Raw genomic sequence first — 144179 nt, 5'->3', positions numbered from 1 at the left:
GGACGTAAGCTGATTACAAGAACATGTAGTTACACAATCCGATGCATTATGCACTCACTTTTGTCGTAGAGTATCAGTTCAGTGTTACTGTCACTCATTTATGCCCTCGTTTGTTTAATTTTTGAAAGTAATTCTGTTGCATGCATTGTGTGATGCCATATTGTTGACACCCGCTGTAACACCGCCTTTGTTTACTCAGTGATTATCTATGGTACAGAGAATGGAATAGCTCAATCGCATACAGCTCTCCCACATTATTAGTAATAAAAATCCCTTTGTGTTCTATGACTAATTTTCAGGTTTTGAAAGGTAAATTTCGGTGCCGTTTCCGGAATGCAGATTTCTGTCCCAGATATTTGCAGTGTATTGAAATGAAATGTCGTGTGGCTAGGGCCTCCCGGCCGGTAGACCGCTCGCCTGGTGCAGGTCTTTCAAGTTGACGCCACTTCGGCGACCTGCGAGTCGATCAGGATGAAATGATAATGATTAGGACAACAAAACACCCAGTCCCTGAGCGGAGAAAATTTCCGACCCAGCCGGGAATCGAACCCGGGACCTTAGGATTGACATTCCGTCACGCTGACCACTTTTTTTTTATTTTATAAAACCTTTATTAAAAAAAACAATGTTACACATTGCAAATACATTCTAAGTTAAACATACATGTAGTTATTTAAACAAAGCGGTTTGATCATTTCAATTGCGCTGACATTAAGGAAAGACAACAGAAGATTGTGTTACTGACTAAATCACCAGAAGAATTAAATTAAACATAAATACTTGAGAATGGCGGAAAGGAGATACATAATAAAGTTGACTAGCCTTCCAACTACACTTTCTGGACATTAAGTGAATCTAAGTATTTGAAGTGATCAGATCTATATAATCAGTCTTTTCACTGCAAAAATGAACAGCGCAATGTGCCAGCCATTGAATATGGTTTTAACCAATCGATGAGGAGATTTCTATAAAAACTGTCTATTTTCAAATTTCTAGTATAAGCCAATAATGCACCTTTCATGTTTTGTGTTTGGCACTATTAGACACACAATCTCAATGTCACATAAGTTCTGTACATTAGCTTATAAATTTCAAAAAACTACTCTCTGAAATAGAGAAAGCACACATCATAAATATACTGTAAAATCTTAAAAATAGTATCCTTAAGGTAACTACAATACATCACTGTCAACACAGTCTTCTTTTTTATATTAACCAATGCCCATTCTTTCAAATACAATTTTTAGCATATTACCGAACTTTTTCTTGTGATTCGAATAGCATCTAATTTTATGGAACTCACACAGCATGTGTACCTTGAACTCTATGATGCTATCGGATCCTAATTTGTTAAGGACGTAGTTAACAAAATTTCCCAGCAACCAGTACACAGCGTTATTTTTTGCTTCTGGGAAATAGCGTGCTTCAGGCCTGTGTATCAATGACAGCGATATATACTCAGGGGATGTTCTTGTAATCAGAGCTATTTGCTCCCGGATCCACTTCCAACTATTCATGTGACCACTGCAAGTATATCTATGAATTACTGTGTCAACTAGATGGCATTGTTGACATAAATTTGTTTCACAGAGTCCAATTGCGTACAGTCTTTCATTGGTGCTAACTATGTTGTTAACTGTCTTGTACCATGACGTTTTTATATTAGACGTGAGCACTTTAGAACTAATGTTTTTCCAAATCTCAGTCCACTCAATGTTTGGAAACTGTCGTTCTATTTTGTTTCTTCCTTCGCTTTTCTTTCGTTCCCGCATTATGGCTCTCGATGTTAAGTGTCGGGACTGCCTGAGTTCGACACTGACATAACTAAACTCAACATAGAAAATCCTCACGTGCTGTAAGCGACTGTTGATATTCTGCACGTCAATCGGGGGAAGCAGGCTTGGAGGTTTAATGATCTCGAAAAGTTGGCTGGTTATGCTTTCTCGCGAGTCTCTTATTAAATTAACTTGCCTTTTGATAAAAAGAGCAGAGGCTTTATCCGTTATATCAGTTAATCCTAGTCCACCATTTTTAGGATCTAAAGTGGCTACTTTAGCAGGTACTCTGAACACTTCACCTCTCCACAAAAATTTTGTGATTTTGGACATTATTCTCCTCGCTATCATTCTCGGTATTGGAAACAGCTGGGCAGTATAATAAGCCTTAGCAAGGATGCATGAGTTGATATACTGTGTTCTTTGAACTTGGTTCATATATCGAGTTAAATTCTCTACAATGGCTCCTTGCACTTTATCTGCTGCTACTTTCCAATTTAAAGCAGTCATTTTCATAGGGCATGCTGTCAGGGTGATCCCAAGTGTTTTATGTTGTCGGACTAATTTTGCGCACTCGACGTTGGTATTATCAAAACCTCTGAGATTTAACATCTTACTTTTTTTTCCGTTTGCATTGGCTCCAGATGCTCTACAGTACGAATCAATCACTGTTGCTAGCGTGGTTACCTCGTCATTATTCCTTATAATGACCCCTATATCGTCAGCATAGGCTCTTATAACTGTTTTGTTTCCTGATAATGTTAAGCCTTTTAATGTAACATGGACATGTCGGAGGAAAGGTTCCAGCGAAATTGCGAAAAGCGACATGGACAGAGGACTTCCCTGAGGAACACCTCGTTGTATTTGCATTGGCCTGGATTGTTGACAATTCACCGCTATTTTAGCATTTATTCCAGTTGCTATGTTCTTAATCAACTGTATAACCCTATCGTTGAAACCTGTTTTCTTCAATGTGTGTAGAAGATATTCATGGTTTACTACATCGAACGCCTTATAAAAATCTAAAAACAATAAAGCACACTTTATGTTTGTTACAGAAGTTATCGCAATGATATCCCTGAATTCCGCTAGATTTTGAAAAATGGTTCTGCCTTGCGCACAATTCTGATGTTGACTAATAATTTTATCTGTAAGGCATGAAATTCTCTTGTTTATTATTCTAGCTATTAATTTATAATCAGAATTCAGCAGTGAAATTGGACGAAAATTATTTAAGTCTTTGTTTCCATTATTTTTTGGCACCAGAACAATTTTACTCTCCTTAAACTCAGCCGGAATCATTTTACCCTGAATAACCTCATTTACAATGTCCGTGATTTTCGCACCTACTATTGGCCAGTAACGGATGTAAAACTTTGCTGGCAGACCATCCGGTCCTGGGGATTTTTTTGGTGGCGAGGCGCACAGAGTCTCATACACGTCTTCTTCACTGGCAACCTCGAGAAAATTTTCGTTGTCATCTTCTGTCAGCTGTGGGGCTAGGATGTCAAGGAATTCTTCCAAGGAAGCATCACTACTTTGATGTACAGAATATAGCTCGCAATAATAGCGATAAATCTCGTCCATGATATCCTGCTGGGTTCTGAGAATCGTGCCGTTTTTTGTTCGAATTTCAATAAAAGTCCTTCTCCCGTTTCTCGTATGCTTCACTAAATGATATAGGGAAGCAGTTTCATCTGCTGACACCGAATTTGCCTTCGATTTTATTTTCAACCCTTCCATTTGACTTCTCTTGATATTAAGTAACTTGGCTTTGACTTTTTTTATGTCTGCTATCCGAAGTGAGGAACCTGCTGAGACTTGATCATATAGATCTCTCAAAACGGAATAGTAATACTCTATAGTGCATTTCATTTCCCTTGCGCTCTGGGCACTGTATTGAATAAGAACTTTCCTCAACTTTGGCTTTGCCATTTTAACCCACCAGTCAATAGCAGTGGCATATCTACTACGGGCTCGCAGGCATATTGCCCATGTTTCTTTAATCAGATCTTCTAAATCATGATTAACTAACAAGGAAGTGTTCAAATTCCACTGATTCTTGAATCGGCGAACCGGCTGTCTTGTTAGATTTATGCAAGCTAAGATACTTGAATGGTCTGAAAAGTACGTAGGAATGGTTTCTACTTTTGTCACGGAAGTTACAAGATTTTTAGAAATATATAGTCTATCAATCCTGCTACGTGATGTTGCCGTGACATAAGTGAACTCAACAGTGGAGGGGTATTTGATTTCCCATATATCCTTTAACTCTAAACCAGTAACTAGTTGTTTTAGTTCACCTGAGAAATTAAAATTAGGTAACTGATCTTTTCGATTTAAAACACAATTAAAATCACCTCCAAGTAATAACTGTCTTGGAGATTTCCTTAACAAGTATATCAAGTCATCTTTGAAGAAACGTGCCCTGTCAGCTCGATGAGAACTTCCTGAAGGGGCGTACAAGTTGATGATAGTCACATCATAGATATTTAGTCCTCTTCCCCTTGCGGATTCCAGTCGTTCCACCTCTCTTACTGTAATCCCTTCCCTTACCAAAATAGCTGTTCCAACACTTGTTTCGGGAGACACATTTATGTAACTGACAAAACCGGGAATTACCAAATCCGAAATTAGAACTTCTTGTAACAGGGCAATATCAGTCGCAGATTCGTACAAAAATTCCTTAAGGGCCGATAATTTCAAACCAGTCGTGATTTTATTTATGTTTATAGTGGTGACAGAATAAGATTGCGTCATTGTGCTGTCACTATGTAGTTGTTTTGTTGAACTAATTTAGTTTACTGTGGTTCAGGGTTCAGTTAAGCTGTAACAGTTTTCTCGGAAGGCTGAACATGGAATAACACTTCAATCAGTTTATTAGTTACTGTCCCGTTTTTTTCTACTTCTGATGTTTCCTCTTGTGCCGCAAGTAGACTGATTTCCTGGTAAACTTTCTGATTTTTCCTCCAGTGATTCGTGTACGACCGTTTCGGACTGAACATTCTTTGGGCTTGGGTCGCCCCTACTGGATTTACCCTTCCCTTGGTTACGAGCTACATTCTCACTTGCTTGCGTCGGTATTTTACTTCGCGGCTTATCTGGAGCAGCAGCAGACGCTTTAGCAATTTCGGTTGCCGGCGCCTGCCCTGAGGTGTTGACCGTGATTTCAGTTTGGCCACCACTTCCTCGGTCTTTATTAATTTCACTCACTTTCTGATCTAGGGAAACAAATGGAGACTGCAGTTTTGCATCCTCTCCCTGAATTTGTTTATTAACAGATAGATTCTGATCTTTGCAATCGGCTACTGCACCTGTTGTTTCTTGCAAATTAATGCTGCTTACACCCCTTCCATTTTCTGGTACCGTATGTGTATTATCTATCTGTTCATTAGTTTCCATTCGCATTTTGCCTTCAGGTTCCTCAGCCTTCTCATCGCACTGTTTTTGCTTGCGAAGTGAGGGAGTGGGACAAGACAGCTCGTCCTCTGAACAACTATCAGTTATCTCCAGAGGTCGTTTTTTCGGTTGCAATTCAGTTTCACGAGTAGTGGCAACGAGGTTTCCTTTTGTTGTTAACGGGGGAAATTGACTGTTATCGTGAAGGGAGACATCAGCTTGTCCCGCTGCGTTAACATCCTCAACCAGTTGTTCCGGGCTATTCTTTGGTAACAGATCATTTAAGGTAAGCTTCTGACGCTGTATCAAATTACTTTTAAGCACAACAGTTCGCCGCGGACATTCCTGTCTGAAGTGGCCGGTTTCGTTACATATATGACATGTAGCTTCCTGACCTGTATAAACAATTTGTGCCTTATACCCACAAACAGTTATGTGGGACGGAATATTCGTCTTAACGTCCATCTCTACACAGCGGACCCCGTTAAAACACTGCAGTTTAAAGCGAGGCGACCATCTTTCATTTGCAATTGATTTAACGCCTCCGTAGTTTAAAAGAGCTTCCTTACTCTTATCATTTTCAATTTCAATGGGGAGATTCAAGACACGAACGGTTTTGTAATGAATGTCCGCTCTATAGATGGAAACCTTACTTTTATAACCATTCCTATGCACAAAATCTACTTCATAGCCCCACTTTCGTAACACTTTATCAACAGTCGAAGCACTGATTAACTTGACAAAAACACAGTATTTTTCCTGATCCAGTTGCCAGGTATGAACGGTTTCAGAATTTAGACCAATTACCTGCGTAATCCAGTCATCTATTTCCAGGGATGTCGGCTGAACAGGACGGGATTCTTTGTCAAAAGCAAATACCAGAGTATTCTTCCTGAGGTTTGTAGCCATGGTTAATCCAGCGAAGCAATTTCGGTTAAACAACCGAAATTCCAAGTAGCAGCAGCAAGACCAGAAAGAGCGATCAGATCACAAGGAACAGGAACTAACACGGAGATTAACGGACGGACGGCACTCGGCGAAGCACACGTACAGCGATGTAAACACTGAAGTGCAGCGCAACAGTTAACAGCGGCCACTCGCGAGCGCGGCTGAAACCGAACTAAGACTGTGATGGCGTGTGTCGAGGGCCTCCCGTCTGGTAGACCGCTCGCCTGGTGCAAGTCTTTCGATTTGACGCCACTTCGGCGACTTGCGCGTCGATGTGGATGAAATGATGATTAGGACAACACAACACCCAGTCCCTGAGCGGAGAAAATCTCCGACCCAGCCGGGAATCGAACCCGGACCCTTAGGATTGACAGTCCGTCGCGCTGAGCACTCAGCTTCCGGGGACGGACTTCAGTGTATTAACTTATGTAACCACGAAATAATTTGCGCAGAAGAGGATAGCGAAGCCTTCAGCTCTGCAGTGGTTCAGGCAGAGTTTATCCTTGATTTATTTACTTGTTCAACTGCTTTGGTGGGATATTTTCAGTAATAGACCATTGTCACATCAAACTTCTGTGATTACATTCGTGGGGAATCGTCCCGTATCAGTGTGTGTGGATACAAGCTGACGACATCGACAGTTTGTAATTTAGATGAGATTATTTTAATGACTTTCTTACTCTGTGATGTTCAGTCATATAAGCTATAAGTTCCAGTTTCAAGTTTTGTGTTTTTTGTTAGCCAGATCTGCTACAGTTGTTTCATTTTTTGAAGATTATATTGTGCAATATAGCTGATTGCTGGGTAATAAATATTCGTACAACAGGGCATAGCTTCAATAAATCGGCGGCTAATTTTATTTTGTTTCATTTTACACATCAAGACCAAACTGAGAAGCAATTCTCCTAGGTCGTGCAACATGTCAGTACATCAAGTTAAAACATAAAAGTAATAACGGATAAAATAAAATGTTTATGAACGAAAAAAATACAATCCATAACTTTATATAAAAGCAATCAACATATAACACAAGAATCAGCTTAATTTTTCAAGGAACTCCTCGACAGAATAGAAAGACTGACCCATGAGGAACCTCTTCAGTTTCGATTTGAAAGCGCGTGGATTACTACAAAGATCTTTGAATTCTTGTGATCGCCTACTGAAAATGGATGCAGCATTATACTGCACACCTTTCTGCACAAGAGTAAAGGAACTGCGATGCAAATGCAGATCGGATTTCTGCCTACTATTAACTGACTGAAAGCTGTTAATTCCTGGGAATAAGTTGACACTGTCAACAAGAAACTACAGTAAATAAAATACATATTGAGAGGCAAATGTCACAATACCCAGACTAAAGAACAGGGGTCGACAAGAGGTTCGTGAACTTCTACCACTTATTGCCCGAACCGCCCGTTTCTGAGCCAAAAATATCCTTTGAGAACGGGAAGATTTGCCTCAAAATATAATACCATGTGTGATAACCAAATGAAAACAAGAAAAGCAGACTACTTTCCGTGTCGAACTATCACTTACTTCAGTTACCGTTCGAATAGTAAAAATGGTTGCATTAAGTTCCTGAACAAAATCCTAAAAGTGATCTTTCCATGACAGTTTACAATCTCAACACTTAGAAAATTGATCTGTTCAGTTTCACTAATCATAAGTCCATTATGTCAAATTAAAACAAAGGGATTTGTTGAACTGGGATTTAGGAAGTGTAAAAAGTGAGTCTTACTATCTTTCAGTTAGTTTATTCCCTTCAAACAATGATCCTATGTCTAAAACGCACTATCTGAAACAGTGCCAGTATTGCACATAACATCCTTTACTACCAAGATAGTGCTATTAACAAACATAAATATTTTAGAGTCACCTGTAGTATTAGAGGGCACCTGTAATATTAGAGGGCATATCATTAAAATAAATAAGGAGTAAGAGTGGCCCCAGCGCTGATCCCTGGGGCATTCATCCCACCCTCTACCCCCACACCCCACCCCCCACCCCCCACCCCACAGTTTTGACAGTGCCCCACTAAGGCTCCACATCACAGCCATCCTCAGCACTGTGGATAATGACCATTTGCTGCCTTTTGTTAAAGATGAAACAACTGTGAGTTACTCCCGTATTCCATAATGGTCCAACTTGTGCAGCAATATTTTGTGATCAGCACATTCATATGCCTTAGTTAAATTAAAAAAGATAACCGGCGTTCGAAACCTGTTGGTTGATCTATGCAGTACCTCACAGAGGAAAGAGAATATAGCACCTTCACTTGTTAAACCACTTCTAAAACCAAACGGCACATTTGATCGCTAATTAGGAGAAATAAAATGATGAATTATCCTTACATATACAGCCTTTTAAATAGCCTTAGCTAACACTGGTGGCATAGAAATAGGTCTAAAACTGTGTACATTATCCCTTCCTCTCTTTTCATAAAGTAGCTTTACTACTGAGTACCTTAATCGTTCAGGAAACTGGCCATTCCTAGAGGAAAAATTACAAATGTCCCTAAGTACAGGGCTAGCACGTGCAGCACACTACTTTAATATTCTGCTAGGCACTCCATCATATCCATGAGAGTCCTTAGCCTTCAGTGACTTAATTATTGACTCTATCTCCTCCTCATTATTATCGCAGAGGAGTAATTCAGACATCAGTAACGGAAAGGCATTTTCCAATATTCTTATTTGATTCCCTGTAGAATCAAAGTTTTTATTTAATTCACCAGCAACGCTCAAAAGTTATTGTTAAATGTTGTACATATATCCGACTTATCAGTAACGGAATCATTTTCACTATGAATTGACTTTTATAGTCGACCTTGTGTTGCTGACCAGCCTCTTACGTCATGACTGACCATACGGTTATAACTTTAGCCTGTGAATTAGCTATTATATTTGCATAACACATACTCTTTGCCTTCCTAATAACATTTTTAACCACCTTACAAGAGCGTTTGTAATGGGCTACTGTAGTTTTATTGCGACTACTTCCAACATTTTGATATAATTCCCACTTTGTTCTACATGATATCCTTATCCCACTAGCCAGCCACCCAGGCTGCCTTTTACTGCTAGTACCCTGTTTAGAACGTTCTAATGGAAGGCAGCTTTCAAAAAGCATGAGAAATGTGTTAAGGGAAGCATTAAATTTGTCATCTATGTTATCGGCACTATAAACATCCTGCCACTCTTTTTCCTTAACAAGGCTTAAAAAACTCTGTATTGCCGTCGGATTAGCTTTTCTCCATAGTTTGTAACTATATATAACATTTGTTTGAGTACAAAAACGTTTTAGTGTTAAAAATGGTCCGGAAGGCAATTCACCCTCTTGTTAAAAAGATGTCCATCTAATAACGAGGAATGAATAAAAATATTATCTATAGCTTTGCTATTGTTCCCCTGAATTCTGGTTGGAAAAAACACAGGCTACATCAGATCATCATCTGAAGTCAGAGTTAAGCTAATCTGTATCCTGGTAATCTATCTATTGCCGGCCGAAGTGGCCGAGCGGTTAAAGGCGCTACAGTTTGGAACCGCACGACCCCTACGGTCGCAGGTTCGAATCCTGCCTCGGGCATGGATGTGTGTGATGTCCTTAGGTTAGTTAGGTTTAAGTAGTTCTAAGTTCTAGGGGACTTATGACCACAGCAGTTGAGTCCCATAGTGCTCAGAGCCATTTGAACCATTTTTTAATCTATCTATTCATGTTGCTAGATCGGTTCTTAACACAGAAGAAGACTTATAATTTGACAATCGATCTGTCAGTATATTTTCCTGTAAATCTACCCGATCTTTCAGGATATTTTCCTGAGAATCTTACAATTAACTGCAATTGCAAGACATTTCATATAATAATTTGTCCCGTTTGTGTAGTCAAAAACTTACAACTTCAAATAATCTTTTTTCAAAGTGAAAATTAAATTATTTTTCATTCCAATTCCATGTATTTTTGTAATTTTCTACTTTATAATAAACCACTCAGTGATAAAACTATACTTGATAGAAAAAGTAACTTCAGATGCGGACTTGGTGCCCAAAATACCGCGTGATTAAGCTATCACCTAACACAAAATGGATAACAATGTTTTTGTTGAACTATTTGACTTGTGCAGTACTTCTGCAATTACCTTTTTCTGAATTTAACGCAAAGCAGTACTGTTATTTACACCGTAACTCTTTCAAGTATGACATATTTTTGACAAGATAATACTCCTTTTTTAATGACCTCAAAGACGACATGATCCAGATCTTTAACACTAATTTCCATCTTGCAGTTTCAAAATGATTGTGCCTATATATATATATATATGTGTGTGTGTGTGTGTCTGTGTACCTTATTTTCTATAGACTAAAAAGGTTGAATTTGACATGTAGATGCTTCAAGTCTGGAACTATCCAACGTGCCAGTTTCTAATTTTCAACACATAGTATTATAACGGTCCTTCGTCAGTGGTAACAGGATTAGTTATAAGGCAGCAAATCATTAATAACAAGTTTTTGTTGTTGTGGTCTTCATTCACAAGACTTGTCTGATGCAGCTCTCCATGCTGCTCTATCATGTGCAAGCCTCTTCATTCTCGAATAACTACTGCAAGTTACATTCCTGTGAATCTGTTTACTATATGCAACTTTCGTTCACCCTCTACAATTCTTACGTCCCATACTTTCCTCCAGTACTTAACTGGTTATCACTCGATGTCTCAGAAGATTAACCAAACCCATCTTCTAGTCAGATTAAGCCGCAAATTTCTTTGCTACCCAATTTTATTTTGTACCTTCTCGTTAGTTGCTTAATCTATCCACCTAGTCTTCAGCTTTATTCTGTAGTGTCATATTCGAGAAGTTCTATTCCCATCTTCTCGGACAGTTTAACGTCCAGCTATCATTTCCATACATGGCTACATTACATGAAAATACTTTCTGAGGAGACTACCTAAACTTAAATCTATATTCGATATTAGGAAATTTCTCTTCTTCAGAAACGCTTTTCTCGCCACTGTCGGTCTACAATTTATATCCTCTCTACGTGGGCTGTCATCAGTCTTTTGATGCTCAAATAACCAAAGTTATCGGTTGCTTTAATTGCCCCGTTTCCTAATTTAATTCCCTCTGCACCACTTGATTTAATTCGAATACATTGCGTTATCCTTGTTTTATTTTTGTTGATATTCAACATCCTCATTGCAAGACACTGTCAATTCCGTTCAACTACTCTTCCTAGTTCTTTGCTGTCTCTGACAGAGTTACAATGTCATCGGCAAACCTCAAGGTATTTAGGCCTTCTCCCTTGATTTTAATTCCTACTCCAAATTTTTCTTTGGTTTCTTTTACGTCTTGATCAATGTACATATTGAATATCATCTTCGATAGACTACAATCCTGTCCCACTCCCTTCTCAACCACTGCTTCTCTTCCATGCCCCTCGCCTCTTATAACTGCCGTCTGATTCCTGTACAAGTTGTGAACAGTCTATCGTTCCCTACATTTTACCCTGCTAACTTAAGAATTTCAACGAAAGTATTCCTGTCAATAATGTCAAAAGCTTTCTATAAGTCTGAAAATGCTACAAGCGTACCGTCGCTTAATCTATATTCTGAGAGACGGCGTAGGCTCAGTATTGTCTCGCGTGTTCCTACATTTATCCGGGATCCAAACTAATCTTACTCGGCTTCTACCAGTTTTTCCATTCTACTGTAAAGAATTTGTGTTAGTATTTTGCAGCCATGACTTATTAAATAGATTTTTTGGTGACGTCCACCTGCTTTCTTTGGAATTGGAATTATTACACTCTTCTTGAAGTTTGAGGGTATTTCACCTGTCTCACACATCTCGGACACCAGAGGGAATAGTTTTGTCAGATCTAGCTCTCCCAAGGCCATCACCAGTTCTGATGGAATTTCGTCTATTCCAGTAGCGTTGCTTTGACTTACGTTTTTCAGTACTTTGTAAAATTCTTCTCGAAGTATCATATTTGCCATCTCATCTCCATCTAAGTACTCTTCCCTTTCTTAATCCAGCCCTCAGGTACATCACACCCTTACAGACCCTCTGTATATTGCTTCCACATTTTAGCTTTCTCTTCTTTGCTTGGGACTGGTTTTCAATCTGAGCTCTTAATATTCATACAGCTGGTTCTCTTTTCTTCCGAACAAAAAACATGGTTCAAATGGCTCTGAGCACTATGGGACTTAACATCTGAGGTCATCAGTCCCCTAGAACTTAGAACTACTTAAACCTAACTAATCTAAGGACATCACATACATCCATGCCCGAGGCAGGATTCGAACCTGCGACCGCAGCGGTCGCTTGGTTCCAGACTGAAGCGGCTAGAACCGCTCGGCCACCCCGGCCTGCTTTTCCGAAGACATCTTTATTTTCCTGTAGGTGATAGCTATCTCTGCCATAGCGAAATATGCTTCTAAAGCCTAATGTTTGTCCTCTAGCAATTTCTGCTTCGCCATACTGCACTTCCTGTCCGTCTCATCTCTAGACGTTTGTATTCCCTATCGCCTGCTTTATTTGCTACATTTTTATATTTTCTTCTTTCGTCAGCTGAATTCAGTATCTCTTCTGTTATCCAAGGATATCTACCAGACCACTTCTCAAAGAGTACGTTGAATAACAACATAAAATTAACGGTTATCATGGCGTTTTATATTAGTATCATCTCGTGAGATCTATCGTATGATGCGTCTATACATGACGGTAGCCAGTTAGGGAGTATATTAGTTCTGAATTTTTCCTCTCGATTTTCCACTACACGTCCAATATGAGCTTCTAACATGAGTTTCCTCTCAGCCTACATGCCAGATTGTAACTGTGGCACGAGGTTGCTTTTTCCCGTAATGCGCTGACAAAAACCAGCTACATGGGCCACCAAGGCGGGCCAATAGGAAGCATAGGAGAAGCATCACGTAGAGGTTGCTGGCCGCCTCTTGCTATGCAGAACTGAGGCTACTCGCGCTCTTGCGTTTTAGCCCGTCTGCCTGTGGATATGCCCTTCTGAACAAGCCATCAGCTAATTCAGGCGTCACCCGTTTGCTCCCTGATTCTATTCCTCTGCTCATCAAGTTCACTTAGCGATAGCAATTACTAATAACTTCAGTTGGAACGATCACAGATAATGTTGCAGGGGAAGGAAACCAAAGACTGTGATTTATTAGCAGAACACTTAGAAAGTACAACAGGTCTACCAAAGATACTACTTACACCAGAATTGTCTGCCCTCTTTTGGAGTATTGCTGAGCGATGTAAGATCCACATCAGATGAGACTGACGGACATCGAAAAACTGAAAGATGGCAGCTCGTTTTGTGTTATCGCTAAATACGGGAGAGAGTGCAATGGGCATGATACGTGAATTGGGGTGGCAATCATTGAAACAGACTTTTTTGTTGCTGCAGCGTCTTCTTTTAATCACCATCTTCCTCCTCTGACTGCGAAATTACTTTGTTGGCGCACACGTACATAGGAGAAAAGATCGACATTAAAAAATAAGATAAATCAGAGTCCGCACATAAAGCTTTAACTGTTCGGTCTTCCCCCGCACTCTTCGAGAGTGGAACGGTAGAGAAATAGTTTGAAAGTGGTTAATTGAAGCCTCTACCAAGCACTTAATTGTGAATTACAGAGTAGATGTAGATCACTCAGACAGGCGAGCGGCCTCATAGCCCGACCCTGGCGATATCTTACGTAGACCAAGTTGTGAGAATATACCAAAATTCAGTTCATTTAAGTATTTCGTTTCAAAGACCTTACAGACGCCCACGTCCTCGTCCATCCTGAGCAAGTAGCCTTTATATGCCTGTATACGTCATTACTCTTTCCTCGGTAACTTCCGCAAAGTGATTAAGGAACAAAGAAGTATGTACGAATAAAACAAAGAAAAAAAGAAAAAGAAATCGGATCCGTTCATGGACACTGCTTACAGCATTTACGCTTTTAATAACACGAAGCGATACGAAATGCAACAAACACTTGAAATCAGTTGTAAGGAATACAAGTGAAAGACAGATTCCTTGAGAAGATTCGAATACGAGACTTTGCAATTGCAAACTAAAGGCCGGCCGGAGTGGCCGAGCGGTTCTAGGCGCTTCAGTCTGGAACCGCGCGACCGCTACGGTCACAGGTTCGAATCCTGCCTCGGGCATGGATGTGTGTGATGTACTTAGGTTAGTTAGGTTTAAGTAGTTCTAAGTTCTAGGGGACTCATGACCTCAGATGTTAAGTCCCACAGTGCTCAGAGCCGTTTGCAAACTAAAGCACGCAGAAGATGCTAAGACGACTGATTTTAGAGCACAGCTCAAACGCCTAGAGATCATACGAAGCAGGCGTAAGTCGTAACAGGTTGTTCCGAATTATTCAGGATGTCTCAATCCTTTTGAGTCAAATAAAAACGGGTGACAGAGAGTCCACAACCGATTATATTGAGATAAGGAACCAATAGTCGGAAACGCATATTTATTGCTTTACGGACGTACAGGCATACAGCGCTTAACAACAACGTAGCGTATAGTAATTCTTCAAGGCCGCCCGATGTAGCCGAGCGGTTCTAGGCGCTTCAGTCTGGAACCGCTCGACCGCTACGGTCGAAGGTTCGAATCCTGCATCGGGCATGGATGTGTGTGATGTCCTTAGGTTAGTTAGGTTTAATTAGTTCTAAGTCTAGGGGACTGATGACCTCAGATGTTAAGTCCCATAGTGCTCAGAGCCATTTGAACCATTTGAACCAATTCTTCAAACCGACGGCCGCCTCTTTCAATGCACTCATGGCAAAGGCGCGTGAAGTTCTGTTGCACTCTCTCAAAGATCCCTGGGGTCTGTTGCACCAGGAAACGGGCACCGTAGACCCTAGCAAGCGTGATTTAACAATTTCTCCGGGGCTTTCATACACCAACGTCTTGACGTAATCCCAGAGGAAAACGACCAGAGGTGTGAGATTCGGCGATCGCGCTGGCCATGGGACAGGACTTCCCCTTCCAATAAAACGGTGAGGGTACGTGTTGTAAAGGTGCTCGTGGACGTTTAACTGGTGCACCGTCGTGTTGAAACCACAGATGGTTCCAATGGCTCTGAGCACTATCGGACTTAACATCTGTGGTCATCAGTCCCCTAGAACTTAGAACTACTTAAACCTAACTAACCTAAGGACATCACACACATCCATGCCCGATGCAGGATTCGAACCTGCGACCGTAGCGGTCACGCGGTTCCAAACTGAAGCCCTTAGAACCGCACGGCCACACCGGCCGGCGAAACCACAGATTTTCACGCACAACAAGGGCTACAGTCTCCAAGGCTTGTGGCAGCAAATCTCGCAGGAGCATCAGGAAACGCGGACCGATCAAACGAGGAGGTAGCAAATAAGATACTATTAGGTGATCTAGGACAAAGCCAGCCCATACTTTGACAGGGAATCGTTGCTGGTGGCCGCCGATGTGGATGGCGTGAAGGTTGTTCACACTCCCGAGACATGGCTCTTCCTGTGGTTGGAAACATCATCACGGGTCAATGAGGCCTCATCCGTGAACAATACAAACTGCACGAAGTTCGGCACTGCAGCACTGCCTTGGATAATCCATTGACAGAAGCGAACGCGGGGCTCAAAATCCGTTTGTACCAGTGCTTGCACACGTTCTTTATGATAGGAGTGTAATACCTGTCCCAGCAGCAACAGCTACGCAGTAACCTTGGAAGTGTGCGTTTCATGTGCAAGTTGACAGGTGCTTATTGCTGCGTGGTTAGCTTCTTTTCGGACATGTCACTGGCGTGAATTTTCGCCGGCCCTCTGTGGTGTGACCGGCCCCGACTCAGGTAAGTTGGTATCCACGGAGATAAACTGCTTCCAACTGGGACGACATCTATTGGGAAAGCGTTGTCTGTACAAGCTGTGCGATCCAATGGACAACTGTCACCAGGAGCGGTGGTGAGCGTGCGGTACAGGCTAATGCGCCGGTGCGATGCATACGGTCTTCACATGACACACGAGCTAATGACCAAAGTTGGGTGTAGTACGTTTGTTCGGTGGCCAGGGCTGTACGCTGTTTATCATCCGCTGTCTGTTACACTGTACGACAGACACGCGGGATCTTCGTGAGAGTGCGGCAGAACTACATGTGCCCTTGCAATACACACACGGACACTGGCTGTCGTCGCTTGGAACAGCTACTTTGAGCTACGTTGTTGTTACGCGCTGTAAGCTTTGTATGTCCACAACACAATAAATATGCATTTCCGACCATTGGTTTCCTATCTCAATATAATTGGTTGTGGACTCACTATCACATCTTTCATCTTGACCCAAATGATTTGAGATGCCCATTATAGCAGTTTGTGGTCATCATGGACCTTTATAAAAAAAATTACAAACATTATCTCCTACACGTTTGTAGGCTTTACGTCTTCAGTTGATAGACTCTTCAAGTAACAATACAGGAATAGCATCCGGAAAACTAGTTCTCATTACTTTCTTGATATCCTGGACAAAAAGGTGGCAATTTAAGGAGATGGGACCTGGATAAACTGAAAGAATCAGAGGATGCACAGAGTTTCAGGGAGAGCATAAGGGAACAATTGACAGCAATGGGGGAAAGAATTACAGTAGAAGACGAATTTGTAGCTCTGAGGGATGAAGTAGTGAAGGCAGCAGAGGATGAAGTAGGTAAAAAGACGAGGGTTAGTAGAAACCCTTGGGTAACAGAAAAAATATTGAATTTAATTGATGAAAGGAGAAAATATAAAAACGCAGTAAATGAAGCAGGCAAAAAGGAATACAAACGTCTCAAAAATGATATCGACAGGAAGTGCTAAATGGCTAAGCAGGGATGGCTAGAGGACAAATGTAAGGATGTAGAGGCTTATCTCACTAGGGGTAAGATAGATACAGCCCACAGGAAAATTAAAGAGACCCTTGGAGAAAAGAGAGATACGATAATGCGTGAAGAGTTTGACAGAGCACTGAAAGACCTAAGCCGAAACAAGGCCCTGGGAGTAGACAACATTCCATTAGAACTACTGGCAGCCTTGGGAGAGCCAGTCCTGACAAAACTCTACCATCTGGTGAGCAAGATGTATGATACCGGCGAAATACCCTCAGAGTTCAAGAAGAATATAATAATTCCAATCCCAAAGAAAGCAGGTGTTGACAGATGTAAAAATTACCGAACTATCAGTTTAATAAATCACAGCTGCAACATACTAACACGAATTCTTTACAGATGAATGGAAAAACTGGTAGAAGCCGACCTCGGGGAAGATCAGTTTGGATTCCATATAAATGTTGGAACACGTGAGGCAATACTGACCCTACGACTTATCTTAGAAGAAAGATCAAGGAAAGTGAAACCTACGTTTCTAGCTTTTGTAGACTTAGACAAAGCTTTTGAAAATGTTGACTGGAATACTCTCTTTCAAATTCTGAATGTGGCAGGGGTACAATACAGGAAGGGAAAGGCTAGCAGTAGTTGGGAAGAGAGTGAGACAGGGTTGTAGCCTCTCCCCGGTGCTATTCAATCTGTATATTGAGCAAGCAGTAAAGGAAACGAAAAAAAAGTTCGGAGTAGGTATTAAAATCCATGGAGAAGAAATAAAAACTTTGAGGTTCGCCGATGAGATTGTAATTCTGTCAGAGACAGTAAAAGGACTTGGAAGAGCAGTTGAATGGAATCGACAGTGTCTTGAAAGGAGGGTATAAGGTGAACATCAACAAAAGCAAAACGAGGATAGTGGAATATAGTCGAATTAAGTCGGGTGATGCTGAGGGAATTAGATTAGGAAATGAGACACTTGAAGTAGTAAAGGAGTTTTGCTATTTGGGGAGCAAAATAACTGATTATGGTCGAAGTAGAGTGGATATAAGATGTAGACTAGCAATGGCAAGGAAAGTGTTTCTGAAGAAGAGAAATTTGTTAACATCGAGTATAGATTTAAGTGTCAGGAAGTCGTTTCTGTAAGTATTTGTATGGAGTGTAGCCATGTATGGAAGTGAAACAAGGATGATAAATAGTTTAGACAAGAAGAGAATAAAAGCTTTCGAAATGTGGTGCTACAGAAGAATGCTGAAGATTAGATGGGTACATCACATAACTAATGAGGACGTACTGAATAGGATTGGGGAGAAAAGGATTTTGTGGCACAACTTGACTAGAAGAAGGGATCGGTTGGTAGGACATGTTCTAAAGCATGGAGGGTTCACCAATTTAGTACTAGAGAGCACCATGGAGGGTAAAAATCGTAGAGGGTGACCAAGACATGAATACACTAAGCAGATTCAGAAGGATGAAGGCTGCAGTAGGTACTGCGAGATGAAGAGGCTTGCACAGGATAGAGTAGCATGAAGAGGTGCATCAAACCAGTCTCAGGACTGAAGACCACAACAACACAACATACTGGACATGACGCAGCGACAGAATAATGTAGACACAAGGATTTAAACAATCCTCGTTATCTCTAAGACAGAGTTGTTTCTAAAGCAGAGTTAACTGCAGCGATCTATCTCATTTTCATTAAATATAACGATGTCGTAGAATCCACCCTGAAAACACGTTCTTGAAATTTTCTAAATATTATGTCGAATGATACACGTACTTTCCTTTATCGAGTACATGTTATGTGAAATTTATCCTCATTCCGGTTACACAGTTCCTCGAGAACACCCGTTATCTTTCGTGCTGCCCTTCTTTCCTGGTCGATTACGTCCACTGTCAGTTCCACATAATTAGGTAGTTTCATACTCACATATCACAGTCACAAAATGATTTATTTTGTAGAAGCTGTCAGTCGAACATAAGGTTTCAAGGACATAAAATATATAAAAGACTACAATAATTTATCCATTTTAATGGCTATTGAGCCTCGTCGCTGTGGTTTATATTAATAAATACAGTGACCAGCCACTTTGCTGTGTATTTTTATTTAAGATAAAATACATTTCGGGTTTCACCCATCTTCAGTTAGCGTAATACATGTATGGGTCTTCAGCCAGTACGTAGTTCCATCACTGACAGCATCCAATTTGTTGTCAGTGTGTAACTATGAACTGACTGAAGAGCCAATTATGTATTACGCTAACTGAATATGCGGAAAGCCCGAAATGCGTATGAGCTCAAATAAAAATACATAACAGAGTGCTTTCTGCTCAAGAAATTCAGTGATGTAGAAAGACTTCTTACGGAGAAAAACTTTTATCTACATTTGAAACCCCTGTGAGACTGACGTTTTATAAATATGGCCTTAATATAAAAGAGTTTTATACCTGCTATATTCGTCCCTATTTCGGTAAAATATTCCTATCATTATTCGTTGTATTGTATTTGAGAATATCTGTATCACTTTGAATATATCACGGACCGTTGACCCTTATTTTTTGTTCGTGAATAAATGTACTGTTACGCTGTTGTAAATAGTTCCAGTTGCTTTAATAGTGTCCTGGAAGACACATGTGTGAACGCCATACGTATTTATAATTGATATTTTTTTAACGCACGTTTTTTAAGTGGGGAGCTACACGAGTATATTGTCCCACAGGAAATCAGTGAGTGAAAATACGTAATTCCTAGGTTTTGTTGTTATTCTGATCGTAAAAGCAGCAAAACTTAAGCAATTTAGCACATTGATGGAAGGAAGAGAAAGACAATATGAGGAGAAGATAGAGTTCTGGAAAAATAGTTGGTCAGTATGAGGATAAATTCAGTTTGGTAAATCTGTATAATTCTGCATTATTTGCTTATTTTTTCATGTGTCTTCGTTTTTGCAGTAAATGGGAAAATTCCAAACAGGTGTAATGTTGGAGAGAGAATCTTTCACTCCATAGTAGTGTGTAAGGCATTATGAAACTTTATGACAGATTAAAATCGTGTATCAGATGCTTAGCTCAGGTGTAGCGTTAATTAGCGGAAGTATTTGCACGCGTCGTCCAGAACGGGATAAAATTAGTGTTTAAATGTACGCTACCTGATACCGGCATTACGATAGCGCTGGATCCTTCTTTGCCGAGCAAAGGGCGCCGTATAGGGCGAAGACTCGCTCCTTCCCGGGACCCAGCGAACGGTTAATTCCGTCTCTCTTGCAAGAACTTCTGTAAGCCGCCGACGGAGCGGAGATTAATTCAACCGAAACTCAATACCCAGCGTCTCCCGTGCCGCCAGCGCAGCTCGGCCGCGTGCGCCAGCTCCCGTCGCAGACGGCTAATGGGGGTCGCCTTTACCGAAGACGACTCCGCGCTTCCCAAAATCGAAAATTCCTGTGCTCACCTTCTTCTCACAAATATACCAACTGCAGATTTATGGGGGTAAGCGAGGGACGGTGCCGGACTGAATCTTTGTGTCGTACCTCAGCTATTCTCTGCGATTGCGGCTGGTAAGATGCCTCCAAAGACCAAATCTCAGTTCTAACGTGACAGAAAATTTCAAACTAACCTACCGAGTGCCCCAACGAAGAGCACTGATGAACTACATTTTTTTCTTTTTAACTATTTATTTTGTAGGTTTCTGACCCAGGGGTCCCTGCATCCGACTACGAACGTTTCGCATAACTAATGAAACATCACAACAATAGGGCAAAACATTTGAATTCAAGTTTTGCGTCCAGGACAAGGATAGAATTAAAAGTTGAGCCGTGAAGTAGTCGACCTCCGTTTGTGGCGGTGGCGCCGCTGTGGCAATCGCAGCTTTGGTGACTCCCTCTGGTGGGAAAGGGAGGGGAAAGGTGGCCTGTTCACGTGCATTTAAGGGGCGCTATGAGCTCGCTAGGCGGCGAGTGTGGTCAGTTGGTCAGCCGGTACAGTGTGGGGCAGTCAGTGTCTGTCTGTCGTCCGGAGTACTAGTATGTGTCAGGCCGCCAGTCTGCTCGAGTTTGTTCAGGCAATGGTCATTGGCGTTGTATCTATCGGTTGGTCGGTCGCGCACTGGGACACAAGATGACTTGTCGGTCTTGAGCGTCTGCGCATGTGAGGTCGCCACGTCAGTCCAGTGGGCCACGCCTTATGGCGAGGGGTAGTGGCTTCGCGGCCGACACGAAAGCAACAGGAGTGAACCCAAGACATCGGTCTGGGCGGTGCGAGCTGCGACGCCGTGAGACGGGAGATCGGCGCGCCTTCCTGCGTCCGATGAAGAGGCTGGCAGCGGACGGTTCGGGAGAGGGTTTTGGGCGTGCTGCGCCAGGTCTTCGCCAGAAATCGCAGTTTATTAGAAGTTAAGTGATTAATGATATGTTGTTTCATTTACTTGTTAACTTCTACGTGTTTCTTGGTCAGTCTCTCGCCTCCAGTTTCCTCGTCTGTCTCTCGTCCGCATTTGTTAGGCTGTTAGCGCCTGTCTGTCTGTCTCCGGGTTCCCGGGTTCCATTCCCGGCAGGGTCAGGGTTTTTCTCTGCCTCGTGATGACTGGGTGTTGTGTGACGTCCTTAGGTTAGTTAGGTTTAAGTAGTTATAAGTTCTAAGTGACTGACTGACCATTGCTGTTAAGTCCCATAGTGCTCAGAGCCATTTTCTGTCTGTCTGTCTGTCAGTCTGCCATAAGATAATAGCTGCCTCTGTCATGTTAGTAGGAATTCGGTGTTAACGAATTTATTGCTTAAGGTGTAAAGGCCGAATTTCTGAAATATGTGTTTATCTTGCCTATCATCTTGAGAGGCGGTATATGTGTAATGTAGGTATGTTTGTATATTTATGCAGGACTGCATTTCGTGGGTTTTTATTTCAATGGTCAATTTAGTATATAAAGTTGACGCCCTTCTACCGTAAGAGCTTTCTTTTAAAAACAAGTTGCACTTTCGGTGGTAAGTTATTTTTTAATGTGAGTGTTTTGTAAAGTTTCCATACCTCCTACGGGGTGCATAGTTTATGTGTTTGTGTGAGTTGTTAAAATTTTTAGTTTAAAGTAATCTGGTGTGTTGCAGATTTGCACCAGTGTAGTCTTTCAGAGGTTGTTGTGAGCGGTCGTGACTACGGCCGTGTTAAAAGGGAGCGGCAAGCTTCTCAGCCCGAGAGCTCATACTGTCAAAAAAAAAAAAAATTGTTATTTCAGCCTCTGAATAAATTGTAAATTGAGGGTGCTTTCTGATTATAATTTTCAAATCTCTATTTTTTTTTAAAAAAAAAGGGAAAAGGTTTTTAGGATTAAAATTTCCATTTGTTGAAAGAAATTTGTTTTCATCAGTTACCCACTGGCAACTATTTCTACGCTCACATAGTGTGATTAAATGTGTTAATGTTCTTGATGAATCGCTAGTAAATAAAGTAAATTCTTTAAGAAAAGATTTTGAAAATAAATCCACGGTTCGCAAGTGTAGTTAGTTGTTGTTTACAATTTACCATATTACCATTATTTATGATGTTGTTGTTGTTACATCAACAAAAATATTAATACGGAAGATTGTAAATAATGTATAAAGTAAAATCCATTCGAAAAGTATCAAAACGTCACAATAATGGGGCAAAACATTTGAATCCAAATTTTGTGTTACAAGGAAAAGGATAGATTTCCAAGCATCCTCAGACGTATAGAGCGAGGTGGTGTATTGGTTAGCAGACTGGACTCGCGTTCAGGAAGACGACGGTTCACACCCGCGTCCAGATATCCTGATTTAGGTTGCCTGTGATTTCTCTAAATCGCTTCAGGCAAATGCCGGGATAGTCCCTTCGAAAGAGCACGGCCGACTTCCTTCCCCATCCCGCCCTAATCCAATGGTACTGATGACCTAAGTTTTTTGTCCTCTCCCCCAAATCGACTAACTAACCAACCTTAGACGTTACCTACAATTTACCGTATAGTTGTTGTTATATCAATAAAAATGTTAATGTGGTAAATTGCAAATGATTTATACTCTGAAACTGCGTTCGAACAAGCCTCGGAAGGGCCAACGGTGCCAACCGACCGCCGCGTCACCCTCACTTGATTGGCATCACTGCACCGCTCTCCAGGCCGTTGTCAGTTTTCGTGACCAGAGCCGCTACTTCTCAGTCTGCTATCTCCACTGTTGGCCTCACAATGACTGAGTGCACCCCGCTTACCAACAGCGCCAGCCACACCCAAACGGTCACCAATCCAAACGCTAGTCAATCGCGACAGTGCTCAACTTCGGTGACCTTACAGGGAGCAGTGTTACCACTGCCCCAAGGACGTTGACATATAGTGTATAAGAATCCTGGCAAATCTGCTATTGATTATAATTCGCTTATGACCAAGTCCCTGTAACACAAAATTTTAATTACATTTTTGTCCTAATTTTCTGATGTATTGATAGTTATACGAAATGTTGCGTAAAAGGATGCAAAGACCCTCAGATCGGAAACCTAAAAAATAAACAAATAAAAAGGGAAAACATTGTTTTAGCAGCGCTCGTTCGCTGAGGCAGCCGGTACGTTAATTTGAAATTTCCTGTCAGATCGTAACATTATAGTTGAAATATAACAAAACATTCCTTAAAATTATGCAATGATATTAGCACTTACTAGGTCTCAATTATATTTCCTCCACTTGATTGTAAAAATTCTGAATTTGTATTACCATCATGGTTTCGGCCTTAAGCCATTAACAATTTCAACTGTGTTGGGTATAATTAGCATTTGTTAAGTGAAGTCATCGTCAACTGTTAAACTGAATGTCCCAGCATGTTGCTAAGTACAAAATCACAAAAATATCTGGCAGACTGCTATTGAACACGTTTTCCGATCGTAGAACAACTGAGCGACAGAATAATCATCTGTGCAGTAGTTACGTGATCTTAAAATACAGTAAACCAATAACTTGGATATCGCATATCACTTGTATCCACTTATGTCTCCAACAGCTGTTGAAGATGTTTACAGCACCAGTTTGAAACGTTGGGCGTAAAATACTTGTGTGTTTGGGCGTTTAGAACAACTATTTTCCTTTCATTTACACAACCCAACAGATAGCTCTCAGTTAATGTATACTAACATAACGTACAACTCAAACAAAACCTCTTACTTTTGCACACTGCTCTGGAAACTACGATAATTACCACTAAATTACATTTTCTTGCATTCAATTTGCATTTTAGTTTAAAGGAATTTGAAATAACTACATATATTGCTGCCTTAACCCTATAATACAGGGTGATTCAAAAAGAATACCACAACTTTAAAAATGTTTATTTAATGAAAGAAACATAATATAACCTTCTGTTATACATCATTACAAAGAGTATTTAAAAAGGTTTTTTTTCACTCAAAAACAAGTTCAGAGATGTTCAATATGGTCCCCTCCAGACACTGGAGCAATATCAACCCGATACTCCAACTCGTTCCACACTCTCTGTAGCATATCAGGCGTAACAATTTGGATAGCTGCTGTTATTTCTCGTTTCAAATCATCAATGGTGGCTGAGAGAGGTGGCCGAAACACCATATCCTTAACATACCCCCATAAGAAAAAATCGCAGGGGGTAAGATCAGGGCTTTTTGGAGGCCAGTGATGAAGTGCTCTGTCACGGGCTGCCTGGCGGCCGATCCATCGCCTCGGGTAGTTGACGTTCAGGTAGTTACGGACAGATAAGTGCCAATGTGGTGGCGCTCCATCCTGCTTAAATATGAATTGTTGTGCTTCTTGTTCGAGCTGAGGGAACAGCCAATTCTCTAACATCTCCAGATACTGTAGTCCAGTTACAGTAGCTCCTTCGAAGAAAAAGGGACCAAAAACTTTATTGGCTGAAATGGCACAGAAAACGTTCACCTTAGGCGAGTCACGTTCATACTGAGTTGTTTCCCGCGGATTCTCAGTGCCCCATATACAGACATTGTGACGTTGACTTTCCCGTTAGTGTGGAAAGTTGCTTCATCACTAAACACAATCTTTGAAACGAAAGATTCATCTGTTTCCATTTGAGCAAGGATAAAATCACAGAAATCGATTCTTTTAATCTTATCAGCTGCAGACAGTGCTTAACCAGTTTCAGACGATAAGGTTTCATAACTAACCTTTTTCGTAGGACTCTCCATACAGTTGATTGTGGAATTTGCAGCTCTCTGCTAGCGCTGCGAGTCGAATTTCCTGGGCTGCGAACAAATGCTTGCTGGATGCGTGCTACATTTTCATCACCCGTTCTCGGCCGTCCAGAACTTTTCCCTTTGCACAAACACTCATTCTATGTAAACTGTTTATACCAACGTTTAATACACCACCTATCAGGAGGTTTAACACCATACTTCGTTCGAAATACACGCTGAACAACTGTCGTCGATTCACTTCTGTCGTACTCAATAACACAAAAAGCTTTCTGTTGAGCTGTAGCCATCTTAGCATCAACTGACGCTGACGCCTAGTCAACAGCGCGTCAAGCGAACAAATGTAAAACTAAATGAAACTTTATAGCTCCCTTAATTCGCCGACAGATAGTGCTTAGCTCTGCCTTTTGTCGTTGCAGAGTTTTAAATCCCTAAAGTTGTGGTATTCTTTTTGAATCACCCTGTACATTCAGGAACCAGTATTTACTGCGCAGTTTTCATACATTCATATCATATTTGCCCTTATGGACAGTGTTTGAACTCAAATATCTCATGATAATTGTCACTTCTCTCCTTTCTTCCTTTTCTCTTCCCAAGATCTTTTCGTCCTTTGACCATGCTCTTGTTTCTTTTGTTCCGTCCGTCATGCTCCCGTCTTCCTCTTCTAATTTACCATATATTTTGCGTTCCTACATTTGCTCCCCTCCCCCCCCCCCCCATGAACCATGGTGAGGTGGCTTGCGTGCTTCAACGATACAGATAGCCGTACCGTAGGTGCAACCACGACGGAGGCGTATCTGTTGAGCGGCCAGACAAACGTACGGTTCCTGAAGAGGGGAAGCAGCCTTTTCAGTAGTTGCAGGGGCAACAGTCTGGATGATTGACTGATCGGACCTTGTAACACAAACCAAAACGGCCTTGCTGTTGTGGTACTGCGAACGGCTGGAAGCAAGGGGAAACTACAGCCGTAATTTTTCCCGAGGGCACGCAGCTTTACTGTAAGCTTAAATGATGATGGCGTCCTCTTGGGTAAAATATTCCGGAGGTAAAATAGTCCCCCATTCGGATCTCCGAGTGGGGACTACTCAAGAGGACGTCGTTATCAGGAGAAAGAAAACTGTCGTTCTACGGATCGGAGCGTTGAATGTCAGATCCCTTAATCGGGCAGGTAGGTTAGAAAATTTAGAAAGGGAAATGGATAGGTTAAAGTTAGATATAGTGGGAATTAGTGAAGTTCGGTGGCAGGAGGAACAAGACTTTTGGTCAGGCGAATAAAGAGTTATAAATACAAAGTCAAATAGGGGTAATGCAGGAGTAGGTTTAATAATGAATAAAAAAAATAGGAATACGGGTAAGCTACTACAAACAGCATAGTGAACGCATTATTGTGGCCAAGATAGACATGAAGCCCACGCCTACTGCAGTAGTACAAGTTTATATGCCAACTAGCGCTGCAGATGACGAAGAAATTGAAGAAATGTATGACGAAATAAAAGAAATTATTCAGATAGTGAAGGGAGACGAAAATTTAATAGTCATGGGTGACTGGAGTTCGGTAGTAGGAAAAGGGAGAGAAGGAAACGTAGTAGGGGAATATGGAATGGGGGGTAAGAAATGAAAGAGTAAGCCGCCTGGTAGAATTTTGCACAGAGCACACCTTAATCATAGCTAACACTTGGTTCAAGAATCATTAAAGAAGGTTGTATACATGGAAGAAACTTGTAGATACTAGAAGGTATCAAATAGATTACATAATGGTAAGACAGAGATTTAGAAACCAGGTTTTAAATTGTAAGACATTTCCAGGGGCAGATGTGGACACTGACCACAATCTATTGGTTATGAACTGTAGATTAAAACTGAAGAAACTGCAAAAAGGTGGGAATTTAAGGAGATGGGACCTGGATAAACTGAAAGAACCAGAGGTTGTACAGAGTTTCAGGGAGAGCATAAGGGAACGACTGACAGGAGTGTGGGAAAGAAATACAGTAGAACAAGAGCGGGTAACTTTGAGGGATGATGTAGTGAAGGTAGCAGAGGATCAAGTAGGTAAAAAGACGAGGGCTAGTAGAAATCCTTGGGTAACAGAAGAAATATTGAATTTAATTGATGAAAGGAGAAAATATAAAAATTCAGTAAATGAAGCAGGCAAAAAGGAATACAAACGTCTAAAAAATGATATCGACAGGAAGTGCTAAATGGCTAAGCAGGCATGGATAGAGGACAAATGTAAGAATGTAGAGGCGTATCTCACTAGGGGTAAGATAGATGCAGCCTACAGGAAAATTAAAGAGACCCTTGGAGAAAAGAGCCACTTGTATGAATATCAAGAGCTCAGATGGAAACCCAGTTCTTAGCAAAGAGGGGAAAGCACAAAGGTGGAAGGACTATATAGAGGGTCTATAAAAGGGCGATGTACTTGAGGACAATATTATGGAAATGGAAGAGGAGGTAGATGAAGATGAAATGGGAGATACGATACAGCGTGAAGAGTTTGACAGAACACTGAAAGACCTGAGTCGAAACAAGGCCCTGGGAGTAGACAACATTCCATTAGAACTACTGACGGCCTTGGTAGAGCCAGGCCTAACAAAACTCTACCATCTGGTGAGCAAGATGTATGAGACAGTCAAAATACCCTCAGACTTCAAGAGGAATATAATAATTCCAATCCCAAAGAAAGCAGGTGTTGACAGATGTGAAAATTACCGAACTATCAGTTTAATAAGCCACGGCTGCAAAATACTAGCGCGAATTCTTTACAGACAAATGGAAAAACTAGTAGAAGCCGCCCTCGGGGAAGATCAGTTTGGATTCCGTAGAAATATTGGAACACGTGAGACAATACTAACCTTACGACTTATCTTAGAAGAAAGATTAAGAAAAGGCAAACCTACGTTTCTAGCATTTGTAGACTTAGGGAAAGCTTTTGACAATGTTGACTGGAATACTCTTTCAAATTCTAAAGGTGGCTGGGGTAAAATACAGGGAGCGAAAGGCTATTTACAATTTGTACAGAAACCAGATGGCAGTTATAAGTGTCGAGGGGTATGAAAGGGAAGCAGTGGTCGGGAAGGGAGTAAGACAGGGGTGTAGCCTCTCCCCGATGTTATTCAATCTGTATATTGAGCAAGCAGTGAAGGAAACAAAAGAAAAATTTGGAGTATGTATTAAAATCCAGGGATAAGAAATAAAAACTTTGAGGTTCGCCGATGACATTGTAATTCTGTCAGAGACAGCAAAGGACTTGGAAAAGCAGTTGAACGGAAGGGACAGTGTCTTGAAAGGAGGGTATAAGATGAACATCAACAAAAGCAAAACGAGGATAATGGAATGTAGTCGCATTAAGTCGGGTGATGCTGCGGGAATTAGAATAGGAAATGAGACACTTAAAGTAGTAAAGGAGATTTGCTATTTGGTGAGCAAAATAATTGATGATGGTCGAAGTAGAGAGGATATAAAATGTAGACTGGCAATGGTAAGGAAAGCGTTTCTCAAGAAGAGAAATTTGTTTACATCGAGTATAGATTTAAGTGTCAGGAAGTCGTTTCTGAAAGTATTTGTATGGAGTGTAGCCATGTATGGAAATGAAACATGGACGATAAATAGTTTGGACAAGAAGATAATAGAAGCTTTCGCAATGTGGTGCTACCGAAGAATGTTGAAGACTAGGTGGGTAGATCACATAACTAATGAGGAGGTATTGAACAGGATTGGGGAGAAGAGAAGTTTGTGGCACAACTTGTCTAGAAGAAGGGATCGGTTGGTAAGACATGTCCTGAGGCATCAAGGGCTTTTGTTCCTGAATTCATTTCCGTCTTATATCATTTGCTGCCTTATGTCTTCCTCTGTTTCATGATACCAGTTTGTTTTAAGGCTTGAATGTTTCACCACATCAAAGATTCTCTTTGTAAGTCTGGTGTCCATTCTCTGTATGTGTCCGTAGAAATTTAGTCTGCGTTTGCAGATCATGTCTGTCAGTGTGTTGGTATAACTCATTGGTAGGTCTTTTCATCCATATGCTATCTTTGTGTATTGGTTCGAATATTTTCCTGAGGATTTGGCGTTCTATTTTTTCTGTCTCTATAATGCTTGACGCTCCAATTGTGGTCGTTTCTGACGCATATAGTGCTTCCGGTAATACAACTGTTTTGTAGTGTCCAGATTTGGCCTGCCTTGATATGCTTTTCTTATTATAACGTGACCATGAGAGTTTGTGTGCTTTCTGGAATTTTTCTGTTCGTTCTATGTTGGATACCTTGTTTGATCCTACTATTTGTATGTATTCCCCTAAATATTTAAATTTTTCGACTCTTTTTACGGATCCATACATGGTTTGCATGATGTGTACAGTGTCGGTTTGGCGTTCCATGTATTGGGTCTTTTATAATTGTTGTTGTTTCACATGTTCTTCCTAGCTGTATTCCTTTAACTTGTTCTTCCCATTATTTGACAGTTTTGTCTAAGACTGTGTTAAACAGGACTGGTCGAAGCCCATCTCATTGTCGGACACCTGTGTGTGTCTGGAACAGTTCCGAAATTTCTCCCATGAACTTAATCTTCGAGGAGGTGTTTGTGAGCGTCTCTTGTATAATTGCCCTGGTTTTTCTGTCGATGCCATATTCTTGCAGTATGTCAAAGATCGTTTGTCGGTCCGTGGAGTCGCACGCTTTTTTAAAGTCAACAAAGGTAACTACAGTGTTTTTTGTGTGTCTGACTTTCAAAACTGTTCTCAAGTTCCAGATCTGTTCTATGCCTGATCTCCCTATTCTGAAGCCTGCCTAGTATTCCCCTATTTGCGGAACTGCTTGTGGTTCTAGTCCGTCTAATAACACCTTTGAGAGGATTTTGTATCTGACTGGTACTAAAGAAATACCTCTGTAATTATTTGGATCTGACTTATGACCCTTTTTATATAGGGGATGAATCAAAGCACTTTTCCATTCCTCTGGCAACTTCTCCATGACCCAAATTTCTGAGATAATTTTACAAATTTGCTTGGTGATGTTTTCATCTCGGAGCTTCCAGTTCTCGGCAATAATACCATCTTCTCCCGCTGCTCTGTTATTTTTCATTTGTTTGATGATTCTCTCTATCTCTTCTATTGTGGGTGGATTAGAATCTGGGTTGGCTGTGGCCTTTTGGAAGATTACTTTTTTTCGGGTTTTCTTGCAATTCTGAAGTTCATCAAAATATTGTTTGAGGATTGAGCCATTTTCTTTCGTGTTCGTTTCGAGGCATCCATCTGTTCTTTGGAAGCAGAGTCTAGGATGTTAATAACCCTTCATATATTCTTTGAATGTCCTGTAAAAATTTCTAGTGTTATTTGTCTTGAAATCTTCGTCAGTTTCTTTCAACCTGTTGTTGTCATATGCCCGTTTTTCTATTCTGATTTACTTTGTTGATTGTTTCTGAATCTCGTTAAATTCCATCCATGTTTCTAATGTTTTGTTACTGCTGAATTTCTTCTATGCTTGTGTTCTTCTTTCAATGGCTAGATCACAATTCGCGTACCACCATGTATATTTTCGTTTCCTAGGGGGTTGACACCATCGTATTACCTTCTGAATTGTTTTCGTAAAGTCTGTCCAAGTGCCTGTTGAATGCCTATTAATCTCTTCAACAACTTTGTCCCTGTTTATCTTCAAGTGTTCCGGATCAGGTTTGACTATTTTGTTTCATGCTGTTTTTTCTGTCTTGGGATTGCCGTAATCTTAACTTGAAGTAAATAATGATTAGACTCGAAAAATCCTCTACGTGTTCTGACATTTAGAACTTCCCGCGTATATTTGGTGGAAATGGCCACATGATCAATCTGGAGTTCTCCCCACACGGTGTTGGGTGCTTTTCATGTTGTAAGTTTTCGTCTTCGCTTTTAAATTTCGTCAATAACTTTGAGGTTGAAATTTTGACATTTTATGAGGTGTTCTCCATTTTGGTTTGTACGAACGTGTGCTGAGTGCTAATCCGATATTTATTTGTACTTTCTTTCTTTACCTAACTGCGCATTACAATCTCCCATTAAAATTTTCGCGTGTCTTTCTGGAATGTTGTTGGTTACTTCTTCCATGTCTTCCCAGAAGTTTTCAACTTCTTGCGTCTTTTTTCCATGATGGTCATTTGTTGGTGCATGAGCATTGATAATTGTGTATTTTTTATTACCTGATTTGAAGAAGAGTGTGGAAATACGTTCTGATATGGAACTGAAGTCTATGATGTTATCCATGACTATTTTATGTACAGCAAATCCTGTACCAAAAAGTGATGGTATACCTCTTCTGACAGATGGTTTCCCATTGTAGATCCTGTAACTTTCTGTATTGAAATGGTTTTCGTCTCTGAAGCGCTTCTCTTGAATGGCGAGTATTTTGATATGAAATTTTTCTACTATGTCTGTGAGTTGTTTTAGTTTTCCAAGTTTGAAGAGTGTATTTGTATTGAGAGTGCCAATGTAGTGTTTGCGAAGAGATTTTGAAAAGCTCCAATTCTTTTCCTCATGATGTTCCTGGTCCCTAAGAATCCGATGACCAGGAAAATCCTGTGCGTTGACTGGGGTCTGGGGTAATGCATTCATTTCCTTCTGTTCCATCATGATCACTTCAAGCTGAGTTTACTTGCGGTGACCTTCGAAAAACATTATAATCATTGCAGACTTGATTGTTGAGATCAAGCCATATTTCACAGCCGCACCAACTAGGTGAACAGATGCTGACCAATAGTCGCTGGATACCAGAACAGACACTAGAGGGTTTCTTGATGTTGTGTGTTTGGTCCGCGAGAGCTATTTTATTTCCTTCAAGTCCGCTGGCAAGCCAGTGAGGACCCCTTATCCGTCACCTGGGACGCGCCACGGTAAACCACAGCTACTTTTCTGCAGCTGACCGCTGAAGCATCTTTAGTTCAAGCGAGGCTGCCAGGAAACGAGCAACGCTGCTTTATGTCGCTGGTGGAATGCTATATTGCCGCTATCGAATACATGGCGGGAGTCTGCTCCCTATGACCAGATGCCTCGACAGAAGGAGAATGGATACTCCTGGCTCAGAAGGCGCAGTTATTTCGCACCACACCTTAGACTGGCGCAGCCTCCTTGCCAGTCATTGGCCGAATCTACACAACTGTTGTAAACTATTGTAATGATGTTCGTTTGTTTGTTACACATCTTCACGCAGAGACGACCCCCCAATCGGCAGTGCTTGTGGCGTCCAGATTACTGTCTGCCACATTTTACTTGACTGTCCTTTATTCGCTGACCAGAGGGAGGTGGTTTCTTTGCCACCGGATTTGCCCTCTATTTTGCAAGACGACGCAACGACTGTGGTTAAGGTCTTACGGTTTTATGTCCTGTCCAATTTGTTGCCTCGGATTTTAGGGAGAGGATTTTAATGTGCTGCTGGGTGACTGGCTCGCCCAGGCTTTAGGTAAGAGGTCCGCCAGTCACGATTACCTACTTGTTTCACTTCGATTGCTGTTCTCTTTTCCTTGTGTTTCCTTTCCCTTTTTAGTGCGTTTCTTCTCCTCTTGTTTTGCCTCTGTATGTGAGGATTTGTAACTGCGTCAGGTCTGTGTCTTTTAGCCGTTCTCCTTGTTCGCTGTCCGTCTTCGTCCCGTCACTGCATGTGTTCCTGTTTCTATGCGTTTGGGCGCTGATGACCACGCTGTTTAGCGCCCGAAAACTTCAAACCACACACACACCAATATGTATTTATTTACCTGTTGTGCCTTGCGGCAACGCCAAGCAACAGTGTGATCTCATATGCCTATTATTGCCTCAGAAAGTGCTCTGTCTAAACTGATGTTTTATGTTCGCTAGCTCTGAAAGTATTGCTAGACCATTTTTTCCCTACTGTGCGTGCGTGCATTTACCGTCAAGGTGAAACCTCATGAATTAATACGTAGAAAGAAAGAAGTTTACACAACGAAGGGCGAAACAACACTGAAATGGCGAAGAGATTAAACTGTTCGAGGTCGACTATGAGTCGAAATCTGTAGAAGCTGATAGCCAAAGGAAAAAAATTACCACAAAGCGTTTGCCACGTATTTCTTCGCCCCGAGAGAACAGAATTCTTCGTTGACTAAGCCGGGCAATTGAATGGAAAATTGTGGCGTTTTCACATAAAAATCGATTTTCCTTGATGAATTCAAAAATGGTTCAAATGGCTCTGAGCACGATGGGACTCAACTTCTGAGGTCATTAGTCCCCTAGAACTTAGAACTAGTTAAACCCAACTAACCTAAGGACATCACAAACATCCATGCCCGAGGCAGGATTCGAACCTGCGACCGTAGCGGTCTTGCGGTTCCAGATTGCAGCGCCTTTAACCGCACGGCCACTTCGGCCGGCCCTTGATGAGTGACAGACCACAGTTGGTCAGATGTGAACCCAATGAAAGGTGGATCCTGCTGCCTTGTACGAACCACGAAACATGTTCCGTGGGTAATGGTGTTGGGAACCTACCAAGGCACTGGAAGGCTGTACTTTGTTCAGCGAACAATGTATAGTGATCGGTAAGAAATTGTAATTCGGCACCTTGTGATGTTCACTGCACGTGATGCTTTCCTGGATGAGCAGTGGATTTCACAACAGGTTCTGGCTCCACGTCAAACATAAAGAAGGTGAGGTTTGATTATTTTATAATTTTAATACAGTTTCCAACGTTACTGGTGTTACATATCGTTTCAGATTCGTTCCGTCGTGACTGAACTGGGTGTCAGAGAACTACGGGGGCAGGAAATTCGCCTGGTCTGAATCCAGTTTAGAAGAAGCAGCCTGCAACAAAGCAGAAGCTGTTGGAGGTTATTGTGAAAGTGTGTCTCCATGAAACTGACATCAGTAGCATTAGAAAATCGATCGACTCCATGCGTAACAGAATGAAGGCTGTTGTAAGGGCCAAGGGGGTCCGACAAACCGCTAAGATGGTTTAATGTGTGACTACTAAATAATGCTCTTGTCATACACAGTATTTTAGACCATGACTATATTAAATGGATATTTCGTCAAAATATTTAAAATTTATCTTCGATATCCCCGATGTTATTCAATCTGTATATTGAACAGCAGTAAAGGAAACAAAAGAAAAATTCGGAATAGGAATTAAAACCCATGGAGAAGAAATAAAAACTTTGAGGTACGCCGATGACATTGTAATTCTGTCAGAGACAGCAAAAGACCTGGAAGAGCAGCTGAACGGAATGGACAGTGTCTTGAAAGGAGGATATAAGATGAACATCAACAGAAGCAAAACTAGAATAGTCGAATGTAGTCGAATTAATTCGGGTGATGTTGCGGGAATTAGATTAGGAAGTGAGACACTTACAGTAGTAAAGGAGTTTTGCTATTTGGGGAGCAAAATAACTGATGATGGTCGAAGTAGAGATGATATAAAATGTAGACTGGCAATGGCAAGGAAAGCGTTTCTGAAGAAGAGAAATTTGTTTACGTCGAGTATAGATTTAAGTGTCAGGAAGTCGTTTCTCAAAATATTTGTATGGAGTGTAGCCATGTATGGAAGTGAAACGTGGACGATAAATAGTTTGGACAAGAAGAGAATAGAAGCATTCGAAATGTGGTGCTACAGAAGAATTCTGAAAATTAGATGGGTAGATTACATAACTAATTAGGAGGTATTGAATAGAATTGGAGAGAAGAGAAATTTGTGGCACAACTTGACTAGAAGAAGGGATCGGTTGGTAGGGCATATTCTGAGGCATCAAGGGCTCACCAATTTAGTATTGGAGGGCAGCGTGGAGGGTAAAAATCGTAGAGGGAGACCAAGAGATGAATACACTAAACAGATTCAGAAGGATGTAGGTTGCAGTAGGTACTGGGAGGTGAAGAATCTTGCACAGGATGGAGTAGCATGGAGAGCTGAATCAAACCAGTCTCTGGACTGAAGACTACAACAACAACATCGTCAGTGACATGTCATGGCATTGTACAGATATGTACGCGTTGTTGACACATTTTCTTGAATTAAAATACAGGGTGTGGCAAAATACAGGATGTGGCAAATAAAAGTAATCCATGGAACAGAGTTCCAGAGTACAAAGAAACAAAACAGAGGACAGGAACTATGGTACTAAGCCGACTGTAGCAGAAGTTGAAAGTGACCATCATCATCTCTTGGCAGTTTTGGGCCCTGGTCAGCAAGTTGTTGAAGGCGAAGCTGGTAGGACTGCTGGAACTTCTACAATCTCATCCTAAATGTTCTACTGAAGTTCTTGACGACTTCGATGGTTGTTACAATACACCTTAGACATGAGGGCTCCCAACACAAACTAATCGTACACTGACAGACCGGTCAGGTAGGCGTGAAGATTGGTTAAACGTGCTCCAAGATTCGGTCAGATGTATGGGCAGTTGCTCCATCCTTTTGGAAGTAACTGTAGGCCTTTCCTCCTCTGTTAATGCTGGCACAAATGGTCCGCACCCCTTTCATTTACCCCATCACGTATTAGAAACTATCTTGTGCTTCATTAAAATGTTCCTTCTCAGTCGTAACCTACCCTTCGTTATAAAATGTTTGAAATTTCGAAGACGAATGGGTTTTTAGAATTCTTCACCAAAAATGTTCGAAATTCTATATGGACGAGCAAAACTTTGGAACAGTAGTGTGCAACTATACTACACTAGTCGTGACTGAGAAGCACTGGTTGCTAGTCAGAGCTGCTGGTCTGCATGCTAGCAGACAGCTCTGATGAATCCGGACATCGAGTGGGATCCGCTGGAACGCTACCACTCAATGGCCACCATTGTCTGATTCACCAGCCGGTCTTCGAGGGTCCTGTGTTCAACTCCGGGAGCCTGTGCACTTTCTGCCAGACGCGGCAGGGCGCGGGCAGTCAGCCGCACAGGTTACAGGCTACTGGGCCAGCAAGGCCGAAGTAGGTGCCACACGCTGTTTCGTGTCGTCTGTGATTTAAAACTTATGTTCAGTGAATATCGGTGGTGTGCTTATTGTCTAGACTCACGCCTAGTAACGTAGCAAATTATTCCAAGCCTTTGCATCTTGGAGTGAAGTAAGAGGTATTGGAGAAGAGCAGTATTTTTTTTTTTTTTTTTTTTTATTCACGTCAGCGCAACTGTCGCAGGCCATATGAGCACGTGCTTGCCTACCGCGTGCGTACGACAAGTTACGCATACTCCATATGAACCTAAAGAAGTGGTATTAAATTTTATTCAAACTTTTCGATATTCCATATAGTGACTGTAATACTTTAAGTTCATTTGCTTCAGTACTATCAGAGATATAAGATTTTGCTTAAAAACCATGATAACTTCTCTGGTGTTATGAAAATGAGCTATAAATTGTAAAGAACTCATTTATAATTTTAGTTGAAACTATAACTAAAAAGATTCAGTTCGTAGGCATTGTTTTCCTAGAATTTTCATTGCTTTCGTTACAATACTTTGCTGACGTAATAACAACCATTTCCTAAAGTTATTATTTGAATATGTTTTATTGATTGGATGCCTGGGGAGGGGGGGGGCGGCAGGGGGGGGGGGGGGGAGAGAGAGGTGTACGGAGGGCATATGAAAAGTGTGTGTCTTTCGTTCTATTAAAACGAGGTAAAATTTATGCCTGGGAAAAGTTCTTGTGCAATTATGAGTCATGTGACTTTTATCCAAGTGCTCATCTTTTTGTATAAAGGCAGATAGAATAGATGTTTGACGTTATTTACTATTTGCTCATCATCTTGTATAAAGGCAGCTAGAAGAAATGTTTGACGTTAATTAGCATTCAAAGGGCTCTGAGCACTAAGGGACTTAACTTCTGAGGTCACCAGTCCTCTAGAACTTAGAACTACTTAAACCTAACTAAACTAAGGACATCACACACATCCATGCCCGAGGCAGGATTCCAACCTGCGATCGTAGCGGTCTCGCGGTTCCAGACTGTAGCTCCTAGAACCGCTCGGCCACACCGGCAGGCCACATTAGACATTAAGATATGTTTACAATAGAGTTGGTTTAACAACCACAGAAATCATAAACATATCTTCCCTCTGGTAAGTCTGTGTTACGAGTTAGTTAAGTCTTCTGAACTCAACTGTTCTTTTGTCACTAACAATAGTCACCATTACAAAACTGCACAGAATAACACAGACGTTCCTTGGTTCTTCCGTGTGCTTTCACTACGACTTCCATGGATCGACCGACAAGTACTTGTCGGTGCCGTTCGACCGCCGTGTCTACAGTCTTCTCACGACAAACTTTAGACCTGCACACATAGACAGGTGACGCACAGTAGATAGGGTTCCTTTTTCCCACTCACATCCAAAATAATGTGTGTTTCAGACGGCGGAAGGCCGAGTGATTCTAGAATGTACGCAGAAATTCTCGAATCACTACAAAACCGCTGCATCCAAATTTTTGGTACAATGAAGAAAATCTTACGTTCTGTGGGTTCTGTTAACGGAATTGTAAAGAAGCTTCAAACACTGTAGTGAAAGTTTTGAAATTTAAAGTGAATTGGTTTGGAAGTTATTTATGTTTGAACTTTCCAGTCATACTTAACGTTCAAACAGAACTGTGGGTTCTTTTTCGATACCAGTGAAACTGTACATCCCTGCAATTTCACTGTTCGTTATTTTGTTGTTAGCGGTTCCATTTACGTTGTTGGCAGGCGATAACCGACCTGCAGACATAACTATAAGCATTTCCGAGTTGCCCGCTTTCTCAGTGCACAGCTGGAAAGTTCGTGTGGTACCACTATTGACTTCACGAAACGGTATGTGTTTGTGTTTTCTGCATGGTCAGAGGTTACTTAACAACTAAATATCATTTCACTTTTACGTTTAATTAGTTTTTTTCATTTATTTTCAGGGTTGCCATGGCTTCGAGCTCTCATTCATATACGCCAGCGATTTAATTAAGTTTTCTGGAGAGAGAGTAACAATCTCATAAACTTAGACTAAAAGTCTCCGAAAGCCAAGAATACCCATTATTGGTTGAAAGAGGAAACGATCTACACTATGTCCCTACGCCAGCAATAATAAGACCAACCAGGGTATTGTACCTGAAGGAGTCGTCCAATTTGACAAACCTGTCGTTCAGTGATATGTAAAGAGTGTGGAAACGAGATCTTGAGTGTATATTGAATATTTGCGAAAAACTGTGGATCAATTCCTAAGTGAAGTTCATTGTATACTGCTAATTTTTCACGCCGCATCTTACAGCGGTCTGTCACTATTTCATCTCATTTCTAATACACTACATTAGTTTGAATTTTTATGTTTCATTTCCCTTCGCTGTCTTGCAGGGTTACATAAACACATTTTCATTTCTGATTTATTTGTAATTTTTTTGAGTTACGCTGATGTTTTGTATTTTAGTGCATGCAGTATGAAATTTAAGAATAAGCATTTGTGTCGAAAGTAAAATAAATTACTTTTCATGGATAAAACAAAGCGGTATCCTTTTGGACTCCACAACACTACTTATGATACGAAGAAGTGACAACTCCAATTGAGAGCTAAGCTCCTCGTGCAGTTTATGCGTGTTGTAGTGCGTCTTAGTTTACTGCAAAAGTAGCGTCATGTGTGGCAAAGATGGATGTTGTCGTTGATTTGTTAGTATGGGAGCCGCATGTCAGGACTGTGGGTTGGTGTTTCACTTGGGTCACTGTAATGGTAAATCCAGTGAAGTGTCAAATGAGACTGCTTCATGGAGTATTAGATCATAGAAAATCGTAGACCAGCGAAGAATGATAAGTGTCCCTCAGCCATAACTAGAAATGTCGTTTTTGGAAAAGGACAATGAGAGGCAGGAAAAGATAACAAGTAATAGGCAAAAGGAGAAAACCTAGGAAACTGCATTTCAAATTTTGGGTAGCAATCAGTTTGACTTGTTACCTGCAAAAGAAGAAAAGCTTCAACCAGGTTTTGAGCAAAGTAGAGTGCAGCATACTCGTAGGAACGACTTTAAGGCTAGGACGGTAGAAAAATCATCTAGAAAGAAAAAGTCGTACTGCCAGACAGCAGTCACGGAGAGGCGCAGACGGAGTACTACACGAAAAACTAGATGTAGAATACCACGTCTCAACCATCGATAAATCTGGTGTCAAGCTAAGCCAGGTGACAGAGAAGTGATCTCGAGAAAATAAGAGAAGCAACGGCACACATTCAAGTGGGTTTGTGGAGGTATTCCGTACCATAACAAGCCGTGGATTAATATGGCTCTTAGCTCTGTTAAAGGAGAGTTGAATGGACTGCTTTTGACTGAAATAGTTTCGTATCTGTGCTGCGTATGTTGCTGCAATTGGGAGAGGGGATACATAAATAATTGCATGCACCTGAATAGGAGGGGCCAGGAAAGATTAGCTGAGAATGTTGCAGAAGGAATAGGGAAGCCACGAGCACACAAGAAAAATACCTGTGATTATTGGAGTCAAAGGGGCAAATTTTCCAACTTAGGTGACAGACAGACAGTACTGAAATAAATTACAGCAGAACAAGATGTGGAAAATTGTGAAGTGATAGATGTACTATGCCTCTCTGAACACCATAAAGCAGCACGGATGGAGAAGTTAAATATCAGGGACTGTGTACAGTTAATTTGGAAAGAGGAAGGGTAGCTACATATTTACAATTGGACACAGTCAAAAATATTAAAACGAATTATTGTTCTGCTGCTCAGAACCTGAGAGCTTTTGCTCGTGAGCTGTTACTGAAGAATACTTATCTGATGATTGTAACAGTCTACAGATTCTCCCTGGGGAACTTTCAGTTATTTATGAGAAATCCAGTTGCTGTATTGAGCTACCTGTCAGACAAGAAGAAACAATAGTTTGTGGCGATTTCAACGTAGGTTCTTAAAATATACAGACAGGAAAAATGTGCTACAAGAATCATTTGCGAGTTCTCATCTAATTTCAGTAATCAGTTTCCCCACTCTTGTGCGGCAAGATAATAGGATGCTGCCTCATAGCATTTTTATAGACAGCAGTTAGACTAAAACAATGTGTACCCCATTGTTAATGGAGTACCTCAACATTTTGCACAGTTAACGAAAATGAACAATATGGCACCTTATAGTCGTGAGACAGGTTCGTTCAAAGCAGGATATAGTGTTTTAAGAGTAAGCCGAAGGGGATGGTATGGGGCGATGTATATATTGAAACAGATGGCAATGTTAAATTCACTTTATTCTATAGTATATTTGTGTCAATATTGAAAGTTTCTTTCCTAAAAACGTTTTGTAAATCCTCTTCGCCAGTTTTGTAAAGGCCTCGTCGCTACTGCTGTGGAGGCCGAGTTTCCCCTATTGCTACGGCAGGCCGAGTTTGTGAGTTCGTGAAACGGCTTCTGGTGCAGTACACTGCTAAGACAGTTTCTCACTGCCACTATCACACAGCTATGCCCCAGAGCCAGATAATAGGATAGGAGGAAGAAGCTTCTACAACACTCGAACAAATTAGTAATAAAGTCACACCAATCAGTTAAAGGCTTACTTATCTTGGTGGCTAGTTGAATAATGAAGTCTGCAACACTGCCTGTGATATAACACGAAGAAAACGAGCTCAATGGTTAAATGCAAATAATCGTAGCCAAACTTCACAGTACATAGCAAATGCAATTTACACCAACTGTTCACTTCTAAGAGTTCACTAAACGACTTTCCCTGTCTAAGTCAGCCCTGGACGATCTATAACCAAGTGGGCGAGAGCTGGTCCTCTATCTTCTGAGTAGGCTTTTGTCCATTGTCGTCCGGTCATAGGCGGATTGCACGCGGCCGGAAATTGACCGAGGGGAAGTCGATATCTTCATCTTCAGCGCCTTTCGTGGCGTTGCTGGAACTCGCCCAAGAGGCAAGTCTCTGTCACTGGCACCAGCTCACATCTTTGCGCCTGTGGTCCTCTTGCCCTGGCTGTGTCTTGTTGGACGACACAGCAAAGGTTATTAAGAAGATCCACAAAAAAACGGAAAGAAGGAAACCGTGGAAAAGTAAGCGAATCAAAATTTCAAGTAAGAGGATAACGGAAATTTTTATAAGGGCCAGAATAAGTCAACATCCGACGTTAGTGGCATATTACGAAAAAAAATATATATTTTAAGGGAAGTTATTAAAGTGGCAAGAAATATGTACATCCCGGCAGATATTAATAATGAGAGTAAAAATATTAAAGATATATTATGACGATGTTTGGTTTGAGGGGCGCTCAACTGCGTGGTCATCAGCGTCCGTACAAATTCCCAATTTTTACACAGTCCAATTTTTAACTCAGTCCAATCTAGCAACTCTCACGAATGGCGATGATGATGAAATGATAAGGACAAAACAAACACCCAGTCCCGAGGTAGAGAAAATCCCCAACCCGACCGGGAATCTAACCCGGCACCCTGTGTTCTAGCAACGGTAGCCACTAGACCACGAGCTGCGAACATTATAGTTGTGGTTGTTGTTGTGGTCTTCAGTCCTGTGACTGGTTTGATGCAGCTCTCCATGCTACTCTATCCTGTGCAGGCTTCTTCATCTCCAAGTACCTACTGCAACCTACATCCTTCTGTATCTGTTTAGTGTATCCATCTCTTGGTCTCCCTCTATGAATTTTACCCTCCATGCTGCCATCCAATACCAAACTGGTGATCCCTTGATGACTCAGAACATGTCCTACCAACCGATCCCTTCTTCTAGTCAAGTTGTGCCACAAACTTCTCTTCCCCTCAGTCTTATTCAGTACTTCCTCATTAGTTATGTGATCTACCCATCTAATCTTCAGCATTCTTATGTAGCACCACATTTCGAAACCTTCTATTCTCTTCTTGTCCAAACTGTTTATCGTCCATGTTTCACTTCCATACATGGCTACACTCCATACAAATACTTTCAGATAAGACTTCCTGACACTTAAATCAATACTCGATGTTAACAAATTTCTCTTCTTCAGAAATGCTTTCCTTGCCATTGCCAGTCTACATTTTGTATCCTCTCTACTTCGACCATCCTCAGTTATTTTGCTCCCCAAATAGCAAAACTCCTTTACTACTTTAAGTGTCTCATTTCCTAATCTAATTCCTCAGCATCACCCGATTTAATTCGATTACATTCCATTATCCTCGATTTGCTTTTGTTGATGTTCATCTTATATCCTCCTTTCAAGACACTGTCCATTCCGTTCAACTGCTCTTCCAAGTCCTTTGCGGTCTCTGACAGAATTACAATGTCATCAGCGAACCTCAAAGTTTTTTATTTCTTCTCCATGGATTATAATACCTACTCCGAATTTTTCTTTTGTTTCCTTTACTGCTTGCTCAATATAGAGATTGAATAACATTGGGGAGAGGCTACAACCCTGTCTCACTCCCTCCCCAACCACTGCTTCCCTTTAATGTCCCTCGACTCTTATAACTGCCATCTCGTTTCTGTACAAATGGTAAATAGCTTTTCGCTCCCTGTATTTTGCCCCTGCCACCTTCAGAATTTGAAAGAGAGTATTCCAGTCAACATTGTCAAAAGCTTTCTCTAAGTCTACAAATGCTAGAAACGTAGGTGTGCCTTTTCTTAATCTTTCTTCTAAGATAAGTCGTAAGGTCAGTATTGCCTCACATGTTCCTATATTTCTACGGAATCCAAACTGATCTCTCCCGAGAGCGGCTTCTACTAGTTTTTCCATTCGTCTATAAAGAATTCGTGTTAGTATTTTGCAGCTGTGGCTTATTAAACTGATAGTTCGGTAATTTTCACATCTGTCAACACCTGCTTTCTTTGGGATTGGAATTATTATATTCTTCTTGAAGTCTGAGGGTATTTCACCTGTCTCATACATCTTGCTCACCAGATGGTAGAATTTTGTCAGGACTGGCTCTCCCAAGGCTGTCAGTAGTTCTAATGGAATTAGAGTTATATGGCATATATCAAATGGCAGCTGCAACAGCCAATCAGTATACAAGACCCCTCAACAATTAAACTTTTGTGATCCTGTTGTAACTGATAATTTATAAGCTGCGAGTACATTTAATAATCACTTTCTAGATGTAGAAGCAAAAACAGGATTAAATGGTTTGGTTGAAGAAGCACTAGAATTTCGGCGATGCGGTGCGGTGCTGCTGTGAATAAAGTTCCACCTACCTTGTGGTTAATCTCTTCTCACTCGCACGCCTCCTCTAAGTTGCTAAACTGCAGTTCTCAGCCGGAAAAAGCTATAGAAAAAAATAGCTGTATAGCTCGTAAACGCAAGTCGCACTAAAAATTGTATTGTTGATGAAAAGTTAATAATAGCTAATTGAAATCATTTATGTCTGTAAAATTTCACTCCGTTACGGTAAGCTTGCACCCACCAGTTACTACCAAGACTTACTCTAAGCTGTACATTGTCGGAAAAGTCCACACGCACACATCATTCATGACCGTGGCCAGTTTATGGTAATTATTAGTTATGCTTCACAGAAAGTTTACAAATGGATTTTTTCTTTTACAATAGCTCGGCCAAATGTTGCTATAATCAGTCTCACGTAACGAAATTCTCTCATTCGCAAGTAAGCAACACACCACGCGGAATTTATTTAATTCATATTTCACCGAATGTTCTGAATTTGGCACTGTGCATTAAATCGATCTCTCTTCCACACTGTAACGGCACTACTCAAACATTTCGGTACCGGAATCTCACAATATTAATAATTTTCATCGGAGCACGTATTGATAGCTCTGATCATTATGAGATCCAATCCCCGATTCTAATCATCTCTTCACACAAAAAAAGTTTCCAATTCCCAAAATACGCGCGAATATGCTAATTTTTCATCGGCAGAGAAACATCACAGCCAATCGAAAAGCAGCATCAAACCTGCACAAACGCTCGCGTCTACGCAATACCAATTAAAATTTCTCAGTGAAGCGTAACAGTAAAATAACATAAATAAATTCTGAAAACCCACAAATATAAAATTAACTCCCTCTTAACAAAACTACTTTACCGAAGTCGTTATCTCATTTCCCCAGTACCATAAATTGACGAAATAGCTTACAAGAAATTCCCCGGTGCGAATGACTAACACACACGTCATTCTCGAACATTCCTCACGAGAGCAGCTACTTCAATGTATTGCATAAAAACTTTACATGAAACATTATTTCACATTCACATCTTCATTCACTCTCATAACTAAGCACAATAATAATAGTAATTAATAAACAATCAGAAAGTTAAACAAACAATGCTGCAAATAATAATGACAATATTTTGACCGCAGCTCAGTGTCCGACAGCTAGTGACCTCTACCTGATCACATAGAAACTACGTACACTCGGACATCTGACGCCACGTGTCCTGCGCGTGACTCATACAGCACGCCTGTTCACTGCTGTTACGTTAGATCTCAATAGACACCGTGTATGACGCTAAGCCTCAGAATGTATTGAAAATGTCATTCCACATAACTTTAAGCAACCGGAAGTAGCACCAGCATCCTTCGCTGATATTAATAGAACTACAAAAATTCTAAAAAAACAAAAGCTAGTGTGGTGTTGATTGAATTTCAACTCGAATTATGAAAAGTTGTTCGAAGTTAACAAGTAGTGTCCTTAGTGACATATGTACAACTTCACTAATACAGAGAATTTTTCCGCACTATTTCAAATAATGCAGCTGTTAAACCGTTTCACAAGAGAGGTGACAAGAAAGATTTAAACAGTTATCCCCCAGTAGCCTTACTAACATCTTTTTCAAAATATTCGAGAGAGTAATGTACTCAAGAGTCGTCTTCTCTCAAGCAGAATAGATTGCTTTGCGTATCACAATTGGGATTCCAAAAGGGTTGCCCCACTAGGAATGTTGTTTACACATTCACTCACCAAATAGTACAAGCCTCACATAATAAAATTTCGCCAGTTGATATTTTTTGCGGTTTTTCCAAGTGTTTGATTGCGTATATCTTGTTACTCTCATAGAAAAGTTTTATCGAACTGACGACTTCATACACAGCTGGTTTGAAGCACGCTTAACAAAGAGAATGCAAGAATTTGTGGTGGATAATTCAAACAATGTTGAGAGGGTAGAAAATATTTGTGAATATGCAGAAGTTGTAAAAGGAGTCTCAAAGTCTTCAATATTGTGTCCACTCCTATTCTTTATACTCATATACGTGAATGGCCTTGCGCTTAACATTCAACAGGTTGAATTCGAACTTAGTGCAGGTAACACTTGCTTTGCAATAAATACCATTAGGGAGAAAGCAACACAAGAGATTGTTAATGAAGTTTTTCAAAGGATTATTCAGTGGTTCACTGAAACGGACTGTCCTATAATTTTGAGACAACAAAGCGTATTCTATTCTGTACAACAAATATAATTACGCCAGCAACTTATGCAGCACATCAACAAGAAATACTTAATAGGTCAGAATGGTTCAACTCTTTGGGTGTACATATTGATCAAAACATGAATCGGAAGAAACAAAATACTGAACTTAACAATTAGGTGCAGCTACTTTTGCTCTTCGTATAAATGCTGATCTTGGAAACGAAAGAATGAACCTCCTAATACACTTCGCAAATTTCCAATCAATAATACTTTATGAAATAATTTTCCTTGTGAATTCAGCACTTAGAAGGAATGAAATGATTGCACAAATGCGGGCAGCAGAAATAATATGTAGTTTTCATTCATGGGTGTCATCAAGGAGCTGGACGTTTTAACTGTGACGTCACTATACATATGTTAGCTAATGAAATTAGTCATAAATAATCCACCGTAATTTGAGAAAAATAGTGAGGTCCATACGTACAACACTAGAGAGTGAAATGGCCTTTATTACAAACTACCGCAGCCGTCAATAGCTCAGAAAAGAGTTCAATACGCAGGAACTAAAATCTTTGATCATTTGCCGAATAATGCAAAATATCTGACAGCTAGCAAATCATATTTTAAATCTAACCTAAAATCATTTGTCCTGGGCAAGTCCTTGAATTGCAAGGATGAATTTCTATTTAAAAATTGCTACCCTTAAAAAATTGTTTTCAAATAAAGTTGTATGAGTAGTTCTAAAAACTAACGTGTTCACTAATGTTAACACCACACATGTATACATGCTCTGTAAATTGACTCGTTACACATCATTTTTATAAATGAATGGTTCAAATAATCTGTGGAACACGTAACTAATTAACTGCCACAGCATTCTATCGTGAGGACTTTCCACAATGGCAGTGCAGCGACAACAGGATTCACGTATGAAGTTGTCAGTCAACAAATGAAGTACAAATAGCATATGTATTCCTAACTCTTTAACATCTGCAGAACTGTAGAGCCGATCCTATGTGCAGTACTGGAGGCAAAAACAGGCATCCCACAACAGAAGCAATATAATGGTCACATAAACTAGTAATCTTGCCTTGTCCATATTTTAGGGCTTACACACTGAAGTAGATACGTCCCATCAGATATAACGTGTGGTTCAGAGTATTCGATGCAGCACTAGAATCATTATAAAGGATACAGGTGTCACACAAAACAATCAACATAGCAGACAAATGTATGCAGAGGGCAATATCGATTCAAAGTAGACAAAACCTATCACCAAACTCACTCACGCTGTGTTGCATGTCGAGAACGACACACCACGAGTGAATTATCCGAATGGGACACGAATCTGAAGATGTGGTGTCAATGTACTTACAAACAAATGATTATGATCTCGGAAAAATTTAATGATTAATTCAAGAGAGAGACCGTCCCAAAATGAGCAAATCAATAATGCAATGATTCACCTCTGACCCTTGCGCAAGCAATTATTCAACTTGGCGCTGGTTGATGGATTTGTTAGATGTCCTCTTCAGGGTTACGTGCCAAATTTTTTCCAGTTGCCGTATTATACTGAAGCGGATGACAATCACAGCGATCCTGCTATGAAAGGAAACGGCACCCCAGACCAGCACTCCTGGTTGTCGGGCTGTATGGCGAGCAACAGTCAGGTTGGTATCCAAACGCTGTCTGGGGCATCTCCAGACACTTCATCAGCGTAGAATCTCATTGACTGGAGCAGAACTGAGCCCCGGCAATCAGGGAAGACATGTCTAAAGATACACCAGACAGCAGTGGGGTACTGACCTCACTATCATCGTCCGTATGGCTAGCCACCAGGCGTGGTGGCCTGGGGTCCCATTTCTTTTCGGAGCAGGACTCCTTTGGTTATCATCCCCGGCGCTGTTAAGGTACACTGGCACTTTGATGATGTTCTACGTCCTGCTTTATTGCCGTTCATGACAAGCCATCCTGAGCTTCCATTTCAGCAAGATAATTCCCATCCGCACACGGTGAGTGTTTCTAGCGCTTGCCTTCCTGCTTACCAAACCCTATCTTTGCCAGAGAGGTCGCCGGATCTCTCCCCAATTGAGAACGTTTGGAACATTATGGGCAGGTACGCCCAACCCGCTCGGGATTTTGACAATCTAACGCGCCGATTGAACAGAATGTAGCACGATATTCCTCACGGGGACATCCGACAACTTGGTCAACCAGTGCCAAGCCGAATAACTGCTTGCATAACGGCCAGAGGTGTATCAACACGTTATTTGTTTTCTAGATTTTTGAAGCTCTTCCTCTTGAACAAATCATCCAATTCTTCTGAAATTATGTGATCATTTGTTTGTCTGTACATGTACACACATCAACCGATTTCCGTCACATTCACACTCGGATAGTTTCTTCGCAGTGGGTACGGAATAGGTCTCTCAGAAAAAAACTACCTCAGCAACATGTTTTTAAACGTTCCGCGCTGGCAGCAAGGGCAAAGGATCACAAAAGTTGTTCCGCAAAATCTGAATAATTTTAGCCATATGGTAGAAAGAAAGAGCTGCGACGTCACAGATAGAGAAAAAGACGGCTGTTTCATTGTGTACAGTTTCGAGAGGTTGAAGCTTAATGAAGTCAGGTTACATGAATGGATCGTTACTGAGAATACGTTATTAAGTGACATAAAATCCACCTGATGACGAACGTGTAATCGTCCGAAATGTATAGTGTAGACTATTATGTAATAAATGAGACTCGTTAATGCCATTCATGTAGGATTATTCGTCAGTACCTGCAGCGTTTCAGAAGACTGTAAGACATATAGAAAGCGGACACATTTCAGTGGATAGAGCTTCTCTCCTCTTTTTCAACTCATTACAAGTGCTTAACATGGGCACCGCTTGTGACGACGAGCCCAAATACATACCGGCAGCGATTCGAAGTCACAGACACGTATTGCTAGGAAGACGCAACTGGAACTGATTCTCCGCTAAATGTGTCTGCGATATTGTGTCGTGTGTCATCATCTTTGACCACGAAATATAATTCTGAGAGACAGATTGCACTTTTTACCTTAAAAGTATACCAAGTAAACTAACTATAGGAAAGAAATTACATACTTAGTTTTCTGACGTTTGTACATGTCACACTTTCTCGCTGTCATCCCCACCCCCTTGTGGTAGTGGTGCTATCTTACTGCCATAGTATTTTTATACAAATAACGAGTCATGTACCCTATGTGATCAAAAGTATCCGGACACCTGTCTGAAAATGACTTACAAGTTTGTGGCGCCCTCCATCGGTAATGCTGGAATTCAATATGGTGTTTGCCCACCCTTAGCCTTGATGACAGCTTCCACTCTCGCAGCCGTATGTTCAATCAGGCGCTGAAAGGTTTCTTGAGGAATGGCAGCTCATTCGTCACAGAGTGCTGCACTGAGGAGAGGTATCGATGTCGGTCGGTAAGGCCTGGCACGAAATCGGCGTTCCAAAACATCCCAAAGGTGTTCTATAGGATTCAGGTCAGGACTCTGCGCAGGCAAGTCCATCACAGGGATGTTATTGTCGTGTAACCATTTCGCCACAGGCCGTGCATTATGAACACGTGATCGATCGTGAAGAAAGATGCAATCGCCATCCCCGAATTGCTCTTCAATAGTTTGAAGCAAAAAGGTGCTTAAAATATCAATGTAGGCCTCTTTGTGATAGTGCCACGCAAAGCAACAAGGGGTGCAAGCCCCGTCCATAACGACCACACCATAACACTATCACCTTCGAATTTTACTGTTGGCACTACACACGCAGGCAGATGACGTTCACTGGGCATTCGCCGTACCCACACCCCGCCATCGGATCGCCACATCGTGTACCGTGATTCGTCACTCCACATAACGTTTTTCCACTGTTCAGTCGTCCAGTGATTACGCTCCTTACACCAAGCGAGGCGTAATTTGGCATTTACTGGCGTGATGTGTGGCTTATGAGCGGCCGCTCGACCATGAAATCCAAGTTTTCTCAGCTCCCGCCTAACTGCCGTAGTACTTGCCGTGGATTCTGAAGCAGTTTAGAATTCCTGTGTGGTGGTCTCGATAGATGTCTGCCTATTACACATTACGACCCTCTTCAGCTGTCAGCAGTCTCGGTCAGTCAACAGACGAGGTCAGCCTGTACGCTTTTGCGCTGTAAGTGTCCCTTCACGTATGCAATTCACTATCACATCGGAAACCGTGGACCTAGCGATGCTTAGGAGTGAGGACACCCAATCACCTGACCACGTTTGAAGTGCGTGAGTTCCGCGGAGCGCCCCATCCTGCTCTCTCACGATATCAGATGGCTACTGAGGTCGCTTGTATGGAGTACCTGTCAGTAGATGGCGGCGCAATGCACCTAATATGAAAAATTTATGGTTTCGGGGGTGTCCGTATACTTTTGATCACATAGTATATACATCTAATTTAGTTGAAATTGCTCCAGGCACTCTTCACTTACGTTTTTACGTCACGTCTTTTCGCTCCAAGCCCTCAGTCATAGGAGAGCTAATAGTGTGTTAGTGTCACAGTACAGGCAGCAAGTGATACGTGTGCCTATTTTGGTAGAAATTTGTTCAGGCGCTACAGAGATATGCTGATATATCACTGTCCTCTCTGTCCTCTCCCCTCATTATCCACACCTCCAGAGGTGAAACGCCAACATGACTAACAAGTGTAGAGACCCCAGAAGCTATGAATTTGATTCCAATATCGGCTGTTGTCGAATAGTCTTATGTGTCTCGTCCTTTCGCTCCCACACCCATCCCTAGAGGTTTTCGGGATATATTATGCCTACAACACCTTTATACAAATAATTATGCAAGTAATTAGTCGCATATACACAAAATTTGAAAAGGATGGTTAAGTGGTTCTTAGCCCTAACCGTCACAGGTGCGAGCACAGCAAATCAGCAAAGTTTCAACGTAATCGGAAGTGACAGAAGAGGAACAGAAGAAGTTCATTTTTATGTGACTCAGATGCCCCTACCACTATCGTTTTATGCCACCTGCAATTTTATGTCTAGCCTTCTTAAACTACGCGGAAGATTTTCATATTCTCTCGCTCGCTATGAGTGAACTATTAATCATACAGAAAAAATGAGCAGAGCCTTTTCGTAGGAGATTTAACGAGATTTTTCAAGAAAAATGTACAAAGGTTACGTTCAAACTCACCTCCACTTTCACACACGGTCCACACCGGTCAGGATTTCTGGTATGTTGTTCATGGTACTCCCTCCTACTACTATACAAATGTTTGCGACTGCGCGAATTATTTTCCACATTCGACTTTTTTTTTGTCTTCATTGAGTGGCCTTATTACGTCAATGGCTTAGTCGAACACTCGCAAATTGTAAAACTGACATGTATGTAAATTTTATCTGACAGTTTCGTGAGTTTTAACAGTATAAAGTAAACAATAAAATCGTTGTATTTGTCAGGTCTTCTGACAACGAAACTTGCAAGGGTTAAGTTTGGATCGAACACTTAAAGTATTTAAGTTTAACGTAACATTCACAGAAGTCATTTTCGTTCATAACCTTCATAGGCACATTTGAATTAACAATGTTAACGAAGCGGCCAACTATGCTTGTGGCACAATAGCCCAGTCAACAGAGACCAAAAACATCGAGAATAGTTCCTGTGATCAAAAATATTTTATAGAGTGGTAGGAGGGAGTGCCACGAACAATATACTAGAAATCCTCCCTGGTGAGGGATGGGTGTGTGGTGGAGGTGCGTTTGGAGGTCACTTTTGTGCGTTTATCTTGAATTATCCGAAAGCTGTGGCCTCCAGCGAATAGTATCGCAAAAGACAATTTAACTACGTTAAATTTCCTACAGAAAATTGCAGCTCACATTTTTCTGTAGGACCAACAGTTTTTGTGTAGTGAACGAGAGAATATGAAAGTCTCGCTTGTGGTTTATGAAGGCAAGTTATAATATAGCGGACTGCATAAAACTACAGCGGTAGGGGTAGCCGATTTACCTTGTGTATTAGATGTACACAAACTGCCCTCGTGAATCAGCCTATTAGTGAAAACCGATTCAAAACCTCTACAGTAGTTCCTGAGATTGATGTGGACACACAGACACAAACCAATGTAAGGGATTTTAATTTATTTGTGTATAACAGACTTTTTATGGGCCCGTTTTGCTTTGCTCATCATTTTAATTTTGTATTAGGTTGCATAATAAATTGCTCGAAGCTCTCTGAAATCAAATACCGGGTGATCAAAAAGTCAGTATAAATTTGAAAACCGAATAAATCACGGAATAATGTAAATAGAGAGGTACAAATTGACACACATGCTTGGAATGACACGGGTTCTTATTAGAACAAAAAAAATACAAAAGTTCAAAAAAAGTCCGACAGATGGCGCTTCATCTGATCAGAATAGCAATAATTAGCATAACAAAGTAAGACAAAGCAAAGATGATGTTCTTTACAGGAAATGCTCAATATGTCCACCATCATTCCTCAACAATAGCTATAGTCGAGAAATAATGTTGTGAACAACATTGTAAAACATGTCCGGAGCTATGGTGAGGCATTGGCGTCGGATGTTGTCTTTCAGTATCCCTAGAGATGTCGGTCGATCACGATACACTTGTGACTTCAGGTAGCCCCAAAGCCAATAATCGCACGGACTGAGGTCTGGGGACCCGGGAGGCCAAGCATGACGGAAGTGGCGGCTGAGCACACTATCATCACCAAACGACGGGCGCAAGAGATATTTCACGCGTCTAACAATATGGGGTGGAGCGCCATCCTGCATAAATATCGTACGTCCCAGCAGGTGTTTATGAGCCAGGCTGGAGATGATGCGATTCTGTAACATATCGGTGTACCTCTCACCCGTCACGGTAGCAGTTACAAAACCAGAATCACTCATTTCCTCGAAGAAAAAAGGCCCGATAACCATAGATGTGGTAAATCCAACCCATACCGGGGCTTTCCCGTCGTGCAATGGAGTTTCCACGACAGTTCTAAGATTTTCGGTAGCCCAAATTCTGCAGTTGTCGGCGTTGACAGACCCTCGGAGCGTGAAATGAGCTTCGTCGGTCCACAACACGTTACTCAACCAATTGACATCCTCCGCCTTCTTTCGAAGTGCCTACACCGGAAATGCCCTCCGCTTCACTAAATCACCAGGTAACAGATCATGATGCCGATGGATTTTGTACGGATAGCATCGGAGGGTACGCCTCAGTGCCAACCAAACAGTACTGTATGGAATGACGGTGCGACGTACGACTGCACGAGCGCTGACTTCCCCGTGCATAGACCAACCGGCTACAGTCTCCATTTTTTCCTCAACTGTCTCAGCAGCATTACGCCTCGTGCTCGGTCGGCCACTACGGGGTCTATCGTCTAAACAACCCGTGGCTTCGAACTTCGAAATCATTCTCGCCACAGCAGCATTTGTCAACGCACCTTTACCCGCTCGAATCCCCTTCCTATGGCGATAGGATCGTAACGCTGAACTAGCACATCCCCATTCTGATAATACAGCTTCACTAAAAGCGGCTTTTCAGGTAACGTCAACATGCTGCGACTGCTGGCGCATCTGATTCCCTCTTTTTTTTTTTCTTTATTGTATTTCAATTCCCCATCGGGGCGGGCTGGCAGCAGCATATGCGCTGCTCTTCAGCCGAAAGACATAGAACAAACAATAGAAGACATTGAAAAACAGCAAAGGAGAGAATATGGTGAACATAGATATAAAAAAGGGGGAACATCATGGAAGGCAAGAGATAAAAAACGGGGTGACTGTAAAATGGGGATAAAAAACTGTTTAAAAGTCGCACACACAAAAAGTCACACACTCCGACAATTAAAAGAACACAAGGCACAGGATGACTGGAGCATAAAAGGTATCGATGGATGGCGTAGCACAGAACAAACACTGACGGGGAACCTCAAGGCAGTACACAAAATCACACCTCTTGATGCACAGGAGAAACAGCACTACACACAACACTGATGTGGCACACTGACGATGATCAAAACGGAGGATCTTCCAGGCGCAAGGAGATGAGGGAGGCCGGAAGAAGGGAGGGAGGGGAAGAGATGCGGGAGATGAGTGGGGGGCGCGCTGAAGAGGCAAGTATGGGGTGCAGGGTCTCAAGGGGGGGGAAGGAGGAAAATCCGCTCTGGGAGAAGAAGGGGAGAGGAAAAAGGGGGCCTAGGGAGGGGGGGGGGGGGAAACAAGGCCAGGTTATAGTTGGAAGGAAGGGTAGATGTATGGCGAAGTTCGTCATCCAAGAGGGGGAGGTGTTGGAAATTGCCCTGATGAAGGAGATGGAGGATGTGGAGGTGGAGAGAGGGAGGGATACAGCGATAGAGGTGCGGCAATAGGCGGGGGGTGGAGAGGAAGGAGGAAACCAGAGGGTGGGGGGATCAAGCCTGCGGACAATGTAAAGGATGCAGAGATGTTGGAGGAACAGGAGGAGGTGGGGGAAGGGGATCAGTTCATACAGGAGCCTTGTGGGGGAAGGAAGGCGAATATGGAAGGCAAGGCGGAGCACATGGCGTTCGAGGATTTGGAGGGCCTTGTAAAAGCCGGTGGGAGCGGAGATCCAGGCAACGCTGGCATAACAGAGGATAGGACGGATGAGGGTTTTGTAGGTGTGGAGGATGGTAGAAGGTGCAATCCCCACGTCCGACCAGACAGGAGTTTCAGAAGGTGGAGGCGGGAATGGGCTTTCTGCTGGATGGTCTGGAGATGAGGGGTCCAGGTGAGGTGTCGGTCGAGGGTGAGGCCAAGGTATTTCATGGTGAGGGTGAGCTGGATGGGACGACCATAAAGAGTGAGGTAGAAATCATGGAGGCGAAAGGAGCGAGTGGTGCGGCCTATGATGATAGCCTGGGTTTTGGAGGGGTAATTCCCTCTCTCGTTATAGCTCCTGTTATACACGTTTGTCATGCGCGTACACTGACGTTTTACTGTCCAGCGCCATCTGTCGGACATTTTGTGAACTTTTATTTTGTTCTTGTTCTAATAAACCCCATGTCATTCCAAGCATGTGTGTAAATTTTTACCTCTCTATCTACATTATTCTGTGGTTGATTAAGTTTTCAAATTTATACTGACTTTTTGATCACCCGGTAAATATAAGTAAAATAAACTGGAAGAAGTTTTTTGATTATTTAGTACATTACAGCACTTGTAAGACTCCACCGTGATGGAGTTAGCGCCTTTCTGTAGTAATTCCTCTATTTTTACTCGGGATATCCAGCTAGTGAATGTAAATACTTTTCGCAAGAGAGAGAAGGAGAGAGAAATACTAGGCTCGCAGAACGCGTTGTTCAGGGAAGGATACGACATGCTGGAAATTTGTGTCGAGTGTAGCGAGACGGAAAGCCGTGTGTTAAAGCGGCAAGAACGCAGAGGTGTGTGCCGAGGCGGGAAAGGGCTTGGCAGGATGGAGCTGCTTAATCCCGACGCCGAGAGCGTCCAGCCGCGCCTGGGACGCTATCTTGCGGGACGCCGCCTCTGGAACCTCAGTGTCGGCCCAGCATGCGCGCGGGCGGACGCGTGCGCTGCGGGTGGCGATAGTTCCCGCAGAGCCTCCGTGAGCCCGGGGCGAACAAAACACTGCGGGGAGAGGCGGAGCTACCTCGTTAGCGGACAGCGCGGCGTGGGCGTCTGCACGAGATTGGCGACGCACCAGTCAGCGGGGGGCAGCCCAAAGCCCCCGCTGCAAGAAACCGATACTGTGCTCGCGCGTCCGGAGCAGCCACACCTCGGCGTGAGTAGGGCGCGTCATCTGCAAACAACCGAAGACGGCTGCTCAAATTGTCTCCCAAATCGTTTATATAGATAAGGGACAGTGGGGAACGCCTGAAATCACCTCTGTTTTACTCTATGACTTTCCGTCAATTACTACGAACTGTGACCTCTCCGACACGAAATCACAAATCCAATCACATAACTGGACGATATTCCATAAGCAAGCAATTTCACTAAGAGCCACTTGTGCGGAACAGTGTCAAAAGCCTTCCGGAAATCCAGGAATACGGAATCGATGTGAAATCCCTTGTCAATAGCACTCAGCACTTCATGTGCATAAAGAGCTAATTGTGTTTCACAGGAACGATGTTTTCTAAACCCATGTTGGCTGTGTGTCAACAGATCATTATCTTCGAGGTAATTCATAATGTTCGAACACAATATATATTCAAAAATCCTGCTGCATATCGACGTCAACGATATAGGCCTGCAATTTAGTGGATTACTCCTACTACCTTTCTTTAATATTTGTGTGACCTGTGCAACTTTCAAGTCTTTGGGTACGGATCTTTCGTCGAGCGAACGGTTGTATATGATTGCTAAGTATGGAGCTAATGCATCAGCATACTCGGAAAGAATCCTAATTGGTATACAGTCTGGACCAGAAGACTTGCTTTTATTAAGTGATTTGAGTTTCTTCACTACTCCGAGGATATTTGCTTCTACGTTACTCACATTGGCAGCTCTTCTCGATTCGAATTTTGTAATATTTATTTCGTCTTCTTTTGTGAAGGCATTTCGGAAGGCTGTGTTCAGTAACTCTGCTTTGGCAGCACTGTCTTCGATAGTACCTCCATTGCTATCGCGCAGAGAAGGCATTGATTGTTTCTTGCCGCTAACATACTTAACATACGACCAGAATCTCTTTGGATTTTCTGCCGGGTTTCGAGACAAAGTTTCGTTGTGGAAACTGTTATAGGCGTCTCGCATTGAAGTCCGCGCTAAATTTCGAACTTCTGTAAAGGATAGCCCATCTTGGGGATTTCGCATCTGTTTAAATATGGCATCTAAATGTCAGTGTCGGGAAAAGCGACTTTCACTAGCAAATATTTAGCAAGCAAGATTACTTGCTTCGCGCCAGAATATATGTGCTGTCCTCACGTCCCTGGTCGCTAACGTAACGGGCATGCTCATGTCTAGCCACACCACCTCACTCTTCCATCTTTTTTTTCCTTTATTGTTATTTTAGTACCTAAACGATCAGGTAGGCTGTCAGCGGCATGCTACGCCGCTCTTCAGCCATAGTGTTGACAATAACAGAACGCAGAATGGAGCATCAGAATGAACATAGTGACGGGCAAAAAAATAGTGTTCACAGATACACAAAAAATACACAGAGCTGTTCACACTCGACGATAACAACACTGAAAAAATGGTTCAAATGGCTCTGAGCACTATGGGCTTAACATCTATGGTCATCAGTCCTCTAGAACTTAGAACTACTAAAACCTAACTAACCTAAGGACATCACACAGCACCCAGCCATCACTGTGTTTTAATGTGTAATAGTGTGACAGATCGTTCTTGTTAATGTGTAAAAGTAACACGTTTCACTGCTCAGTCTCCTCCCAGATAGTCCGAAACACCACAGTAAATTTAGAACAGGAATTTATGCCGTAAATGACAACAGATTGAAGAAATTAACATGAAAGGAATCCAACAGAGACCTTTCAAATTATGCACCTCGCAATTGTTGATTCTGGAACCTTACTATATAAAAGAATTCGGTTTTCTTCTTATACCTCTCACACCGTGTCCCAGCTTTCGACTGTTCTCACATCAAATTCTTAATTGCAGAGATATAAATTCATCCTACTGCAACAAAACGCTTTCTACTTACGGTCAATGTAACATAGAAGTTATAAGAACAGAAACTTGCATACAGTACAACAGCTATAGATATGCACATACATCCTGTACACTAAAAAAATTAAAGCATTTGTCACATTACGGCTTTTATTATGACGTCTCTGTCTTTAATCGCACCTGGTAGGGGCCCTGAATACTCGAGCAGTTCTCAAAAATGGATCAAGGGTCTGTACACAGTCTCCTTCGTATATGAGCTAGACTTTCCTAGAATAGTCCCAGTAAACTGAAGTCGAGCATTTGCCTTCCCTACTACCATCCTTACGTCATCACTCCATTTCATATCGCTTTGCAAAGTTACGGCTATGTGTGTAATCACCGTGACAGTCTCTAGCAGCACACAACTAACACTGTATTCGAACAACAGATTATTATTTTTGCTGTTCATCTGCATTAACTTATATTTTGCCACATGAATAGCAAACTGCGATTCATCATACCAAACAGAAATTCTGTCTGTATCCACCCTGCAGTGTTTCGACGACGACACTTTCCAAAACACAGCAACATCTTCAGCTAACAGTCGCAGATTCTTAGTTGTCGTATCTGCCAGATAGTTCGTGTATACTGGCTGTCCCAGAAAAGGTGAGCCAAACTTTGATAAGTTATAGGGGGTGTGCTGAGAAAGAAATCGGGGAGCGGAACCCGTGTCTGGAAAAGTTATCGAACGATGCTACAGCCTTCGAAGTTATAGACATTGACGCCAGTCCCTGGACCACTCCTTTGGCAGCAAATGTGACTTCCTACGCTGATCCACCATAGGCGGAACGTCTCGCAATGTTGTTTGGCATTCAGCGATCGCAGCTGATTGACATGGTCGCCTGTGGATAAGATGGACCTAGCTGATACGTACAAAGGTGTTACCGCCTATGAATGTGATGCTGTGTTGCTTTGATGGGTGATGGTTCCACGAACAGATTTCCATCTGAAGTTTATTTTTCTCTCGTATACTGAAAAACTTTGGTGGTTTGAGAGGGTTCAAGGAGAGAAATAAACTGCAGATGGAAACCCATGTCCGAAACCGGTATCCAGCAAGGTAACAGAACATTGTATTCATAGGAGATTTGGCCTTTGAACGCAGCACCTAGATCCATTTACTCCACTGGAGATCGCGAGATTTGGCCTTTGAACGCAGCATCTAGATCCACTTACTCCACTGGAGATCGTGACATTCAGTTGCCATCACCGAATAAGAAACAACATTGCGAAACGTTCCGCCTACGGTTCGTCAGCATATTATGTCACGTTTACTGCCGAAGAGGTGGCCGAGTGGTATCCGCCGCCGCCTGTAACTTCTACGCTCTGTAGCGTCGATGGATGCCGTTTCTGGACACTGGTTCCCCTCCTCGATCTGTTCCTCAAGATACCCTCTACAACCACTCGAAGCTTGTCGCACCGATTCAGGGACAAATGGTATAGAAAACACTGCATAGTTGACTCCAATGCCGGCCGAAGTGGCCGTGCGGTTCTAGGCGCTGCAGTCTGGAACCACGAGACAGCTACGGTCGCAGGTTCGAATCCTGCCTCGGGCATGGATGTGTGTGCTGTCCTTAGGTTAGTTAGGTTTAATTAGTTCTAAGTTTTAGGGGACTAATGACCTCAGAAGTTGAGTCCCATAGTGCTCAGAGCCATTTGAACCATTTGACTCCAATGAACATTCGCTGATCAGGACAAAGTACTGGATTCCGCTACTTAAAACGATTTCGATATATTCACGTATCTGACACGCTATTCCATACGCTTTGGCCTCTGTTAACAGCCTCCAGTATGGCACTGTGTCAAACGCTTTCCGGAAACGTGGGAATATGAAATCAGCCAGATGTCATTCATCTATGGTCCATGGGACTTGGCGCGAGAAAAGGATAAGTGGAGTTTCGCACGAGCGATTATCTCCGTTTTGGCTGCATTCGTTTTGACCATCTGCAGATTGCGCCAACACACTGGACCTGCAACACTAACTACGTCCTCGTAAACCTGCGAACTACACCAATGTGGTTGTGGCCACAGATACAAGAGCACCAGAAAACGTGATCTGTGGCAAACTATGGTCGTGGTATGATAAGGGGAGGTGGTATGACGTCACAAACTTAAAACCGATGTCCGCCATTTTAGATGGCCAAAAACGCCAGCATATGTCATTTACTAGAGTACTAAGTATTCTGACTACTGTGTAAAGTATAAAGGAATCACATTTGATTTTAAATGATTACAGTTTCAGAAAAAAATTGATGATTTATTCTAAAGAATGGAATTCACAAACTGAGCAAGTCAATAACGGATTGGTCCAACTCTGACCGCTATGCATGCAGCTATTCGGATTGTCATTGACTGACAGGGTTGTTGGATGTCCTCCTCAAGGATACCGTGTACAGCTCTGTCGAACTGGCTCGTTAGATCGTCAAAATCCAGAGATGGTTGGAGGGCCCTGTCCTTAACGCTCCAAACATTCTCAACTGAAGAAAGATCCGGCAAACTTGCTGGCCGAGATAAGGTTTGGGAATCACGAAGACAAGCAGTGGAAACCCTCTCCGTGTGCGGGCAGGCGTGATCTTGCTGAAATGTTACTCCCGATAGCTTGAAATGATTGGCTACAAAATGGGACGCCAGATAGCGCCACCGCACCGCTGAGCTGTAAGGCTGCCGCTGATGACAACCAATGCAGTGTTGCTATGAGAAGAAAAAGCACCCCAAACCAGCACACCTGGATGTCAGGGCGACTGCCGCATGACAGTCACGTTGGTATTCCACCACTGCCTTGGACGTCTCCAGACAGGGCTCAGTTCGAAGCAATACTCGTCACTGAAGACAATTATACTCCAGTCAGTGAGACTCCAGGCCACGATTACCAATGAAGACGAATCTGGAGACGCCCCGAAGAGCGATGAGGTACCAACCTGATTGTTGGCTCGAAACCAGGAGCGAAGGTCTGGGGTGCCACTTCAATGCACAGCTGGACCCCCTTCTCTTGTTATTCGCGTCGTCCTTAGAACACAGTAGTATGTAGATGATATTTTACACCATGTTCATGGCAAACCATCTTGGACTTTGTAAGGTATCTTCTCTGTTAAAGCAGCGTTTATTACCTAATTTTTCCAGTTTTACGGTTTTGTAATGCGCCTGCAGGTATCATGAAGCACTCAGTGGGTAAAGCAGTACTGCAGAACACGCAGTGTGGAGTAAGAGTTTAGTTCCCACGCCGTCTGAAGGAGCCCGTGGACTGTATGTCATTGTGAGTGGATGGAAGAGCCAGCCATACGTGGGGTCTGGACCCCTCCACCATTCTCCACACCTGTAAATCCCTCATCCACCCTATCCTTTGTTATGCCCATCCGGCCTGGATCTCCGCCCCTCCTACCTTTTATACATCCCTTCAAATCCTTGAACGCCATGCTCTTCGCCTCGCCTATCGCATCCATCTCCCCTCCCCCACGCGGATCCTGTACGATCTCATTCCGTTCCCCCACCTCCTCCTTTTCGTTGAAAGGATATGGATGCTGTACACCTCCCGCAAACTCGATCCACCTCACCCGCTTGTCTCGCCCATCCTCTCCCGCCCCGCCCGCTGCCGCGGCTATATTCCCATGTCCCACCTGGTCTCCATCTCTCCACCCTGCTCACCCTCTCCCAAGGTGGCTTCCGCCAGATCCCCCTCCCTGATGATGCCCTCCTCCCCTCCATCTACCCCTCCTACCAACTTTGATCCTCCCTCCCTCTTCCTGTGTTTGCTCCTTTGGGCACCCTCCCTCCCTTCTCTCCCTCTTCCCTCCCTCCTCCATTTCTCCCCACTCCTCCCCCAGGCTTCCCCTCCAGCCATTCCTCCGTTTTTCCTCCGTCTCCTCCGCCATTGGCATTCTTGCTCACCCCTCTCCCTCCCCCTTGGCAAGTCCCCGGACTGTGGACTTTCGCGCGCCGGAAATCATAGCCATCAGTTTCACGTGTGTGTGACGTCGTTTTGTGTTTTTAGTGTCCGCCATCACGCTTCTACGTTCACTTGTGCCGTCGGATCCATCAGTGTTATGTGCGCCGTGTCAACGTGTTTTCAGTGTTGCCCGCATCTCGTGGTCGTGCGGTAGTGTTCTCGCTTCCCACGCCCGGGTTCCCGGGTTCGAATCCCGGCGGGGAACACATTAACAAGAACGATCTGTCACACTACTACACTTTAAAACACAGTGTATATGTAATTCATGTCACACAGTCTCATACGGAACCTACATCCGCTTTCTTTTATATACTGTATATGATAAGATACTGTCATCCCCCTTCCCTTCTGTGTGAGAGGATGAATGAGCAAATGTATTTCTAGTTGCATGCTGGATGGTAGCAGACAAGCCTGTCTGCTAGAGAACAGTAGGACCAACGTCGGAACAGGTAGCTACGCTTTCTAAAAGCAAAGAGGTTTCTATCCTTAGTATGGTCCTGTCCATCCCTTGTCATGTTGGTATAGGAAGCTGCCTCTGTGGTCACTTCCGCTTTGTACACGGAAGCACCCTTGGTAGCAGCCCAGGTCAGTCTGTTCGCAGCGAGCGTCTGAAGTGGTAAGATCTCCGGCTAAGAGCGTGCCTGCTAAGTCCGTAGGACAATGGATTTCGTAAGTTCAGCCTAACTGAAAATTTAATCACCTTTATTTCAGGTTTAGCTATAAAATATCTAATCTTATCTTAAATTGCAACGCAGTGTGATTCGAGTGTACAGTTCAGAATATTCCAGTAGTTGCTTCGTCACTGCTTTGTGAGTAAAGTGGAATCAAGTGTTGATCAGTAACTCTAACTAAGATCATCAATCTTAAATGCGAATGTGCGTGAGATTATAACGTCTCGTCTTGACAATATTTTTCAATATAGCAACTTTTCTTTATGTTCAACCCACATGGGGTGTACTTTGTGAGACCAGTACCACGTGCTTATACAATTGTTTGACCCATAAGGTTAATAGTAAGACGATAGTAACCAGTTCGAGGTTTTTCTTTTGTAAATTTCTTTTCGATCTAATTTATTTTAATTATCAAAATTATTGTGGATTTACACTCTTTGTGTAAACCAAGTTGACCACGTGAAGCATGTGGTGTGATCATCAAAGTAGCCCTCAGCTATTCTTTTCGGGAAGATTTCACAGGGAGTTAGTATGAATTTAATATACCAGTGTGTGGTAATTACATGACGGACAGGATTGCGCTACGAACGTAACTTCTTTGGGTAAAAATTGAATCGGTTGGTTGTGGTTAATTTCCTCTTGCATATGTTTCAACGTTCTTCGTGTGTTATTTTATGAATGCAGTGTTGTATGCAGTGCCCCCCAATCTTGGCTCCATATTTGATGTGTTCCGTAAGATTACAATCTCACATTTTCACAATCCTAAATAAGGCACCAGTTTAGTTATGAATCAAGTATAATATGCTGAAATTTCAATGATCAATGTTAAAATAAATTTCCAAATATAAACTGATTTATTTCTTTTTATGTAAATTCTCTTATATATATATATCACCGGGTGTTGTATGACTACTAAAAGATTATAATTAATGTTGGTCTGGTTGGGAATTTGGTAAGCTAGACTGGATACCTGGTGAAACAGTTGCACAGTAATGCAAAGTTAACTTCCCCAGACAGCTCACAGCTTTTAACCCGCTTTTATTGTCTGTCAGCACCGCTTTCAGAACAAATTAAATTAACAACGTTACAAAGTTTATTTCAAGCCAAATGCGGACAGCAGCCAGCAGAGTGAAACAGGGAGGATAGACAATCTTAGAAGCAAGTCATCTCAAACAGCTCTCTGAAAATCGTCACAATGGTAATAAAGAATCATCTAGATGCTCATAATGGTGTCATTGTTCAGATGAGTCATTAAATGTTTTTAGAAAGAATCATCGAGTTCTGAAGTTTTCAAAGGATCTTGAGGGAGGAGGTGGAAGACAGATGACAGAAAGACTTTAGATTTACAAAGGAGATATACGCAGGAGACGACAAGAGTCTCTGTTTTCTATGTGATATGATGCTGGTCTTGGGTCGTATTTCTGATACGAAGAAACAGTAACAGGTGAAAGGGTTGTGTTATTCAGGTGGATGCCAACGATTATTGAATGAAACTAAGTTACTGAAATTCAGAACAACTGTATTCAGTAATATATGCACACACTGGACAATTAAGATGGTACTGGTGCCTTCAACACTATTACGAAATCATATTAGCTCCGTTTACAATAATTCATCCGCCAACACTGTCCAATTTACATCACATTACTACCATACATATGCACAACCAAAAAGAAAAGAGATATAATATAATATCAAAGATTTCACACCTTTGTCGGTAAGAGTCGTTGAAAAAATTCAATAAAAATCAATGTACAGAAACTTAAATAAAATGCCTCAATATTCATTGAAATATGTATAATATGAATATCTAAATATAAGACATCTAATTTTTTATGAGTAATGTATATAAGAAGTTATTTAAACCCGTTACAAAGATATTAATACCTGCTGGTAATGTTCGTTTCTTACTGTGTCACTGACTTGATCGCATTGCAGTGTACAGTTGTTGTTCGGCTTAAAATTGACATACACGCAAATAACCCAGCTACTTCCATTTTGAGATCCAGTCTAAAGTGCTTTAAAGAAATTCTAGACGTTGGACTGAATGAGAGACCCATTTTTTAGTTATTGAATGTTGCTATCCAGTTCACGGACTCATCGCCATAATTACAAACAGTGCTACCCATCGGCAGAGCTGGTGACCAGAGACACACTGGAACCCCAGCAGCGTAATGTTACAAACTTCGTTGGTTGTCACCATTACAAACCAACAGCTGGTCCACAATCACATGATTCTACAGCTATGTAAACACTTTTTTTAACTCACTTAATCAAAAACATATCGAGTTGTAAAACTGTGTGGTAGTGATCAGTTACCACCAGTGAACAGTATTTAAGAGGTACAGAAAACACAGGCTATTACTCACACGAGTACATTTTCCATTCCTGTTTAACTCAAGTAAGAAAAAATGTTGTCTCGAAAGTAGAAAATTAGCGACACAAACATCCGGCAGTAGACCCGATTATTCCACATGTCAAGATCTCGCCGGGAAAGCCTGAAGATTTACATTAGAAAATTATTCATTGCTAGTTTCAATTCCTGCAATAAGGTAACTTCGTTTAGAAGTTAGCTGAATAGAGACGTTGTGTTCATATAGTATTCAAAAACTGCATTTGTCATATATGACTTCGTACACACTCTTAGTATCTTTGTTGTAGCTATCCTGCAGTTATGTTTCAGTTCAGTTACAATATTAGCACACAGTCTGTTCGAAAGATATAGGTAGCTTCATAACAAGTGCAATTGCTCCATGCAGAAAATTTTTCACTAGCAATATTGATATATATTGATATATATTAACACTGCCTGACGTAATTCATTTTACCTACCCAAAAAAATTATATATATAAATGCTAGTATAATGTTATATTTGTAACTGTTCATATACAGGTGACTGGATGAATGTGAGTGAATTCAGGTTTTTTTCCAGCACCAATATTGCAGAAGTGGATGTAGTTACCTATGAGTTCAGTGTAAGCATTTCTTCAGTGTTGATTTATTTTGACAAATCTGTAGCGACTCAGGAGATAATCATTCGAGTTTTGGTTTAGAGTACTGTTAGTCAGGCTTTGGCCGGCAACAGCAAGTTAGGGAATAATTTTAATGGAAAGGAAGTGAGTAGAATCGATAGAATATTCGCTCCATCATGCACCATATCGCGGCTTGCGGACTATCTATGCAGGTGGAGATACCGAAAAGTTAGCCGAATCTGAAAACAGTCTCAAAGGGCCAAAGAGGATATGAACATGGTATTATCGTAAATAAATAATACGAAGATAAAGAAGAAGAAAACCTTACTACTAAGGTTCCAGAATCAACAAAACTATGAAACGAGAGAATTTATGTAAATATACATAAATTTATAGCAGACTAACAGAGAATGGTAGATTATGTTAGGAGGTTAAATGTAGAATTGCACAAATTCATCAGCAAGAAAAATATCAATCTAGACACCAGGAAACTTTATGTAAAGTGATTTGTATTGGGCGCCACTTTTTATGGATTGAAGACACGGATAGTGGGTGAGCCAGACTGGTGAAGACTGCGCGATTATGGAGGTCTGTCAAGGAACGAACGGACTGAACGGAAGGACACCTATGCAGACATAGAAGGAATCCTCATATACTCTTCGGTTCAGTGCCGTCTATTAGCACTGCTTTATTGTTATTATAGAGAGCTGAGTCAAATTAAATACTTCTGGACCGCAGTTAGGAGCGATGTACGGACCTCCAAATCACTGGCCCACAAATAGTGGCGAATTCCATATCCTGTGTCATATCTGATGTCATACACTTCCTGAAAGTTAGCAGGGACTTGTCGAATCCACACAACACAGAATCTCTGAAACATTGCATTAAAGATGACGAACAAGCTGTTCAGTAGCTGGTCATAACGTTTTGAATCATTAGTATATTCTTAGGTAAAATCGTAAATGTATTTATATATGTATTCATCTAAAAAATAGCACTGAGCACTATGGGACTTAACTTCTGAGGTCATCAGTACCCTATAAATTAGAACTACTTAAACCTAACTAACCTAAGGACATCACACACATCCATGCCCGAGGCAGGATTCGAACCTGCGACCGTAGCGGTCGGGCGGTTCCAGACTGTAGCGTCTAGAACCGCTCTGCTAGCCCGGCCGGCGGTGTATTCATCTTTATACGTAAGTAACTGAGTATATTGTTCCTGACTTTTTTTCATATGTGCTACTTTCGTTACATAAAAATCAGTATGGTAAAAACGACACGAAGAGTACTGCAAAACTTCAGATACAGAACCACAGTATATGGATAAAAAGTTCTTGCAACACGTGGTGCCAAGTTAAAAGTGAAGGCATAAATGTGACGCATTTGTCGCTTTTCCTAGAGTCGTCACAACACTCCATGTACAAGATCAAGAAGATGAGGCTGACACACATGTTTGCCTAGAAAGTTGCTACTTGTTTGGAAGAAGAGTGTACGCCACTGTGTGGGGAGGAAGACGTGCTGTCGCGAGAGCCGTGCTGCTGTTTGCGTGAGGCTGGCTGCGAAGCTGCGCGGCTTTACGGCTTGTGGAGGAGATGGAGCAGGAGCGATCCCCTGGGTCCCTCACAAGTGTCTGCTGGCGGGTGTCCGGTGACCAGGGGCAGAGGCGGCGACCCCACACTGGGGTGGGGTAGGGGGGTGGTCTCTGGGGGCCTGGCAGCAAGCGGGCCGTGCCCTCACACACACGTCGACACACACACACACGCTGCTCTGCTCTCTCTTTGACGAGCTCCGGGACGCATCTGCTGTGCAACTAAGTCACGACACCTCCAAGGGCTATGCGTGAAGTTTCGCTAAAAGTCGGATGAACACAGTGAACAAAAATTCACGCAGTCGGACGCCGCAGAGCGACTCATTTCTTACTACAAGTACAAAAATGTCTGTAACAAAAAACATCCCCTGCGTATTTTCGACAGAAAAATGGTCGTCAATGAAAGGCAGTTTGGCAACTCTGGAACATGTCCGACACGTATCTTCATTCAACAGCCGTCAGTTACGCTGCCCAGCTATGCAGTGGGTAGAGATTTGTGTTTTCCTACTCGAGTTTGAGAGTTCCATTCCAGTTCTAGAGCTATTTTTATTTTCTAGACTGCATGTTATGATACCTGGCTTTCCAATAGCTGTACACGAAATACAGTGGTATTATACAAAATATATGCGATTAATTGAAGCTAACAGAGAACTGAGAGTCCAATTTTTTTTATTATTCCACTTTAAAGGAGTATTTCAGTTTTAAGTATTTATGCTGTTATGTTCCACGCACCACACCGTCCTAGTTTCAAGTTTTGCGGTCCATTTCCGGCGTTGCTTCACTTGTCTTCTGTTATAACCCTTCACCAAAAACCAAATTAAGTGCAAGTTCCACCCCTTTCCTTTGTGGTCCATCCCTACTCCTTTCATCCTAGGTAGCTCTCCTGCGACTAATATTCAAATCACGTGTAACCGTAATGTTTCGCAACAATTCATCAACAAATTTTGGAACTCAGTTGTACACTGGACTTGCATTCGGGAGGACGACGGTTCAATGCCGCGTCCGGCCATCCTGATTTAGGTTTTTCGTGTTTTCCCTAAATCACTCCAGGCAAATTCCGGGATGGTTCCTCTGAAAGGGCATGGCCGACTTCCTTCCCAATCCTTCCCTAATCCGATGAGACCGATGACCACGCTGTCTGGTCTCCTTCCCCGAAACCAACCAACCAACCAACCAACCAACCAACTCAGTTTACGTTATACCTTATGGCAATTAATTCAGTCCATTAATACCAACTATCATGCTTAGCGCTTTCATGTCCACTACGTCAGTTTACGACACTGCGTCAAATATAGGGCTAGCAACTCGCTTCACCCATTATTTCTTAGCCGGTTTCCACCACTGTTTAACTTTTCTTCAGTCCCCAGTCGCCAGCTATGGATGGAATCCAAATTCGGTTTTAAAAGGAGTACTGTACGGAATCGGCGTCTTACTCAGCTTGCATGTATCGTGAATTTCCCGGCCACCGCTAAGTCCCAAGCGACTGGAAAAAAGTGCAAGTGACTCCTGTATATACGAATGGTAAAAGAACGACCTGAAAAATTACATCGGTGTGCAGAAGTATTCTTGAAAGCATTGTAAGTTCGAATATAAGAAAGTCCCTTGAGACGATAAAGCTTCTCATCACCAATCAGCACGGTTTTAAACATCATCGCTCGTGAAAAACTTAGTTTGCCCTTTTCTCACATATCCTGCCAACCGTAGGTGAAGAGCAACGAAGATTCCACATTTCCACATTCCTAGATTTCCGGCAAGCATTTGAAACGGTGCCTCACTGAAGACAGTTGAAGGTGGTACTCGCATGTGGAATAGGTTCCCAGATATGCGACTTGCTCAAAGACTTCTCAAGTAATAGAACCTAGTACATTGTTCTCGGCCAACGGCCTTGCCGCCGTGGTAACACCGGTTCCCTTCAGATCACCTAAGTTAAGCACTGCCAGGCTGGGCTACCACTTGATGGGTGACCATCTGGTCTGCCGAGTGCTGTTGGCAAGCAGGGTGCACTCAGCCCTTGTGAGGCAAATTGAGGAGCTAGTTGATTGAGAAGTAGTGGCCCCGGTCTCGTAGACTGATATAAAGGTCGGGAGAGCAGTATGCTGCCCACATGTTCCTCTACACCACCATCCAGTGACGCCTGTGGACTGAGGATGACACGGCGGTCCACCGGTCCCGTTGGGCCTTCAAGGCCTGTTTGGCCGGAGTTTATTTTAGTTTTAGTACGTTGTCTTCGACAGCGAGTGTTCAGCAGAGACCAGGATATCGTTAGCAGCGCCCCAGGGCAGGGAGATAGGACCGCTATTATTCTGTGTGTAGATAAATGATATACGAACAGGGCGAGCAGTAATTTTCGGTTGTTTGCTGATGACGCTGTGCTATGCGGGAAAGTGTCGTCGTTAAGTGCCTCTAGGACGATACAAGGTAAATTAGACAAATTTCTAGATGGTTTGATGAATGGTAGCTGGCCCTAAATGTAGGAAAATGTAAGTTAATGCAGGTAGGTAGGAAAAACAAACCTGTAATGTTCGAATTTAGCATTAGTAGTGTGCTGCTTGACACAGTCAATTATACATCCAGGGACATAATGGAACAAGCATATACGGACAGTAGCAGTGAACGCGAATTGGGAGAATTTTAGGCAAGTGTAGTTCATCCGTAAAGCAGACGGTGTAGAGAACACTATCATTGCTCCAGTGTTTCAGAATCGCACCAGGTCGGATTAAAGGAAGACGTCAAAGCAATTCAGAGGAATGCTGCTAGATTTCTTACCGGGGTGGATTCAGCAACGCAAAAGTACAACTGGAGAGGACCCGAAGCTCCTTTCGAGGAACGCTGTTGAGAAAATTTAGTGAACTGACATTTGAAGCGGACTGCATAACGATCCTACTACCGCCAAAGCGTATTTCAAGTAAGGTCTACGATGATAAGAGGAATCAGGGCTCGTATGAAGGCATATAGGTAGCCGCTTTCCCCTCTCTCTGTCTGCGAGGAAGCGAAACGACTAGTAGCGATACAAGGTACCTCCCGTCACGCACCATACAGTAGCTTGCGAAGTATGTATGTATTTTTCGATGTAAATATAATTACTAAACTCTGTAACTCTTTTAATTATCGTCAATGTGTAACGATTAATAACATATTTCCGGTTACAGATAACTGCTCGCTTTTACTAAATGTGGTGTGTATGTTTGATACCTCCATATTGTTACGTATTGTAGATTATTCTGCTCTATGACAAGTAGTTCATTTTAACTGATTGAATATTTCTGACATGCCTGACCATCATCTGTGACATTCAGTGTTAAAAATATTGTCGTTGCTGGAAATAAATCGTTAAAGAAACAATGTATTCTGAAGCAGTATGCCGCAAATCGAAATCAGAAAGTTGGTGGAAAAATGAACCTGGATCTAGAATCGAACTTTCGAACTCGAGCATTCTAATCTTTATTGCCCATCACTACCCACTTCAATAAGTAGACAGCATACGTAAACACTATTGAATGAAAGTATCTGTCGTATATCCGATTACAATGTTGCCAAATTGCCTTCTTTGGCGTCCATTTTCTATCGAAAATATGCACTCCATAAAGTTTTGTTACAGAGGTTTTAGTACTGTCAGTATGCAAGGGAATTGTGCTGCGGTGGTCGAGTACGTGAATTCTGGTTCATCCCTTATGGCGGTGTATTCCGTGAGTCAATTGACTGTACGTAACCGAGAATTGAAGTGAAGATCACTGTGACTTGTAAACACTCTCTCCATCCCCACTCCAACACTTTGTTTCGGTCATGAGACACCTTATTGGTCTGTGTTCTGTTTTAACTATTTTTATAGCTTAATTGCTTCATAAATAATTGTGGAGCATAAAAGCTTTGTCTTTCGTATGTGTGCTTATTCAGTGAGAGGTCTTCTTTACTCTTAAATTATCTACATTCTGCCTGAACTTTCCTAACTATTTATTCGACCTAGTGGCTTCCTTCTATTCTAATCCTTGTATCGGCCTCCCTTTGTTATTGTCTCGTAACTTCCTCTCTCCTGTACTGTCAGTCAGCCTCGTTCCCAGTGTTTTTCTTCTGGGTTTATACTCTTGTCATTCAATGCTTCTGCTATTCGCAGGGTGATCCCCTTGACTCCTAAATTATGTACATTGTACATTCTGTGAGATCTTTCCGTAGTATCAATTTATTTTTTCTTATGTATGAACCGTGATTTATTTTCAAAGAATATTCTTAAGAATTTATTTTATTTACTAGCCTAGCGATTCATCAAGAACATTAACACATTTAATCACACTATGTAAGCATGGATGTAGTTGCCATGGAGTAACTGATGAAATCATAACCAAATTCCTTTTAACAAATGGGAATTTTAGTCACTTTAATAGTGCCTAAAAGCATTTTTATTAAAAGAAACAGATTTAAAATTATAATCAGAAAGCACCCTCTAAATATGAAAGTTACAATTTATTGAGGGGCAGAACGAAACAAGTTTTGACTGTATGAGCTTTCGGGCAGAGAACCTTGCCGCTCCCTTTTGACTCGGCCGTAGTTACGACCGCTCACAACAGCCTCTGAAAGACTACACTGGTGCAAATCTGCAACACACCAGATAAATTTAAACTAAGAGTGTTAACAATTTACAGAAGCACACAAACTATGCACCTCAGTAGGAGGGATGGAAATGGTACAAAACACTAACAATTAAAATATTAATCTTGCCACCGAAGGTGCAACTTGATTTTAACTTCTAAGAAAAGTCTTATGGTGAATGAGTGGCAACTTTATATATTAAAATGATCATTTAAATAAAAGGCGATAAAATGCAATCTTATATAAAATTCTGCAAGGTTGGCCAAACAATAGTTAAGATGCTCTTCAGTACACAGATACTGCCTCTCAAGATAATAGACAATAATATCAAAGTTTTCAAAGATCAAAACATATTTCAGGTATTAGGCCGTTACACTCCAAGCAATAAATCTGCTACCACACCAAATCCGACAAACATCACAGAGGCAGCTACTAACGTACGGTAGACTGATAGGGAGATTACCGAACAACCCGAACCGCAGGTTGCTCTAACCCGCCCCTACTCCACAAGGGAAAAACGGACCACCCAATTTATAAACAACCACCTTCCCGCGGGTAGGCAAACGGAAAAGAATGGTGGGACGACCCCAAAGTAAAACGGTTGGTGACCTCACCACGAAAACAAGTAGAATTTCACAAGAGTAAATCAAACAACATATCACCAATCACTTAACTTCTAATAATCTGCGATTTCTCGAGAAGACCTGGCGCACCACCCCTAAATCGCTCTCCCGAACCGTCCGCTGCCAGCCGCTTCAGCGGACGCAGGAAGGCGCGCCGATCTCCCGTCTCACGGCGTCGCAGCTCGCACCGGCCAGACTGATGTCGTGGGTTGACTCCTGTTGCTCTCTTGTCGGCCGCGAAGTCACTACCCCTCGCTATATAGCGCGGCCCACTGGACTCACGTGGCGACCTCACATGCGCCGACGCTCAAGACGGACAAGTCATCTTGTGTCTCAGTGAGCGACCGACCAACCGATCGGTCCAAACGCCAATGACCGTTGCCTGGGAAAACTCGAGCAGACTGGCAGCCTAACGAGCAGACTCAGATGCAGGAACTAAGCCCCGACCTGGCGACCACTCGCTGATTTCTCTTGCTGGCGGAGTTGAAAGACACTCATTTTGCCGGCTTTAAAGGTTGATCCGAACGACAGACTTAATAGCACTCCGAACGACAGACAGACACTAACTGCCTAACAAATGCGGACGAGAGACAGACTAGCAAGCTGCGAACGAGAGACTGACCCAGATTTTTTTTTTCTTTATTGAATTTCAGTTCCCCCCCGAAGGGGGCGGGCTGGCAGCAGCTTACTACGCCGCTCTTCAGCCTACAGAATTTGTGTTAAAAAGATGAAGATAATAAAAAATAACAGTTGGCGATAAAATCGGTGACTTAAAGGTAAAATGGCAGAAAATTGTAGAACTTAAAACATAAAACACAGGGTTGATGATGCTAACAAAATACACAAGAAGCAGAAAAATAACAGACAGACAGTTAAAAAAACACGGCGACAGTCTGGTTTCTGTTCGCAAGATGTAAAATGCACACCCAGCGACAGCATGATTTCTGTTCACAACACTGTGGAAAGACGCACAACACTGAACACTCACTTAAACACGGCACTAAAAAGTTGGCACAAATATGACATACCACAGCCGAGAGCAGGTGGGGGGGAAACTGGACAGATGATGGAGAAATAAAAAAGGGGGGGAAGGAGAGGAAAAGTGAAGGGTGGGAGGGGGGAAAGAAGCCAATGGAGAATGGGGACCTATAAGAGGGGTGGGGGGTGCTGAGCAGACGTGCCAGGGAGTGGGGAAGGCAGAGGAGGGGAATGCAAAAGGACTCTGGGGGTGGGGGGGGGGAGAAGGGACAGAGGGGGAGGTTGGGCGGGGAGAAAACACAGGATGGAAGGGGGGAGGAAGAGGGAGTCCAGGGAAAGGACGGAGGAAAGGAGGGGGGTGAGGATCAGAGTTGATAGGAGGGATAAATGGAGGGAGAGAGGGCATCGTCCGGGAGGGGGAGTTGATGGAAGCCACCTTGGGAAAGGAGATGTAGGGTGGAGAGATGGAGGGTAGGGGAGACACAACGGTGAAGATGTGGCAGGAGGCTGGGATGGCAGAGGAGTGGAGCAACCAGGGGGTGAGGGGGTTCAAGATGGCGAGAGGTGTAACTGACCGAGACTCACCACTGGCGAGCTCATAGCGCCCCTTAAATGCACGTGAACAGGCAACCTTTCCCCTTTACCAATAGAGGGAGATACCAAAGCTGCGACTGCCACAGCGGCGCCACCGCCAGAAACTGAGGGCGACTGCATCACACTACGCGCTGCGGCGCACCCTTCAAAAAAGCAGATTTTACCACGGCTCAATGTATTCATGATGTGTGTTCATCTTGGGCAACAAGTTAGGTTAATTAAACACGTAAGAAGTGGTGGAACACAGGGTGCAGAGTTTATCTTCGGTTCTCGTTGTGTCAGTCCTACTGAATGATGAACGGCCCATGAAGTAAAGTGAACAGTGTTAACACATGACACATGTCTTATGATCCTGTCATTTTCCTTGTCAGTGTCTTCCGTATGTTCCTTTCTTCGCCAATTCTGCGGAGGACCTCCTCATTCCTTACCTTATCATTCCACCTAGTTTTGTACATGCTTCTGTAACACCACATCTCAACTACTTCGATTATCTTACATCCACTGACCATGATTCATAACCATACAATGCTGTGCTCCAACTTACGGTCTATGTCACCATGATTAACAACCATTCAATGCTGTGCCTCAGTGAATATCCTCAGAAACTTTTTCCTCGGATTACGGTCTATGTCTGACGCCAAAACACTTCTGTTGGCCAGGAATGCCCTCTTTACCTGTGCTAGTCTGCTTCTTATGTCCTCCTTGCTTCGTCCAACTTGGGTTATTTTGCTTCCAAGGCAGCCAAATTCTTTAACTTCCTATTCTTCTTGACCCCTAATTTTGAGGTTCAGTCTCTCGTTGTTCACATTGTTGCTACTTTTCACTATCTTTTATATTTTTCTGTATTACCTCCAATTCATATTCCGTACTCATTAGGTTGTTCATTCCATCCAGCAGCCCCTGTTATTCATCTTCGCACTCATTGAGGAAAGCGATATCATCAGCCATCATTGATTACCTTTCACCCTGAATTTTAAGCTCACTCTTGGCTGTTATTTTATTTTCGTCATTCTTTCTTCGATGTGTTGCTTGAATGGTTGGGGCGAAAGAATGCATCCCTGTCTTACACCATTTTTAACCTGAGGACTATGTTCTTTGTCTTCCAATCTTATTATTGCTTCTTCGTTCTTGTACATATTTCATTTCCTTACAGCTAACTGCTGTTTTACACCATTTTACATTGTCGATAGCTTTTTATAAGTCGACGACTGCTATGAGCGTCTCTTTAATTTCCTTCAGTCTTGGTTCAAATGGCTCTGAGCACTATGGGACTCAACATCTTAGGTCATAAGTCCCCTAGAACTTAGAACTACTTAAACCTAACTAACCTAAGGACATCACACACACCCATGCCTGAGGCAGGATTCGAACCTGCGACCATAGCAGTCCCGCGGTTCCGGACTGCAGCGCCAGAACCGCGCGGCCACCGCGGCCGGCCCTTCAGTCTTTCCTCCAACACCAAGCACAACGTGAAAAATGTCTCTCCAGTCCCATTAACTTCCCAAAGCCAAACAGACTGTCATCTAGCTGATTCGCCGTTTTATTTTGCATTCTTTGAGTAGTATTCTCATCAGCAGCTTGAATGCGTTAGCTGTTAAGATGATAGTGCTACAGTTTTCACATTTAGACAAGCTTGCGGTCTTCGGAATTGTGTAGATGACATTTTTTCGAGTCAAGTAGCACGTCGCCAGTCTCATAGATTCTGCAAATCAAACTGAATAGCAGTTTGGTTGTCATTTTCGCCAATGATCTTATATATTAAGATGTAAATGTGCCCGTCCATTCCGCTTTATTTGATCTCCAGAGTTCTTTTCAGTTTCGGTACTGCATCCCCTATGTCATCACTACCGACTCCAATTTCATCTTCTAACACTTCGTCAAACAAGTTCGCCCCCTCATTTTCATTGTACTCTTCTTACCCACCTGCTCTCTCTTACGCGTCTGACAGTGGAATTCCCACTGAACACTAAATGTTACCACCCCTGGTGTTAATTTCGCCAAAGATTCTTTTGACTTTTCTATTATTCTGAATCTATTCCTCCCCCCCCCCCCCCCCCCCCCTACGATCATTTCTTTCTCGATTTTTTTACGTCTTCCCTGTAGCTATTTCGCTTAGGCTGTCATGATTTTGTTGTTTATTTAATTTATAACGGATTTATATTGCTGTATTCCTGTCTTTCCCTGAACATCTTTTGGCTTCCTTCCATCGTCGCTAAATGATGTAATTACTCTGTTACCCAAAGCCTTTTTCGCAGTTATCTTCCTTATACCTATTTTTATGTGTCCAAAATCTGTGATTGCTCTTTTCATAGATATTCCCTCCTCTTCAATTGATCTACTTGCTCTTCTATTCCTTATCGCACTAACCACATCCTTAGTGAACTGCAAACTCCCCGCTCATTACACAGTATTTCAGTATACCACTTCCCTGCTCACTGATTCTTTCCGACGATGCTCTTGACCTTCGATCTACCCTCCATCATTATTAAATTGTAATCTGAGTCTAAATCTGTAGCAGGGTACGCCTTTCGATCCGGTATCTGATTTCGGAATATCTGCCTGTGCATGATGTAACGTAATTGAAGTCTTTCCATATCTCCCAGACTTTTCCGAGTATATCTCCACCTCTTGTGAGTCTTGAACAGAGTTTTAGCTGTTAATATCTGCAATTTATTGCAGAAATCAGTTGGCCTTTCTCTTCTCCCATCAGAACTGTCAAGACAACATTCTCTAGTAACCCTTTCTTCTATTCCTTCAGCTGCAACACCATTCCAATCCCCCATCATTCACGATTATTACATTTGCAGATCCGTTTACATATTGAATTAACCGTTCAGTATCCTCATATACCATCTCTATCTCTTCATCTGCTGCTCGCGACGTTGGCATGTATTTCTGAACCACCGTTGTTGGCGTTGGTTTTCTGTCAAATCTGATGAGAACAACCCTATCACTGAACTGTCCTCTCCTCGCATTGTTTCACAAGGCCGTTGGCACATCAAGGGTGACTTCTTATGCTGGAAGTCTTCCACCGCTGTTGCTGATATTTATTCAGAATATAAGCAGGAACTGATTTCGAACCCAGCTTTTTATTAGTACCTTTACATCAAGAGCTCTTCCATCATCATTGACAAAGTCGGACTCTGGTACCTTTACCTTTCCAAAAGCCAAACCGATTGTCAACTAACAGACCTTCAGTTTTCTTTTCCATTCTTCTGTACCGGTACGTTATTGTTATTAGCGTCTTCGATGCATGAGATGCGAAGTTTATTGTGCAGTAGTTTTTTCCCCTAATGATTTTAGAAATTCCAGTAGAATGTTTCTATCCCTACTGCTTTATTTGATCTCAAGTCTTTCAAAGTACAGGGTTATTACAAATGATTGAAGCGATTTCACAGTTCTACAGTAACTTTATTATTTGAGATATTTTCACAATGCTTTGCACACACATACAAAAACTCAAATAGTTTTTTTAGGCATTCACAAATGTTCGATATAAGCCCCTTTAGTGATTCGGCAGACATCAAGCCGATAATCAAGTTCCTCCCACACTCGGCGCAGCATGTCCCCATCAATGAGTTCGAAAGCATCGTTGATGCGAGCTCGCAGTTCTGGTACGTTTCTTGGTAGAGGAGGTTTAAACACTGAATCTTTCACATACCCCCACAGAAAGAAATCGCATGGGGTTAAGTCGGGAGAGCGTGGAGGCCATGACATGAATTGCTGATCATGATCTCCATCACGACCGATCCATCGGTTTTCCAATCTCCTGTTTAAGAAATGCCGAACATCATGATGGAAGTGCGGTGGAGTACCATCCTGTTGAAAGATGAAGTCGGCGCTGTCGGTCTCCAGTTGTGGCATGAGCCAATTTTCCAGCATGTCCAGATACACGTGTCCTGTAACGTTTGTTTCGCAGAAGAAAAAGGGGCCGTAAACTTTAAACCGTGAGATTGCACAAAACACGTTAACTTTTGGTGAATTGCGAATTTGCTGCATGAATGCGTGAGGATTCTCTACCACCCAGATTCACACATTGTGTCTGTTCACTTCACCATTAAGAAAACATGTTGCTTCATCACTGAAAACAAGTTTCGCACTGAACGCATCCTCTTCCATGAGCTGTGGCAACCGCGCCGAAAATTCAAAGCGTTTGACTTTTTCATCGGGTCTCAGGGCTTGTAGCAATTGTAAACGGTAAGGCTTCTGCTTTAGCCTTTTCCGTAAGATTTTCCAAACCGTCGGCTGTGATACGTTTAGCTCCCTGCTTGCTTTATCCGTCGACTTCCGCGGGCTGCGCATGAAACTTGCCCGCACGAGTTCAACCGTTTCTTCGCTCACTGCAGGCCGACCCGTTGATTTCCCCTTACAGAGGCAACCAGAAGCTTTAAACTGCACATACCATCGCCGAATGGAGCTAGCAGTTGGTGGATCTTTGTTGAACTTCGTCCTGAAGTGTCGTTGCACTGTTATGACTGACTGATGTGAGTGCATTTCAAGCACGACATACGCTTTCTCGGCTCCTGTCGCCATTTTGTCTCACTGCGCTCTCCAATGCTCTGGCGGCAGAAACCTGAAGTGCGGCTTCAGCCGAACAAAACTTTATGAGTTTTTCTACTTTATGAGTTTTTCTACGTATCTGTAGTGTGTCGTGACCATATGTCAATGAATGGAGCTACAGTGAATTTATGAAATCGCTTCAATCATTTGTAATAGCCCTGTACTTTGGAATTCTAACTCTATTAATATATCCCGTATGTCTTCCTTATTGACTCCACTTTCTTCTTCTATCAAGTCATCAGAAATGTCCTACGCCTCACAGAGGCCTTCAGTGTACTCTTTCCACTTATCCACTCTTATCTCTGTATTTAGCAGTGGAATTCCCATAGCAATTTTAATGTTACAACCTTACTTTTGATTTTACCAACGGTTCTTTCACTTCTCAATATGCTGAGTCTTTCCGATGATCACTTATATTTACAATCACTTCTGTTTCGATTTCTTCACATATTTCCTGCAGCCATTTCGAATTGGCTGCCCCACATTTCTTACTCATTTCATTCTTTAATGATTTATGTTGCTTCATCTCTGTGCTTCCCTGAACAGGTTTGTACCTAATCCTTTCGTCGACTTATTGAAGTATTTCCTCTGTTACCTAATGTTTCTTCGAACTTTTTTTTTACATGTGTCTGACTGCAGAACATCTGCGATTGCCTTTTCTAGAGACGTCCACTCCTCTTCATCTGTATTGCCTTCTGTTGCCCTCCTTTCGCAATGTCCATATCCTTTGCAAACTTAAAACACATCTCGTCATTCCTCTGAACATCAATATCCCACTTCTTTCCACACAGATTTTTTCGGACGATTTTTTCTGACTTCAGTCTACTATTTAACAATACCAAATTGTGAACTAGGTAGATATCTGCTCTTGGCTACAACGTACAATCCATTATTCGATTTTGATATCTCTGTCTGTCCATGACGTAATCCAGCATCCGTGCCTCAGCGTCATTTCCAAGCTTACTTCCTCCTCCTGTGATTCTTGAACAAAGTATTCGTTATTGACATCTGAACTTTATTGTAGAACTCAGTTAATCTTTTTCCTCTTTCTTCTCTACTGTCAAGCTCATATTACCCCATAACCCTTTCTTTCATTCCTTTCCCTACACCGCATTCAAATCTCCCCCCCCCCCCCTTTCCTCTGTCATGTGATTTTCATTTCCTCTTGCATATTGCATTACGCATTCAAGATCCTACATACTTTCTCTTTTCCTTCATCGTCTGCCAGGGGCGTTGGCATGGATACCTAAGCTATCGTTGTTGGCGTTGGTTTGCTGTCGAATCTGATTAAGAAAAAAAGGGTCGGGTAGACCGTTCGCTGGGTGCAAGTCTTTCGATTTGACTCCACTTCGGCGACTTCTAAGTCTATTGAGATGAAATGATGATGGTTAGGACAACATAACACCAAGTCCCTGAACGGAGAAAATCATCGAAACTGCCGGGAATCGTACCCAAGTCCTTAGGATTGATATTCTGTCGCTCTGACCATTCGGCTACTGGGGTCGGACGTTGAATCTGATGTGAACAGCCTTATCACTGTTCACAGTAGCTCTGACCCACATTCCTGTTCATACAGAATCCACTCCTGTTATGCCATTGCGCCGTCCGAAGTGGCCGTGCGGTTAAAGGCGCTGTAGTCTGGAACCGCAAGACAGCTACGGTCGCAGGTTCGAATCCTGCCTCGGGCATGGATGTTTGTGATGTCCTTAGGTTAGTTAGGTTTAACTAGTTCTAAGTTCTAGGGGACTAATGACCTCAGCAGTTGAGTCCCATAGTGCTCAGAGCCATTTTGTTATGCCATTGTCTGCTGTTCTTGATACTACCATATATTCCTTTGACGAGAAACCCCTATATTCTCTCCATTTCACTTCGCTGACCCCTACTGTATATTGACTGTGCCTTTGTATTTCCCTTTCCTGGTTTTCTTACCAAGTTCAAAATTCTGATATTCTGATGCTCCAACTCGTACAATGCTATTCTTTCGTTGATTATTTCATTCCTTTCTCATTGTCACCTCCAGCTTAGCAGTCCCCTCCCGGACACCAAGTCCCTGAACGGAGAAAATCATCGAAACTGCCGGGAATGTTTTGCCAATGGAGGGCTCACTATGACACGCCTCATATCCTGCGGATAGACATTATTTGTCTTAAATTCAGCGGTTTTCATTGGTTTCTCTGTTCTCACGTTGTTGATCATTGGCGATTCTTCCTCCTTTTCTGAGCCGTTTCCCATTCAAAAAGCAAGATAGGGCACTGAACGTGTGTCCAGCTCACTGTCCTGTTTGACAAGGCCTTTGGTATAGCAAGGGTGTCTTCTTATACCGAAAATCTTCAGCCTCCATTGTTGATGATTTTCATTCAGTAATTAAGCAGTGGCTCAGTTCGAACCCAGGACCCAGGACGATTTTATTAATAGTCAAAGACGCTATCCACAGGCTGCTTCCTATATATTTTACAATAAAACTGTTCTCTGATATTTGTGGAAAACTAACATTTAAAAAGATTTTATTACATAATAAACTGTGGTATCTGAACTGAACCTTTTGCCTAAACCATCCTGCACGTAAGGAGAAGTACACATAAGGATGTTTGAATCGAAATATGGTCTTATTGACGTTGCGCATGTGTGCTAGTCCAAATCCATCTCTTTCACTCCAGTCTCACTAGTCCTGCTTACGCACAAAGTCATTTCCACTGATGTAGTTCACGAGAACGAATTACACACAGAAAAAAAATTTTTATCACCTCGGTTCCGAGAGTTCCGGAACCTGTACAGAAGACATCATTTCCGCCCTTCTTATTGCCCATGAAAACCACACATTTCATATTAAACAACCATACAGCGAGACCTTCAGAGGTAGTGGTCCAGATTGCTGTACACACCGGTACATCTGAGACTCAGTGGCACGTCCTCTTGCATTGGTACAGCCCTGTAATCGTCGTGGCATACTATCCACAAGTTTCACAAGACACTGTAGGTCCATATTGTCCCACTCCTCAACGGCGATTCGGCGTAGATTCCTCAGAGTGTTTGGTGGGTCACGTCGTCCATAAATATCCCTTTTCAGTCTATCCCAAGCATGTTCGATAGGGTTCATATCAGGAGAATATACTGGCCACTCTAGATGAGCGATATCGTTATCCTGAACGAAGTTATTCACAAGATGTGCACGATGGAGGCGCGAATTGTCGTCAATTAATGGCTCACCAAAATGCTGCCGATATGGTTGCACTATCGATCAGATGTTGGCATTCACGTATCGTACGGCCTTCCACGACTAGCAGCAGCATACGTCGGCCTCACATAATGCCACCCCAAAACAATGAGGAACCTCCATCTTGCTGCGCTCGCTGGACAGCGTGTGTAAGGCGTTCAGCCTGACCGGGTTGCCTCCAAACACGTCTCCGACGATTGTCTGGTTGGAGGTATATGCAACACTCATCGGTGAAGAGAACGTGATTCCAATCCTGACCGATCCATTCGGCATGTTGTTGGGCCCATCTGTAGTGCGCTGCATGGTGTCGTGGCTGCAAAGTTGGACCTCGCCATAGACGTCGGGAGTAAAGCACATCGTCCTTTGGCTCCACGAAAAGCATTATTCAACATGGTGGCGTTGCTGGCAGGGTTCCTCCGAGTCATAATCCGTAGGTAGCGGTCATCCACTGCAGTAGTAGCCCTTGGGCGGCCTGAGTGAGGCATGTCATCGACAGTTCCTGTCTCTCTCTATCTCCTCCATGTCTGAACAGTATCTCTTTCGTTCACTCCGAGACGCCTGGGCACTTCCCTTGTTTAGAGCCCATCCTGCCACAAAATAACAATGCGGACGCGATCGAATCGCGGTATTGACGGTCTAGGCATGGCTGAACTACTGACAACACATGGCGTGTCCCTTCTTCTTCCTGGAATAACTGGAACTGTCGGCTGTTGGACCCCCTCCGTCTAATAGGCGCCGCTCATACATGGTTGTTTACACCTTTGGGTGGGTTTAGTGACATCTCTGAACAGTCAAAGGGACTGTGCCTGAGGTAAAATATCCACAGCCAACGTCTATCTTCAGGAGTTCTAGGAAGCAGCGTGTTGCAAAACGTTTTTTGACGTGTGCACAATTTTATACACGGTCGCCTACAAAAGAATTAATTTGCTGTGTGCTACTAATGGCTGTCATACACCTATCACCTCTTGATCTTCATTCTGACCACAACTCACTATTACTTCAACCAGTTTGCAAGGAAATGTCTAGTAGATTTCCTTCTTCCCTGGCCGGACATAAGAGGAGCTTTGCTTAACTCTTGTCTTCAAAGTTGTCCCGACGTCCCCATTGTATTTCTTCACCGCAGGCCGTAGTTTCCAACATGCATTCACTGAACAGTGAACAATAGAAAGGTAAGTGAAAAGCTCTCAACGCCACTACAATTAGTCTTACAGAGATGCAATACGACATTATACAGTCCTCAGTCTGAAAATGACGACGATAAATTGTTGTTATAATAAACCACTCGCAATGCGTTCGTGACAAATAGCAGGCTGTAATTGTCATTTATCGAACATCTTCAAAGTTCACAAAATATCTCCACACGCTTTTGATAACTGTCAGCACCGCACAAAAACGCTTACTGAGCCAACTCAAGACTTAATTCAGTTTGACGCTAACTTGAGAACGATGCACATGTATTGCCTCTCGGATTATTGGTCGAAGGCTGTGTATGTGGTCGCAGGATGTAAAAAGACGCTTCCAGCATGTTTACCTTTTGACAAATTGTACAGGTCAGATAATGCTTAGTTTTCAACAATCCACACTACGCGTCACGGCAAGGTTATCGGCTGTTATGCTTTTAATACATTACGGGAGCTGTTTTCCTTGCACATGGCGAGGGCAGGTTATTTTTGCCGATCGATGTCCGTAACTGGCTTATCAACATTCATCGGTCACTCTGAAGATGCCTTGAATTAAGCGAAACGCGCGCCAATGATGAATAAATAAGCAGTAATTTCAACATCGCAACCAAGGCTGTTTTCTTCTCCTTATTCGTGGACTGTCTAGTGGGAAAGACTACATCTACATGGCTACTCTGCAAATCACATTTTGCCTGGCAGAGGGTTCATCGAACCACCTTCACAATTCTCTATTATTCCAATCTCGTACAGCGCTCGGAAAGAACGAACTATTATATCTTTCCGTACGAGCTCTGATTTCCCTTATGTTATCGTGGTGATCGTTTATCCCTACGTAGGTCTGTGTCAACAAAATATTTTCGCACTCGGAGGAGAAAGTTGGTGATTGGAATTTTGTGATAAGATTCTGTCGCAACGAAAATCGCCTTTCTCATAATTATGTACGGCCCAAATCCTGTATCATTTCTGTGACACTCTCTCTCATATTTCGCGATAATACAAAACTTACTGCCTTTCTTTGAACTTTTTCGATGTACTCCGTCAGTCCTATCTGGTAAGGATCCCACAACCCGCAGCAGTATTCTAAAAGAGGACGGACAAGCCTAGTGTAGGCAGTCTCCTTAGTAGATCTGTTACATTTTCTAAGTGACCCGCCAATAAAACGCAGTCTTTGGTTAGCCTTCCCCACAACATTTTCTATGTGTTCCTTCTAATTTAAGTTGTTCGCAATTGAAATTCTTAGGTATTTAGTTGAACTTACGGCTTTTAGATTAGATGTAGATTTATCGTGTAACCAAAGTTTAACGAATTCCTTTTAGCACTCATGTGGATGACCTCACACTTTTCGTTATTTACTGTCAATTGCCACTTTTCGCACCATTCAGATATCTTTTCTAAATCGTTTTGCAGTTTGTTTTGATCTTCTGATGACTTTATTAGTCGATAAACGACAGCGTCATCTGCAAACAACCTAAGACGGGTGCTCAGATTGTCTCCCAAATCGTTTATGCAGATCAGGAACAGCAAAGGGCCTATAACACTACCTTGGGGAACTCCAGAAATCACTTTTGTTTTACTCGATGACTTTCAGTCAATTAATACGAACTGTGACCTATCTGACAGGAAATCGCAAATCCAGTCACATAAGTGAGACGATATTCCATAAGCAAGCAATTTCACTACAAGCCGCTTGTGTGGTACAGTGTCAAAAGCCTTCCGGAAATCCAGAAACACAGAATCGATCTGAAATCCCTTGTCAGTAGCACTGAACACTTCATGTGAATAAAGAGCTGGTTGTGTTTCACAGGAACGATGTTGTTGACTGTGTGTCAATAGACCGTTTTCGCGGTGGTCTCGCGGTTCTAGGCGCGCAGTCCGGAACCGCGCGACTGCTGCGGTCGCAGGTTCGAATCCTGGCTCGGGCATGGATGTGTGTGATGTCCTTAGGTTAGTTAGGTTTAACTAGTTCTAAGTTCTAGGGGACTGATGACCTAAGATGTTAAGTCCCATAGAGCTCAGAGCCAGCCAAGACCGTTTTCTTCGATGTAAATCATAATCTTCGAACACAATATATGTTTCAAAATCCTGCAGCATCTCGACGTTTATTATGAGACCTTTCTTGAATATTGGTGTGACCTTTGTAACTTTCCAGTCTTTCGGTACGGATATTTCGTCGAGCGAACGGTTGTATATGATTGTTAAGTATGGAAACTGCGTGTTGTGTGATGTCCTTACGTTAGTTAACTTTAAGTAGTTCTAAGTTCTAGGGGACTGATGACCATAGATGTTAAGTCCCATAGTGCTCAGAGCCATTTGTGAAGTATGGAGCTACAGCATCAGCATACTCTGAAAGGAACCTAACTGGTATACAGTCTGGACCAGAAGACTTGATTTTATTAAGTGTTTTAAGTTGCTTCACTACTCCGAGGATATTTGCTTCTACGTTACTCATGTTGGCACCGGTTCTCGATTCGAATTCTGGAATATTTACTTCGTCTTCTTTTGCGAAGGCATTTCGGAAAGCTGTGTTTCGTAACTCTGCTTTGGTAGCACTATCTTCGACAGTATCTCCATTGCTATCGAGCAGAGAAGGCATTGATAGTTTCTTGCCGCTAACATACTTCACATACGATCAGAATCACTTTGGATTTTCTGCCAGGTTTCGAGACAAAGTTTCGTTGTGGAAACTGTTAAAAGCATCTCGCAATAAATTCTGCGCTAAAAATCTCCAATCTTGGGGATTCTGCGTCTGTTTGAGTTTGGCATGTTTGTTTCGTTTTTTCTGCAACAGAATTCTAACCCGTTTTGTGTACCAAGGAGTATCATCTCCGTCGTTTGTTAATTTATTTGGTATAAATCACTCAATTGCTGCTGATACTATTTCTTTGAATTCAAGCAACATCTGGTCTACACTTACATTGTTAATTTGGAATGAGTGGATATTGTCTCTCAGTAAGCCGTCAAGTGAAGTTTTATCTACTTTCTTGAACAGGTATATTTTTCGCTTATTTTTGGATGATTGTAAGATTACAATATTCAGTCTCGCTACGACATCCCTGTGTTCTCTAATCCCTGTATCGGTTTAGATGCTCGTTATTAACTCAGGATTATTTGTTACTAAGAGGTAAAGTGTGTCTTCACAACCGTTTACTATACGCGTGGGCTCATGAACGAACTGCTCCAAATAATTTACAGAGAATGTGTTTGGCACAATTTCGGATGATATTTTATGCGTACCTCCGGAATTAAACATGTATTTTCGCCAACATATCGAGGGTAAATTAAAGTCACCACCAACTTTGATCGTATGAGTCGTTTACGTGTTTGAAATCAAACTCAAGTTTTCTTTGAACCTTTCAGCAACTGTATCATCTGAACTGGGAGGCCGGTAAAAGGATCCTATTATTATTTTATTCAGGTTGCCAACAATGACCTTTGCCCATACTAACTCACAGGAAGTATCTACTTCAATTTCGCGACAAGTTAAACTACCTCTAACAGCAACAAACACGCCACCGCCAACCGTGTTTAGCTTATCCTTTCGGAACACCGCTAGGTTCTTCGTAAAATTTTCGGCTGAGCTTATATCCGGCTTTAGCCAGCTTTCAATCCCTATAACGATTTGAGCATCAGTGCTTTCTATTAGCGCATGGAGCTCTGGTACTTTCCCAACACAGCTACTATTTACAACTGTTATACCAATCGTTCCTGTATCTACATTCTTCCTGTGTTCGGCCTGCACACTTTGTGACTGAAGCCCTTCTTGCGTTTTCCCGAGGCACTCTAACCTAAAAAACCGCCCAGCCCACGCTACACAGCCCCTACTACCCGTGTAGCCGCCTCCTGCGCATAGTGGACATCTGACCTATTTAGCTGAACCCAAAACCCAACCACCCTTTTGCGCAAGTCGAGGAATCTGCAGCCCACACGGTCGCAGAACCGTCTGAGCCTCTGATTCAGACCCGCCACTCGGCTCTGCACCAGAGGTCCGCAATCGCTCCTGTCGACTATGCTGCAAATGGTCAGCTCTGCTTCCATCTTGCAAACAGGACTGGCAGCCATTACCACTTCTGTTAGCCGCTCGAAACCAGATCCAAAGGGACACACATTATTGGTACCGACGTGAGCAACCACCTGCAGTTAGCTACACCGTGTGCTCTTCATGGCATCCGGGAGGACCCTTTCCACATCTGGAATGACTCCACCCGGTATGCACAGGGAGTGTATATGGGTTTTCTTTCCCTTCTTGACAGCCAAGTCTCTAAGGGGCCCCATAACGCGCCTAACGTTGGAGCTACCAACTACCAATAATCCCACCCCCTGCCCGGATGTTGCAGGCTGAGTGTTTTCCTCTGAAACAGGACAGGCGACAGTATCTGGCTCAGCGACTGTGTCAAACACCACCTGGAACCAGTTTGTCAGACAAACCGGGGAGGCCTTACGTGCGGCCGCCTGGGAAGTCTTTCGCCGCTTGCTTCGCCCCGGGGCGACCTCCAACTGGACCACAGGTGAGGGTTTAACCTCAATGCCAGCTGTAACTGGGTTGGCCACCAGTGAGGACCGATCGGAGGACTCTGACGTGCTGGACGTCAGTTGGATCCCCACGGCCGGCCCACAACAGTGGTGTCCATCTACTGGAGCCTCAAGCTGTGTAACCGAAGCCATCACAGCCTGAAGCTGAGAGCGAAGTGTCACCAACTCGGCTCACATCCGCACACAGCAATCGCTGTCCCTGTCCATACTAAGGCCGTGGAAAACTAAACTATGCGGATAAACGGACTATTGGTATAACAGTAGACCCTGAAGAAAACGCAGGCACTGTGTGTCTAATAATAAGTAGATATTCAAAAATCTAACTACCGAAGCACTCAGGTCAAACTAAATAATTCGCCCCTGATTAAGGACTTGTAATTTGTCACAAAATCGGTTCACTTTCCGACGCAAACTAAAATGCGAGAACTGGGGCCATTAGATATTAAATTTACCCGCAGAAGCTCAAGAAACTAAACTATTAAAGCACACAGATGTTACAATAAAATTCGCTCCTGGTTAGGAACTCGTAAATGTCACAAAAGCGGTTACTTCCATGCTGCTGCGTCTGTCTCGGTCGGCTACTGCTGCCTGGCTGTTTCGCGCCTGCCCCCTCAGGGAGCGCTTATGAAAGGTCGGTTGCGTCAGCTGGCGATTTTCAACGGTAAATGAAATCTTTAATTAAGCTTCGAGCGTGAATTTAGAGTTTCTGAGATCACAATTAGCCTGTATTACGTCGTCAGCGTAATTGTAACTCTGTAAAAACATTTCAACAGTAAATACGAGTATAAATAATCAAAGTTATGTGCTTGGCTCCTAGCCAACTAGGTGAATCGCCGTTCTCTCTGTACGCTCAAGCGCGTTACTATTTAAACTCACTCCACCGTTCCCACGTTTCGTGATAGTCTGTCGCTTTGGGGACACCGATTTTGACTGCTTGCTAATTTGCAGCAGGCTGGACTTTCATAGAGTGTATGATAAAATATGATAAATTTTAGGCTGACCTGTGGCATGCATATCACGAAGCCTCTTCATCTCCGCATAACGTATATTCATTTAAACAGTTTTATTGTAATCAAGCCTTGGCCACTCTCTTCAAATCCCTCCCCCACCCCCCCCCCCCCTCAACCGTCTCTAAGGTCTGAAAAGAAGCAAAACTCGTTACAGTGCTGAAACCCGGGACGTCTGAGGGTAACACAAAGAATTTCAGACCAATATCCCTGCAAAGATTTTTTTTTTTTTTTTTTTTTTTTTTTTTTTTTTGTCAGGCTACTGGCTGGTTTGATGTGGCCCGCCACGAATTTTTTCCTGTGCTAACCTCTTCATCTCAGAGTAGCACTTGCAACCTACGTCCTCAATTATTTGCTTGACGTATTCCAATCTCTGTCTTCCTCTACAGTTTTTGCCCTCTACAGCTCCCTTTAGTACTATGGAAGTCATTCCCTCATGTCTTAGCAGATGTCCTATCATCCCGTCCCTTCTCCTTATCAGTATTTTCCACATATTCCTTTCCTCTCCGATTCTGCGTAGAACCTCCTCATTCCTTACCTTATCAGTCCACCTAATTTTCAACATTCTTCTATAGCACCACATCTCAAATGCTTCGATTCTCTTCTGTTCCGATTTTCCCACAGTCCATGTTTCACTACCATACAATGCTGTACTCCAGACGTACATCCTCAGAAATTTCTTCCTCAAATTAAGGCCGGTATTTGATATTGCCCCCCCCCCCCCCCCCCAATGAACCATGGACCTTGCCGTTGGTGGGGAGGCTTGCGTGCCTCAGCGATACAGATAGCCCTACCGTAGGTACAACCACAACGGAGGGGTATCTGTTGAGAGGTCAGACAAACGTGTGGTTCCTGAAGAGGGGCAGCAGCCTTTTCAGTAGTTGCAAGGGCAACAGTCTGGATGATTGACTGATCTGGCCTTGTAACAATAACCAAAACGGCCTTGCTGTGCTGGTACTGCGAACGGCTGAAAGCAAGGGGAAACTACGACCATAATTTTTCCCAAGGGCATGCAGCTTTACTGATTAAATGATGATGGCGTCCTCTTGGGTAAAATATTCGGGAGGTAAAATGGTCCCCCATTCGGATCTCCGGGCGGGGACTACTCAAGAGGATGTCGTTATCAGGAGAAAGAAAACTGGCATTCTACGGATCGGAGCGTGGAATGTTAGATCCCTTAATCGGGCAGGTAGGTTTGAAAATTTAAAAAGGGAAATGGATAGGTTAAAGTTAGATATAGTGGGAATTAGTGAAGTTCGGTGGCAGGAGGAGCAAGACTTCTGGTCAGGTGACTACAGGATTATAAACACAAAGTCAAATAGGGGTAATGCAGGAGTAGGTTTAATAATGAATAGGAAAATAGGAATACGGGTAAGCTACTACAAACAGCATAGTGAACGCATTATTGTGGCCAAGATAGATACGAAGCCCACACCTACTACAGTAGTACAAGTTTATATGCCAACTAGCTCTGCAGATGACGAAGAAATTGAAGAAATGTATGATGAAATAAAAGAAATTATTCAGATAGTGAAGGGAGACGAAAATTTAATAGTCATGGGTGACTGGAATTCGAGTGTAGGAAAAGGGGGAGAAGGAAACGTAGTAGGTGAATATGGATTGGGGCTAAGGAATGAAAGAGGAAGTCGCCTGGTAGAATTATGCACAGAGCACAACTTAATCATAGCTAACACTTGGTTTAAGAATCATGATAGAAGGTTGTATACATGGAAGAACCCTGGAGATTCTAAAAGGTATCAGATAGATTATATAATGGTAAGACAGAGATTTAGGAACCAGGTTTTAAATTGTAAGACATTTCCAGGGGCAGATGTGGACTCTGACCACAATCTATTGGTTATGACCTGTAGATTAAAACTGAAGAAACTGCAAAAAGGTGGGAATTTAAGGAGATGGGACCTGGATAAAGTGAAAGAACCAGAGGTTGTACAGAGTTTCAGGGAGAGCATAAGGGAACAATTGACAGGAATGGGGGAAAGAAATACAGTAGAAGAAGAATGGGTAGCTTTGAGGGATGATGTAGTGAAGGCAGCAGAGGATCAAGTAGGTAAAAAGACGAGGGCTAGTAGAAACCCTTGGGTAACAGAAGAAATATTGAATTTAATTGATGAAAGGAGAAAATATAAAAATGCAGTAAATGAAGCAGGCAAAAAGGAATACAAACGTCTCAAAAATGAGATCGACAGGAAGTGCAAAATGGCTAAGCAGTGATGGCTAGAGGACAAATGTAGGGATGTAGAGGCTTATCTCACTAGGGGTAAGATAGATACTGCCTACAGGAAAATTAAAGAGACCTTTGGAGATAAGAGAACCACCTGTATGAACATCAAGAGCTCAGATGGAAACCCAGTTCTAAGCAAAGAAGGGAAAGCAGAAAGGTGGAAGGAGTATATAGAGGGTCTATACAAGGGCGATGCACTTGAGGACAATATTCTGGAAATGGAAGAGGATGTAGATGAAGATGAAATGGGAGATACGATACTGCGTGAAGAGTTTGACAGAGCACTGAAAGACCTGAGTCGAAACAAGGCCCCCGGAGTAGACAACATTCCATTGGAACTACTGACGGCGTTGGGAGAGCCAGTCCTGACAAAACTCTACCATCTGGTGAGCAAGATGTATGAAACAGGCGAAATACCATCAGACGTCAAGAAGAATATAATAATTCCAATCCCAAAGAAAGAAGGTGTTGACAGATGTGAAAATTACCGAACAATCAGTTTAATAAGCCACAGCTGCAAAGTGCTAACGCGAATTCTTTACAGACGATGATGCTTTTCCGAAAGTCAGATGGTATATCGCCAGACTTATATATTCTACACACCAACGTGAATAGTCGTTTTGTTGCCACTTTCCCCAATGATTTTAGAAATTCTGATGGAATGTTATATATCCCTTCTGCCTTATTTAACCGTAAGTCCTCCAAAGCTCTTTTAAATTCCAATTCTAATACAGGATCCCCTATCTCTTCTAAATCGACTCCTGTTTCTTCTTCTATCACATCAGACAAATCTTCACCCTCATAGAGGCTTTCTTTCAATGTATTCTTTCCACCTATCTGCTCTCTCCTCTGCATTTAACAGTGGAATTCCCGTTGCACTCTTAAAGTTACCACCGTTGCTTTTTGTTATATCCTAGCCAGTAATGCCACCCGAGCCCGCTGCCAAAAGGTTGGCAGCATCAAAGTCCGGACGCCGTCCGCATAAGCAGCGCCAGCGAGACAGGAAATCGCCGCAAGTCTGCGCGCGCCACCGCTGGCTTCTGGTTTCTTAAGCGCTGGAGTCGCGAGCGCTAGGACAGTTCTGTATTCGCCGCTCAGTTGTATACTCGCCACCGAATTGTGTACTTGCTAGTCAGTTGTGTGTTCATCGCAGCAGAGTTGTTGTTTGTCGTCAGCCGACGCTGACCTAGCCGCTCCGACTCGAACTAGACAGATTTCTGTAGACACGGAGTTCACTACTGTGTCTCTGTATCTTCGTTAATAAAGATAAGTACCGACTTTTATTTAATCAGAGTGTTTGGGTTTTCATCTTTCTGTTCACTGTTCCAGCGGACCGGTCGGCCCGCTATTAAAAGTATGGCGGTGACTTCGTAAGCCGTTTCTACAGCGAATTGCTTGTCGCTACGAACGCCGCCACAAAGCTTTTAATGTCACCAAAGGTTGTTTTGACTTTCCTGTATGCTGAGTCTGTCCTTCCGACAATCATATCTTTTTCGATGTCTTCACATTTTCCCTGCAGCCATTTTGTCTTAGCTTCCCTGCACTTCCTATTTATTTCATTCCTCAGCGACTTGTATTTCTGTATTCCTGATTTTCCCGGAACATGTTTGTACTTCCTCCTTTCATCAATCAACTGAAGTATTTCTTCTGTTACCCATGGTTTCTTCGCAGCTACCTTCTTTGTACCTATGTTTTCCTTCCCAACTTCTGTGATGGCCCTTTTTAGAGATGTCCATTCCTCTTCAACTGTACTGCCTACTGCGCTATTCCTTATTGCTGTATCTACAGCGTTAGAGAACTTCAAACGTATCTCGTCATTTCTTAGTACTTCCGTATCCAACTTCTTTGCGTATTGATTCTTCCTGACTAATGTCTTGAACTTCAGCCTACTCTTCATCACTACTATATTGTGATCTGAGTCTATATCTGCTCCTGGGTACGCCTTACAATCCAGTATCTGATTTCGGAATCTCTGTCAGGCCATGATGTAATCTAATTGAAATCTTCCCGTATCTCCCGGCCTTTTCCAAGTATACCTCCTCCTCTTGTGATTCTTGAACAGGGTATTCGCTATTACTAGCTGAAACTTGTTACAGAACTCAATTAGTCTTTCTCCTCTTTCATACCTGGTCCCAAGCCCATTTTCTCCTGTAACCTTTTCTTCTACTCCTTCCCCTACAACTGCATTCCAGTCGCCCATGACTGTTAGATTTTCGTCCCACTTTACATACTGCATTACCCTTTCAGTATCCTCATACACTTTCTCTGTCTGTTCATCTTCAGCTTGCGACGTCGGCATGTATACTTGAACTATCGTTGTCGGTGTTGGTCTGCTGTCGATTCTGATTAGAACAACCCGGTCACTGAACTGTTCACAGTAACACACCCTCTGCCCTACCTTCCTATTCATAACGAATCCTACACCTGTTATACCATTTTCTGCTGCTGTTGATATTACCCGATACTCATCTGAACAGAAATCCTTGTCTTCCTTCCACTTCACTGACCCCTACTATATCTAGATTGAGCCTTTGCATTTCCCTTTTCAGATTTTCTAGTTTCCCTACCACGTTCAAGCTTCTGACATTCCACGCCGCGACTCGTAGAACGTTATCCTTCCGTTGATTATTCAATCTTTTTCTCATGGTAACCTCCCCCTTGGCAGTCCCCTCCCGGAGATCCGAATGGGGAACTATTCCGGAATCTCTTGCCAATGGAGAGATCATCATGACACTTCTTCAATTACAGGCCACACGTCCAGAGGATACACGTTACGTGTCTTTAATGCAGTGGTTTCCATTGCCTTCTGCATCCTCATGTCGTTGATCATTGCTGACTTCTTACGCCGGAAGTCTTCGGCCGCCAATGCTGCTTATTTATCAAAACTTAGGCAGTGGCGGGGATCGAACCCGGGACCGAAAACGTTTTGATTATGAATCAAAGACGATACCCCTAGACCACGGTGACTTAGAGAGACAAACAGAGAGTTACACCTCTCTTTTTTTATTTAATGTGTGTGAAATCTTATGGGACTCAACTGCTAAGGTCATCAGTCCCTAAGCTTACACACTACTTAACCTAAATTATCCTAAGGACAAACACACACACACCGATGCCCGAGGGAGGACTCGAACCTCCGCCGGGACCAGCCGTAGTCCATGACAGCAGCGCCGAAGACCGCTCGGCTAATCCCGCTCGGTAACACCTCTCTATGAACGACAGACGCATCAGGCATGATGACAAGCCCAAATATTTGAGAGTGAAATTAGATCGCACTCTAACGTATAACTCACATCTATAAGATAAAAAAAAATCCTATAACGCTATCCTGTCGTGACTATCTGGAATGACGTGGGGTTGTGGACTCGTCTACTGCGTGGTTGATTACTGTTCACCAGTCTGGGTGAGAACTGCACACGTAGCTGAAGTGGAAGCTAAAAAGATGAAGACAATGCCGATAATCTCTGGAACACTCAGGGTAACCTCATGTGCCTGCCTCCCCGTCCTAGCAAGCACAGAGTTCCCTGGAATTAGGCGATCACAGTCAGCCACAAGATTATAAAGAAAAATCCTATAAATCCCAGAACTCCCTATAGCAAAGGCCTAGCACCTACAAACAGACTGAAATCCAGGTCAACTTCATACAAAATTGGCGAGGAACTGCAAGGCTTCGACTCGATGACACATTGGGAAGAACTATGGGCTGTAAGTGGACACTAAAACCGAAACTTGGTGGACGGCCCCAGCGAGACGATCACTGGATTCAACCTCTCGAGAATTTGTGGACAATTTCGAACGTTGTCAGGATGAGTATTGGAAGGTGGAAGCAATTAATTAACAAACGGTGTCTATCGGATTGTTCTGAAAGTGAGTGTGGGGACATCCATTCAATGGACTATTTACCTGCGTGTGAAGTGCGTGGCTATGAGAGTGGTCTGAAGGACATACATAGACTTTTCCACTCAGCCACAAAGTGGCTGTATAGTGTTATACGAACAATATAAGGAATATTGTAACTCAGTATAGGGCTCTCAAATTACAGACCCAAGATTTAACAAAGTTCTTTAAGAGACAAATTTAGTAATGGATAAAACGTTTAAACAGTTTTAAATGCCGAAGGTGACAGAATAGTTTTAAATTACAAATCAAATTATAACGTGGTCTTTTGAGAAACCTGACAACCGTCAGCGATACAAGGGCCAGAAACGGCCAGGCTGACTAGGGATAACTTGATACAGATAGGGCATAGCACCGAAAGGGATCCAAGCCAAAAGACAAAAGTACGCAACCTCCGAAAAGATTTAGACCCACGTCCACTAGAGAAGAAAGGACCTAACTTAAACAGCAGTCACCGTGTTATAAAGCTGCTTCACACAAGGTAACAACAGTATCAAATCCCAAATGATGTCCAGTAATATTGTATTACCAGTGCACTCCCCTTGTCAGCCTGGTCCAGTTGCATCCACAGACTGCAGAAACAGTAGCCGATCAATCAGGTAACAGCAGCGTGCTCGTAAAATAAGCGTCATATTACAAGAAACAGATAGAAATACCATCAGGTCAAATAGTACGGTAACATAATTTCAGCAAATATCTGCCTGAACATGCAGTCCAGAATAAGGTACAACAGCACATGGCAAATGGCAATTAACAGATTAAACTAAAATTTCAAGAATAGCACAGTTTAAATGCCTGCGAGAACCAAGAAAATTTGCGTTAACTTTACCAAACTATAAACATAGTTTTAGATTTTAAATGACACTTTTGAACCTCTCATCTCGGTTGAATTCCTGATTCTGTTAATAAAATAACGGTCACAGACCAATACATGAATTCCCACAAACGAAATCAGGCTCCAAGAATCAGGTAATGAATCTCACCTTACAACACCCAAGGGTTCTAAGACATAAAATTTCGTGGCTATCTGGCAGTGCACCTGGTATACTAACAGATATGGCCACATCCGAATCTCAAACATAATTAAAAGAACACATTAATCATAAATGTTCATTTCAGCACCAGTAGTATCCGTGACCGCCATCACATTCCCACCTCTTGCACAGATGACAGTAATAATGTAAGACATCATTTGACAAAACGGAACACTATGAAAACCAAACAGTAAAAAATTATCAATACAATTGTCTTCCTCAGGGATCAAAACTAAGATACTTTTCAGGAAGCAACACAGGGTACTCAGCAAACACAAAGGTGGACAGGCTCAAACAGTTTCTGTAAGTGATACAGAACGCGCTATCGCAGATCCAAATATTCTTGAAAGTACAAATTTACAGCTCAGGGATGCGTCACTTAGGACAGGGTAGTAAGAGCACAGACTGGTGATGCTGCCAAACTATATCACACAATATGGACCAACAACAGGAAACAGGTGGCCTTTCAGGGCACTGGAATCTACATTTTTTTTTTTTTTTTTTTTTTTTTTTTTTTTTTTTGGCATCAGTCTACTGACTGGTTTGATGCGGCCCGCCACGAATTCCTTTCCTGCGCGAACCTCTTCATCTCAGAGTAGCACTTGCAACCTACGTCCTCAATTATTTGCTTGACGTATTCCAATCTCTGTCTTCCTATACAGTTTTTGCCCTCTACAGCTCCCTCTAGTATCATGGAAGTCATTCCCTCATGTCTTAGCAGATGTCCTATCATCGTGTCCCTTCTCCTTATCAGTGTTTTCCACATATTCCTTTCCTCTCCGATTTTGCATAGAACCTCCTCATTCCTTACCTTATCAGTCCACCTAATTTTCAACATTCTTCTATAGCACTACATCTCAAATGCTTCGATTCTCTTCTGTTCCGGTTTTCCCACAGTCCATGTTTCACTACCATACAATACTGTACTCCAGACGTACATCCTCAGAAATTTCTTCCTCAAATTAAGGCCGGTATTTGATATTAGTAGACTTCTCTTGGCCAGAAATGCCTTTTTTGCCATAGCGAGTCTGCTTTTGATGTCCTCCTTGCTCCGTCAGTCATTGGTTATTTTACTGCCTAGGTAGCAGAATTCCTTAACTTCATTGACTTCGTGACCATCAATCCTGATGTTAAGTTTCTCGCTGTTCTCATTTCTACTACTTCTCATTACCCTCGTCTTTCTCCGATTTACTCTCAGACCATACTGTGTACTCATTAGACTGTTCATTCCGTTCAGCAGATCATTTAATTCTTCTTCACTTTCACTCTGGATAGCTATGTCATCAGCGAATCGTATCATTGATATCCTTTCACCTTGTATTTTAATTCCACTCCTGAACCTTTCTTTTACTTCCATCATTGCTTCATCGATGTACAGATTGAAGAGTAGGGGCGAAAGGCTACAGCCTTGTCTTACACCCTTCTTAATACGAGCACTTCGTTCTTGATCGTCCACTCTTATTATTCCCTCTTGGTTGTTGTACATATTGTATATGACCCGTCTCTCCCTATAGCTTACCCCTACTTTTTTCAGAATCTCGAACAGCTTGCACCATTTTATATTGTCGAACGCTTTTTCCAGGTCGACAAATCCTATGAGAGTGTCTTGATTTTTCTTTAGCCTTGCTTCCATTACTAGCCGTAACGTCAGAATTGCCTCTCTCGTCCCTTTACTTTTCCTAAAGCCAAACTGATCGTCACCTAGCGCATTCTCAATTTTCTTTTCCATTCTTCTGTATATTATTCTTGTAAGCAGCTTCGATGCATGAGCTGTTAAGCTGATTGTGCGATAATTCTCGCACTTGTCAGCTCCTGCCGTCTTCGGAATTGTGTGGATGATGCTTTTCCGAAAGTCAGATGGTATATCGCCAGACTCATATATTCTGCACACCAACGTGAATAGTCATTTTGTTGCCACTTCCCCCAATCTACTAATCATAATCAAAGTTGTTCTCATTGCAAGAGTTCCCTCAGACTGAATTGGTGAAGATGGTGACACCAGCACATGAACGACACCAGTTTCCATCAACCAGCGTGCTTCCTCCTCATAACTGTCTGTCCCACTCTCGCCCAAACATTTCAAGCCAGAAGACATGGTACAAGAGTGCCATGCAGTGGCCAGAGGGAAAACGAACCAGAGATATGGTCTACAGACTAAAATCGGTACTAGCTAACACATCTGTAGGAAAATCAGTTAGTGATTTTCTCAAACATGCCAGAAGGTGACTGTAATAATAAATACAGAAAATAGTGCAATAAATACCTCCTGCTACTATATTCCGATGAACAAAAACTCCTTGTTGAAATAATATGGGATTTAACAGTCTACTGTGCGTTGGCAGATAATGGCAGATAAGCACCCTGCACCCGCACCTTGCACCCGTCGCTGCTGAATACATGGAGATACTGGTATTAAGGCCTCTTCTACCACACTACGACAGGCCATAGGGAAAGTCGACTCTGCAGATTGATAGGACAAATTTAACGGGTCAAAAAAGGCCCCAACTAACACATTATCGGCTCAACCTAAGCGACGACCCGGTATGTGTTTGCAGAGAGGAAAAATATTCAAACCGTGTGTCCTTGGAACGCGTATCATATAAAGTAATCTTCGAGCTCTTGGTCATCAATTTCCAAGCAGCCTCCAACCCTTGTTAGCATTCAACGATGGAACAATGTATAAGCAATTGTACACGTTCGTCATCAATATCAAGATATAGCTCCCTGCGCTGCTAATCTAGTGTTATTGGCACTTAGCTTGCCAGGAGAAGACCAAAGCGCAATTAACTGAACATACCCCCACGTACTACTCTGTAGGATATAGAATGCTCAGCCTCTAAATATGGTGCTTATCGACCTGGAAAAATATTCAATTTCTGATCTACAGCTTCTGAAACAGTTCTCACAGGACGTGCAAAGAACATTTCAATAATAATTTAGGTATATAGTCATTCATGTGGGCTGAATTGGGAATAACCCAAATGCGGAAATTTGGAAATTTGTGGTAAGTTCCTGTGGGACCAAACTGATGAGGTCATAGGTCCCTAGGCTTACACACTGCTTAACCTAATTTAAATTTACACTAAGGACAACGCTCACACATCCATGCTCGAGGGAGGACTCGAACCTCTGACGGGGGGAGCCGCGCGAACCATGGCAAGGCGCCAGACCGAGCGACTACCTTGCACGGCTAACCCAAATGTGAACCAAATTCAATTTATCATATCGTGTTTTTATAGTATACTAACAATGTGTATACTGTTTAGCATTTCCGTCTTGTTTACGCTAATTGCAAAACTTGTTTTATGTCGAATCTGTCGTTTGGTAATACTATTTTATCTCGTACCTGGTACGACTTAAAATAATTCAACTATGAATTGTCAAAATCAATTTTAATGTAACCTTTCCTGTGTTTTGATGGTCGAATGGCACGATCCGAAAGCTAATACGTAATAAATAAATAAACAAAGAAAAATAGCATCCTGTACAGTACACAGCAAAATGATGAACATGGTCTAAGTACATTCTACTCAATAATGGCACGAAAGAATATGTCATACTGCCCAAATAACTCAAAATATTTTAATAGAGTAAGGCCATTGTACTCGGCAGTGGCTTGAAAGCCGAAATCTAGATTGTACACATGAAATAAGATGAAACATAAAGCCAAATACCGGTGTATTCTTTCAAAGAATACTGTATGACTGCGGCTCAGTACAACCGAAAACTTTTAAAATCTATTACCAACTAACAACACAGTAATGGCTATTCCATCTTGGGTAGTGCTATAAATTTACGACATAGCTCATCCTTTACATACTGTTACAGTACTAACAAGGAACCCTTTTAATGCGACGTTGTAAAAGCCGAATGATGTTTACGGCATCCAACGTGCCAATACACTCTACCTTGCAACCAAACTGTTGGCTCCGAATGGTACATGAGGTGACACTGGAGGTATTTGATAGTGAACACAGCAAGAGGCCACGGAGCGTAGTTGAGCTGTTTGGCCGACGAGTAACTTACAACAGTGCTACAGCGCTAGTGGTATTTTTACAAAACAGAGCAAGGACAACGATAAACAAAGCAAACATTACATTATATCTACAACAACATTTTTCGAAGTTGTCAATTAGTCACAAATGAGCCCAAGGAATTTTACAGAGTGTGAAGAAGTGGCAGATAAAATATGAGCGTTTCTGAAAGATGAGTCAGAGGAATGTGTGGTGTTATATACGCCCGACTGTGCGAACAATGCACACGAAGAGTACGGTAATGATTATAAGTGCTTCACAAGTGCAAGTGATATTAAAATAGGTGTCTAGACATGTACTTCTTCGCCATTGCTGGACACGGAGCCACAAATCCTATCTCCAATGAAATATGGTAGAGGACAAGCACTGTCCAAAGCGCGGTACTAAACATAATTACGTACATTGGAAGATCATCCACAATCCAGAAAAAAGAGCAGATTTAGAATAAATTCGCAGCAACATGACCGTGTAGTGCACAAGAAAAACTATGGATTTTCAAGATTCAAGGTAGGGCAAGGCGCACTTGTTATAAAATGGTGTTTGCACCTCTCACGGACGCTCTACACAATTTACAGGATGTGAGTGATACTGGAATATTACGTTATAGACATCAAAACTGCGTGCTACATAGATTACTGTGATTTCAAAGGTAACAGTGGATGGTTTCATACTTTCAAACAGTGCTACAGAACTGGGAGACCTAAGATATTGAAGTTTCAAACAGGGCGTCAACTTGACGATGCACAGCAAACTGCGGCATCAGCCCGAAATTTGCATAGGAGATAAATAATCTTATCCCATAGTTCAGTAAGGAATATGTTTTCAACTAGATTTGAAGAGGAAATGCATATGAAATCAACGCTGTACATTAGAGGTACCAAGAGAATCGTATCATGATCAACTAATATCAGTGCCTTACCGCATTGGTATGTAACTATGCCGACAGATAACACAGATGGTAAATTGCCTGGAAAGTTATTTATTGTGCTGCAAGAAGTTGGAGGGGCTCTGCCCCCTACGATTCTTTCTCGTATGCTTCATCTTGCAAGGGTAACAGGGAATATTTGCGCCACAGCAAGCAAGAGGGGAAAATGGCCATGAGAGAACTAAAGCTGTGGTACGAGCACTCCTTTTGGCCAGTTGGTGGTCGCTTGATTTATGGTCTGTATATAAAAATCATACTCATTTAGAGCGAACAATTGCTCCTGAAAAGTGTGTGTCATTGCAACTCATACCACCAGGAACCACTGGACATTTTCAGGCTCTGTATATTTATTTTTTCCCATTGTTGTAAAACGTATTATCCAAATATCTACAGCTACACACTAAAGGATAGCCAGTTTCACGATTAGTTCCACGACAGACTGTTTCACATTCGGTTCCACATCATCAAATTCCATCAGCTCTCATCATCACAGACACTCACTTTATCTCAACCTCCTGATGCACATGGTGAATCATTAGTAGCTAATATTTTTTCTATCATAACTGTTAGCACTTTCAAAGGAGTCTCTCTAAAGATTGAACTTGCGATCGCGCACTCAAGAGGTTCCTTGTACGTAATACTAAGTAACAGAGAAGCCATTTTAAAGTATCAATGACCTTGTGACAGTTCATTTAGTGAGAACACAATCTGGAGATAAAGTGAAGCTCGATACTGGTCACGCTTTAATCAAAAGAAGAGAGTGGGAAATCTGCAGCTTCGCCAGAGAGGAGAGTAGCTGGCTGGATGGTGGTTTCCAGTGACGGGCAGGCTTGCTGGCCACAAGCTTGATGAGGAAAGTCCTGGAAACCCTGAAGACCGAGAATTTCTTCGTTCTGGAAAATGTCTTTCAAGAAACCTTGTGAGTCGTGGAGTCGCTGCGGAACCATGAGTGCTCTGGGAACATCATGGCTGTTTTACAAACCGGACCGCCAGGTGTTGTTTTCCTGTGTACAGTAAAGGTTCTGGTTCCCAGGCCACCACTGTATACTAGGAAATTCTTCTGAAAGGAGCAAGGAAGGCAGTGAGGATACTACCGAATAGAATGACTGAAGACAGCTCATCACTGAGGTAGTTTATGAGACAGCCAATGCGAGGCCAAGAGCTGTGTAGTGGAGTACAGCAGTGGAAAGAGTAGTGAAGGCAGTTAGTGTTGGTCCACAGTTGGTGCCAGTAATGAAACTGTGAAGTGATGGCTGCATTGTGAGGAACTGGGACAGCCCGGAGGACGAGAGGGCAGTTCACCAGGGATTGGTGGAGAATGGAGAGGCACAGCGCTCACTGTCAAAGGTAAAGCACTGTAGTAAACTTTCTGTAGTTTCAATTTGGTGTGTGAGTAAATATTTATAGTCGGTCAAAAACTGGAACACAGGTGATTTCTGCGTTTTACTAACAAATAAGAAAGATGATAAGTGTCTAAGGGTGTAACAAAGGCTAGTTTAAATGTTATATGTCACAGGGTAAGGAAGGAGCATTTATTAGACCATATAAATACAGATGCTAGGGCAGACCTTACTTGTGTAAAAGGATGGAAACGGATGACAAGGGATTTAAATAGAAGTCCTCTTTACTTTTAATGTATATTTCTTTACATCTTTAACACTCATTCTTGTCTCCAGTAGATGTTAAAGTCCTATGTGTCATCATTTCTTTTTCAGTGTCTGCTGTAATCCTTGTGTGATGATAGGCTAGGCTTGTGTGTAATGTCTGTGTTTCTGCATTGGTTTCCCTATGGTTGGCAGGTCCTTATGAACGGATGCTGGATCTTCGTAACTGTTGCATGGACCACTGATTTTTGTTTAGAATAATTATCCTTTTCTCATGGGGTGAACATTGTATAGTGAAGCTCGTAACCCAAAGTAATCAGTTATCATTGTTGGGAGAGTTGGTATTAAAAGCTTCCAAGAGCAACTGACTTGATCTAACTAGTACACTTAAGGGGGCAAACACTGTAACTTCTTTTCCTATTCATTGTCATATATGATTGCTATATATTTTGTTCTCTGTACAAAAGGTTAGCAGAATTAGCTCACTTTCATTCTTTTTATGTCTTGTACTTCATAACAAATACCCACTTGTTCAAATAGGAAAGCTCTAACAGTTCTAGATCTCAGACATAAAGGAACTTGCCGATAACCAGAGGTCAGGCCCATGCATCACTCATAATTTTACCAAAATTTCATCTATCAGAATTGGTTGACCCATTTCCACTTCTCTATACTAGTTTATCATGTGTGCATTGAGTACCAGCCATACATTGCCATAGGGTTTTTTCATCACTTGTGGATGATTGTTGTACATATTATCTGAGCATTCAATCATTCCTTGTACTAACACCTTCATGATTCCCTTGGTAACATGTCCTTTGAGTGCAAAAGCTGTTTGGTAAGGATTGACAATAGCAGGCTTCATCTCTTTAAATTTTAAAGGACAACCATAACGCTGGACAGTCCCAGGTTCACCTGAGAAAAGATTTTTATATAGTGTAAGTATATCTAAAAACTTCTTTTCCTGCTTACATGATAGTTCACAAGTACAAACCTTCTCTATGATTATCTGGTCAAATTCCAAATCTTCTTCATTCGCTTGAGCAAGTAGTGTTTTCGTTGGGGTTGACAAGGACGCCCCAGTCTCTATATGCAAGGCATTTTACAGCGTAGTATGGAGTCTTTGGAGCGTGCTGTCTGATGCTGATCCATGGCATAGATTTCCGTAAACTAAGTGCGTCCATAGTAGGGACCGGTATAAAGACATTGCTTTCCACTGATCACAGGCCCACCATACTCCAGTTCTAGCTCTGATGAGATTCCAGCCTTTTTCACATCTGGTAATGATATCACGGATATTAGATGACTATCGTAGCTTATCATCGACAATCATCACAAGGCAGTTGTTTTCGCAACTGGAAAGTATGTTATCCCAGTTGAATTGTTTGGGGAAGTTGAATACTATAGCGAGCAAAGATCATAAGAGTGGACTTGCAGTCCGAGATTTCGAGGCCACTTCCTATACAACCATTCATGCAAACGCATGACCGCGCTGTGCATTTTCAGGTAACAGGAGTGAAGATTACTGGCTTAGGAGTATACCCATACGTTGTCTGCGTATTGTAATACGTAGATGTCACTGGCAAAGAGGTCATAAGGGTCTGCAGTATAAAGATTGAACAGCAAGGGAGCCAAGATGACACCTGCGGGAGTTCTCTGCTAGTTTATCCTGGTTCCAGTGTAGTTCCATGTTGCAAAATGTCTGTCTTCCTATTGCTCAGAAAGCTTGCAACGCTATGCACGACTGGTTTTGTAATCTGGAATTTCTTCAATTTTTTTTTTCTAATATTGACAGGACGACGTTCTCGTACGCTTTAGTCAAGTCTATTAACACAACTATCATATAATTATTCCGGGAGAAATTTAACTATATGGCAATAATTAACCGTAAAAAGATTTTAGTTGTCCTTCTTCCTTTCCGATATACAAGTTGTTCCTTCGGTAATAGTTTCTTCTTTTCACATCACCAGTCTAAGCGCCGGTTAATAATGATTTCCATTGCCTTCGCCACACACGGTAGTAGGGTGATAGGCCGATATGACACGGGTTTATCGCATCTTTTTCCCGTTATGTGGATGGTGACTACAAGAAATTTTTTTTAGCGAATCGATTTTGATATGTTGTGTCCATACACTACAATAAATTTTGAGCAACGGCAATTTTCTTTTGTGTGGTATGTGTCGTAGCATTGGATAGTCAATATAGCCCGGGCCAGGTGCCGTACCCTTCCCTTGGGAGAGAGCGATCTGGAGTTCTTCCATCGAAAAGGATTCTCTAATGACAGTGTTGTGCTCTTCATATTTAGGTTCGCCATCCTTGTCCAGTACGTCACGTGGAGCTATCATACTCAAGAACCATTCAAAACGTTCGTCGGATGAGTGGAGGTATGTGCAAATCCGTTGACAGACCTGGTTTAATGTTACATAGTACGTTAAAAATCCTGGTTAATGGAGTTTCTGTGCAGAGTGCAGTGCAGAACTCGCGTCACGATTTTCTTTTCTGTGCTTGAATATTTTCTTTACATCTGCATCTATACGCCGCATGCCACCCAACGGTGTGTGGCGGAGGGCACTTTACATGCCACTGTAATTGCCTCCCTTTCCTGTTCCACTCGCGTATGGTTCGCGGGAAGAACGACCGCCGGAAAGCCTGCAAGCTACACCGCAATGCAGAGCGCCTCTCTTGCAGAGTCTGCCACTTGAGTTCGCTAGCCGGCCGATGTGGCCGTGCGGTTCTAGGCGCTTCAGTCTGGACCCGCGTCACCGCTACGGTCGCAGGTTCGAATCCTGCCTCGGGCATGGATGTGTATGATGTCCTTAGGTTAGCTAGGTTTAAGTAGTTCTAAGTTCTAGGGGACTGATGACCTCAGATGTTAAGTCCCATAGTGCTCAGAGCCATTTGAACCATTTGAGTTTGCTAAACATTTCCCTAACGCTATCACGCTTACCAGATAACCCTGTGACGAAACACGCCGCTCTACTTTGGATCTTCTCTATCTCCTATGTCAACCCGGCCTGGTACGGATCCCACACTGATGAGCAATACTCACGTATAGGTCGAACGAGTGTTTTGGAAGCCACCTCCTTTGATGATAGACTACATTTTCTAAAGACTCTCCCAATGAATCTCAAGCCGGCAACCGCCTTACTAACAATTAATTTTATATGATCATTCCACTTCAAATCGTTCCGCAAGCATACTCCCAGATATTTTACAGAAGTAACTGCTACTAGTGTTTGTTCCGCTATCATATAATCATACAATAAAGGATCCTTCTTTCTATGTATTCGGAACACATTACATTTGTCTATATTAAGAGTCAGTTACCACTCCCTGCACCAAGTGCCTATCCGCTGCAGATCTTCTTGTATTTCGCTACAATTTTCTAATGCTGCTGCTTCTCTGTATACTATAGCATCATCCGCGAAAAGCCGCATGGAACTTCCGTCATTTACATATATTGTGAAAAGCAATGGTTCCATAACACTCCCCTGTGGCAAGCCAGAGGTTACTTTAACATCTGTAGACGTCTCTCCATTGACAACAACATGCTGTGTTCTGTTTGCTAAAAACTCTTCAATCCAGCCGCACAGCTGGTCTGATATTTCGTAGGCTCTTACTTTTTTTATCAGGCGACAGTGCGGAACTGTATCGAACGCCTTCCGGAAGTCAAGGAAAATGGCATCTACCTGGGAGCCTGTATCTAATAGTTTCAGGATCTCATGAACAAATAAAGCGAGTTGGGTCTCACACGATCGCTGTTTCCGGAATTCATGTTGATTCCTACAGAGTAGATTCTGGGTTCCCATAAATGACATGATACGCGAGCAAAAAACATGTTCTAAAATTCTGCAACAGATCGATGTCAGAGAGTATAGGTCTATAGTTTTGCGCATCTGCTCGACGACCCTTCTTGAAGACTGGGACTACTTGTGCTCTTTTCAATCATTTGGAACCTTCCGTTCCTCTAGAGACTTGCGGTACACGGCTGTTAGAAGGGGGGAGAGTTCTTTCGCGTACTCTGTGTAGAATCGAATTGGTATCCCGTCAGGTTCAGTGGACTTTCCTCTGTTGAGTGATTTCAGTTGCTTTTCTATTCCTTGGACACTTATTTCGATGTCAGCCATTTTTTCGTTCGTGCGAGGATTTAGAGAAGGAACTGCAGTGCGGTCTTCCTCTGTGAAACAGCTTTGGAAAAAGGTGTTTAATATTTCAGCTTTACCGTTTCATCCACTGTTTCAATGCCATCATCATCCCACAGTGTCTGGATATGCTGTTTCGAGGCATTTACTGATTTAACGTGAGACCAGAACTTCCTAGGATTTTCTGTCATGTCGGTACATAGAATTTTACTTTCGAATTCACTGAACGCTTCACGCATAGCCCTCCTTACGCTGACTTTGACATCGTTTAGCTTCTGTTTGTCTGAGAGGTTTTGGTTGCGTTTGAACTTGTGGTCAAGCTCTCTTTGCTTTCGCAGTAGTCTCCTAACTATGTTGTTGAACCACGGTAGGTTTTTCCCGTCCCTCGCAGTTTTACTCGGCACGTACCTGTCTAAAACGCATTTTACGATTTCCTTGAACTTTTTCCATAAATACTGAACATTGTCAGTGTCGGAACAGAAATTGTCGTTTTGATCTGTTGGGTAGTCTGAAATCTGCCTTCTATTACTCTTGCTAAACAGGTAAATCTTCCTCCCTTTTTTTATATTCCTATTTACTTCCACATTCAGGATGCTGTAACGGCCTTATGACCATTAATTCCCTGTTCTGCGCTTACAGAGTCGAAAAGTTCCGGTCTGTTTGTTATCAGTAGGTCCAAGATGTTATCTCCACGAGTTGGTTCTCTGTTTAATTTCTCGAGGTAATTTTCGGATAGTGCACTCAGTATAATGTCACTCGATGCTATGTCCATACCACCCGTTTTAAGCATCTGAGTGTCACAGTCTACAACTGGTAAATTGAAATCTCCACCTAAGACTATAACATGCTGAGAAAATTTATGTGAAATGTATTCCAGATTTTCTCTCAGTTGTTCTGCCACTAATGCTGCTGAGTCTGGAGGTCTGTAAAAGAAGCCAATTATTAAATTAGCTCGGTTGTTGAGTGTAACCTCCACCCATAATAATTCACAGGAACTATTCATTTCTACTTCACTACATGATAAACTACTACTAGCAGCGACAAACACGCCACCACCTGTTGCATGCAATCTATCCTTTCTAAACACCATCTGTGCCTTTGTAAAAATTTCGGCAGAATTTATCTCTGACTTCAGACAGTACCTATAACGATTTCAGCTTCGGTGCTTTCTATCAGCGCTTGAAGTTCCGGTTCTTTACCAATGCAGCTTCGACAGTTTAGAATTACTATACCGATTGCTGCTTGCTCCCCGCATGTCCTGACTTTTCCCCGCACCCTTTGAGGCTGTTGCCCTTTCTGTACTTGTCCGAGGCCATCTAACCTAAAAAAAACCACCCAGTCCACGCCACACAACCCCTGCTACCCGTGTAGCCGCCTGCTGTGTGTAGTGGACTCCTGACCTATCCAGTGGAACCCGAAACCCCACCACCCCATGGCGCAAGTCGAGGAATCTGCAGCACACACGGTAGCAGAACCGTCTCAGCCTCTGATTCAGGCCCTCCACTCGGCTCTGTACCAAAGGTCCGCTGTCAGTCCTGTCGACGATGCTGTAGATGGTGAGCTTTGCTTTCATCCCGCTAGCGAGACTGGCAGTCTTCACCAAATCAGATAGCCGCCGGAAGCCAGAGAGGATTTCCTCCGATCCATAGCGACAAACATCATTGGTGCCGACACGAGCGACCACCTGCAGATTGGTGCATCCTGTACCCTTCATGGCATCCGGAAAGACCCTTTCCACGTGTGGAATGACCCCCCCCCCCCCCCCCCCCCCCGGTAAGCACACGGAGTGCACATTGATTTTCTTCCCCTCTCTTGCTGTCATATCCCTAAGGGACCCCATTACGCGTTTGACGTTGGAGCTCCCAACTACCAGTAAGCCCACCCTCTGCGACCGCAGGTTGTGATTTCTGAAGGCCAAGAAGGTTTGTATCATTAGAGAGATTTTTGTATTCTCTTAATGCCTCCCTTGGTTCCTTAAGGACTGCGTCAGATTCTAAATACCACCACAAGGGTGACGGCCTGTAAGTAGTTCGTCTATTTCCTTTTCGAGGTATTGAGACTTCTGCTGCTTTATTGATAACCGATACCAAGACCTCATAGTATGTTTCTGGAGTCTCAGCTCTGATGATCGATTCAAGATTGGCTTCCAGTAATGTTTGGTTGTGTTTCACTTCCGCCGATTGCGTATCTGACAGTCTCCCTAGGTTGTGCGTTTATTATAATTTGAATCGGCAAGTGATCAGATACTCAAGTAACCTGTATAACTTCCAATGTTGTTCCGGTAGACAGTGAAGAAGATGCTAAGCTCAGGTCGACTGCTTCATTTGGTCGGACTGTTCCTGTGAGTGAGCCCTCATTAAGTACTATGAGTTTTTCCGAATATAGCATATCCAATGGCGTTTTTCACAATGCGTTGGTATTTCTGCAGCCACAAAGTGTATGGTGTCTGCTAAAGTGACCTAGTAGCAGAAAGGGTTTTCCGAAGGAGGCAGCGATTGTTGTTAACTGCTGATTGGAAAGTCTGTCGTTAGGTGATTAGTATGCTGAGATCAAAGTCAGGTGAAGGTCTGTGATCCACAGGCGGATACCCATCATTTGCAATGCATCACCCTGACTTCCAGCATTGACAACGGAAAAGTGGATACATGTTTTACCAACAACGTTGCTCCGCTGTAGCCATCATCTCTATCTTTTCGAATAAAATACGAACGGTTTGGTTTTAATGACCTTTCGGTGATGGCACAAATCTCTGCTTGACTTTCGAGCAGAAAATGTCGAAGGTTACCTTTGTTTCCCTTGGGCGATCTTGCTTTCCAATTGGATGAGGTTAAATGCCATTCAGGGGTGAGGAGTGTAGTCAACAAATATTTTGAATTGACATCCGGATCGAATCTGTTTGTAGTACTAGAGTGGGGCCATTAGTAGCCTGATGGTACGATACCTCATTCACCACTGCCATAGTTCTACTTGAACTGCTGTTAGCTCCCAACCTGTTGGCTGAGTCTGTGAAATTGTGGTGGATGGAGTTGGGACCCATTAGAGTGCTACATTCTACACTCGTTGCAGCAAATCGGGCGTACTTGGGCAACGGCAGGTTAGACTCGATTGTTCAGGCCGGCTAAATTGTTAGGTAGGGCAGGAACTTACACACCATCTTTAATCAAATCCCAAAGAAAGAAATCTAGTTGCGTCAAGTTTGGGAAGTGAAAGGGCCATGCAATTGTCCCTTCATGGACAATCTCCCTACCTTGGAAGTAAATTGTGGGAGTAAATTGTAGTCCTGCTTGGAGATTCTTTAGCGTACTCAATGCGAAATTTACGGCGAACAGTTGTAGGAGAGAATCTTAAGGTTTTGGCGGCGCAATGACTGTTCCATTAAGTTTCTGGTGTGCAGACGCAAGAATTCTCGTTCTTCTTCTAATATTTCGGTCGTATAACGTTCAGTCATCTTCAGAGTGAGCCGAAAGACTGCCGCTCCACTGCTCGTTTCGTCCCTTTATACTGTTGTACCGCGGGACTGCGCATGCGGCCACAGATGCAAGTGCGCCAGAGGCGCAGAGGCGTGCACAATGTGCGAGTTACATCTATGACTCCGCAGTCGATCTGTGTTGGCATGTCGATATATCATTGTGAGCTGCAATGTGACAGCGTCTTTGTGAGTTTATTACAGCAAGTGCCGGATTCCATGAATTATCAAGGTTTAAACCACTATCTCTACTAATTAAATTCGACGTCAAGCGAATCTGAATTGCCTTCTTGTCTACCAAGTCCCAAAAAGATGATGTAGTTGCCAAAATTTCGACGTTGTCATACAACATACTGTCACCAGTGTCAATGCAGTGCTCTGCAACTGCCGACTTGTTAGGTTGTAAAAATCGTGTGCACCTCCGGTGTTCTGTACATCTTTCTTGGACAGTACGAGTTGTTTGTCGAATGTAAGAAAGGCCACATTCACATGGAATTTTGTAGACTTCAGATTTTAGGAGGAGCAAATCATCTTTGACGGAGCCCAAGAGTGCAGCTGTCTTGGGTGGAGGACGAAAAATCACTTTTACTTTGTGTCTGCTGAGAATCCGTCCTATTTTTGGTGAGAGGCTAACCACATATGGCAGGAAGGCCATCGATTTAAAGGTTTCTTCGACTTCTTCTGCTTCCTTTGTAGCCTCTTTCGGTTCCATTTTTTTAGTGCCTTCTTTATTTGCTGTGGGGAGTACCCACTGTCTTCAAACACTTTCTGTAAGTGGGAAAGTTCATCTTGCAGACTGCTTTGGTCAGAGATAATATGGGCTCTGTGGGTCAAAGGTCAGAGAACACTCTTCATCTGGGCAGGGTGGTGGCAGCTATTTGCACGCAAATACAAATTCGTGTGTGTCGGCTTCTGATCCACTTCATGTCCCAAAGTGCTATCCTCTCTGCGCCGAACCAGAACATCCAAGAATGGAAGGCATCCCTGCTTTTCAATTTCCATTGTGGACTTTATTTGATCGTGGAGGGAGCTCAGATGTCTTAAGAAGTCTTGAAAGTTATCTTCACCATGGGGCCAAACTACAAAGGTGTCATCAACACACCGTGGGTTTCAAGTCAGCAGATTCTGGCGCACTTGCATCTGTGGCCGCATGCGCAGTTGCGCGGTACACGAGTATAAAGGGACGAAGCGAGCAGGGGTCCGGCAGTCTTGCGGCTCACTCTGAAGATGGCTCAACGTTATACGGCCGAAACATTAGACAAAGAAGGAGAATTCTTGCAGCTGCACACCCGAAACTTAATGGAACAGTTGTTGGAGAGTTCGTTTCATGAGACCAGAAGACACACAGCGAGCATGCTCCGCACCAGTAAAAGCAGCCATTTTAACTGTGCTGTATGCTGGCGCTCCTGGTGGTGAAATGGGATACTCATACCCTACGTCAGTTAAACTTGAGGAGCTACAGAATGATACATTTACCGATTCTAGAAGTTATCTCAATAAATTTCTATACCATTCGTAATTTTTTAAGTCCTTTTTAACTCACCCTATGTTATTGACATACAGAATTTTGTTAAGTTCCTTGATTTTAAGATATGTGGGGTAGGTTCAAAATAGGGCACTGTGACCAACGGTACAACGAATATAGGTTAGTTGATTGTCCCTTCCATAAACATGACTTCTTTTTGGCCCTGCACAGTGCGTACATCTTCTATTACTTTTTCACTGCTTCCATGTCCATATCAACTGGACAGCGAACTCCACGAATACAATCATTTCTCTGCCTCGTGATGACTGGGTGTTGTGTGATGTCCTCAGGTTAGTTAGGTTTAAGTAGTTCTAAGTTCTACGGGACTGATGACCATAGATGTTACGTCCCATAGTGCTCAGAGCCATTTGAACCATTTGAATACAATCAAATTGTGGGAGCCGCTGCAATCTAAATGACACAACATGAACTGGAGACGGCTTTGTTGCCTTTTACCAGTCGAGAACTACAATTTTGTTAAATTCCTGATGGCAATAACTTCGTAGCAACACGTCATTTCCGTTAATGACTCTTCATCCGTAAGGGAGCTTTCAGCATCATTGATGATGTCTTGTTTAGACGTGAAGACCTTTTGCATGTACGCCTCCAAGTTTTCTTTGTCTAAGAAAGAGCACTGGCCGTTAATCCTGAGACAGTCTCAATTTTTATACGGTTTTCCCCTGCTGACGTAGTACAGATTATGTGCTTGAACAGTAATCCGGAGTGCTGCCCAATCAATTTTATTAATGCAGTGTTTCGCAACTTGAGGATAATTACCCCTTGACAGAATGAAATTTTCTATGAGGTAAAAACCAAACATTTCGACTGTGTTTCGGTCGTGAAACTGAGCTGTTTTTCGAAGATACGTGTGTGGTGTCATCTCTTTCGGACATGGCCGAAAGAACAGACACCATTCTGATTCAGGAACCTCTAGTGGTCAGGGTAAGCAGGAGTTTCGGGTTCGAATCCTGGTTTATGCACAAATTCTCTACTTTCCTCTTTGGTTTAAATCAATACCCACTCGCAGCCAATGTCTGTAATTCCTTTGTGTTTTTTATAGATCACCGCTATTTTCTCTGTTTCGTAAGACAGTCATACTGATTACATAAGTCACAAATAATTATATATTTTTTCAAAATCATTCATTAATGAGTGACACAGTGTGGTGGAGACCACAGCTTGTGTAACAAACACGTGAAGAACATCTTCACCACATAGCACGCCAACTACACACATACTTTATCGTTTGTAGCATGCACCTGTGACAGATACGCATAAATACAGGGTTATTACAAATGATTGAAGCGATTTCATAAATTCACTGTAGCTCCATTCATTGACATATGGTCACGACACACTACAGATACGTAGAAAAACTCATAAAGTTTTGTTCGGCTGAAGCCGCACTTCAGGTTTCTGCCGCCAGAGCGCTCGAGAGCACAGTGAGACAAAAAGGCGACAGGAGCCGAGAAAGCTTATGTCGTGCTTGAAATGCACTCGCATCAGTCAGTCATAACAGTGCGGCGACACTTCAGGACGAAGTTCAACAAAGATCCACCAACTGCTAACTCCATTCGGCGATGGTATGCGCAGTTTAAAGCTTCTGGATGCCTCTGTAAGGGGAAATCAACGGGTCGGCCTGCAGTGAGCGAAGAAACGGTTGAACGCGTGCGGGCAAGTTTCATGCGTAGCCCGCGGAAGTCGACGAATAAAACAAGCAGGGAGCTAAACGTACCACAGCCGACGGTTTGGAAAATCTTACGGAAAAGGCTAAAGCAGAAGCATTTCTTAAACAGGAGATTGGAAAACCGATGGATCGGTCGTGGTGGAGATCGTGATCAACAATTCATGTCATGGCCTCCACTTTCTCCCGACTTAACCCGATGCGATTTCTTTCTGTGGGGTTATGTGAAAGATTTAGTGTTTAAACCTCCTCTACCAAGAAACGTGCCAGAACTCCGAGCTCGCATCAACGATGCTTTCGAACTCATTGATGGGGACATGCTGCGCCGAGTGTGGGGGGAACTTGATTATCAGCTTGATGTCTGCCGAATTACTAAAGGGGCACATATCGAACATTTGTGAGTGCCTAAAAAAACTTTTAGAGTTTTTGTATGTGTGTGCGAAGCATTGTGAAAATATCTCAAATAATAAAGTTATTGTAGAGCTGTGAAATCGCTTCAATCATTTGTAATAACCCTGTATTTCATGAAGATGTACGCTGCAATGGACAATAAATTGCTTCATTATTCACTTCGCAACAAATAAAGACATCAATTGACATGACAACGCAACAGTAGCTAGCAATCGCTACCACATTGCTGTAGCGCCAACACATTGTTGTTATTATTGTTATTATTATTATTAATATTATTATTAATACTGTTAGTATCATTGTCAATGTTCAGACACAAAGCATTACCAGCCTGAAGTCTTCCAGTTCTTGCTAGGTATGGAATACGTACAGTGCATACATTTTCAAGTCGTTCGATTTTAAATGTGAGTACAGGATGCGGGTGAGGGCTGCGTCACTATGTGGAGGAATTGTTGAGAGGAGGGAAATTTTGGACTAGTGTCTACCCTCAATATGGATAGTTAGCTTTTTCGTGAGAAGGAATTCTAGGTGGCATTCCCGTTGCACTGAGAATCGCTTCATCATTCTATCTCTCATCATTTAAAATGTAGAGGTATTCAGAGCAAATTCTTATTCATTTTAAAGTTGATCAAGGGCTAATGTTAATTATGGTGAGGGTAGGAAAGGGGGAGAGAGGTAATGGGAAATATCTGCCGGCACTCAAGTGTACTGGTCGCAGAAAGGCTCGAAATCACTGGTCCAGTGTCATAGCGTGGAGTCTGTCTATGTTTCTGTCTCTTCTTTCAACAAATAAGATGACATCAGCTTTTGCCGGTAGTTACATATAAATTAGCGGTGCAATTTATATGTTTGTGGGTGATGATACTTTCTTGGGTGGCGTCGACATGGAGCACTTTCTCCATTATGTGTCGTTTGTCGTCGTCTCCTTCCTCCTCTGTGTGGTCCCGTTGGCGTTCCTGCTAGGGCTGCAGGTCTCTTGCTGAAGTCGCATCGAAAGTTGGAACATGCCGGAGTGTGTCTACTTTGCGGGTCATGATGACTGCGTAGCTGATCTCTTTTGTGATGGGTGTACGAACTGATTCAGCATCCATTATGACACTTTGCGGCTGGTTTTGTGAAGTTAGCAGCAGGAGGACTGCAGTCGCCACCGTCCATGGTGCTGATCGCAGGGTAAGGAAAGTTTTAAGAAATCAGCACAGGCTATGGAAGAAGAACAAACGCCTGCAGCATCTATCACTCTATACACTCAGCTAGCACTGGTCGGTTTGGAAGTGTTTACACCCTAACGCGCCGATGTTGTTGTCTCTTTCACTTTACGCAACGAACTGCGGGCAGGATGTCAAACTGTATATTTGTGATCCAGCACAGTACACACCAAATATGTTAATGGGCTAAGAACATTGTACTCGACAACAGAGTGAAAGAATATGTCATCCTGCACAGTACACAGCAAAATTCGTTATTGGTATAAGATCATTGTACTCATTAATGGCGTGAAAGCCGAAATCTACACTGCACACTATAAATGTACAGTCAAACATAACGTATTCTTTCAAAAAAAATTGTGAGAATGTTCATGAATCCATATATCTTGGGGCTTGGTGTGAGTGTATTGTACCTTATAGACATTTGCCCACCCACTCATTACTCGCGCACGCTTTGGCGATTCCCGTAAGACAGTATTAATAATAATAATAATAATAATAATAATAATAATAATAATAATAATGTGTAGGCGCTACAGCAATGTGGTAGCGATTGCTAGCTACTGTTGCGTTGTGCTGTCAGTTCATGTCTTTATTTGTTGCGAAGTGAATAATGAAGCAATTTATTGTCCATTGCAGCGTACATCTTCATGAGATATTTATGCGTATCTGTCACAGGTGCATGCTACAAACGATAAAGTATGTGTGTAGCTGGCGTACTATGTGGTGAAGATGTTCTTCATATGTTTGTTACACAAGCTGTGGCCTCCACCAGACTGCGTCACGCATTAATGAATGATTTTGAAAAAAATATATAATTATTTGTGACTTATGTAATCAGTATGACTGTCTTACGAAACAGAGAAAATAGCAGAGATCTATAAAAAACACAAAGGAATTACAGACATTGGCTGCGAGTGGGTACTGATTTAAACCAAAGAGGAAAGTAATGTAGGGACACGAACAGGAAATACTGAGTCGTATTATTACTGGGGCTTCAAGCGGTAACTATGTATGGTAAGTCGAATTCATGTTTTATTGTACTTAAATGCGCAGAGAGAGCAGTTAACACTGTCGGGCATAATCCTATTCAAGTCTGCTGCCACAGGGATGCAGAAGATGTCACAAGCGTTAAGTCTTGCTGTGCCCTTTTTTTTCTTTCATGAATAAAGAAAGGCAGATACAATTTGCGTTGCAAAACATTCTTGATATGTTGTAAACGGTTCAGTGAAGTGAATGCTGGAATTTAAAACCAGTTTGCATTTAATTTGAAGAGGTGGATATTTCGTATCAGAGACTATACCATTTAACTGCGCGGAAGTAGTTATGATCTCTGGTGAAAATAAATTACGTGGATTGTAAGCCCAAAGTCCAAGTATTTGAAATTTCATGGTACTGTAGGCCCATAGTCCACATCCCTCCGATAAGTGAAGACTACTCAGAATTAAAGAATAAGTGTTTACAAAGAAACTGACGGTACGCTGCTTTTTGATGAGTAACGAAATTGTGACTAGCCGCGTTGACGGCTCGTAAAAAAACTACATTTAAGTGGGTTGTACCATTGGTACGCTTAATTGTAGCTTTTTTACTATCCGTCATCTCGGCAAGTCACAGTATCGCTGCTCTATAAATAACAACGTGCTTTCAGTTTGGTGTTGCCAACACAGAAATCAACGAATCCGATTGCAGCCGATTTCAAATTTGGTTTGTGAAAATACTAGTACTTACCTGGTACGTTACAGGAGAAATGCCCCCATACAGAACGCGAAAGTGTACCAGAGTCTGCCATCATTAAATGATCTTCAGATGCGTATAGAGTGTGATAATGTGATGTTTTTGCATTTGTGCGCTGTCTTAACCGACTGGATCTACATGACCATTGCACAGCACCTGGCTATAAGCCACGTGGCTTGGACGTTGCAGTGTAAACTTTGATGTTTGTTGTAACTATTCAAGTTCGTGTAAATTCATGTTACTGTTGCTGTCCCCAGTACAAATCGTAGCCCAACCTATGCTTTCTCTGTCTAGGTCACGATCTATAAATGTTGCGACAACATCGCGTTATTAATTCATTTAAAGAGGTAAACATTGTTCATGAGAGAGAATTTTCAGTTAACACCATTTTACGGACCAGCTTCGATAAGTAACCCGTATTCAAAATCTCGCAGGAGCCTTACAACCGGTCAGTTTCCTTACTAATATTCTCATCTGGCGCTAGCCGTAAAAAGTCTTTGATACAGGGATGACCAGCGGCGAGTGTATTTAAAATTCTGCAATTTGTATCCAAGGTGGAGTGGACAGAATTTCGTAAGGTTTCCCACAGTAATTCAGCGATAATCTAATATATATATATATATATATATATATATATATATATATATATATATATATATATATTTATAGGAAGAAGCTTAAAGTAGAACAGCACATATCTCTCCACGCAGTTTATAAAAATGTTACAGTGAAGTGATGATGTAATCTGCAGTAAACACAGTGTTATGCATTGTTTTTCGTGTACTCAATCATTCTGAGGTGCAGCTCAGTGTCTTTCGGACACTTTGCTACATAAACTGCCATTATCGCATAAAATGAGAACTATATGTGCGATAAAAATATTTAAAGCTTGTGTCCTTAAATGGAAGACAGCACATAGGACTGGGAATTATGAGCGATTCTTTGAAGACGAATTGTGCTATGTTATAAGTTACACGAAACAGGTACCGCAATATTAGTAATTTTCACATTGACGATTCAAGTATTTACCACATACGAAAGGTACTGCAATAGGCTAGACTTATATCGAGGGAGAAAAACCTTTCTGCAGCATTCCAGGGCTATACTCTACTAATTTGAATCACTTATTACATAATCAGTATAATTGCTGTATGAGAAAAAACCAACCGGTGTCGAAAAGGTTCAAATAGCTTTGAGCACTATGGGACTTAACATCTGAGGTCATCAGTCCCTAGAACTTAGAACTACTTAAACCTAACTAACCCAAGGACCCCACGAACATCCACGCCCGAGGCAGGATTCGAACCTGTGGCCGTAGTGGTCACGCGGTTCCAGACTGATGCGCCTAGAACCGCTCGGCCATATCGGCCGGCTCGAAAAGGTCGAACCCTAATTCTTCACTGTACTCCGAGGGATAATATTATGAATTAATGAATGAGTTTTGTAAACTGTTTGCTATTGATATCGATAGGTCTATTTGAAGTTACATGTTTGCCCTGATAATATACTTAAAATATCGATCAGACTTTCCGGTAACACACCGTGAATATTTCACTCATGCTGCTAACTTTATTAGTTGGATACATGAGTATAAACGTCAACAGTTCTGGCCTCTACTAACCAGAATTCTTGTATTATACGAGTGTCTCGTGGAAACCTCCTGCCGGTTGCCCAATAATCAATCTGGTGACTCTCGTCAGATACATCTGGCTTATTTAGAAGATAATTCACATACTTTTACCTTCTGTCACAGTACAAACACCGGTGAAACAATAAAATTGAACGGATGGAGGGCCTACAGTTCTAGGTCACGTGCGTACACTTCAGCTGCTATCAGAAGGACTGAAATAGTGCTCTTCTTTGCTTTCACACACCAGTGACTGACTGTGCTTCCCTCAGTCATTAAGCTGAGTGAAATGCGGACCGTGGAGCCTCCTACGGACAACTTCGTCCTGCACCAGCACTTCCTTTCAGCCATGATTGATTGCGTGCGCACCTGAAGTGACAATCCCCTGCGAAAGGGAGTTCTGTCCCGACGATACAGATGTACAATTTTTCCATCGCACAGATACTTTCGGTCCTTGTACGAAGTCAAATATTCGCTCTGGACGAAGTAAAAACACCATCACGCAATTAGCAAACTGTCGTTGAAAACTGTACATTGATGGAGACCACAGAATAAACAGAACGGGTTCGTTTGCTTTCTTGTTTATTGGAGGCGGCGGTAAGCTGCTGGAATTCAGCCGGAAGTAAAAAGAAAACATAAGCACAGTTTTGTAAGAGATCTTAAAAACTATAAAACATTTAAAGTTATCTTGGCATGGGACGCCACAATGAAAGTTAACCCGTGGTGCTGACTAAATAAAATGATTGACACTGTAGTAAAATTTACTAACAACATTTAGTTTTTGGAAGAAAAACATACATAAATTATAGTTATTGTGGTGTCACCGCCAGACACCACACTTGCTAGGTGGTAGCCTTTAATTCGGCCGCGGTCCGTTAGTATACGTCGGACCCGCGTGTCGCCACTGTCAGTGATTGCAGACCGAGCGCCGCCACACGGCAGGTCTAGAGAGACGTCCTAGCACTCGCCCCAGTTGTACAGCCGACTTTGCTAGCGATGGTTCACTGACAAATTACGCTCTCATTTGCCGAGACGATAGTTAGCATAGCCTTCAGCTACGTCATTTGCTACGACCTAGCAAGGCGCCATTATCATTTGCTATTTATCTTGTGATGCATGTCCCGTCAGACCAATGTTCACCAATTATGGATTAAAGTTAAGTATTCAAGAAGCTACGTACTTTACTTGCTAGTCTCAATTACTTTACCTGTTCCAGACCTCACGCCAGCCTGCGTGAGCTTAAACGCGTGCCTTTCGGCTACCTCCTAGTGGCTTGGCTGTCTTGCCAAGTCACAACAGTTATTGACTGAATACAGTAAACAACTAACAGTTGGGTTTAAAGAACAATGGACAAGGATCCTGGATGACAAAGTTAGTTAAGTACTGTGGCCCTAAAAATGTGGATAAGCCAATCTGAATTGATCTGACACTGAGCAGACTTTGATTGGTAATCTACCGAAGTCTATATAGGTGCAACTCAGAGCAAGTGGCGATTGAGTTCTGTACACCCTGACAAAGCTTGAGCAGCAGTACGTTATCCTGTTTGCTTTGTGCAGCGATGTAACTTGCAGCTGGCGAGATCTGTGCGCTGGAGGCGAGGAGTAAGGAGGCACCTGTGAATCGATCGAGGCCACGAAAGAAATGCAAAATCTCACGGTCTAGCGACCAGGCACACGGATCTCAATTTACTCTCTACCACAGCCCTGAATTCACTGTAGATTTAAGTGTGACACACCCGTTCGCTGGTCGTACCAAGGACCTATTTTGCTCACTTATACGCCAGTGCACACAAGGATACCAAACGTCAAGACTGGCAAACCAAAAACGAATAAGTGTGCCCTCGGCAAACGAGTAGTCTGAGATGTTTGAAGTCACACTGTCGATGCAGTAGGAACTTCACCACAGGCTCTCCAGTCTTAACGCCCCGCAAGTGTAGTCGGTCTCAGGACAGGACCCAAGTACCAACTACACATGCCAGAAGATGCTTCCAGACTGAAGTCCAGAACCCGAGTGCCTCAAACCTCTCCAGATAAAAAAAAAAAAAAAAATCCGTTTTTCCGCAAAGTGCACGAACGACACCGCCTTAGCCCCGTTTTGAGCCAATCACAGGGCTTTAGAGTCGCTAAATCTCCCTTCCTACACGACAGCACAAACTCATGTCGAACCAGTTAAGAAACCTGCGTCTCTGAAAAAAGAAACCCCCAATTACTGGCTTTTTAAAGTTTTCACAGAGGGAGAAGTTGTTTTCTCTGAAGTCACGTCGCTTCCTACAGCAACAAGCAAACAGACACAATCTTAAAGATCTTTATCTAAATCGCCTGTGCCTTGGAGCATGTTGATCCTAGCTATGAAGTGTATTAAAGATTCTCTCTCTAAACATTTCTCAGACTGTGGAGTTTCTTATACAACCCAGATGGCCGATGGAAGTGTGTCACAGGCCTATTTGCAGCATCGACTAACACAGAAACTTGTGAATTTTTATTACGCGTGACTCTGTACACAATGCCTGGTTTACGACTCCACTGTGTAGATGCGTCCCTTCAGTCCGTCGACCCCAGCCCAGCATTTGGCTGGCACCAATGCAGGTATAGTGGCATTGTCTTGCTGGAGATCAGCCTCGACTAGGGGCTGCTCTCTCTGCCCTCTACGGCTGTGAGCCTGTCTGGGAAGATTTACTGAGGTATTGACTCGCCGCTAATTGCTTTCAACTTCCAACATGACGTTCTCTGTAGAACCACAAAAATACCTCATGCTTTTAGCGCCCTACCAGGCTCCATCAACGTCTGCTCAGGCCATTCACTTTCTAGAGTCTCGCTCATGGTGCGTAAGGCTGTAACAAAATCTTTAACAATTTTCCGTATACGAAAATTAGGTGAGAGAGTAACTTGTCCTCTCTCAACATATACAAGTTTTTAAAATAATTATAATGGGTAGGTGCACAATGAGGAATTGAATGCTTGCTGTTCAATTGCAAAGCATATAGGTTTATCAGTATTTTGTGTGAGTCTTACTTAAGCCTCAGATGCCGTGTTATCCGTTTGAGATACGTTTGGAACTTGGAGGATTGGGACTTTATAGTGGCAGCTATTTACTTTTAGCTGATACAAAACAGATACATGTTTAAAAAGTTAAGCAGTCTCCAACATCGTGCATAAGCCATTGCCACCGACGTGGAAGTCATAGGTCATCTTTTGCAGCGCCAGTTCCTTTCATATTTCGAATGGAGCGATCTACTGCCCTACGAATATCTTTTTATGATTCTGAAGCAGATGGCACGAAGTGCTGCTTTCGTCTTAAAAATTAAGTCGATGTCATAAGGGTGTACATCTGAGGAGTATGGCAGGTGGTACAAAACTTCCCAGCCCACCCATCGATAATGAATAGGTCACGCTGTATGTGACCAGGGATTCTCCTTGAAAATCATGAGTGGGTTACGCAGAAAATGTCGCTGATTCTTTCTTAGAGCAAGTCTCATGCTGTGTTCCAAAAATTAATAGTAATACAGTGCAATGACTGTATACCGTTGGGAAACGGCTTGTGTTAGAATAAAATATCACAATTGTACTCAAGAAACACCATACCTTACACATTGCTGGGGTCCTGACAGGTTTCCAATCGATGTCGTGACCCATAAGAAATACATTTGACTCCCTTTTCCTGTATGGTTTTTACGATTTGCTCCATGTCTCATTCGCGTTCACAGGGTCCAAGCCGGGCCCTTTGGCCGAGCGGTTCTAGGTGCTTCAGTCCGGAACCGCGCGATTGCTACGGTCGCAGGTTCGAATCCCGTCTCGGGCATGGATGTGTGTGTCGTCCTAACGTTAGTTAGGTTTAAGTACAGTAGTTCTAAGTTCTAGGGGACTGATGACCACAGATGTTAAGTCCCATAATGCTCAGAGCCCTTTTGAAGGGTAGAAATGGTTGAAATGGCTCTGAGCACTATAGGACTTAACATCTATGGTCATCAGTCCCCTAGAACTTAGAACTACTTAAACCTAACCAACCTAAGGACAGCACACAACACCAGGCATGAAGGGTGGAGCCACGGATCGTAACACATATGAAATGTAACGTCCACTGTTAAAATTGCCGTCAATGCGAACAAGAGGTGACCGAAACGTGTAACCAAGGGCACCCCATACCATCATGGCGGGTGATACGCCAGTATGGCGATGACGAATACACGCTTCCAATCTGCGTTCACAGCGATGTCGCCAAACACGGATGCGACCATCATGATGCTGTAAACAGAACCTGGATTTATCCGAAAAAATTACGTTTTGCTATTCGTGCACCCAGGTTCTTCGTTGAGTACACCATCGCAGCCGCTCCTGTCTGTGATGCAGCGTCAAGGGTAACCGCAGCCATGGTCTCCGACGTGATAGTCCATCCTGCTGCAAACGTTGTCGAACTGTTCGTGCAGATGGTTGTTGTCTTGCAAACGTCCCCATCTGTTGACTCAGGGATCGAGACGTGGCTGCACGATCCGTTACAGTCATGCGGATAAGATACCTGTCATCTCGACTGCTAGTGACACGAGGCCGTTGGGGTCCAGCACGGCGTTCCGTATTACCCTCCTGAAACCACCGACTCCATATTCTGCTAACAGTCATTGGATCTCGGCCAACGCGAGTAGCAATGTCGCGATACGATAAACCGCAATCGCGATAGGCTACAATCCGACCTTTATCAAAGTTGGAAACGTGATGTTACGCATTTCTCCTCCTTTCACGAGGCATCACAACAACGATTCACCAGGCAACGCTGGTCAACTGCTGTTTGTGTTTGAGAAATCGGTTGGAAACTTTTGTCATGTCAGCACGTTGTAGGTGTCGCCACCGGTGCCAAATTTGTGTGAGCGCTCTGGAAAGCTAATCATTTGCTTATCACAGTATCTTCTTCCTGTCGGTTAAATTTCGCGTCTGTAAGCACGTCATCTTTGCGGTGTAGCAATTTTAATGGCCAGTAGTGTACAAAGCGGTCAGAAAGAGTCCAATAATTTGCACATTTGTTGACTTTAAAAAGACATATGACGCAGTTGATCGTCAAGCACTTTTTGATATCCTTGAAGCACAAGGGTTAGGTCCAAAAACCCTTAATCTCATCTAAGAAACATTGACCGATGCTTCCTCCAAGGAGAAATTCATGTGTGAAATATCCGAGGCCTTCCTGATCAAAGCTGGCGTCCGACAAGGTGATGGTCTGTCTCCTCTCCTATTCAACCTTGTGCTGGACAAGGTCATCCGCGAATAGGTAAAGGAATTGAAGAACAAAAACTGGTGGAAGCCTATACACATGGGGCGAGTCAAGGATGACATAAGAATTTCATGTTTAGCTTTGGCTGACGACTTAGCCTTAGTAGCGGATGATGAGATAACAGCAATCGCACAGGTTGAAACCCTTAAAGAATGTGCAGAAAAATTTGGTCTGCAAATATCTTTCCTAAAGTCTGAGTTCATCGCCTCAAAAACTGCCACCTAAAACTTGACTACAAAATACGGTCATATCAGTAGAGTCCCATATTTTAAATACTTAGGTCAAGTCCTTGAACCTACAAAACATTCTCCTCCAAAAATTAAAGAGAGTCTATGAAAGAACCTACAAGGTGTAGAACAAAAAATGCTTGTCCAAAAACACTAAAACTATGCACTATAATGAAGTGTTAAAACCTTAATTTCTGTATGCCAGTGAATCTCTGATCGTCCACATAAAAGGTGACCTATCAAACTTATTAAAGAAAGAACGTAAAATTATCAGAAAAATACTAGAGCTAAAGAAAACAGAAGAGGGCTATAGACTACAACTCGTCAAACAGTTGAGAAATTGTCCAACCTTGCAGCAGACATTACAAAAAGGCGATTAAAATTTTATGGGCACGACTCTAGCCTTCCCAAAACAAGACTTACGCACAAAATTCTTAAATACATAGAAGGACTTAAAACTATACCCTAGATACAAGATGTCGAAAGGCTCAAAAAATTATTCCGACATTTTGGACCGAAAGGTATTTAAACAGAAAGTTGACGGGTGGGAAGTGAAGTCAGAGAACGAAGCTCCGAAGAAAGCAGGAACAAAATGCACAGAGGAAAGGACGAGAGCCCATGCAGAAAAAATGAAAGCAGTGTGGAAAGAAAAGGAAAAAGAACCAAGAAGCTTTGCGTGATCCAACAGGGTCTAATCGCACATTATACGTATATACCACCGAAACATCAATAGTACATTCGCGATTTTAGATTTGTAGGGGTTGCTGTAATAAACGTTTAGACCACGGGGTGGTCCATTGATCGTGACAGGGCCAAACATCCCATGAAATAAGAATCAAACGAAAAAACTACAAAGAACGAACCTCGTCTAGCTTGAAGGGGGAAACCAGATGGCGCTATGGTTGGCCCGCTAGATGACGCTGCCATAGGTCAAACGGATATCAACTGCGTTTTTTTTTAAATAGGAACCCCCATTTTTTATTACATATTTGTGTAGTACGTAAAGAAATATGAATGATTTAGTTGGAACACGATTTCGCTTTGTGATAGATGGCTCTGCAATAGTCACAAACATATGTCTCACAATTTTAGACGAACAGTTGGTAACAGGTACGTTTTTTTAAATTAAAATACAGGACGTAGGTACGTCTGAACATATTATTTCGGTTGTTCCAATGTGATACATTTACTCTTGTGAACTTATCATTCCTGAGAAAGCATGCTGTTACAGCGTGATTACCTGTAAATACCACATTAATGCAATAAATGCTAAAAATGATGTCCGTCAATGTCAATGCATTTGGCAATACGTGTAACGACATTCCTCTCAACAGCGAAGTAATTCGCCTTCCGTAATGTTCGCACATACATTGACAACGCGTTGACGCATGTTGTCAGGCGTTGTCGGTGGATAACGCTTGCAAATATCTTTCAACTTTCCCCACAGAAACAAATCCGGGGACGTCAAATCTGGTGAACGTTCGGGCTATGGTATGGTGCTTCGACCACCAATCCACCTGTCATGAAATATGCTATTCAATACCGCTTCAACCGCACGCGAGCTACGTGCCGGACATCCATCATGTTGGAAGTACATCGCCATTCTGTCATGCAGTGAAACAGCTTGCAGTAACATCGGTAGAACATTACGTAGGAAAATCAGCATACATTGCACCAAGTAGATTGCCATCGATAAAATGGGAGCCAATTATCCTTCCTCCTATAATGCCGCACCATACATTAACCCGCCAAGGTCGCTGATGTTCCATTTGTCGCAGCCATGGTGGATTTTCCGTTGCCCAATAGTGCATATTATGGCGGTTTACGTTACCTCTGTTGGTGAGTAACGCTTCGTCGCTAAATAGAACCCGTGCAAAAAGTCTGTCATCGTCCCGTAATTTCTCTTGTGCCCAGTGGCAGAACTGTACACGACGTTCAAAGTCGTCGCCATGCATTTCCTGGTGCATAGAAATATGGTACGGGTGCAATCGATGTTGATGTATTATTCTCAACACCGACGTTTTTTAGATTCCCGAATCTCGCGCAATTTGTCTGCTACTGATGTGCGGATTAGCCGCGACAGCAGCTAAAACACCTACTTGGGCATCATCATTTGTTGCAGGTCGTGGTTGACGTGTCACATGTGACTGAACACTCCCTGTTTCCTTTAATAACGTAACTACCCGGCGAACGGTCCGAACACTTGGTTGATGTCGTCCAGGATACCGAGCAGCATACATAGCACACGCCCGTTGGGAATTTTGATCACAATAGCCATTATAACTCGGGTAATGTATCACGAAGCAAATACCGTCCGCACTGGCGGAATGTTACGTGATACCACGTAATTATACGTTTGTGACTATTGCAGCGCCATCTATGACAAAGCGAAAAAGGTGGTCCAACTAAAACATTCATATTTCTTTACGTACTACACGAATATGTAATAAAAATGGGTGTTCCTATTTAAAACAAACGCTGTCGATATCCGTTTGACTTATGGCAGCGCCATCTAGCGGACCAACCATAGCGCCATCTGGTTTCCCCCCGTCAAGCTAGACGAGTTTCATTTTTTTTTTGTAGTTTTTTCGTTTGATGCTTATTTCGTGAGATATTTGGCAGAAGCAAGGCTGTGAGGACGGGGCGTGAGTCGTGCTTGGGTAGCTCAGTTGCTAGCCGGCACGGTGGCTCAGCGTGTTCGGTCAGAGGGTTAGCTGCCCTCTGTAATAAAAAAAAAACTGAGTAAATCGATCAAGAAGTAACTACACTCCTGGAAATGGAAAAAAGAACACATTGACACCGGTGTGTCAGACCCACCATACTTGCTCCGGACACTACGAGAGGGCTGTACAAGCAATGATCACACGCACGGCACAGCGGACACACCAGGAACCGCGGTGTTGGCCGTCGAATGGCGCTAGCTGCGCAGCATTTGTGCACCGCCGCCGTCAGTGTCAGCCAGTTTGCCGAGGCATACGGAGCTCCATCGCAGTCTTTAACACTGGTAGCATGCCGCGACAGCGTGGACGTGAACCGTATGTGCAGTTGACGGACATTGAGCGAGGGCGTATAGTGGGCATGCGGGAGGCCGGGTGGACGTACCGCCGAATTTCTCAACACGTGAGGCGTGAGGTCTCCACAGTACATCGATGTTGTCGCCAGTGGTCGGCGGAAGGTGCACGTGCCCGTCGACCTGGGACCGGACCGCAGCGACGCACGGATGCACGCCAAGACCGTAGGATCCTACGCAGTGCCGTAGGGGACCGCACCGCCACTTCCCAGCAAATTAGGGACACTGTTGCCCCTGGGGTATCGGCGAGGACCATTCGCAACCGTCTCCATGAAGCTGGGCTACGGTCCCGCACACCGTTAGGCCGTCTTCCGCTCACGCCCCAACATCGTGCCACCCGCCTCCAGTGGTGTCGCGACAGGCGTGAATGGAGGGACGAATGGAGACGCGTCGTCTTCAGCGATGAGAGTCGCTTCTGCCTTGGTGCCAATGATGGTCGTATGCGTGTTTGGCGCCGTGCAGGTGAGCGCCACAATCAGGACTGCATACGACCGAGGCACACAGGGCCAACACCCGGCATCATGGTGTGGGGAGCGATCTCCTACACTGGCCGTACACCACTGGTGATCTTCGAGGGGACACTGAATAGTGCACGGTACATCCAAACCGTCATCGAACCCATCGTTCTACCATTCCTAGACCGGCAAGGGAACTTGCTGTTCCAACAGGACAATGCACGTCCGCATGTATCCCGTGCCACCCAACGTGCTCTAGAAGGTGTAAGTCAACTACCCTGGCCAGCAAGATCTCCAGATCTGTCCCCCATTGAGCATGTTTGGGACTGGATGAAGCGTCGTCTCACGCGGTCTGCACGTCCAGCACGAACGCTGGTCCAACTGAGGCGCCAGGTGGAAATGGCATGGCAAGCCGTTCCACAGGACTACATCCAGCATCTCTACGATCGTCTCCATGGGAGAATAGCAGCTTGCATTGCTGCGAAAGGTGGATATACACTGTACTAGTGCCGACATTGTGCATGCTCTGTTGCCTGTGTCTATGTGCCTGTGGTTCTGTCAGTGTGATCATGTGATGTATCTGACCCCAGGAATGTGTCAATAAAGTTTCCCCTTCCTGGGACAATGAATTCACGGTGTTCTTATTTCAATTTCCAGGAGTGTATAATGGATGTCTTATGACGTCCCCCCGAGCAGATGCAACGAACAAAAGCGAACAAAATGAGATTAAAAAAAAAAAGTTGCTAGACCACTTGCCCGCGAAGGCAAAGGTCCCGAGTTCGAGTCTCGGTCCGGTACTCAGTTTTAATCTGCCAGGAAGTTTCATTTTAGCGCACACTTCACTGCAGAGTGAAAATCTCTTTCTGGAAATAAAGATCTGCTTATGTACAAAGGGCCAGGCAACGGTGATTAAAGGGGGACAGGGGAAGGAGGGACGGGGTTACCTAACGATGTGTCACTCGTGTTCACGTACCGGCGCTGCCCTCGGTCACGCCATAATGCAGACAGCTGGTCGTGCTCTACGTCACCGTGTCAGCGATGACAGGTGTTCAGTGGCCGTCGCAGCCCGACATAATCGCAGCGTACAGACCGTGTGCAGACCTGGAGGCGGCAGGACTCTGAGGTCGGCGTGGCAGCCACTTGGCGGCTGCAGGCGCCCTAATTGAATATCGATAATTCACGAAGCTGGTCGACGCCGAGTTACGCGACCGGCCGGCTGACTCCTTGGGGGCGCCCGCGGCCCGCTCCCAGGAATTGCGATGGAACTCTGGAAGGAGGGCGGCCAGCCACCCACTGCTGCTTCGAAACACTTCGCTATTACCGTTCACGGGAAAATACCGCGACCACTGCGTAGAGCAACTGCAAAAAGTGTCGCATCGTCCTCTCGCCACTGAAACCACTTCGTGGCGCGCTATTCGGCCAATGACTATCGAAGTCGGTCACCCACACAAACGTTAATAGTGTGCTTCTGGGTGTTGCGCCATGATCTTCCGTCAAATTGAAGCACAATATTTCACAGCCGACCTAGCCGTCATCTGCTGCTGCTAGTGTGCTTACGTGCACTCGCTGCCTTGACTACAAACTACAGAGTACACTGGTAACTTTCGCGTAATGTGTCACTGGCAACTTTTTTTCTGTTTTTTGTGTGTGTCATCAGTCTTCTGAATGGTTTGACGCGGCCCGCCACTAATTCCTTTCCTGTGCCAACCTCTTTATCTCAGAGTAGCACTTGTACAATATACTCCCAATTATTCGCTGGATGTATTCCAATCTCTGTCTTCCTCTGCAGCTTTTGCCGTCAACAGCTCCCTCTAGTACCACGGAATTCATTCCCTGAGGTCTTAACAGATGTCCTACCTTCCTGGCCCTTCTCCTTGGCAAAGTTTTCAACATATTCCTTTCGTTTCCGTATCTGCGCAGAACTTCCTCATTCCTTACCTAATTTTCAACATTCGACTGTAGCACCACATGTAAAACGCTTCGATTCTCTTCTGTTCCGGTTTTTTCCACAGCCCATGTTTCACTACCATGCAATGATGTACTCCAAACACACATTCTCAAAAATTTCCTCCTCAAATTAAGGCTTATTTTTGATACTAGTAGACTTCTTTTGGCCAGGAATACCCCTTTCGCCAGTGCTAGTCTGTTTTTGGTGTCCGCCTTGCTCCGTCCGTCATTGGTTATTTGGCTGCCTACATAGAAGAATTCCTTAACTTCTTTTACTTCGTGACCATCAATCCTGATGTTAAGTTTCTTGCAGTTCTCATTTCTGATACCTCACATTACTTTCGTCTCTCTTTGATTTACTTTCAGTCCACATTCTGTAGTCATTCTATTGTTCATTTCATTTAGCAGATCATGTAATTCTTCTCAATTTTCACTCAGGATAACAATGTCGTCATCGAATCGTATAACCCTATTTTAATCCTACTCCTGAACCTTTCTTTTATTTCCGACATTGCTTCTTCAATGCGCAGAATGAACTGCAGGGGCGAAGGGCTACGCTCCTGTCTTGCACCATTTTTAATCCGCGCACTTCTTTGTTGGTCATCCACTCTTATTATTCCCTTGTAGCTCTTGTGTATATTGTATATCACCCGCGTTAGCCTATAGCTCACCCCTGTCAACTTCAGAATTTCGAACATTTGCAGTATCAACGGCAACGTCAGAATTGCCTCTCTCGTGCCTTTACCTTCCCTAAAACCAAACTGATCATCATCTGCTCAGCAACAATTTTCTTTTCCATACTTCTGTGTATTATTCTTGTCAGCAACTTGGATGCGGGAGCTGTAAAGCTCATTGAGCGATAATTCTCGGACATCTTAGCCCTTGCAGTCTTCGGAATTGTGTGGATGATATTTCTCCGGAAGTCTCATGATAAGTCACCAGACGCATACATTCTACACACCAACGTGAATAATTGTTTTGTTGTCAATTCTGCCAATGATTTTAGAAATTGTGATGGCATGTTATCTACCTCGTCCACCAAAGCTCTTTCCTATTCTGGTTCTGCTACTGGATCTCTTTATCTTCTCGATCAAACAACGACAATTTATTCAGTGAACTGCTACTTTTTGTCTTAAAATCTCCGTACGCATGGTCTCTAAAGGGCGCCCCCAACGGCAGCCGACTCGAACAAATCCGTTTCGACTTCTGGTGGTGGTTAAAAAAATCACTGCAAGTATTTGGTCAACAAATGGAGGAGAGGTTGTAACACCTATTTTTGACTTATTTTGTATCTCTATCGATATTTCTTTATGTCAGTTTGTAGTATTGGCTATGTATAATGTTGTATCTGTTATAGAAATTATTTGACTACGTGTACATCTTTCAGTTATGTGAAACTTTTGAACCATGTTGTTTTTAAGTTATGCTTGTGAAATTAAATAAGTACTGAGATGATGGATATATAATGTACTCTAAATGACTTGGTCCACAGTTAGGGAATGTAGTGTTGAATGTAAAAGATATGGGGAAGCCCCGCAGCTAAGGAAGTAGCGTGGCGCAGTGGAAAGCATGTGGTTGGCGAACAAGTGGCAACTCATCCTTTGTGATGGGTAAGGAGTGGGGCTGAGCATGGCTGTGGTTAACACCTCGCTAGCAGAAGCGGATAATTGTGGCTTATATTCCTGGAGTTTTGAGGCAAGAAGTGCTTAAGGACAGTGTCTATGGGCTTCGGATGCTGCATTTGGTGATACCATTATCATGGCATGGGTTTTGGCCATACAAAAATATAATTTCGACGCGAAGAAGATATGTAACAGGGCGAGTCCAACAGTACTGCTATGATTGCATAACTGCCAGGTTAACAGCCAATGCAAATTGCGCCACCAGTGCCTTCCACTATATTGTTTATATTTGGTACTCTGTGAAGGGACCAGGTATTTCTGAAATTTGGTTGATTTTAATAATAATCGTGGTGTTGCTGAAAACTGTGTCTTACACCCATGATTATCGCAAATCACAAACCTGACAGGAATCCTATTCCAGTGAATTTGATTCCGAGTGTCCTATTTTGTTACACGAAAGTGGTTGCACTTGAATTTAATGCTGTGTAGCCATTTGCACAGCCAGTTATACTTTTGAGTACGTCAAAAGACGGCTTATGAAAGTACAGTTGTTATTTAAAGAGTTATACTTTGTTGTGCTTAACGTAATTTATAATTAATGATAAAAATACCTACCATTTCTCATACATACTGGTGCAGTTTTGTTTATGATCATGGTTCTTCAAACCATGAAAGCTTAAGGGCCCTGATGTACCAGTCTAGTTATTTAATGAATCAATGCAAAGACTGCTTCAGATCCAGTATAGATAGATTTGTGTTCTGTTTAGCTTCGTCAAACCGAGTTTAAAAAAGAACTATTTACTGTGTTACCTATTCTAATGCAAGTTGGTTAATGCACAGGCACAGAGACCCTGCACTAAGCAATGAAGTTATAGATTATGGTCACTAGTAGACACCCTGATTTAAATTCAGAATCATTTGAAGCTCTTCCCTGTTCAGTATTGTTGCTAGTTTCATGTGTGTCGGTAATTGGTTTTATAAACTGTTACACCTAGTTCATTTAAGGTACGTGTCGCTGAGAGGCATATGTTACTGTTCACTATCTGATTGCCCATTTATCTGCATGGTTAGTTTACTGCGTTGTAATATGAACAGATATAAGGTAAGAGTGTAGTGTGCGTGTCAAAAAAGGTTAGGTTAGCCTTTGCACTGCCTTCTACTTGATCATTTTGCTTGACGCAAGAATGCCTAATTAGGCTGGCGACCTGTTTTAATATGTCATGTTACAACTAGCTTTTGTGCTGGGAGAACGTTTGTTCCAGACCCACTGTTCACTGTTGTTTACACTGTGCAGGAGTGTTTCGGGAACGAATCCCAATTTGATTGTTGTTTCCATTAAGTTGTCTCACGGTCACAAATTGGTCTAAAATTTCTCTCAGCGGTTGAACGATCGCATCGATTGCCGTTTTAGAGTGGTCGGTGGTACCGTTACAAGGAGATGACGAATATCTCAAGGATTCGGCCCGTTGTACTTTCCTCTACTCCGAACCTGTCCGGAATATTTCACGCAGTGAGCGCTTGTGACACTGTTGAGGATGATCCATCCATCGAATGGTGATAGTATACACGTCTGCGCCTTTTGTGCTGTTCAACTGTAGTGGACGATCTGCTAACTATGGGATTCACCCCACGCCTCTACGAGCAAGGAGCAAGAGAAACTTGATACTACATCCACTACAGTTACAGCGGTTTCACAAAAGTATGGGAACGTATGAGAAATCCATGCCTGAACATAAATACAAATGCTACCAATCCTGAAGGCTGCTCTGTTCTGCTTGTGCGGCACCTCAGCAGTGTTCTCAATATGCTTCATCTGCCAAGCGTGGTCAGAACAGTTTTGTGTAGTTGTGAATGCATTACGTCGAAGCTAAGCTCATTCGAATCCGAGCAAATTGTTGGTGCTCGTATGCTGCGGTTTAGTATAACCAAGGTAGTCGAAGTGTTTGGTGTTTCAAGAGCCTCCCTACTGAAGATTTATACCCCTGCACATCTTCCGCCAGGTCACAACGCTGCCGAAAGAGTGTTGATCTATTTTGACGGACGGTCATTGAGCTGGCGTGTGACGCAGAATAAGAGGAGGACATCTGCGGAAATTGCAGAACCGATTGTCCCGAGTGTCCCGCTCGCGAACCCTAGCTGCGCCAAAACGAAACGAAGTGAGCTCCGTAAGCAGGGAATTGCAGGGCGAGATGGAGCAATGAATGAACGTCGTCTGGTTGGAAGAAACTCGTTTCTCACAGTTTCCAGCTAGTGGCCGAGTTTATGTCCGACGTACACCGTCCTTAGGCATTCACACTGCTTACTGCCAAGAGCGAAACATGGCTCTGAGCACTATGGGACTTAACATCTGAGGTCATCAGTCCCCCAGAACATAGAACTACCTAAACCTAACTAACCTAAGGACATCACACACATCCATGCCCGAGGCAGGATTCGAACCTGCGACCGTAGCGGTCGCGCGGTAGCGAAACATGGCGTGGTTTGCTGATGATCTGAGCAGCCGTATCGTGGCACTCCAGGGTGCCCCATTGTAACTCTGTAAAGACGCATTGCTGCCAAGGATTACATAGTACCGTATATTCGATACAACTGCAGAACGAGATTTTACTCATCACCATCCTCAACTTTAGTGCGCCGAGGGAATCACTATGAGAGGGAAACGTAGGAAGCACTGAAACACAGGGAATCATTAGTGCCAAAAAGTCGCACAGTTATTGATGTATACTCAACTTTGCGCATATTGCCTCAGGCAGCGTGAGACGCCCGCTAAACCCGCTGGGCAGAACGGGAGATTAGGTTTGAGGAAAGGACCAAATAAGGTGTCGGTCAGGTGCACTCAAGATTGTAATTTATTGTAATTTAATAACATCTTTAAACCAAAACTGCACGTAGCCGAACCTTTAGAACTACGAGTTTCAAAAAAAGGCAATTATTTCACGGCTGAAGCCCTTCAAACAAGAAATATTAAAGCAACAAGATAAATCTCAAGTGGTAAAAACATGCAGTTAAAATTGCAAATAAAATAATTAACAATAATTAACACACACACACACACACTATATATATATATATATATATATATATATATATATATATATATATATATATATATATGTATGTATGTATACCGAATATATAGCGGGGCTGAGAGCCTCAAGGCAAGGGTGAATAGACAAACAAACAAGATGCAATACAAACGGCTGAAGGCCCACAATAGAATATTCAAGATTTTAAAATAAATTACCACAACGTTTCAAAGGCAGAAGGTCGAAATGTTTTTCTTTTATTTTCTTTTTATTTTTAGAATAAGTATTTCAGTAGCTGAAGGCCCACGATTGATTTCCCAAAATTCAAAAATACATAAAATGCAGTAAAAACAAGAATTTTTTAAATGATTGGCTATGATTGGTTCGAAACAGACAATTAAACACCAGTGAGAAGAACAATAAAGAAAACGGCACTCAGAAGCCTCCAGGGAGGTCGGTCTGCCCCCGTTCACTTAGGTGAGACAGGTGGTGGGCTAAACTGCACTTGATCCGTCGGAACCCAACCACTGGACAGCCATGGACCAACCGACAAAACGACTTGCTTGCCACCAATCGGTACATGAGAACACAGACACAAAAGTTACGAACGTCAATATCCCCAATGTAATATGTATTAGCTGTCTAAACTACACACCATGTTGGAAAGCGACAAGAGGTGAGGAAAGGACGCTGCCTGAAATTACGTTAGTGGCCTGGGCAGGTAACCGGAACACTAACGGCCACAAGGCGGGATATTCCGCCGGTACACTTGAATCTGAAATACGGTAATATAGTTAACTTCACCCAAAAGGAACTCTGCCCGAATTTACGTCAATGGCCGAGGCAGGTAACCTAAACACTAACGGCCACAACACAGAAAATTCCGCTGGTGCACTTGAATTATAGTCAACCAACATAGTTAATTGTACCGCATGGCGGCTAAATTTCGTCAATAGAAACATGTGGTGTTGCTCACAGGAAAACCTCCCCAATAGCAAACCACTGAAACTAACCACACAACATGAGTGGACGTGACTTGGGTAGTTGAAACCACTACTCAACTTTGACGTCCTGGGTCGGTGAAACACGAAGCTCGTAGCTATCGGACAGCTCCACACACGCTCCGACGCTGCACAGGGACCGCCAGCAGACCCAGGTGACTGCACCACGTGGAGATAACTTCCCTGGTCCGCAGCAACCGACTGAGTCCCCACAGAATGCCGACAACATCCAACAGTAACTAATGACGCATGAAGACAAACCGGGAGTCGATGCACACACACACAGCCGACTCATGAACGATCGGCGAGCCAAAACGCGTCGTCCAGTAGGACGGCCGACCGTCGATCCGCCAAGACTGTGGCCCGGCTCAAGTGATGCGTGGCGGCAATGGTCGGGCGAGCCACGTCGACGAAGACCTCCCAGCTCCAACCCGACTGCACGAGTGCCGCATTGCAACTCCCCGACTGGCAGGTCCGGACTGCACTCCAGACGCGTTCCAACTGACTGGCAGACCCGAACTTGCGACCCGAACTGGCTTACGACAGACAACGACCGGGAAGTAATAGCAGTCGAGCAAAGATACTACGAGAGGGGATATATCGATACGCGCTGCTAGCGCCGGTCACGGACAGGCAAAGCAGCCACTCAGTGACAGTAGTAATTTAAATTAACGTAGTGAGGTGGAAGTATGTCAAAAGCAGGATGTAAAATACATGATGGCGGGAACACGAACCACGCACAGCTCACAGCGGTTTCTGATGTTCATCTAGTATTGCAAAAGGTAAGGTTGGATACTAAACAATTCGCAATTACGATAGACGCAGACAGCTCGGTTACATTAATTCTGGAGTCGCTAGAAGCAGATGATGCGGCGCGAAAAACTCAAGTTGAAGACGGTCTTCTCGGTAGTCGAAGTGAATTGGATCTGCCCGCACTGCTGTGGCGCCCGAGAATCCCACATCTCTGGCGGTGTAGCAATCGCTGGACTGTACGCCGTCTCTGGAGTGGCTCGTCGACCTATCGACCCCTGTGGTACTGTTCTGCCTGGTGGTGCGTGCTGTGCTTACAGCTCCACAGATTATGTTTCCAGTCTCACGGATGATATCCATCCTATATTTGTGCCCCAATGGTGACCCTCTGTTCGCAGGACACAAGACAGCTGTTCACAGAGCTTGTATCGTCCAGCACTGATTTTGTCAGCACGAGGATGAATTGTTGTGTCTCCCCTGGCTACCACAGTCACCAGATCTTAAAAGCACTGAGAGCGTTTATAGTGTGCTTCGTGGTGAACAGTGAGTCGTCGCTATCGGCCTCCATCATCCTTACCACAACTAGACACTATTCTCCAGTAATAATGTTATAACATTCGCTTAAGAACATGACATGTATTTACATATTCACCAGCCAGGTTAGCCAAGAGCGCTAATGCGCTGCTTCCTGGACTCGGGTAGGCGCGCCGGCCCTGCAACCAATCCGACCGGCGGATTACCGACGTCGGCCAGCCTGGATGTGGTTTTTAGGCGGTTTTCCACGTCCCGCTAGGTGAATAGCGGGCTGGTCCCCATGTTCCGCCTCAGTTACACGACTCGCAGTAATCTGAACACGTTCGCACTATTCCATGAATTACACTACACGCAGACTTCTGGGGTACACTATTTCTGTCCCGGGGGGTACGGGGTGGCGGCAGGAAGGGCATCCGACCACCCCTTCAATCTAAGAACCTTCAACATCGCAGCGCGTCAGCAGTCATTGGTTACACCATTAAGTTAAGCAGTGGTTTAGACTTTGTACATATGTACTGTTTGTGTTTGCCTTTTTTTCGTTTATAAATGTATAGCTATGGTGTTCTTTTAATCATTGACAAAGGTCTTCTTAGGCACTTGTGGATTTCATTGTTCTGAAGAAGGTGTAGTTATCTACGCCGAAACCTAGGTTAACACTAGGTGCTTTTTTCGCAATCGAGGCGGGTTTCTAGTTTTGTAATACCTTATAACTAACGTTGCCAAATCCGTTCCTAACCGTGCCGACACTGCGAAACTGCGGGACAAGGCACCAGAAAGAAAGAAAGATGTGTTTACTTATTCCTAACGACTGGAAGCTGTTTTGAAGACTAATGGTTACCCTACACCGCATTAGGCATAGTAATTTTTTGAGTTTCCATAATTTTGTCGTCCCCCTGTACCAATGCTCAACAGATGAAGGACAACCCTCACTCGCTACGAGGAAGGACCGCGGCAACGCTAGGCAGCCGATTGGCGGCAGTGTCTTGTAACGAGCGTACGATTTCGAAAATACACGTCGATAGCTGGTGTGTCTTATTACGACAGATTTCTGTGACTTGAAGAGCGACTCATCGAGGGCGTCCAGCAGTCTCGTATCGTACACAAATAATCATCGGTTATTCTGAAGGTGAAATACAACTAGAAAAACGAAAGCTTGATATGACCTCATTAATATCCTCATTACAATGCACTGTACGTTATAAAAGAGGATATTCAAAAATCAGTAGGTGATAAAAGAGGGTATCCAAAAACCAGTAGCGAAAATTTATCGGCAACTTGTGTATGTGAAACTTCCTGGCAGATTAAAACTGTGTGCCCGACCGAGACTCGAACTCGGGACCTTTGCCTTTCGCGGGCAAGTGCTCTACCATCTGAGCTACCGAAGCACGACTCACGCCCGGCTTTACTTCTGCCAGTATCTCGTCTCCTACCTTCCAAACTTTGCAGAAGCTCTCCTGCGAACCTTTCAGAACTAGCACTCCTGAAAGAAAGGATATTGCGGAGACATGGCTTAGCCACAGCCTGGGGGATGTTTCCAGAATGAGATTTTCACTCTGCAGCGGAGTGTGCGCTGATATGAAACTTGCTGGCAGATTAAAACTGTGTGCCCGACCGAGACTCGAACTCGGGACCTTTGCCTTTCGGGCACACAGTTTTAATCTGCCAGGAAGTTTCATATCAGCGCACACTCCGCTGCAGAGTGAAAATCTCATTCTGGGAACTTGTGTATGTGTGTGTGTGAAAGGCATGAGACCTATAACTATTTTCAGTCGGCTCCTACCGAAATATCTGTCAGAAAGCATTCAGATGTGCTGGACGCGGATAAATACGGGAACGAATCCACCCGTGTTGTGTTGAATCCACCCGCCTTAAAGAATTTGGCAGAGGGCCGAAGCATTAAAGTGTACAATTAAGTATGTACTACTGCTGTGACGGCTGGTGGCGATTGCAGGGACTTTACTGTTTGTACGCAGAGGTCTGCCCCGCTCTTAGGTGACGAGGGTTGCACGCGGAGGCAGACGCGGACCATCTCGTGGCAGTCGGTGTTCGGACAGGCAAGTGAGACTGATGGAATTCCGCTGCCAGACTGCTCAGCGATGGTTCAAATGGTTCAAATGGCTGTGAGCACTATGGGACTTAACATCTGAGGTCATCAGTCCCCTAGAGCTTAGAACTTACACTTAACCAACCTAAGGACATCACACACATACATGCCCGAGGCAGGATCTGAACCAGTGACCGTAGCAGTCACGCGGTTCCGGACTGAAGCGCCACTGTGGCCGGCTCTCAGCGATGGCCAAGACATACTGTGCGCAACTCCATGTCTGACGAAATACATGTGTTCTGCTAGTGAGCTTGAATTGAATTCTTGTAGTGCGGTCTTCGTAATGAGGAGCGTGTTCGCCTGCCGGTTTTGATTTTGTGTCTGAGCTCGTGGCGCTGTGAGGAAGAAAGCATTCTATTCTGCCGAGTTAGCTCCGCTTTGTCGTCGTGCTGTTCTGTACCAGTGTCAGACTGAAGACAGGCGCAGCACAGGGGAGGTAACACCTCTATTTTGATTTCACCCATAGCTTCATGGTGGGTGGAGAACAAATTTGCTGGAGTCATTTAAACTATACTTCACGGCTCGATTGTTCATACTGAGCATCTACCCAACTGCAGCATCAGGGAACTAAAAGTGAGACGTTTTCCCGTTCCAGGAACATTGCAGAAGCGCCTGTTGTGGTGCTTGTCTTTTTTATGATATGAACAACTTGTTTTAAGTTTGGCGTGATTAATTTTGTTAAAAGGTCTTTTCTCCTTTAGTAAGTAATTTATTGAATGTTCCTTTACCTTTTGATTGTCTACTTTGTGAAACAGGTTCTCACTACTTAGATAAGGATCAAAAATTTCGTTGTCGTGCGTAGGTCGTTTCTATTACAGAGCGGATCCCGTAAGAGATTAAACAATTTTGCTGCTATACTTTTTGTGTCACTTTAGTTAAATTCCTTTTTTAGATTATTTTAAGGTCGCTTCTGAGGGTTTTTTCCTTTACTTATTTGCAAGAGAATTTTGTTTTAATTCATAAGGAAAGCTCGAGAACTGAGTGGGTTTTATTCAACGACTTTTGAAAGAAAGTCATTGTACTGTTGTGTTATAAGCTGTTTCCTCTGGTTTAGAAAACCAGCTGTACTGAAAGTGTGTTTTATGTTATGTTCCTAAGGGTGGCTGCCGTTGGCATTATGTTCGTATGGTAGCTGCTTGCGCCCGTTTCCCTGTAATCGAGGTGCATCAGAATTCAATTTTGTCATATGCTGGAATATTGCCTGACCATTATTTGTGATTTAGCATTTGTAATTAAGTGTGGCTTTGTTAAACTCGTGGCCCCTGGGCTATGGTCCTTGTGTTCCTGATATGATCATAAATTATCCTTCCCCTGTTTTGGTAATTATTTAACTGTGTACTTTATTTTTAGTCTATCTTGCTGCATAGTATACAGGGTGTCCCAGCTATCTTGTCCACCCAAAATATCTCTGGAACAATAACAGCTATTGGAAAACGACTTTCACTGGTATCAATATAGGGCTGGGGCCCATGAATGTACATATTTGGAAACATTCTAAAACGATGCATATGTGTTTTTTAACACAAACTTATGTTTTTTTAAATGGACCTCCTATATTTTTTCTTCAGCAATCCATAGCATGACAAAGCACATACACAATGGCGTTGATTGCATCGCAATATTCTCATTACATCCCGAGATATTGAGACGCGAAGTTGACGCTTGAAACACCCGACATGCGCTGCAAGCGCACGTCCTGAGGCTCAGGCGTGAACCCCATGCTGCAGGATGGCAGCAGACCGTATTATTCGTTTCGGACCTCTTGATAAGTATCAAAGTGTGATTACGCATGTCAATCACATCGCGATTACGAGCAGCATGGGGTTCACGCCTGAGCCTCAGGACGTGCGCTAGCAGCGCATGTCGGGTGTTTCAAGCGTCAACTTCGCGTCTCAATATCTCGGGATGTAATGGGAATATTGCGATGCAATCAACGCCATTGTGTATGTGCTTTGTCATGCTATGGATTGCTGAAGAAAAAATATAGGAGGTCTATTTAAAAATCGTAAGTTTGGGTTAAAAACACATATGCTTTCGTTTTAGAATGTTTCCAAATATGTACATTCATGGGCCCCAGCTCTACATTGATACCGGTGAAAGTCGTTTTCCAATAGCTGTTATTGTTCCAGAGATATTTTGGGTGGGCAAGATAGCTGGGACACCCTGTATATATATATATATATATATATATATATATATATATATATATATATATATATATATATATATATATATTACACTGAAGAGAGAAAGAAACTGGTACATACGCCTAATTTCGTGTAGGCGTGTAGGATCCCCGCGAGGACGCAGAAGTGCCGCAACACGAGGTGGCGTGGACTCGAGTAATGTCTGAAGTAGTGCTAGTGGAGACTGACACCATGCACCATGAATCCGTAAGAGTACAGGATGGGGGGTGGAAACCATTTCTGAACAGGACGTTGCAGGGCATCCCAGTTATGCTCAATAATGTTCATGTCTGGGGAGTTTGGTGGCCAGCAGGCACTCTGTAGTAATTCTGGGCGCAAGAGATATCGCACGGTCCTGCTGGAATTGACAAAGTCCGTCAGAAGGCGCAGTGTACATGAATGGATGCAGGTGATCAGACAGGATGCTTACGTACGTGTCTCCTGTCAAAGTCGTATCTAGACGTATGATGGGTCCCATGGCATTCCAATTACGCGTGCCCAACAACATTACGGAGGCTTCATCAGCTTGAACAGTCTCCTGCTGACATGCAGGGTCCACTATTTCATGAGGTTGTATCTATACCCATACACTTCCATCCGCTCGATACAATTTGAAACGCCGGCTCCTGTGGCCGAGCGGTTCTAGGCGCCTCAGTCCGGAACCGCGCTGCTGCTACGGTCGCAGGTTCGAATCATGCATCGGGCATGGATGTGTGTGATGTCCTTAGGTTACTTAGGTTTAAGTAGATCTAAGTCTAGGAGACTGATGACCTCAGATGCTTAGTCCCATAGTGCTCAGAGCCATTTGAAACGAGACTCGTCCGATCAGGCAACATGTTTCCAATCGTCAACCGTCCAACGTCGGTGTTGACGGACCCAGGAGAGGCGTAAAGCTTTGTTTAGTGCAATGGGTCTCCGGCTTCGAATGCCCATATCGATGATGTTTCGTTGAATGATTTGCTCACTGACATTTGTTGATGGCCAAGCACTGAAATCTGCAGCAGTTCGCGGAAGGGTTGCGTTTCTGTCACGTTGAACGATTCTCTTCAGTCGTCGTTGGCCCTGTTCTGGCAGGGTCATTTTCCGCCGGTAGCGATATGGGACATCTGATGTTTTAGCAGATCCCTGATATTCACAATTCACTAGTGAAATGGTTGTACGGGAATATCCCCACTTGATCGCTGCCTCGGAGATACTGTGTCCCATGGCTCGACTATTACACCACGTTCAAACTCACTTAAATCTTGATAACCTAGCATTGCAACAGCAGTAAACGATCTAACAACTGCGCCAGACACTCGTTGTAGCGCTGGTAGATAGGCACAATGAAGAACACACAAACACACACAAATTTAAGCTTTACAACTCAAGGTTGCTTAATCAGGAAAGAGGGAAGGAAAGGGAAAGACGAAAGGATGTGGGTTTTAAGCGAGGGTCCACCGCGGCCGGCCGCGGTGGACTCGCGGTTCTAGGCGCGCAGTCCGGAACCGCGCAAATGCTACGGTCGCAGGTTCGAATCCTGCCTCGGGCATAGATGTGTGATGTCCTTAGTTTAGTTAGATTTAAGTAGTTCTAACTTCTAGGAGACTGATGACCTCAGAAGTTAAGTCCCATAGTGCTCGGAGCCATTTGAACCATTTTTTTAAGAAGTCATTCCAATCCTGTGAGCGGAAATATGCAATCGCACACACACATATCCATCCGCACATATACAGACACAGGCAGACATACGTAAATGCAAAGAGGTTGGGCAGAGATGTCAGTCGAGGCGGAAGTACAGAGGCAAAGATGTTGCTGAATGACAGGTGATGTACGAGGGGTGGCAAGTTGAAATTAGCGGAGGTTGAGGCCTGGTGGGTAACGGAAAGAGAGAATATATTGAAGGGCAAGTTCCAATCTCCGGAGTTCTGATAGGTTGCTGTCAGTGGGAGGTATCCAGATAACCCGGACGGTGTAACACTGTGCCAAGATGTGCTGGCTGTGCACCAAAGCATGTTTAGCCACAGGGTGATCCTCATTACCAACAAACACTGTATGCCTGTGTCCGTTCATGCGAATGGACGGGGTTTGTTGCTGGTCATTCCCACACGGAAGGCTTCACAGTGTAGGCATGTCAGTTGGTAAATTACGTGGGTGCTTTCACACGTGGCTCTGCCTTTTATCATGTACACCTTCCGGGTTATAGGACTGGAGTAGGTGTTGGTGGGAGGGTGCATGGGACAGATTTTACACCGGGGGCAGTTACAAGGGTAGGAGCCAGAGGATAGGGAAGGTGGTTTTGGGATTTGATAGGGATGAACCAAGAGGTTACGAAGGTTAGGTGGTCGGCAGAAAGACACTCTTGGTGGAGTGGGGAGGATTTCATGAAGGATGGATCTCATTTCAGGGCAGGATTTGAGGAGGTTGCTGGGGAGCCACACACAGAGACTGATCGAGTCCCGGAAAGTATCCTGTCACAAGTGGGGCACTTTTGGGATTCTTCTGTGGAGGTTCGGGGTTTGAGGGGATGAGGAAGTGGCTCTGGTTATTTGCTTCTGTACCAGGTCAGGAGGGTAGTTGTGGGATGCAAAAGCTGTTTTCAGGTTATTGGTGTAATGGTTCAGGGATTCAGGACTGGAGCAGATTCGTTTGCCACGAATACCTAAGCTGTATGGAAGAGACCATTTGATATGGAATGGGTGGCAGCTGTCATGATGGAGGTACTGTTGCTTATTGGTCTGTTTGATGTGGACAGATGTGTGAAGTTGGCCATTGGACAGATGGTGGTCAACGTCAAGGAAAGTGGCATGGGGTTTGGAGTAGGACCAGGTGAATCTGATGGAACCAAAGGAGTTGAGGTTGGAGAGGAAATTCTGGAGTTCTTCACTGAGAGTCCAGATCATGAAGGTGTCATCAATAAATCTGTACCAAACTTTGGGTTGGCAGGCCTGGTTAACCAAGAAGGCTTCCTCTAAGCGACCCATAAATAGGTTGGTGTATGAGGGGGCCATCTTGGTACCCATGGCTGTTCCCTTTAATTGTTGGTATGTGTGGCCTTCAAAAGTGAAGTAGTTGTGAGTTAGGATGAAGCTGGCTAAGGTAATGAGGAAAGAGGTTTTAGGTAGGGTAGCAGGTGATCGGCATGAAAGGAAGTGCTCCATCGGAGTGTGGCCCAGCACATGTGGGATATTTGAGCCATAAGGAAGTGGCATCAATGGTTACAAGGATGGTTTAAAGGGGTAACAGATTGGGTAAGGATTCCAGGCGTTCGAGAAAGTGGTTGGTGTCTTTCATGAAGGATGGGAGACTGCATGAAATGGGTTGAAGGTGTTGATCTACGTAGGCTGAGATATGTTCTGTGGCAGCTTGGTAACCAGCTACAATGGGGTGGCTGGGATGTTTGGGTTTGTGAATTTTAAGATGTAGGTAGAAGGTAGTGGTGCGAGGTGTCGGTGGGGTCAGGAGGTTGATGGACTCAAGTGAAAGGTTTTGTAGGGGGCCTAAGGTTGTGAGAATTCTTTGAAGCTCCACCTGGACATCACAAATGGGATTACCTTGGCAAACTTTGTATGTAGTGTTGTCTGAAATCTGACACAGTCCCTCAGTCACATATTCCCGACGATCAAGTACCACAGTCGTGGAACCCTGGTCAGCCTAAAGAATGATGATTGATCGGTCAGCCTTCAGATCACAGATAGCCTGGGCTTCAGCTGTAGTGATGTTGGGAGTAGGATTAAGGTTTTTCAAGAAAGACTGAGAGGCAAGGCTGGAAGTGAGAAATTCCTGGAAGGTTTGGAGAGGGTGATTTTGAGGAAGAGGGGTGGGTCCTGCCGTGACAGAGGTTGGAACTCTTCCAGGCAGAGTTTAATTTGGATAGTGTCTTGGGGAGTTGGATCATTAGGATTAGGATTAGGATTATTTTTCTTCATGGCAAAGTGATATTTCCAGCACAGACTGCGAGTGTAGGACAGTAAATCTTCGACGAGGGCTGTTTGGTTGAATCTGGGAGTAGGGCTGAAGGTGAGGTCTTAGGATAGGACAGAGGTTTTGGACTGGGAGAGAGGTTTGGAGGAAAGGTTAACTACTGAATTGGGGAGTTAGGGTTTCATATTGTGTTGACTAGAATTTTGAGGTTTTGGGGGGAGTGGAACTGGAAGTGGAAGATTCAGTGGATGGGGGAGACTGGGTCTGTATGGAATGAGAGGAGGTTGAGTTTGTTGGAAAGGTTGTGGAGGGTGAGTGAGTTGCCTTCCTGCAGTGGGAATCCAGGAGATTGGATAGATTTTAGAGGTGGAGGGTGTGATGCTGTTCTAATTTGCAGTTGGCCTGTAGGAGGACACTCTGAACAGCCATTGGTACCAGGATGGCCCCCTCATGCACCAACCTATTTATGGGTCGCTTATAGGAAGCCTTCTTGGTTACCCAGGCCTGCCAACCCGAAGTTTGGTACAGCTTTATTGATAACATCTTCATGACCTGGACTCCCAGTGAAGAAGAACTCCAGAATATCCTCTCCAACCTCAACTCCTTTGGTTCCATCAGATTCACCTGGTCCTACTACAAATCCCATACCACTTTCCTTGATGTTGACCACCATCTGTCCAATGGCCAGCTTCACACATCCGTCCACATCAAACTGACCAACAAGCAACAGTACCTCCATTATGACAGCTGCCACCTATTCCATATCAAACGGTCGCAGGGATACGACTTCTTCAAATCCTGCCCTGAAATGAGATCCATCCTTCATGAAATCCTCCCCACTCCTCCAAGACTGTCTTTCTGCTATCCACCTAACCTTCGTAACCTCTTGGTTCATCCCTATTAAATCCCCAAACCACCTTCCCTATCCTCTGGCTATTACCCTTGTAACTGCCCCGGGTGTAAAATCTGTCCCATGCACCCTCCCACCAACACCTACTCCAGTCCTATAACCCGGAAGGTGTACATGATAAAAGGCAGAGCCACGTGTGAAAGCACCCACGTAATTTACCAACTGACATGCCTACACTGTGAAGCCTTCCGTGTGGGAATGACCAGCAACAAACCCCGTCCAT

This window comes from Schistocerca americana, chromosome 6 (assembly GCF_021461395.2).
Source record: "Schistocerca americana isolate TAMUIC-IGC-003095 chromosome 6, iqSchAmer2.1, whole genome shotgun sequence".
Lineage (NCBI taxonomy): Eukaryota > Metazoa > Arthropoda > Insecta > Orthoptera > Acrididae > Schistocerca > Schistocerca americana.
This window is presented reverse-complemented; position numbering follows the sequence as displayed.